At 34.7% G+C, this 132,240-nt stretch overlaps 1 protein-coding gene across 4 annotated transcripts; it reads right to left on the bottom strand.

Moving 5' to 3' along the window:
• Window positions 1-11,390: 11,390 nt before the first annotated feature.
• ERG (ETS transcription factor ERG) lies at window positions 11,391-127,096 on the bottom strand. Of its 4 annotated transcripts, none has more exons than XM_039369735.1 (11): window positions 126,014-127,096; window positions 60,950-61,098; window positions 32,348-32,565; window positions 27,008-27,156; window positions 24,815-25,018; window positions 24,047-24,127; window positions 21,213-21,284; window positions 18,355-18,423; window positions 17,593-17,649; window positions 16,151-16,198; window positions 11,391-15,195 (listed from the first exon to the last, which is right to left on the bottom strand). In XM_039369735.1, the coding sequence occupies exons 2-11, from the start codon at window positions 61,046-61,048 to the stop codon at window positions 14,675-14,677; spliced, it is 1,518 nt and encodes a 505-aa protein (XP_039225669.1). In that variant the 5' UTR covers window positions 61,049-61,098; window positions 126,014-127,096; the 3' UTR covers window positions 11,391-14,674. The 4 variants fall into 4 exon arrangements, with proteins under 4 accessions (XP_039225669.1, XP_039225676.1, XP_039225694.1 ...); XM_039369742.1 differs by lacking the exon at window positions 126,014-127,096 and adding an exon at window positions 78,093-78,107; XM_039369760.1 differs by lacking the exon at window positions 24,047-24,127 and having other exon boundaries at window positions 126,014-127,095.
• Between the last annotated feature and the right edge of the window lie 5,144 nt (window positions 127,097-132,240).

Below are 132,240 nucleotides of genomic sequence, written 5' to 3'. Positions count from 1 at the left end.
AGAACCATCTTTCTGGCTCTTCAATAAACTGCAACCTTCTTTCTAGAGCAGTCACCATGTTGTTTATTTATCCCCGGCTTGGATGAACCGGGATGAATACTTTTTTCAACAAATTAAAATTATCTTGAACATATGGTTGTCCAACTTCTCCCTTAACACATTCAGGGGGAGCTCTTACTTTTAAGAACATTTTTCTTGACATTATTTTCTCTTTTTATTTATTAAATTCATTATCACATTCCTGCTTTCATGTGAAAACTGAAATAAGTCTTTGTACCCTGCATTCTGGAATGATGTATAACAGGTCTTGGTATTTTTTCTTGTGACAAACTATTAAGTAGTGTAAGAGTGCTATAATATTCATCTTTAATTTTCCTTCCTTGAGGCAAAACAATTCTAAACCCTTCAATTTGTCCTCACAAGACTTTAATCTTTTGACCACCTTCATTGCCCTCCTCTGACCTATTGTGTTGTTGTTATGGTCCTTTGAGTCAAACAATCCTGTCTTTCAATGACTACATGGACTGATCAATGAAGTCTTTTTGGCCACAGTTTTAGACGTGGTTTGGCATAGTCTCATTCCTAGGGCTAAGAGAGAGTGATTGCTCAAAGCTGCCCAGATAGTTTTAGACATAAGGAAAGATGAAAACCTAGATTTTCCTATTCTTAGACCTTAGAATTCTTTTTAAATACTTGTCAGAACTGGTCACAGTACTTGTGATGGAGTCTTTCCAACAAAGAATCAACAGAAACTACTACTTTTTAGGATTAAGAAAATAATCCAGCCTAGTAATGGCTACAATTACTCTTACCTTTCTTTCTTAAAGAAACCTTTAAGGTTTCTTTATAGATACCTTATATTACAGATTGATATTCAATTTGTAATAAGTTACTACATTCTAAGATCTTTTTTCTCAGGCAGCATCATCCAATCAGATACAATATTCCCCATCCTGTGCATTCAATATTTGTTTCCTTAGTAAAGAACTTGTTAATTTTAATTTAGTTATTCCCAATTCATTTTTTCACTTATCAGAATAATTATATTATCATAATTTTGTGTTCTAGCTAGCAAAGTTATTTCTCCCTTGTGAACTACATTGTGTTATCTAATCCTTGAGCTCTCAAAGAAATTTTCAATTTCCACTGATTAATAATTAATACTTTTTAATTCAAAGTTGCAGATTATTCCTTGAAAAAATTAAATAAATATTTTTTCAATGCATTGCTTTCCTGTAATTATTTGTTTTACAGATTTCAAGTTTTTTTGCCACAAAAGATCTGATTTTCATTGTATGTATTATTCCAATTGTGTTCACGTTCAACAAAGTACTTAACATTTAATTTGCATGTATAAACAATGGAAAGAAATGCAAAAAGACTTGTAAGTCAGTAAGTACAACATAAAAAGGATAATATATTAATAACACACCTTAGTTTCTTAAATAACATTTAAATTGGCTGTCGGGAAATAAAATCACCAAATATCAAAACAACAACAACAACAACAAACACCACCCCCAAGTCATATAGTCCTTAGAACTTCTTGTTCATCAGTGACACAAAAGACACTTGTCAACATGGCATAATCATTTTCTATGAACCCCCAAATGTTGAGAAAACTATGGAAGCACTTTCATGGATGGTAACAATATTAAATAACCCAGAAGCTACATAACCATTTGTCATAGGATTTAAAATATCAAATGTTGCCTTCACTCTTCCATTATATAACTCCCTTTTAGACATACTATAAATAAAATAAAACAAAAAATACATATATTCCAAGAATATTTAATTGAGAAGAATTGCTCAGTGTCAGTTAAAAACTATCTTTATCTCACATGATGTATTAATAACTACAAAATGTTAACAATGACATATTGGCCCACAGTACAAAAAAAATATTTATTTGAACAGAGGAAATTTCTTCATTTGAACTGTATTCTTTATTTTATTCTTGAAGCACAGGACTGTTGATCTTTGTATACTGGTCTATGGAAGCAACACTTCTTTTGTCCTGAATACAAGATGTAACTTTATCCAAATGCTATTTTCTGTCAGCAATGTGTACAATCCATGAAAACCATCTCAGAGTGACTTTGAACTGTAGATTTTGTGACAGTAATATGTGGCTTAATTTCAGGAATTTTCTTCACTTTCTCCTAATTTTTTGTGCTATATAGTCTGAAGAATAGTAATACAGGTAGTCCTCAACTTAACGATCACAATTGAGCCAAGCAACCGTCCTAAATGTGAGTTAGTTGTCAAGCATCTGAATGTAGATCATGTAACCATGGGGATGCTGCAATGGTTATAAGTATGAAAAATGGTCATAAGTCATTTTTTCCAATGCTGTTGTAACTTTGAACTGTTGCTAAATGAACTGTTGTAAGTCGAGGACTACCTGTATTCTGCTGAAATGTTTCATACAGTCTCATGTGATTTTGTAGCTCCCAATAAATTACATACTTTTGATTTTGAAGTGTTCTGTCCATAGTGAACTATATTGCACATCAATAAAGATTACAATACTGATTTCCAAAGATAAGTCTGCTGCTAGAAATTTCCACCACTAGCCTTTATTCTTCTTTTGGGAGAAGTGATTTTGTGACTTGTAAGTGACCCTAGTTATTTAGTTTTGTTATATGGTCTCTGCTTGCTCTTTCAAAAGCATGAACACTTCACATATTCTGTGAATTTGGTTGTGAAGGATGACATATAAAAGATGCTTTTGGAGAGAAACACTGAAGTTCTATTAAGGAATACAAGTGCAAAGCTTTATTCATGAATGGAAATATGATAGCCCATTGTTCAACAAACGGCTTTGTGTTACATATTGTTCATAGCTGATACTGCCAGGGCCAGTGTTTTTTTTGTAAAAAAAAAAAAAGGTGCTGGAACTCACACATGTCATACAACCACCTTGCCTACCCTACAAAGCTCCATCCCAAAAAGGTGCCGGAACTCCATTCTGGGCATTGTATGACAAAAAAAAAAAAAAGCCCTGGCCAGGGCTAAAGAAGCTGTTTGACTAATATATTGACCTCAGTTTTCACAATGGCTGTCTTAGCAAGTAGACTTTCCTCTGACCTTTTTAAGCCTTTGGATATCTGGGCAGACAAACCATATACACTTTTACTGCGGTGCTATCAGCTAGGGGCTTCCAGTAACTTTCCTCTGTTTGTTTAAATTCCCTATCTATTCTTCCTTCTGAACTCTCAGAAGCAAAGGTCAGATGCTCTAATCTACAATCAAAGAACAAATTCTGTCCATTCAAACCATTAGCACCCAGGACTGACTAGCATTTTATAGGATGCTTTTATTAAGTTGTTATACTCCACATACACACCTGAGTGGTCATTTACATTGCTCTGGAAGAAAAATCCATTCTGATCCCCAGCCAAATTATTTAATTCTCAATAGCTGATTATAAAAAGGTAATTCAATTCCCCTCACCCACCCTTGGCTTATTCATAACATTACTCTAGTCATTTGCTGAGGAATTATGCGAAAAAAATCCTACTTTTATCTCCCAGCAATAAGATAGGCCTCAATATGCAAAAGGTTGAAGGATCTGCCTTTCCAAATGGACACATTCCTGATCTCATAGAAAAAAAGCTGGAATTAAATAATAATAAATATGTCTCAAGAAGACAACTTTCATAAACTTATTTAATAATAATAATAATAATAATAATAATAATAATAATAATAGTAGTGGTGGACGTGGCAGTGCCTGGAGATAGCAGAATAGAAGAGAAAGAACTGGAGAAGATAACAAAATACAAAGACCTACAAATAGAAATAGAAAGACTGTGGCAAAAGCAAGCAAGGGTATTACCAATAGTCATAGGCTCCTTGGGCGCAATCCCAAAACAACTGGAGCACCACTTGAACACCATTGGCATTGACAAATTCGCTATTAGTCAATTGCAAAAGGCAGCCTTATTAGGAACTGCTTCCATCCTGCGACGATCTCTGTAATACCATCAAACATCCACCTCTGCCTATCCCAGGTCCTGGGTAAGGACTCGATAGGTAGACAAAATGCCAAATCCAGTCTGAACATCTGGCTGACTGTGCGATGATCCATAATAATAATAATAATAATAATAATAATAATAATAATAATAATAGTAAAGTTGGAAGGGACCTTGGAGGTCATCTAGTCCAACCCCCTGCTCAGGCAGGAAACCCTATACCATTTCAGAGAAATGGCTGTCCAGTCTCTTCTTAAAAACTTCCAGTGTTGGAGCATTCACAACTTCTGAAGGCAGGCTGTTCTTTCTTTGGTTATGTTTCTACAATTCTTTCACTTAAGATCTAGCAAAACTACAAAAAGTATTCTGAATGGATGAAAGATCTTTCAGAGACCAAAGAGACTGAAAGGTCTCTTTGATCTGATACTTTTTTGTTAGATCCATTCCATTATGGGCAATAGAATTATCAGATAATGTGTCATGAGCTGGTACGAATGATTGTCTCCTAATAGCAAAGGATCTTGCCTTATTATTTGGAAATTAAATGAGGTACTCATAAGACATAATACTACTATTGATACTATCATACCACTGTTTCATCCAAAGGAATGTTAGAGAGGTGAAGACAGGAAGAGTACAACAACAACAACAGCAACAACAAAAAAGAAATTTGTGCTTTGACTGAGCTTTAAAATATTTGGGCTTGAATTAGCTGGGCTATAACTGAAGATTTGTGGTGATGCATGTATTATTTTGCAAACCTGTTTCTACTGGTCTCAGTATGTAAAATTATCATATAATCTCCTTGATTTTACATGCTAGCAAAATAATGCTTAGAATCATCCAATACAAATTAGAGCAGAGGTTCAAACTCGCAACGTCACGTGACGTATTGCGATGTATTGTGACTTTTTTTCCATTGCCGGCAATGGGATGGGTGCAGTTTCAGCATGACGCATCCAGCCTGCAGGCCAGCAGTTTGACATCCCTGGATTAGAGCCTTGTAGATAAATGGAGATGCCAGATATTCATTCTGAATGAATGAATGGCTAAATACATAAATAAATAAATAAATCTCACTGGAATCCTGATATCTTTAACCTGTCTTGTTAAGCTGTTGCAAGAACAAGTGGGGATAGATGAGAACAATGTATACAACTGGTCCCATTGAAGATGCTTGGGATTTTTTTCAAAAAATATAATTAGTAAGTATGTAGGAGAAGAGCTGACAGCACCAGGGAGTTGAGTGGAAAAGATTTAGAATATATCTATCATTCTAAGAGGGATGAATCCCTTAAATAATATAGTATGCTTCCCCCCTTTTTTATTCTATTTCTTGATATGAGTAATATAAAAAAGTTGAAATGCTCAGATAAAGGAAATGTTTTAGATATTTAAATGTGATTGAATTTAAGAAAATTATAATGGATAAAAATGTTTTGAATAGGAGTTAAAGGACTAGATGACTAGATGTATTAAATGGAATATTTAAAGATTAAACATATTTTTAATTATGGTTAAAAAAATAAGAAATCTTGGAAACAAATATATATTAGCTTGGGAGGGATATATATTTTAAGTAGTATGTTATTTTTTATGTTTCTTTACTCTTGCTCTCTTTTCTTTTTTTAGTGTTTTATCTATTCCTTAAGAAATGTAAAAGTGCTGAGATGGTTCATATGGAAAAAATACTTAAATTTTTCAATGTAATTAATTTTTGAGAAAATCTTAACCAGTAAGAATACTTTGAATTTTGTGGGAGAAACAAATTTAAATAAGGACTATAACAGGATCTATGATAAGGCAACCAGAATGATTGGATAGAAAAGAAATATTATATTAATGTGATTATTATTTTTAGGAATATTGGGAAAATATATTTAATTGTTATCTAACAAAACAATAAGAATTGTATTAACTCAATGTTTGCAAAAGAGGACATTTTGGGGAAAAAAGGAAATCAACTAAAACCATTATGTGGATTATGGATTATAGAAATCAATTGTTAATGATTGTTTTACAACTGTAAACCCAGACAACACACTGTTTACCAATTATTAAGCGATTTAAGTTTTAAAAAATCAATAAAATATATTACAAAAAAAGAATATCATCAGTTGACAGTCCTTGTATTCCTACAAGTGCTCCAAGTCCAACCCTCCTGATGTCAGTTTAGTTGTTGTTTGATTATGTTAAATGTATCATCACAGGAAGTAAGCTGCTCCAAGTAAAACTGCCTTTTGCAATTGAGTGATGATGATTTTGTCAATGCAATGGTATTCAAGTGGTGCTCCAGGTGTTTTGTGATTATACCCAAGGCAATACTATTGATAACATCTTTGCCTCTTTTTTTGCCATAGTCATTCTATTTCTATTTGCAGGTCTTTATATTTTATGATTTTTCTCCAGTTCTTTCTCTTCTGTTCTACTATCATTCAAAATGTTATATAATTAAAAACCTGATGTTCAACCAAGTAAAGTAAATGCTAAGTCCAATGTCCACAACAGATGAATAATTCGAAGCTGAAACAAAATCCAATTTGTCCAGGGGATCTAAGAAAAATGTAAGCAAATTTAAAAAAAACAGCTCCTTAGAATAATGGGGGATAATAAGCTATGATCATCAAAAGGTTTGTATCAACTATCTGTAATTGTTGAGTGATATCATCATGACCTGTAACTTTTTACCAACTCAGAAGCTACTGATCCAGGATTTATATTTCTGTTTTTTTTTCACAGAGGGGCAGTGATGACTTTCTAATTAATAACAACATGCCACTGCCTTTGCTCACCACTATTTAGATACTCAGCCAGCTTTCCCAGGACATTTTATATACCTTAATGAAAATGTCCATGACTGAAGAGCAAAACATATAAGGTTTTAAGAATAAAATACAGTGTCATGAAAACTTTTAAAGTCTCTCTCTCTCCCCCCCCTCCCCCGGAAATCACTGATGCAGCTGTAGTCTATTTACATTTGGGAATCAGCTCCATTAAACTGAGTAGAGATTTTTTGTCTGGGAGGACATACACAGAATTGTGCTTTTGATCTTGTAATATTAAAATATAGACATTTAATTAAGAATTCCCCATTTTTATATTATATTATAAAAATTGATATATATTCCCAACAGAGGATAACTTCCACATCTGGGGGGGGGAGGAATGTGAGTCGGGTAATGGGTGAAGTCTCTTTATTCATTATTCAGCTTAGTTTTACCGCTTTGCTTTCTGTTTGTCATATTTTGTTTTGTTTTAACTTCTTCTCTTTAAATAAACTGGATTGCTAGAATGCTGCAGTTAGGCAGTGGCCTCTAGCAGGATTTTTATTTCTAGTCATGCTCCTTGGCACCTTAGGTGTCCAGAGGTATTCTTAGTAAATAAAAATGGGGCTTTGTATGCCCATCTGCTAGCAAGGAGATGAAGGGAAGTAAACTAAGAGGGTTTAGAGGACAGTTTTTCCAGTCTGCAATATTCCCATGACAGCCATGTTGTGTTAAAACCCATAGTACACAATAAAAATTCCAAATATGGCATTGGCCCTAAAATATTTATCTACTTTTAACATAAGCTTCTAGAAATAATTCTTTTCACCATATACTTTATTTATGTCACATATGCTGCACCCTCCGTTTCTGCTAGCTCTTAGGAGAATTTTGTTTTCTGGACATTTTTAAAATATTCAACTACAGTAACATTTTAAAGGCTGAAGAGTATATTTTTTTTTTCATTTAGCTATGGTTTAAGTAAATAAATTGAATTGAAGAGCAGTTTGGCTATCTTACCTGCAGCAGCTAAAGGAAGGAAGGGAAAAGGAAGCTGGAGAAAAAGTCTTGAATGAATTATTTCTTACAAAACATTTTCATATAATAGAATTACATTTTTCCAATGAATTCTATCGCCATCTATTGGCAAAAATAATATATCTGTACTGTATTTATCTTTTTGTGAAACATCTCCCCCATGTCAATTAAAATATATTTACATATTCTTGAGTCAGCAGAACACTAGAATAGCATAACAATTGCTGTCCCCAATGCCCAGCCCCTAGCACAGGGGTTCTCAACCTTGGTAACTTTAAGACGTGTGGACTTCAACTCCCAGAAGTCCTCAGCCAGCTTGTCTCAGCCCTACTGCTTCTAAACGGTGACATCCTTATTTACTTTATGCAGGGCATGGCAATGAAGGGGAGTCTGTGGGAACTAATTTTTACTCCCCTCAACCTATAAAACTTCACCAATAGTAGGAAAATATCCACTGATGGCTACACATTATGAAGGATGCAAGAGGGCTCACTGACTTTTAAGGGATGATTAAACCAGCAGTAGGGGTAGCCATTTGTCAAAACTTACTCCCAGAATATATAAAAATAGCACATTGGAGACCAAATTAGTGTGTGGTAGGTAGTCTGAGAGGGAACTTTGCATTTTACTACATCATATATCCTTTGTCAGTTATGGTAGGACTAGTTTTATACAGAGATTTAGTGCCCTTCTGGAAGAGCACTTGACTATTGTGTAAAAGTTGCTCACACAGCTGACAACTAGTGAACTGAATGAGGGAGTGGGAAGAGATTTCTTCTACATCAGGAAATTTCCTTCCACCCACTTGTCAGCTGTTAACAGGTCATTTTTCTACATCATTTGAGCCTTCAATAATGCTTTGCTTTCAGAATCAAGGCAGTATTGCAATATGATTGTTCTAGCCCAGGGGTAGGCAACCTTGGCTCTTTTATGACTTGTGGACTTCAACTCCCAGAATTCCTGAGCCAGCAAGCTGGCTCAGGAAATCTGGGAGTTGAAGTCCACAAGTCATAAAAGAGCCAAGGTTGCCTACCCCTGTTCTAGCCAGTCATGTGGAATTTCTACCTTTTTTCAAATGATATCACTCCTAGATGACACCTTGATATAAAAATAGCCTGATAGCGCCTAGCAATTCCATTGGGCCTGACATCAAGTACAGAGACCTCCTGATGCATTGGAGGCCATGTTGTACCTCTTCCTAAAATCACAGTTGGTGGAAATGTTTGTGGAAAAGCAGCCACTTCAGTCAACCTTCAAGTTTGAAAGAATCTCTAGAAGGAGAAGCATGTACTGTATGTATACCAGATGACACCCAACATCCTATCAAATATTTCTTGTAAACTGCAGAAACACTTCCCGTAAATTTTATTCTGTTCTGGAGAAAAACAACAATAATATTTATTCAATTTCTATAGCCACTCTTCTCAAGCAAGTTTAAAATAAAATAAACCTCTTATACTTTCCAGAAATTGAGTGGCATGGTGGCCTAGTGGTAAAGACACTTGCCTCCCACTTAGAAGTTTGAAAGTTCAGTCCTAGGTAGTGGCAGATATTTCTCTCCTTGGGTGCAAAGAAAAAATATCTGCTGCAAACTGCATGTGGCATCAGGAAGGGCATCCAGCTAGTAAATGCTCAGCTCATTGAATCGACCTGACTCTACCCTGAATTAAGGGATTACAGGGTTGCAAAAAAGGTGGGTTTTTTAAAATGCTTTCTAGAGTTTGAGCTCCTGTAGTATATTTCCAAATAGAAGTTAATGCATGATTTAGAACTGAAAACTGAACTCTTTGGGGATAACCTTAAATGGCTTAAAAACCTCCCCAAATTGTCCCTTTCTAGATAAAGTTTCGGACTCATATTAAATCCAAAAACAATCCCAATAAGAGGATTTCAGATGAATTTCATTCTGATACCTGGTCTGCAGTTGCCTGATTCCTGGAATGAAGTGTAGTTATATAAATTGCTTATCAAACAGGTGAAATTATGATATTAATTCCAAAGAGCTTATATTCAGAATAGTAGTAATGAAGCAGATGAATGAATTATTTCAAAACTGTTCAGGATTTTGGGGACAAAAATACATGATTACAATTTTGATAGCTGGTGAAAAAAATAAACAGAATTGTTATGAGTCACTGTCTTCTATTTGAAGAGCACGCACATACATACTATCACAAAAGTAGTGTTAATTTGGTTTTTGAGACAATAGTATCTAAAACTATGCATATCTGTCACTCATCACAGACTGAAGGAACCATGACTCATATAGTGAAATATTGAGAAATTCAGAAAAATTATTAGAATGTAAATATAATATACAATTATACTTGACTTTCCTTAAAATGCTATGTTGTTATTGTTGTCTTACATAGGATTCTGTACTGTATGCACAATGCCTTAGAAGTTGCCCAATTTCTCTAGAATATATAGAATAGGAGAATTTGAAAGCTTTATGGAATTATTTGAGGATGCCAAGCTAAAACCAACCATGCAGAACATTTCAAAACCAAATACAAAATAGAATATGACTACTTGCCATAATATTTCTCCAGGAGGAAGTCTATGCTGGGCTGCACCCTTGACAGGGGCAGGAATTCCTTCAATCCTCATGCATAGAAATGCAACAAGGGTGAAATTCTTGCTAGTCCTCTGAAGTGAAATGCATCCTCAGAGCATCTTTTGGTGAGATGGGCATCTATATATATTTAATAAATAAGTAAATAGATAATAAATAAAACTCTTCCTGTTTGTATATTAAAGATTGGGATTGAGGAATGCAAATATAAATTTCACTGAAAACTTTTAAAATAGCATTTCAGCAAGGAAAAATGTGACAAGTAGCTTGGTCACTAATATTCCTTTTTCCCCCAAAAGAGAAAGCCATTTTGACTTTTGAACTGATTTGCATTGTATTAAAATTAACCTAGGAAAATGTCCCTCTGTATATATCTTTAACTAAGTTTTAAAAAGATATCAACAAACCTGAAATTACTTTGAAGATGATAAATGAAATTTCGACTTCAAGAGTTTGAAATGTAACAAACCATTAAGAGCACCAATAATCAGGAACTTTGTTTCTGAAAACAATCACCATTTTGATACAGTACAGATGTGTAGTAAAACAAGAAATTTCCATGGAATGGTAGACAATTAGCTGCCTGAGAGAGTGAATAGCACAATATGCCAACAGGAACAAGTTTTCCATTTATTTTAAGAGGTCAGGAATAATACAAAAAAGGCTAGATTCTGAAACAGAGGAACAATAAAATCAGGCGCAAGGGGCCCTGGACAGGGAACTTGGCATCCATGCTATAATAAGATTACAGTTCTTGCAGTTAAGGTGGAACTGTATCTATGTAAGTTGATTTAATAATAACTACAAGATCAATGATAGTGATAGGTATATATTGTACTTTCCTCAGCTATGTTCTACCAATTCATTGCCAGTAATACTGTGTTCAAACAAGAAATGACCATAAAAATCCCCTCTCTTAAATGCATGCTAAGAATACAAGTGTAATTGAAAGCCAAAATTAATTGTTTTAGGACTAGCCACCATTTAATTATATTTTGGATCTTACACCAAGGAAGTAGTTACACCAAACACTTTGAAACAGTAACACTTTTATTCTGAATGAAAAGTACAATTTTAAAGATCACGTATCTTAGTAAAAACTTGTTAGTAATCACCCAACTATGGAGAGATAGAATGGCTTAAGTGAGTGTCTTAAAAAATACGGATATGAAATTGAAGGAAAAAAGTTCTTAGAACAAAAAACTGAAAAGATCAAAGCTCAGATATTAATAATTCATTATCTGGACTGGAGAATTGAGAGCCAATTAATACATTGTGGACATGCATGCAATGTAAAAGTGAAAATTTGAAATGTCTTTTATATGTATGATGTAATGTTAGAATTCTTACATTTTGAATTAGGTCTTTAATCAAATCAAATAGGAGAGGGTTTATTGTATCTAATTCTACCCAGTCTTGATTTCTGGAAGGCCTAATACTAAGGACGGCCTAAACTGTGATCCAGAATACTTGGATTTAGTTCACATTCCATCATATCTAATAACCTGAGAGTACCCCTTTGTACAGGAAACACCTGACTACAAAGAGAATGTCTATTTCCTCTGCTTCCTGATGGGTGCATTTTTAAAATATCATTTTATTGTAATTTTTTTTAGTGTCTCCTTTTTCCCCTCAGCAACTGACTGATGGCTCAGCTCTAGATTAAATTCAGCTCAGTCCTGGCTCTGCCATCTAGCAAGATGAAAAAACTTGCTGCCAGGTGAATCTGAAGGCTGTTTGTTTTCTTGCAGAGAACCAGATGCATTGGGCTGATCTTAGGCAAATCTACTTTATTGAAAGCTATGTTAGTTCTGCACTTCTTTTGCATGGCAAAATTTAAGATAGATTTTATTACATTTTAACTATTAGGCTTGGCTAAACTACCTGTTTAGTTGAAAAAGTGCAAAGAGTAAATGAATCAGTCAAGTGAACAGTCAAGCCTTGGAAGTACCTGAATTGTTTTTGCTTTGAGCAAATAATCATGCTAAGAAGTGCATACAATTAATTCTGTAAAAATATTCCAGATGAATCTACAAAAATTGATATATAGGAAGAATATATAAAGTGGATACATGAAGAAAAAGGACAAAACTCAAAATGATCTCAATAAATATGTATGTATGAAGAAGATCACATCCACATATACATCTATCACAGATGAATGCAAGTCCCTCATATCATATAACCTGCTGTAGCAAGGAATTTTATACTTTAAGTATGAATACAATTCATAATAATATTATTTGGACTATTTTTTGTGTATATTTTTAAATTGGCCATAATTTTATTTGGGTTCCTTGTGCCAATGGAAAATATAGATAAACACATTTTCAAAAGCAGAGAATAGAATAGAGCTGTTATATAGTATAATACTGGTGAGAGGCATAGAAGGTTGCCTTGTTGAACAAGGAAACAGGAAGCTAAAGAAATATGCGTCAATAAGGAAGGTAGAAGTGCTTTGGTTGCAATTTTTTAAGGTAAAAATAAGAGATATGCTGAATATGTTGCTGTTGCTTTTTCTTGTTCTCCCTGCTAATTATCATTTAATCTTCCTTACTATCATTGACTTCTGTACAACACAATATCAACACACTGAAAATGAATGTGATATAACAGGCAGCAATCCAACAATGGAATGGGAAACTCTGCTCCAGATTTATATATAAAGAAAATTCTAGGATTATGAATATTTTCATATTTCCAGATCAAAATTAACAACAGACACACATCAGAAATCAAATGCCCTTTCAGAGCTCCTGTCAATTCCACCAGCTAGTTTGGAGAGCATTCTCATTTGGTTTGCCAAATTGTAATAATTACTGTTAGAGCTGAAATGTTAGTGGGTTGACATAAAAGCACTTATTTTTTTAATTTCAATTTTTTGGAAAACCTTTCAAATTTATAAACACTTTTAAAAAAAATATTTTTACACAGCTAAAAGAAAACCAAGTTGTTGGGATTTTTTTCCCAAAAAGATGAAAATGCAGACAACAGTGAGAATCTGAATTGCCATGCTAGGCCAAGCTTATTTTATTACATACATTCTGCTTTCTAAGAACTAGTTAAATTCATAATGTAAACATGAAGTATACAGAGTTAAAATTCAAGGCCACAGTATTTCTGATTGTCATTTTTTATGTCTTTGGTTGGCCGAGATCAACTCGTAGTGTATAAATGCATAAGTTATAAAATTATTATATCAAAAGAAAAAATAACACTGACTTGTATAATTCATTCTGACAAACGCACAGCGTTCGCGACTCGGAAAGAAAACCTGGCGCTGCCTAACAAATATGTATATTGGCAATTGGATTTTGTCCTTTTCAACTAGTAGACAACAACTTCCCTTAAGAAGAATGAGGTTTGAAGTGTCATTTTAAATAGCACACAATTCCAGTTTAATATCTTTATAGAGAGATGCATAATTCAATTACCACTATTTCTCCCTCTTTTGACTTAAAAATAAAGGCTTTGTTTTTTTCTTTGATAATACTGAAAATGGCTTAATACATACTATGGTATTTGTCATGTCCAAGCAAATAATTCTTCAAAAACTGTCAGTTTTTCCCTCTTTAAAAGAAATACATTTTCCTTCATCTTTATCACCCCATGTTCTTCTACTCCTTTCCTCTACATTTACCAGACACAGGGTTTTAATCATGCTCTTGTGAGCTCCTATTTATTGCAACAGGGTCTGCACAGGAGAACTTCCTGATATTTGAACCCTTAGTCTACAACCATACACTTGCCCTTAACACATCCTCAAACCCAATGTTTGGCTCAGAGCTCTGTAACATCATCAAGAAACTTTAACTTGCATTGTATTCACAGTTTTGAAATATCTTATCCCTCCCTCATGGTGAAATACAGGCATTTTATCCCAACCACAACATAGTCTGCTCTAGAGATAGATTTATCCCACTTTTTACGTATTTGTTTTTTTGTAAAAAAAAATACAGTTAGTTTTTTTATGCATTTATATATTCATATATTGTATCCAAGTTCATAATAGAATATCCTTGTATTACTTTACTGTGATATGAAAAAAGACATAACAATCATAAATTTCTTCTGGCCCCATGTTCTAGTTATTATTACAAACTTTTAACTAGATGTGTATTTCCTTATTTCATGTTTAGATTTGATGTCAACATATTTAGTAGCATCTTTACACTTTTTAATCTCTCTATATAAAAAGTTTGTTTTATATCCTGATCAGTATTATCAGTCTTTCAGGCACATTTTGTTCAGATTTGCTGGTTGTAACTTCTTGTATTCCTGGAAAACATATCCTTTAAAATATTCTTCCCTCTTTAGTAGTAAGTGCCAAGATGAGAAGGCATATGAGTGGTTGGGAGCCTAGTGTTGGGATAGATGCTTCCAGTTGGTGAATTCCAGTATGGACTGGGTCCAGCAAAAAAGTTGGAGGAAGTAACAGGCAAAGCAGGAGCATGAGGAGCAACAAAGTTCATTTTCTGGGGGTGTGCATGATAGGAACTCATATAGGGCAGGTCTGATGGGTATTTATAGATAGATGATTCTGGAGGATGTGGCTGAAGGGCTTGAGCAATTCCATGGAAGTCAAATTTGTAGGCATAACGTTTACCATGGACTTTAGTCATTATATTTTTGTCATAATAATAACGAAGAGCACGACTGAGCTTGTCATAGTTCATATTGGGTTTGCTCTTCCTTTCCCCCCAGCGCCGTGCAACTTCATCAGGGTCAGTCATCTTGAACTCTCCATTGGTACCTTCCCAGGTGATGCAATTAGAATTGGAGCTATCTGACAGAAGCTCCAACAAAAACTGCCACAGCTGTATCTGCCCACTCCCTATAGGCAAGGGAAAAAAGAAGAATCATTAGAGGTATTGTATTAGAAATTAACAGAAAGACAGTGGTCCACAATCTATACATAGCTCTAGGCTACGCTTTTCCTGTTCCTCAATTGATTCATCTGTCTGGACAAGATAAAGAATATATGAGGAAATCAAAGATATCATAATTATCTATACAGTACACCCACACACACACAAAGCTATATTCTGTGTGTTCATGAGAAAGGCAGAAAAGATCTTCAAACCATGGCAACTCCTATCCCTTGTATACAATCCTTGACTCATCATCCACAGCATATGAACTTTGAAGTTTAGCTCCATTAAAGTAAGGTACTGTAGCTAGTCAAGTTCCACTGAAGACAATGTTTATTGTTTATTACTTAGGAAGATCAAATTACTTATTTTTAAAAGAAAAGTTTTAACAATTTGCACTATATATTGATTAATATTAGAAATTTATTCGTCAGCATGGCCACTGATTTATTGGAACCTTTGCTTGATAGTCATTTATTTTTAAACTGGAAGTAGACAACCTTTGTGAAAGGTTTGTATTAGGCTAATCATTGAGAAGTAAACTTTATGAGTAAATTTATGTAAATCTATGAATAAAAACTCAAAACTTTCTCATAGTTAACTGTTGTTTTAAGTAACCCATATCAGATTGGTAGGATCCAAGCAGCCATACTAAAGTTTTTTAGGAACTATATTTGTTTTTCTAATGCTGCAGACCCCATCTAATATACTAACATGGTCTGAAAAGGAGCAGGTTTTCAAAAACTCTACACATTGATAGAGCTTTTCTTTCACTTTTTTCTCCTGTAATTAAAATTAAACATGATTTTGATGACAATGACAGACTCATGGAATACACTAATACCAACTATCATCACTCTGATGTTTTAGGTAATACATTTCTTATTTTCAGGTAAAAATGCTAATATTTTATCATACCTGGATTTGCAAGACGACTGCTTGTTGGACCAAGAATTTGATAAGGATCTAAATCAAGATAGAAATAGACATAAGCCAAAATTATGTAAGAACTTTAAAAATGTTTCCAAGTTAAATACAGGGGATTAACATGCATGATCATAATATTGCTAGCTTAGGTAGTCTGTATTTATCTGCAAAGTAAATCTTCCATCAATTAAAACAAATACATTTAGATACTCATATTCAATTAATTATAGAGTATAGTTCTATATTTTTTATATAGAGAATATAGCAGCATGGTGGCCTAGTGGTGAATATGCTCGCCTCCCTTCCAGAAGGTTGAAAATTCAGTCCTAGATAGCACAGATGTTTATGTCCTAGGGCACAAAGAAAAAAAATATCTGCAATGAACCCTGCATGGTGTCAGGAAGGGCATCCAGCCCATAAATGTTCAGCTCCATCTATTTGCCCAGACTCTACTCCAAATTAAGGGATTACAGGATCAAGAGAGTTTATTCTAGTAACTGTAGACAGGATTACAACAAAATCCTTTATGCTTACTTGTACTCCTCAGTTAAGTTATGATGGTTTGTCAGTCAAGGTCTATTTAATCAGTTTTATTGCCATCATGACAGAAATATGAGGGCTTTAGGGCGTGAAGAGTAATGGACAGAGTTAAGTGGCTTAATCCATCACCCAGCATTATTGCTATTCCACTGACAGGAAAGTTATAAAAGAATGTCCACCTGTTACAATGTGACTGAGTTCTTATAGATCTGGAGGTGTGTTTTCAAAAGTAGCAACTGACATAGAAAAGCCAAAACAGTAGAGGTTTTTATGCTTCTTTTTTACTATACACAGCAAAACTATTTACAATAGGTAAGTAAATAAATAGTAATTAAAATCTGTTTTTGCTATGAAATTTCAATGTTTTTCCAATAGAAAGTTAGTAAGAGGTACCAACACCTATAATACATTATTCAGGATTTCTTTCTTAAATATAGATATATTCAAATGTTCAACTTCCAAAATAATACAGAAAGACCAACTTTTTATTTCTCCATGACAATCCATTGTGGTTAAATATTATTTTTATCTCTGTCCTTAGGAATTTTGCATTAAAACAGTGAACAGTCTTCATGATCCCAGGCAAAAGATGCTCACAGGGACCTTATATCATTTTCAGTTTAGTAGACTGGTTTTGCACATTACATTTACAGTATTTACCTTACTATCTGCATGACAGCTATCTTCATTATATTCATTATTTTAAAATAATTTGAAAAACAATAGATGATACACTACATTAAATATCAGTATCACTGTACAACAAATCCTTAGTTTGTAACTAGATATAAGATGGCCACTGTCTGTCCATAGCGCTCACATGAAGCATAAACTACTGAACATTTCCCATCATCTTTAGCATACAAGACATAATTGCATAGCTAAAGCCATACCCAACTGAGGACGCTGGTCTTCTGTTTTGGTCACAGCTGAAGATGATGCTTGGGCAGCTAAAAACACAAAAACAAACAAAAATCTTTATTACCATCTATGTCAAGGAGAGATACAATCAATATTCTTTAGAGTGGAAGTACTTGGTACTTTAATAATAATAATATGAAGAAGAATTTCACAGAAATAATATGAAATCTATTGGTTTCAGAACAGCAGACATTGTGAAGGAATGGATATAGTTTTGTTTGTTATGTTTTTTCTTAGTATTTGTCCAATATGATTAGAGGATCTGCATGTTTTTGCACTGTGCCCATTTAGTTTGTATAGCAAAACTACTGATATTGGAATACAATGAAGGTGTTTGTTCATTAGTTGGGTTGTCACAGAGCCTAAGAGGAAGTGACTGGTTTAAAACCATCCATCTGGCTTCCATACCTAAGGGATGACTAGAAATGGGACTCTCTTCATAGTCTATCACATCTGGTTGAATTATTATTATTCATGAAATGTGTATGCCACCTGACTTCTAGCAACCTTGAAGATCAAACTTATTGATTATAGCTACATAATATACTCTTGATTTCACCATGAAAATCTATTTTATTAATATGTGCACTCAATTCTCAAAACAGGTAATGGTCAGGGGTTTTTTAAAATATAAGTTCCATGTTGGTTGATTTAAGTTTGAAATTTGTGAGGGTGAAATGCTTTAGAAATAATTATGGTACTTCCACTGAATTTTCAATCACTATATCTTTTACCTTTTGATTGAGGAGCAGGATGACCATGACTTGTCCATGCTGATCTTCTGGCTGGTTCATAAGATATATCTGTGTGCAGAAGAAATCACTGTAAGTAGATCTAATAGAAAATAGGAATGCTGCTTTAGGCCAAATGCCTGTCATCTGGTAGCTCTTGAAATTAGTAGTTTTCCTGATATATAAAATTCAGCATTATTCTTACAACAGTCCACTTAATTGCCACTGTACAAAAAAAATCTCTTCCTGGAGTTATAAACATATACAATGTTTGACATTTATCTGTCTATTATTGCATTACATTATATTGTTTTAATTTGATTTATATCCCTATGTTTCTATTCCATTTTGCATAGTAAAGTACCAAGGTAATTAACAAAATTAAAGATGAATTATTATTAATGTTAAAATCACGGAAACAGTATTGTTTAGTATTCTGCATTTTTTGTCTCATTTTCAGAAAGCTCCAATTTATTATATGCATTAATGTATTAGATTAATGAATGGAGACAGGACACTGCCATCAAATAGATAATTATGAACCTTCCTTCTCAAAATTGCACTTATGAGAAAGTTATGTGACAGTGTTATCTGCCATACTATGGCGATTCTATGAGTTTTCATAGAAATAGGTTTAAAAAATTTTTAATGAGGACTTGACATTGTAAAATTAATTATTTGAGGATATTCATAATAAACATTATAACAGTATTAAAATGTCCTCACTGAATAGTTTACATGGCTACATTCAAAATATCTTATCCTTTTTTTAAAGTTTACATTTCAAGACATTTATGTTAAGCTAGGTATAGTACATAGCGGTATCTTCAACATATATATTGTTGTGGAATAGACACAACCTATATATTCATGGAAAAGCAATAAGATTGCAATTTAACAGATTCCTACAGAAGAAAAAATGTATTAAAACATGAAATTGTGCTGGTCATGGTTTATTCCTTTTTCCAAATGAAAGCTACTTCCTTTATTTTTCCATCCTTATTTGAGAAGAACTTCTATAATATCTTTTGGAAATCTGTTTCAGATTTTTTTAAAACTGTAATATGCATAAGAGATACGTCTGCATTTTAAAAAGCAAACAATTCCAAAATAACCTGTCTCCCCCCACACAATCTTACATTTGGCTGTATGCTAAACGGCTTTGTTTCTGCTCTATTCCTTTCTTATTATAGGATTATTTGACCCTTTTATTATTTAATTTAGAACTTTTCTATTCCTTCCAACCTAACTGATTAGTGGAAAGAAATTATATACAAAGGTTTGGAATTTTGCCTGTATGTTATCAGAATAACTTTTGACAATTGAACAGGAGGGGCCAAATTCATTGTGCAAAACAGCAGCTGACGAAAGAAAAAAATTAATAATGGCTAGATCAAACTGGGGTCTGGGGAGAACTTCCTCAGTGAATGTCTACAGGAAAGGCAGTTGGACAGCAGTTAAGGAATATTGCAGACCATCTCCTCTTCCTAGTTCATGACTCCAAACAGAATACATGCAGTCTATGATCTACTTCTTGGTGTATATATGCACAGATATACACAGATGAAAAGGGAAGGGAGAGCAGAAACACACAGAAAGACATAACTGTTACTTCATTACACAGGGAAAAAATGCAAAAATCTTTTTATGGTGACTAATGATAACAAGGCTGGAAAGAATGCTTTGTATCTTTTCCTATCCTACAATTTTTTCCAAACAAAAGAAAATGTTGGAAAGAAATTATGTAAAGGGGATGAAAATTCAATTTGTTTATCTGTATAATTCTCCAAAATCAAATAGGGTTAACATTGGTGTGAAAGAAGATGGCAACCAGCCCCCCCCCCCACGCCTCATGTTCAACAATGGAGCAGACTCTGCTGAGGGTTGTGGAAAAAAGTTTTCATGTCACAGTTGGAAGGCAACAGCTCACAATGTTGGCAGCCTCTTAGTCCCCTCCCTTCACAGCCACCTGGCCAGTATGCAGCTATTTTTAAAGGATTGGGAAGAACTCTAGAAACCATATTACGTATGCTCTCCCTACCTTATTATATACTGTGCAAGCCCTTGGGAACAGAATACCAACGTATATTCTGTTTGTTAAAAATGCTAAGAAAACTAATTCATAAATAAACAGAAGGCACAGAACCAAAACTAAAAAAGTTGGTGTATTCAATTAATAAAATCCTCTTTATGCCTAATCTCTTTGAATCTGATTCCTGACAAGAAAAGGCAGCAGAGCTGTGTGGTCTATCCAGGCCTTAAAGTCATGCCATCTCCCCATGGTCACCTAATCTTTCAGCATGCCCTAAATTCAGTGCTACAAATTCTTTTAAAAAATCCTGTGCCAAATATTTCCTCCCACCCGCTCCTTTCTCCCTTTGCTCCTGTTCAGCACCTACGTCTACACAGTGGCACTGGCAATTATTCTATTTTTCAGTAAAGAAAAAGTTTTCTTTCTTTCCAAAAAATTTTAATAGTGTTTCAGCATACTGCAGAGCACAAGTGCAGCTGGCTTGGTTTTCTTGCTGAATTCAATAGGCACTGAGCAGATTCTCGATAAACAAAGGAAAAACAAAAACAGAAAATGTGATGTCTATTAAGGGTGAAAGGGGAAAGAATTCTGAGGAAGGAGAAAAATTGTTTGAAAAGAGGAAAGCTATGACAGGAAGCAGAGCATCATCAAAGATTTCCTAAGACATCCTTTCATAATTAATATCACAGATACTAGTAGGGAATCTGGTGTGCCTTGGCAATGTGTGCTAAATTCTGAGTGGACAAAACTACAATTATGTGTTAAAAGAAAAAAAAAAGATAGAAACATCATAGAATGTATTGTAAAAAATGTACACATCTCTGCATACCTGGCCTGGTGGTAATTCTTTGTGTTGCTTCAGGATAAACTGAAGTATTTGGAAAAATAAATGCTGCACCTCCTGGAAGCAAGAAAAAAAAAGGCTCATGATAATATTGCTTTGCTATATATATTGAAATAAATTTGTGAATATCATGAGTATTTTGGCATAACATTTGGGAAGTTTGACTGCAACAGATGGCTTAATTTGCCCTATCAAGTTCAACTAATATAAAATAATTCCAATTAGAGCATATTATCTCAATGTGTCAGCAGACTGTATATTTTATTGAATTATACAATCGATGTATTAGTATAGAAGTTACTTGCTTAATACAAACATAGGTAATAACAGGTCTGCCAGATATACTATATACTATACAATTATTTTCCTTACAGTGTGTAACTCTTTCTGTGGTTTTGTGGTGATTCTTCATAGGAGGGCTGTTCTAGGGGAGGGGTGTAAGCTCACTGAGATGTATATGGGCTCAAATCTCATGCTATTTATCACTCAATAACTACATTTTTTATTGCTATGATAAAGCTGAACTTTGTAAGAGATCAGAAGAACTTTTAATTACAAGCACTGTGAGAAATGAATAAATACACATATGGGAATATAACACATTGATGTAGAGTAGAAAAGACATATATCTCTGTAGTAATCTTTATACATGAAGAAATTTAACGTAATATGGGCTACAACAGAGGAATTCAGGTTTAAAATCTCATTAGATATTAAACTCATTGGGTGACAATAGTCTAGTCCAGGGGTAGTCAACCTTGGCTCTTTTATGACTCGTGGACTTCACAGCTGGCTCAGGAATTCTGGGAGTTGAAGTCTGTTGTGTCCTGAGCCTGCAAAGGCAGGCTTGGGACGTTGCAACAGTCCCGGGCAGTTGCAAGCTGCCCGGGACCAGACTGGCTGGCGCCGGCGCTCGCGCACATGCATGAGGTGCGCCGCGTGTCTAAATGTTGCTTTTTGGCCTGGGAATCGTCTTTAAGAGAGGCTGAGAGGTTTGCTCACCTCAGTGTTGTAATGGGGGCTACTGAAGACTAATAAAGAGTTCCTGAAACTACAGAATGCTTTGTGAAGTCATTGCCATTAACCGAGGACTCAACAAAGTCCACAAGTCATAAAAGAGCCAAGGTTGACTACCCCTGGTCTAGTCATTGCCTCTTACTGCTTCTCACTTAACCTAGTTGGCAAAACTGTTGCAATGATAAAATGGGGGAAGGCACCAGGCATACTGAATTACAAAGAAAAATAAAGTAAAAATAAAATAATGGAATAAAATTAACAATGTATTAAGTCATGAAATTTAGATTCTATTTAAAACAGTTTATCAAATTAGTTCTAGCTAAGCTATGAAATGCATAAAGTGTTTTAAGAATGATACATCACATCTCTTTCTAAAGGACAATTGCACAAAGCAAAACATGAATTGATGTCAAATTGTTTAACATTTTATTAATTGCATTTTTAAGTCCTCAATGAGCAAGTCTATATACTGCCTTGATTTATACTGGGGAAATCAAAAGACATATAAATATAATTATCATTGCTACTGCTGGTAATAATAATGATGTAAAGAAATAGAAAAAAATATCATATGAAAAGTATATCCTACTTTCTTAAAAAGTCCCCAGAGTTAAGAATGATTATACAAGCTGTTATTTCTGGTCACTAGAAATCATTAAAACTGTCAGGCATGATAAGAAACATGAGGTACCCTGAACTTTTATTTGATCAAATTAGAGATATTACATTACTGGATGCACAGTTCAAAAAAGGGGCTTGTTTTAATTACATGCAATTGAATCAAAATTAAATTTATACAATTTCTCTCTTTCCCCTACTATCTTTCTCTCTTTTAAAATTAATGATCTGATCTGATGGGCAAACAGCTCACAAGAATAGACTAGTTGAGTTTGTCCGGGAAGTTATCTAATGATTCACAGTAGCAGTCCAATGTATTGTAACTAAAAAGGGGGCTATGACAGAAGCTACATTTGTTACAGTGGTATACAAGCTCTGAAAATATCTAGAAGCCCAGGAGACTAAAAAAATATTTGCTTGGCATACACAATAGTGGGTCTCAGGTGAATGAAGGGACAAATCCAGAAATGCCTTCCTCTGGTATGATAAGCGCTCAAGATACTACATTATTTACTGCATACCATTAGATTGCACCATTTAAAGATATTCAAGCTAGTTCCACTGGTTTTAAAAGTACAGATAGAATAAAGATTAAGCTTGCAAAAAGATTAGGACAACTGATACGTTTCAGCCTCTTAAATTCATAATTCTTTCTTCTCACATGAATTGCTTAATAAGTATCTGATCTCACTGTATGTTGAACATTGTAATGTTAGGAAGCAAGTTGGGCTAGATTTCCCTTCCATTTCTTTCCATTTGCACATATACAATAACTTTTTTTCCCCATGGAAGACCAATCAAAAATTTAGTTCCTTCATTAATATAAGAAAACACAGCAAAAGCTGCCCTGCTGTTTTGTTTACATGGTAGGAAAAACTACCAGGAGAACTAATGATGGGTATATTCCATGTGAGTCTCATAATTGTGTTCAAATAGATATGGGAAAGACATAGGTGAGTAATCCTTCCCTTCCCATTGTACAATATTGCCTCAAGAATGCTAAATGTTTTACATGTTTATGAAGAGCATTGGATGTATGAAATTCCCATCAATATTAAAACATATATGACAGTCTTAAGCACTCTGATTTTTTTTTTTTTAAATTGCAGTCAGCATGCATCTGTTAGACAGAAATCCTGAACTTTGAAAATGGCCTGTAAAAAGGGGAGCCGTGACAGCATTACCTGTATTTCTAGCATGCATTAACCGTGGAGAGTTTTGTAAAGCCTTATCAACATCATCTGAAGTCAAATGTGGAAGAGGAGCTACAAAACAAAAAGCAACACCAAGAATTTAAAAAAAAAGAATAGTCAAAATTATCTTACTAACCATTTTCTTTTAGTATAATAGGATTGTTTGTGGCCATGAGTTCATTCATATCTTTGTGGGAATGGGTTTATGATTTTTCTATTGGAAGCAGGGAGTTTTAAGTCAGAATAATATTAAGGAGTGTCTTAGTGACAATATTCATTATGAAATCTGTGAAAAATATGTCATATTGGTGTTGCACTGCCTGATATTAAAATAATGGTCACTTACATTTTTTTAAATTTAGAACCATTTTTCTATATGCCTTAAATAACCAATTTACTTCCTTCTTCTCCTACTTTTAAATGCTATATATTGCTTTATATTATTTATATTTGAGGGGCTTTCCTTAAACCTGAAAAGATCAGTTTTAATGGGAACTTCTAAAGTGCTCATTTTGTTGCACAGAACACATGCCTGAATATACTCAAAATCAGTATGTCTATGGTTTCATTTAGAATTAACATTTCAGAAATGGAAAGAAAGCAATGTTATGTGACCAGAAAAAGACATTATTACCCATTCTAATTATATAAAATGTATAATGCTTTAGTCTTCATTGTCTTAAAAATAATCAATAATTTCCTAACTGGAAAAATTTAGCATACATCTTTAAAGGAGAGTAAAACATATTTATTTCTTACTTTCTCTGAGGTAGTGTAAGTGTGAAAGAAGAATGTCTGCATTGTAGCTTGGTGTGAGCCTCTGGAAGTCATCTTTGGTCATTTTACACAACTCCTTTCCATCGATATCTTGAAATAGCATGATGTCCACATCTGGGAGGCCATATTCCTTGACAGCCCATTCTAGCCACTGGCGTACATGGTCTGTGCTCCATAATGTAGGATCTATTTTGAAAGCAGAAAATGCATTTTGTTAAAGTTGTGAAAAAAAGATCTTTCCCCAGGGCAAGCCTGTCCTACTGAAACTGATTAATTTTACTGAAATAATTCTAGAATTCTTTCTTTTATTGACTTAAAAAGACTATGTGTACTAGAAGACTCTGGGAACAGATTTGTTCTTAAATTTCAAAGAGAGAGAGAGACAGACACAGAGAGAGAAGTGGGTAGGGAGGGAACCTTAAAATAGATTTGCAAAAAAAGAGGGGGAAATTGAGAAAGACTGTAGCACAGCATTTATTCTGGTGGCACAAGATATGACTCAGATATAGTACACACACACACACACACACACACACACACACACACACATATATATTGTATATATATACTGTATATATATACTGTATATATATATAAAATATATATATTTTAAGGGAAAGGCCTTTGATGTTAAATAATTGGAATATCAACTAAAGGTATATAATATAATTAACCTATCTCCACCAGCTAAATGATACATTATTCTCTTTTGTATATGGGCACTTTTGTACATTTTGTTCCTCCTTCCTAAATTTATTTGTCACCCATTTCATTTAGAAGTGACTCTGGGAGGCTTACAGCATAAAAACATTAAAATCATCAAAGATAAATATTCCTGACATTAACCATTAGTAAATATTTGCACTAGAAGAGATCTTTAGCAATTTTCTGTAGTATTTTCCCTATTGCAGTGTGGACTATCTGAAATATACTATGCATATTTGTGGTTTAAGGACCACAGCAAAATCACTGAATTAAACAAACTCATTATATAGTATTTTATTACTTAAATATAAAATACGTATTTCTTATTTTCAGATTATGAGAAACAGGCATATATTTAAACTATGTGCCATGACAACCAGCATGATGTTCTCTGAAAGTTTTGACAGCAACTGAAATAAATATTTTTCTCCAACATGTCTGAATACAGAAGATCAGGGAATGGTAGGTGCTGGTACTTTAAGAAGAATAACAGTATGACAAACTGAATGAGTTTTTCTTGGTACTTTATGTGTTTATTGTTTTTTGTTATACTTTGTATTTTTTATTAATTCATTATTGTTACTAATTGTTAAGATTGTTAACAATTGTCAACAATGTTGAATGAGGCAGGTATATAAGGGCATAAAATGAAACACATAAATAAAAATAAGCCTTTCACTTCATTTGGCAGTCCTTCTGTTTTTTTCTTCCTTTTGTAATAATGTATCCTTGGATTTAACTGTTCTAATAAAATCCTACATAGCATTTTCAGACAAAAACAGGCAAAGCATAACTTGCCTATAGTCTCCTGTTTCCCCAGGGTAATCATAATTTGAATGCAATGATCAAAATCAACAATACCAAACTTACTAATTTTTGGCAGAAAATTAAAAGAGAAAAATTATATAAATATAATTACAAAAACCCTATAAAAATAAGGATAAAACAAGACAAAAATTCTTGCCTCGCTTCCAATGATCTCATTTTCTCAGTGTTTTGTCTCTTCCAACCGTTGTCCTTTGAAAAAATAAGATAAACAATTTTTCCTGTTTTTTTTTAACTCTAAGTGTTTGCCAATATATTAGTCTGTACATTTCTTCTTCTTCTTCTTCTTCTTCTTCTTCTTCTTCTTCTTCTTCTTCTTCTTCTTCTTCTTCTTCTTCTTCTTCTTCTTCTTCTTCTTCTTCTTCTTCTTCTTCTTCTCCTTCTTCTCCTTCTCCTTCTTCTTCTTCTTCCTCTCCTCCTCGTCCTCCTCCTCCTCCTTCTTTCAGAGATGTTGAAAACAACATAATTTTACCAACATTAAACACTATGCTGTTAATTTCAATGGAGAAGAATTAAGTGTATGCTCTAGTTGTGTTCTGAAATCAGTGTGGGATCTTGACATTCCTAATGCGAATGGATGGTCTCTACTGTATTTAGTGATAATGTACATTGTCTTTAAACAATTATTTAAAAATATTTGCTCACCTGCTGGAACAATAACTCTTCGTTCATTGGTGGTCATATTTGGTGGAGGGATGTGCTTTTCTTCCATATAGTTTCCATAGTTCATGCCAACATTTTCAGTGTTAGTCATCTTTCCACTTTTTGTCACACTGCAATTGTCAGGGGAACTCCTAAGGAAACAATTTAAAAATAAATTCCCAGATAATATAGAATATTTTTTTTAAAAAAATTAGGAGATTCAACTTTAAGAGAGTTCTATTTTTTTAAAAAAAAACACATTTAAATATGCTTACTTTGCTTCCATAATATTCCACAAGTCACTGAAATGCAAAATATTATAACATAAAACAATATGATTAAAGTACCCATAATATTAATAGATAAATCTATACTACACAATAAATAAGAGCCTATTTGCCCAATATTGAGATCAGATTAATACATTTACATGAATTTGTCCCAGAATATTTGTTATCTTAAATTTATTTACAACTTGAAAAAGTAGATTTCTGACTAGTCCTCTCTGTAGCCACATGATCAAGATTTGGGGATTGGGAACTTGCACAGTATCTCTTGGTCATGCGATTACCATTTGCAACTTTCACAGCTGGCTTCTGACAAGCACTTGGTTGTCCTTATTTTATAATTTGGAAATAATTGAGTCATATAGTTAACTCTTATATTGTGTAAGATTAAGTTCATTATTTCAAATTAAGTGCAAGACAGCAGTTATAAGCCATTGAAGTAGTTTACCTTAGAGCTATGCAGTTTCGGGAAAGTGCTTCATTCTGACAAAGGTTTATGAACATCACTCTTTTAAAATAGCTTCCCAAAACCGCACAAGTCTCTGCTTCTAAACACCAGAAGAATGTAGTTGCCTCGTTTCACTTCACTTGAAGAAATGGGCTTCTGCCCAGCCAACCACAAATTCCCACTAACTAGGCAGGTGATGGGCAAAGAAATAAATCTTCTTTGACTTATTTAATAAAAAGATTAATTGATCATACTAATGTTAATAATTTACCAAGAATAGCAATAGCATCTGGACAGACTTGAACACTGGGCGCTATCTAACAAAATGAAATTCAATGGTGAAAAAAATAAGGTTCTACATTTAGGTAAGAAAAACCAAATGCACAGGTATAGTGTAGGGGGTACCTTGCTCAATAGTAGTAACTGTGAAAGGGATCTCGGAGTCCTAGTGGACAATCATTTAAATATGAGTCAGCAGTGTGCTGCAGCTGCCAAAAAGGCCAACACAGTGCTAGGCTGCATTAACAGAGGGATAGAATCAAGATCACGCGAAGTGTTAATAGCACTTTACAATGCCTTGATAAGGCCACACTTGGAATACTGCATCCAGTTTTGGTCACCTCGATGTAAAAAAGATGTTGAGACTCTAGAAAGAGTACAGAGAAGAGCAACAAAGATGATTAGGAGACTGGAGCTTAAAACATATAAGGAAAGGTTGATGGAATTGGGTATGTCTAGTTTAATGAAGAGAAGGACGAGGAGGGACATGATAGCAGTCTTCCAATATCTCAGGGGCCGCCACAGAGAAGAGGGAGTCAATCTATTTTCCAAAGCACCTGAAGGCAGGACAAGAAGCAATGGATGGAAACTAATCAAGGAGAGAAGCAACCTAGAATTAAGGAGAAACTTCCTGATAGTTAGAACAATTAACCAGAGGAACAACCTGCCTCCAGAAGTGGTAAATTCTCCAACACTGGAAGTTTTTAAGAAGAAACTGGATAGCCATTTGTCCGAAATGGTATAGGCTTTCCTGCCTGAGCAGGGAGTTGGACTTGATGACCTCCAAAGTCCCTTCCAACTTTATTATTATTATTATTATTATTATTATGGATCATCGCACAGTCAGCCAGATGTTCAGACTGGATTTGGCATTTTGTCTACCTATCGAGTCCTTACCCAGGACCTGGGATAGGCAGATGTGGATGTTTGATGGTATTACAGGTATCGTCGCAGGATGGAAGCAGTTCCTAATAAGGCCGCCTTTTGCAATTGACTAATAGCGAATTTGTCAATGCCAATGGTGTTCAAGTGGTGCTCCAGTTGTTTTGGGATTGCACCCAAGGAGCCTATGACTATTGGTACTACCCTTGCTTGCTTTTGCCACAGTCTTTCTATTTCTATTTGTAGGTCTTTGTATTTTGTTATCTTCTCCAGTTCTTTCTCTTCTATTCTGCTATCTCCAGGCACTGCCACGTCCACTATCCAGACTTTTTTGTCTTTCTTATCGACAATTGTTAGGTCTGGGGTGTTATGTTGCAGGTGCTTGTCTGTTTGAATTCTGAAGTCCCAGAGCAGTTTAATTTTACCATTTTCTATGACTTTCTCTATTTTATGATCCCACCAGTTTTTGCTTACAGGCAAATGATATTTTTTGCCTGTATTATTATTATTATTATTATTATTATTATTATTATTATTATTATTATTACTTAGACTTATATATCACTTCACAGTGCTTCATAGGCCTCTCTAAGCAGTTTACAGAGTCACCTCAAAAGTTGGCTCCTCATTTTACTGACTTCAGAAGGATGGAAGGCTGAGTCAACCTTGAGCTGGTGAGGAGCGAACCCCTGGCAGTCAGCAGAGTTAGCCTGCAATACTGCATTCTAACCACTGTGCCACCATGGCTCTTCCAGTAAGAACCCCAATAAAAGGCAGAGCAGGAACCACAAAACACAATGAACTTGAATTCATCTTCCTTCCTTCCTTCCTTCCTTCCTTCCTTCCTTCCTTCCTTCCTTCCTTCCTTCCTTCATTCCTCCCTCCCTCCCTCCCTCCCTTCTTGCCTGCCTGCCTGCCTGCCCATTACCTCCTGCCACCTTGCTGCTGCATTCCTCCAAACTCATTCCTCCAAACTCCATCTTCTCTGAGTCAGTATCTTTTGTTCATACTTGCTCTTGGTGTCTATGGTGATTCTTAGTCATCCAGGTCATGGTTGTCCTTAAAGTACTTTTTCAAAAGGCAATTGGATTTTATTTTTCCTTGAAGACATTTCACTTCTCATCCAAAAAATTCTGACTGAATGGTGGAAATGGAAGGATTTATATTCCTTGCAGTCATCTGGTCATTAGCACTCTTTCTGAGAGTTGTTGAGGACACTTGGAGGTTTACCTGTGTCCTCAAGGTCACCTGAATAGTACAAATGGATGTGGAACCTTCTTGGAACTGCTGAAAAGATTGTGTTGTAAACAAAAGATAGGTGGTGGTGTATCACTCCCCCTCTGTTGAGAGAGGGCTGTTCAATCTTAATGTAGATGGCCTTTTTGACCCCGTTGATTTGAAAGAGGGGTCAAAGAGGCCATCTACATTAAGACTGAACAGCCCTTTCTCAACATAGAGGGAGGGATATGACCCTAAGGGCACAGATAAATCTCCACATGCCTCAATGACTCTCAGAAAGAGTACTAACAACCAGATGACTGCAAGGAATATAAATTCTTCCCTCTTCCACCATTCAGTCAGAACTGAGAAGTTCTTGGAGAAGCAAAAAGTCTTCAAAGAAAAACAAAGTCCAGATACCTTTTGAAAAAGCACCTTTAAAATACTTGCTCTCAGCTTTCCAGCCACTGCCATAACCATATTTCCTCTCATAAGAAAGTGAGAATTGCATCTGTTTATGAATGCTAGAAATACTTCAAAGCCAAACTCCAACTTCCATTTGCTTATGTTCTGTGCTTCCTTTAGATTTTCTCTATAGGAACCAAATACATTTTGAGAAATAAAGATAGTTGGCAGCATGACTTTACTTTGAGGCATTAACAGTCCATTCATGTCTCTCTAACTAAAAATAAAGTGAATAAAGGTAAATCATAAATAATATTAGATAAATGAATTTAGAAGCTATCAGGAAGCTCTGTCGGCTCAAAGCTCCATTATTATCTATGCCTGGCATATTCAGTTAGTGCAATTTTAAGTGTAAAGGAAAGAACAAAACATTATTTTAATTCTGATAATATTGTAGTGGCATACTGTTATAAATAAATGCTATTCTTCCTCAAGAGAAGTAACAATATATTCATTAATACCAAGGGTATGTAAATTTTCTAAACTTGAAATATTCCACACTTGAAACACTGACTCTGACTATTCAAAGCTAAGAATATAACAAGATTTTGGTATCCTAGAACAGAACAGAACAGAACAGAATAATAACTTTATTGCCACTTTGAATGTACTACTGATCGGCATACATTAAAATGAAATTTTGTTGCATACAGCTCTCAGAGGATCACCACTTCCAATATATACTACATAAATATGACAAAAATAAATAAATAAATACAGAATTATGCATATACCCACATATATTATATGACACAGAGAAACATCACAGTCTAGTTCGGACTGTGTATACATGTGCATAGTGAGAAAAATGAACCTTGCAAGTTTACCAGATGGATAGCATAGGGAACAAAGCTATTACAGAATGGGGTAGTCCTGCTAGAAATACTTTGAAACCTCCTCCCAGAAGGGAGCAACAGAAACAGATCATAAAGTGAATGTGTGGGGTCTCTAACACTGCTTTGAGCTCTAAACACATAGCACTTATAAGCAGCATCCTGAATACCGGGAAGCGAGCTTCCTATGATCTTCTCGGCTATCCTTATCAATCTCTGTATGGACTGTCTATCTGAGGTTTACCAATGCTGCCTTTTTAAAAACATATTAGAAAAAGGTAAAATCAAAAATCAAATAGCGTATACACTTGCCTAAATTATGCATGTATTAATTTATAAATTTTATAAATTTAAAATACACAAGGCATCCTACCATAAGAAACAAGACAATGAAAAGGGAAACTGTATGTAAGCTGTGGCTAATGGTTGCTGTTGTTTAGCAATTCTAAGCCTAGTATTTTATCTTCATGTGATCATGATCATTATGTGCCATCAAGTCATTGTCGGCTCTTAGCAACCACATGGATATACTTCTTATCTTATTGTGGACTGGATTTCCTACTAAATATGGCCTCACCTTCAGTTAAATAGGACATGCATCCACTTTAAATATGGAAAGATGGTTTACAGAAACCTAACAGTATTTGACTCAAGGTCAAGGCTAACCAAAGGCATGCAGAGAAGGCAACATAACAAAGCTGGATGGTGTGTGGCTTTTGTCTAGTTTATCTCTGTGTTTGCATGTGTGTAATTTCATACTTAAATAAACATGGCATCTCCCTTATTTTTTTCCTTGGAAAGAGAAATAGGAAACAGACAAGTAATTCAAAGGCTTGCTCCTAATTTCATACTCAGGAAAATTCCCAGGGAAATACACTTAGAACGAAATTAAAATAAAGCTCTATTTCACATATTTATATATTTTTTTTACCTTGAGCCGTTAACTTGATTTGAGGTGCATTCCATTTTTATGGTGACTCTGGCTGGAGGCTGGGATAACCAGTCCTGTTGGGGGATACGTGGACTCATCTTTGATGTTTGCCCATATTCACTGGAAGAAGAAGCGGTCATCTCTGACTTAGAAAGATGGGAAGTCCCGTAGGCACACTCAAACAAAGACTGATCTTCACTTACAACTGATAATGCTTCCTGAAATTCAAAAAAGGAAAAGCAACCAAAATTGATTAAATTAATAATTAATTTATTATTAAATAATTGTGCCTCCAGGGCAACTAATAAAAACTAAAAGAAAAAATGAATACATCCAACGGAAGAAGGAAAATTTAGTACATAGGCAGGTTCAGTTTTTAAAATAAGGCACTTCTATATTCAATTCATTAGCATCTGGAATTATGAGGTTACAAGGTTGAATTTTATTGTCCATGGAGTGATACTTGTATGTGTGTTATGAAAGTTCCCCATTAGTGCTTATTTCTTTATTTTTTCTTTCTTTATTTTATCCTGTATCCTTAATGATGCATTGATAATTTATATTTACCTACAGTACATATTTTGAATACAGCTATAAGGCGAGCATTAGAAAGAAAGAAACAGAGCTACCAAGTAATTGGTATCTTTACTAATATGCCAGTTATTCCTCATAGCTAAGAACACAGACATAATGGACCAAGAATTTGTGGCTAAAACTAGCATTCCATACAGTTAACTTGTCTTTCAGACATCATGTATGTATATAAAGGGAAATATATTCCACTATTTTTTATTCTTTGAAAATCAGTAGGAAAAGTAAGAACATTTTTAAAAAGTAAAAAAAGTTTTTGATAAAATTTTTGTGAACTAGGAACTCGATATTTTTTGCAGGTTACTAACTTTAGCAATATAACAAGTGTGTTTCCTACAAATCCTTCCGTTATCTTTTGCAGTACTGCCAACTTCCCAGGAAAACAAAGCATGAACTCCAAGCAACCCATGTCCATAAAACAATGTGCCGCTGCAAGAAGAATGAAGCTGCAGCTTTGATTGGTTTTGTAAAAAGCTCCGAGAAGGGGGATAAAAAACAGATAGAAGGAACTTCAACTGAAATTGGAAAAGCTGTACAATTGTAAAGACAGAACAGGCACATTGCCAGCCATTTCAAAAGATTGGGGTTTCCAAGTCACCCAAACAGGCAACTGAAGGGTTTTTTATTATTATTATTTCCAGGAATACTTGTAATGTTTCAGTATTAAAAACCAACAACATTTTCAAGATAATAAGCAGCATATGCTTAATATTACAGATGAAATATGAACACCAATCCATTAAAGGAACAACTGACACATAGCATCAGCTCATGTCAGGTAGAGCATGCCACTTCATCAGTTTAAGTAAAAATTGGACAAAGATTTAAACTATATATAATATATTAACTAGAAGGACATATGTAGAGCAAACCTATTAGAACTAATTTAAGTTCTACTAACTTCCAGGTGTCTAAATCAAATACAACTTAAATAATAAACTAGTGTTTATTAACATTTTAGAAATCACACTTAGCATTGATATAAACATTTTTTTTCTCATCTTCCAAAATTCCCAAAAGAAAATTTTACATGAAGAGTTCACATGATTTACTTAATTATTTATTTCCTAATTTCTAAAACAATTGAATACTGTATATGTCTACTATAAAAACAAAATTTAAAAATGAGCCTAAGTATGAACATTCAATTGCTCTACTACTAGTCAAATCCTATGTTTATATTATTTATAGGCTCTCAAAGTTGTATGTTCTGTTTTTATTATTGTAGCTAAATCACAGGTCACTGACTATAAATAAATACATTCAATTTGACATAGACTTTTGATCAATTACTTGGAATCTGGAACTCCTGAAAAGATTTCAGAAAATATATTTTAACTTTCTATTAGGATTGAATTTTATCCATATTATAAATCTTGATGAGTTGCATGCATAAATGGGGAAGGATATAAATGAAAAATCAATTATCAATTTTTATTTCAACCAACAATCAGGAAAAATAGAACTACAGAGGAGAAAGTAAGCGTTCAAACTTGCTTCAACTGTTGCACAAAATTTTGCTGCTCTGTGTGTGATAGTTCATGTTATATCTTGGAGGAGGACCAAAATAATTATTTCTTCTCCTTCAGTATTGATGTTGCAAAGGGTAAATATAGCTAATCTTAATAGTCCTATAGAAATTAAAATATGACTAATTTCTACAGCTCTATTTGCCCAGCTAATTTGACCCACCATCTATTTAAATGTAAAAGGAAACAGTTAATAAGTAAACCCAACAACAAAACTAAATTTCAAAGTCCTCTGTTAACAATCTATTATTGTATTTCACACGCACAGAAAGTCCACAGTGGGTTCTAATCTATCATATAGTACATCACTGAAATCTTTATCTCTGATCTGTCCAGGATCAAATATCTTCGACTGATTCTTAATAATAAAACTTTTCCTTAAAATTATAACTGGGATCTTTCCAAACAATTGCATCTCATTCCCCAAAGTCATAGAACTCTGTTGTGAATATGTTTGCAGCTCTTGTTCAAATTTTCATTGAATCAGAATATCTCTTAGCAGTTGTCTTCTGATTGCATATACTAAGTCTATTCCACACTCTCCATCAGTTAAGAAACTCCAGTTCATTACTGATCCATACTGACATCTCTAAGCCTTTTAAATTTATGCTTCTTTCTACTTTCTTTAATGAGCCTGCAATTCTCTTTTTCCTTCAATTCTGTCAGCAACAAATTGACTTCCAATCCATCCAATTGTAAGTCTGATTTAGCTACTAGTGCCTGTATCTGAGTATCATCCTTAGATTGATTAATGACTGTTATTAAATCATCAAACCTTTTATCTAAATTTTCATTCAGAGCTGGAATTGAAATGGATGGATTTGGTGATTTTTTTTTCTGATATCATATGTATTTTTATATTATACCAGAATTTCTGTAAGAGCACTACTCCTTCATAAGAGCTGATGACCTCTAATATTAGAATATCATTTATTTACTTTTAAATAAATCATTTTATTTTGGTGTTCTACATATTTTATCTATATGGACCATGTCAACTGCTTAATTGTCCTTTGAATGAAATGTTTTTAAAATAAACAGGAGGTTAAAAAGATAATTATATTAGAGCACAGGGGAAAGGATTTCATTTTGATGTTTCCCAAGTAAACCATGAAAAAGAGAACATGTATCAAGGCATATTGCAATTCACGTAGACTTTTTTGCCATCAGTTAAAGAAATCACTGTCTCTAGGACTATTAAGAAAAAAGACATAGTGCTGAAATCAATACAACACAGGAAATAAAGTCTATTCTGTGGTCACAGGAATATATCCACATATCCATGCTAAAGATAGGATGCAAATGGGACTTCCATGTACACAGAAATAGTAACCTAAATAAGTAGATAGATGCAATGGGAAAGTTGGATCCTATGATAATAAGAAATGTAATACTTATTGAAAGCCTAAGTTATGTAGAAGAAAATCCTTTAGTAAAGCTTTTCAAGCAGTGCACATAACTATGATAAATAAATAGTTGCCACAGAATAAATCAAGGTATAAGTATGCAAGCATTTGAGTTTTTTTTTAAAAAAAATAGCATTAAAGTTGTATCAGAAAAATTTAAAAAGCAGTTTATTAAAAATGTTAACTAATTACTTTTTAATTATTGGATTTTTTTAAAAAAAATGATGATATTTGTTCTCCATGAAATAAACTTCACAAAGAAAAACTTCAGAATATATTTTAATTAATGCCTTGAAAAACCTAAATCCATAGACTGAGCCAAAGAAAACATTTGAAGCATCCATCCCTTGCTACACTGAACATGAGTTTTACACAATACATTGGGCAGATGCCAGCTATGCTTCCTTTTAGATATTTTTGAAAAATAATATTTAGACTTGTACACCAGGCTTAGATGCTTGCTAAATCAGTACTGTAAAATAAGAGTGCAAAAACAGGTCTGCTTGATCACAGCAAGGGTCTACATAGTTCAGCCTCCTGATTCTAAGAATCCAGTTGGATTCATTCTCAAATTTCCTCTGAGCACCTTAGTAAGTCTGCTCAAACTCTCTCTGACTCATGATTTTCCAGAATTTTGAGACAAGAATGATTAAAAACAAAGAGGAGTTGATTCAATTGTCTGCAAAACAAATACAAAAATCACAATATCTTTAATAAAAAAAATTGGTTGAGTCCATGTGGTGGTTCTCATTCTATTGAATACCTTCTTCTAAGAAGAATACATAGTCCTCAGTATACTTATGTCTGGCTGTGGGGACCTATCTTCAGTTTCTTTTTTGCACTTTGATGATGCTTTTATTGTAATTGAGTTCTGGAGCATGTTACATGTTTTGTCAAATAAATGATATTAGTAAATATAACAATTTCCTCACCAACACTATTTTGCATAATCAATTTATATACTAGGGTTCCCAAAGCACATTAAGCATAGTTCTGCTTGCTTGGGTTGTCTAACCATGCTCTGCTGATTAATATCCAGAGACATACATAGAAATTTGATTTTAGCTGTAATAAATAAAAAGTACAAAAGATTTGGTCTACTAAACCTTAAAGCTATGAACTAAGAAATCATTACTTATAATTTCATTTATCAGTATCCTGCCCTTCTCACTCAGCCCACTTTCATTGTTAAACAAAACCTTCTTATATGCCTATATCCCTCTTCATAGGAAGATGTTCCATGCATGTCATTTTAGTTGACTTCTTCCATTGTGATATGATATGGGTTTTCAAAATCCTGGCATCATTCACCCATATGCATCTAAGTTTATGACTGAAAATATATGAAATAATGTATCAAGTATTTCCACATATTAGACTCTATTAATAGTCATGTAGTTTTTGCAGGATTTAAGGTCATTTTGCTCAGGAATCAAAATCCTTTCAGTAAAATTGCTTTGCACTAGTATTTGTTTTACACATTAGTCTATTAAAAGAACTATTTTGTTTGAATAGATTAAGGCAGTTATACCTAGTGTATTATTTTCTTTTTCCAGCAGCAAATTCATGAAAAGCCCAAAGGTACATAAACAATAAGGAGATTAGTAAATTGTGGTAGCAGAGGTGAGTATTTGTCATAGTTTAAATATCTGAATAAAGATTCAGAGCAGCTAAATAAAATAATACATTCACTAAATAGTTCTTAGAAGTGTTATTTTCAGGGAATTTGGCTAAACCAATATATTTAAAGATATACCTCCAATAAAAACCTAATTTTCAAAGTATACTGCTCAAAAAAATAAAGGGAACATAAACGTATAGGATCCTATACATTTGTGTTCCCTTTATTTTTTTGAGCAATATATAATATTTTAAGAATCATTTTTCAATTCCTTGTGTGTTTATGTGTGTGTATATCATTGGAGTTGTCAAAGAAATCATCATTAGCGGAGTCACATGCATAGGCTATGAGCTTCTATAGAGAGCCATTGGAAATTTCTAGAGCTAACTGGAGTGTTAGATGGAAGATTCCCCCTCATGCATACCAATCATGATTTGAAACGATTCATGCCAAGTCTGATATTTTGGATCCAAGAAGAAACTATGAGGTCATAAAATGGAGCCAGATTATATGCATTTACTAGAAAATAACGACACAAGCCAACACTTTTGGTACTAATTCTGCAGTTTTGTTACAGTTTCTATGGTTCCCATACATGGATAGCTAGTTTATTATGTGGAATTTATTAACATCAATTGACCAAAGAATGGACTGCTGCTTGGCATAATTATGATAATATGATTACTTGAAGGAAAGCTGCAGCTGTATCTGACTCTCTCCTAGACTTAGTGTGGAATTAAAGAGGACATGGCTGCTTAGTCAGGTCAAGGAAAGTATTATAATTACTATTATATATTTGGAGAAGAACTGGGAAGTAAGACCATACCCTTCACATGGATTTCTGGAGATCAAAGTATTCTTGTACAAAGGATTTTCACTGACTCTCATATGGCTGACTTTCAAAAAGCCAGGATAATATTCTGAACCAAGCTGTAAAATACAGGGTATTGAGACTGATGTTTGATGGAAGGAGAATAAAGGATGGTTCATTGGCAGAGATAGGCTTTGTAAGAAGATACAGCTGATGCAAAAAAGAAGCAACCATTGGCTGTAAGGTCATCTAAAATTATGAGAAAGATGCAGATGGATAAATTCTGTTAATCCTTACAAAGAGTTTGGTGTTTAGGGGAACAGGTGGAAAACAATGTAGCAGAGGTGCATTCCATCAGAACAAAAAGTTTCTTCTTATTTTCTGGAAATCCCATCCTTCTTGCAGAAGGTTAAGTATTGAAAGCTACAAAAAAATCTTTTGATAAGAGTCAGAGCTAAGGGATGCAGTTTTTATTCTTGAATACTCAGCTAACTATGGATGAACTGATTGATGACCACACTGTTGTATGCATGTACAGTAGATTGAAAGTGGGGTAGACCTTGTCAGCTTGTTTGGTATTGGGCAACCCACATAACCAACATAATTGTTGCATATAAATATACATTTCACCCTGAAGACAATCCTGAAAGACTCAAAGTGGAACTATTAGTTCATTAATATACCATCTAATATAGACCAATACAGGAGACTGGGGATTAAGCGCCTCGTCTGATCATAAATGTTACAATAGTGGGGAAGTGCCCTGGGGAGAAAGGCACAAAGATAGATGTTTGTATTGACCAGGGGTGTCAAACTACCAGCCCACAGGCCGGATGCATCATGCCGAAACCGCGCCCAACCCATTGCCTGCAATGGAAAAAAAATCGCAATATGTTGCAACACGTTACATGACGTTGCGAGTTTGACACCCCTGGTTTAGACTTTCTAGTATAGGCTACCAGAAGACAGGGTCCTTAAATGAGAACGTTCTTCCTGAAAAAATACTAAGCCTTTAGCTTAAGTCCTGTAGAATGTAATCAAACCTGCTGAAGAAGGATATTGAAGAATACACTCATCTTGGCTGATGAATTTATCCTTAGGAAAACTTGCTATACCTGATGCTTGTTTTCTGTAATATGGGATAGAAGTTGGGTATTTTGTCCAATTAATAATATTTTACCACACATGCCTGATAGTTTGTAATGTGAAAAGAAAGCACAGCAGAAAGTTGCTGCCTGGGAACCAGAATGATAAGACTTCACTATAATAATATATTGAATGCTGAAATGAAAACTTTTCTTTTCTTTTATAAATATTCTCTGTGCAGTGAGAGGTTGATGGCATGATAAATGGTTTATTGCAGTGGTGGGATTCAAATAATTTAACAACTGATTCTCTGCCCTAATGTAAAATCTGTTTGTCATTATCACCAGCGCGACACACCTCGCATTGTCATCATCACTGGCATGATGCACCTCGCATCATTGTCATCACTGGCATGATGTGCCTCACTGCAGCGGTGGTATCACCAGTGAAACATGCCTCATGGCGGTGGTGTCACAAACATGAGGCATCTTGCAGATTTATCATAACTGGTTCGCTGAACTCAACTAAAAATTAGATATCGGTTCTGCCGAACTGGTGCGAACCTGCTGAATCCTGTCACTGGTTTATTGCAGCTACTTGCAGCTACTGATAGATGTGGTCCTCCACTATTTAAGATAGCTGTTCCATCATTCTAGCAATATGTTTACTATAGAAGGAGAATTGAGTATGTGTTCTCCAATCCAACATAAGACAATACAGATATAGAAGCTGAATAGATCCAGGAAGTGTTTGAGGCCTAGTAATCACATTCAGAAAGATTGTCTTATGGAGAGATGGGATGGATTCTCTAATTCAACTGAACTAGCAGATCTCTTAAGATAAGAGGTAGCAGATCTCTTGAGGCCCTGAATGTACTGGTCTCACTTCTGACCAAAACAGTAATGAACTTTGGGCAAGAGGCTGTGCAGAGCCAGAGCTTTGATATGAGATCTGACTAGAAGGACTAAGATGTCATAATAAGGTGACCAACCGTCCTCCTTTTGGAAGGACAGTCCTCCTTTTTTGAGTTCTGTCCTCCCTTGAAAAGTGTCCTCCTAAATGTCCTCCTGTTCCATATACCGTTCTCCTTTTGGGAGGACAGTCCTCCTTTTGTGAGTTCTGTCCTCTCTCGAAAATGTCCTCCTAAATATCCTCTTTTTGACGACTAATCTGCAGGGCTTTTGTTTCCTCATAGAACGCTCAGAAGGCGTTCCGGGACCTTTTCTTTTATTTTTTTTCAACTTTTGCATCTACTCCCCCTATTGGCTTTCGAAAGCCAATAGGAATTGCTGCTGAGCACGCCAAAACGCCCAGGTGGCAAACTTTGCACGTGCAAGTTGCAGGAACTTGCACCCCTCACTGCTACCCAACTACACGATCTCCTACTTCTTAGTTCCAAAGATAGCTGGAGGAGACTGGAGCGATAAGTTTCACTTGATCTTCCCTGTTTGGTTCTACGCGGGGATACACAGGGTAGGCGGTGGTGCTGGGGGGCGGCTGGGGGGGGTGGCTGCAGGACCAGAGCCGGCGCGGCTGGTGCTTTGCAAGCTGCGGGGCCGGCTCTACGGGGATGGGCAGGGGGGGCGGTGGTGCTGGGGGCGATGGGGGGGGCGGTGGTGCTGGGGGGCGGCTGCAGGGCTGGGGGGCGGCTGGTGCTTTGCAAGCTGCGGGGCCGGTTCTACCGGGATGCGCAGGGTGGATGGTGGTGCTGCCCCTGGTGCTTTGCGAGCCGTAGGGCCGGCTCTCCACGGCAGGGCAGCAGTGCTGGCGGGGCGGCAGTGGGCAGGGGCGCGACGGGCAGTTGACCTTCCATGGGCTGCGCCAGCTGGTGGTCTATGCAGTGCTGACCTGCGCTGCCACCACTTCACCCTGCGCGTCTACATGGCCATCCTGGAGCACCTGGCTCACAACACCTGCCTCCGCCGCCCACCCCCGCGCAGTCCAGCCATGTAGATTTTTGGACAAGTGAGAAATCGAGATTGAATATTGATACTCTAGCTGCAGCACTTGCCGTAAAATTCAATATGAAGGATATTTCTTGTTCAGATATTTCCAATATATTGTTAGAAGATGATACATTGACAAAAAATATTCATTCAATGGAAAAGTACTCATTTAAATAATTAATAGGCATGTAAGCATAATTACAATATAAAATGTTATTGTTACAAATGTTTTTTATTAGGCATTTATCATATTATAGTGTATTCTGTATTATTGTTGCAATAAATACAATGTTTCTTTTATTTACGATATTTTTTTCTTAAATTTATTCGTGTCCTCCTTTTTGTTGTAAAAAAGTTGGTCACCTTAGTCATAAGGATGCAAAAACAATGCTAGTCTTGGATTTTTTTTCTGGAAATCAACTAACATATTTAGATGGAAAAAATATAAGTGGAAAACCAGGATATGTAATGAAATAAATCAGCTTACATTTGGCTGTTCCAAGAAGTATATATCTATTGATTAGGAACATGATAAGAGCGATGCCATGGAGGTAATAATCATTATTGAGAAGATATAATGGTTCCAATGACTGGAGAGAGATGGCATTCAAAAGCAAGGTGTCCAGCTACATACTCAGGTATCTCATGATACAGTATAGGCAGGGAAATATCTTACTAGTCATTTGGTAAATAAAAAATTATCTGGAGCAAGAAGCCTCCAAAGAACTCTATGAGAAATCACATAGAACCCATGACAACTGGACAATCCAGATTGCTGAATCTAGCAATGGGGGAACTGGTAGCAATAGAGCTTAAGAAGGCCAATTTCAGAGAGGCCACAGAATTGTTATTCCTTTTCTTTTTGCCCAGCTTGGGGATGAACAGGGAAGGCTTCCTTTTATTTAGTGAGTTACTTGTGCTGATGAAAATTAGCAGAGGCCCAGAAGATGCGGAATTTAAAAACTCTTGAAAAAATGTGTGTGACTCCCCAGCCAACTTCTGTGAAATGGTAGGAATTCTAAAGATGAGGGAGCTATAATAGCTTGTCTAAGGACTTGTTCCAAAAGAGTGGCTTGTAAACACATGAAGAATTGTATTGAACTTACGTAGCAAACACTTAGTTAGCAGTTCTTACAAGAATCTGTTACATGATTTCTTCAAAGCAAAAGAGGCAAATCATATGTACTTCCATGGGGCAGGAGGTTGCTTCCCAATATTAGTCCTTTAGGGTCGTAAGACTGAGACCAGTCAGAGAGTAAGGGAAAAGACAAGAATGTCATTAATTATATATGTATCAAGTATCCTACAGCATGCACTGAGTTGATCAGGCAATATTATACTACTAGGAGCATGATGATGATGATGATGATGATGATAGAATATCTGCAGATATTCATATAGTGACCTGACAGCAATTGTTTTTACCTTGGCAGCATAAAAAAATATTCTGCTGTGAGATCACCACACTATTCTGACTGATAGAAACATTTGGACCTCTTTTTTAAGCAATGAAAGTTCAACTAAGTATATATTTTCTTGAACATTTTGGAGACTGGAACCTAATTGTCTTTTGTATTAGTTCAGTATATATATATATATATATATTATTGTACTGTAAAATGTTATGTTCAAAAATTTTATATGGAAATGAAAATTTCAAAACAAATATATGTTATACAAAGATATGATTTTTAACGCATGTTTCCAAGTTTCAATCATAGAATTACAATTTAAAACATGGAAACTGAAATAGACTAGTAATAGACTGTAATAGCTCTACACATGAGTAAAGTCACATCATACTGGAGGCAACTTTTTCTTTTCTTCTATCTTTTGTCCTCCTGAGATGCAAAACATTTTAAAGTTTTTGGAAATCTTTTTAGAAGCCAAATTAGTTGCTGACTGGAGGTCAGAGCAGGAAAGTCTGTGGAAATATAAGGTAGATTGTTGATTGGGATTATTAATATTTGTTAATATTTGTTTTGGAATTTACTGAAGTTTCATGGAAGGAACAGAACAGCCAGATCTTTGCCAAGTTATAATCAAACATCTCAAAATAAACTAAGTCTGAAGACTTTTTTTCTGAATTTAAAGAAGTACTTCCTATATCTCTTTTATAGTTCTAAACTAGTTCTATCTTACATTTCCTGTTTTTCTCATATAGGTAGTCAACCCATCAACTTTTTTCATATTGACAACGTATGAAACCATTCAATAAAATTATGGGTCACAGTTCCTTTCAGTACTGCTTCCATTATTTAGCTGGCAAAATTACTCTTTTGACCAATGTAGAATGCCATACTGAAATATTTTAGTTACTTCTTTAAATACATATGTTAGGCATATGATATCACATGACAGTCAAATCTTGTGCATGGAATGCAGAGTCAATAATTATTAAAAGAAGACCACCACAGGAAAAATGATCTTGAATGTTAAGTGAATTTTTAAACAAAAACCTTGTTTAAATCAAAAGAAAACAAAAATTGTGGCAATCATGTCAAGTCCCTTTAAAGAATAGTATAACTCATTTCCTTGTAGTGATTTTGAAAATCTCATAAAAATCCTCACAAGCCTCCCTTAAAATAACAAGAAAATGCAGTCTTGAAAAGAATCTGAAACCTATTCAGAACAATGCTAACATTTGAAGGAAGGCTCAGGATGAATCTGGTTCATGGGGCTAACTCAAAGCCTTGCAATTGTTTCAGTTGTTTATGAATCTCAGCCTTCATAATGCTAAGAAAATGTGCTGTCTCTTAAAGATGTTCTTTGCAGATATGTCACACATTCTGCATTGTTTCATGGCACTCAAGCATTAAATATCCCAGGGGTAATCCACCCTTATTTTAACGGCTGATGAAAGATCCAGTGCCTGAGCAAAATCAGTTGGAGGAAAGGGAAGTCTTGTCGGAAACAAGATTAATCTTGTAATGAGTGTTGGGTCCTGATAACCCATCTCTGCAGAGAACTGCTTTAACTGAAGGGCAATTAACCTTCATTTGACAAGTTTTGCCTAACTGTTATAAACAACTTTAAGGACAACTTCACTTTTGTAAAACCTACACAATCTGAAGCCTGAATAATAAGAACAGGTTCCCAGTGTTGATCTGGGGTGTAGGAATGGGATGAATAATTTCTGAACTTTGTTTAATTATTGGATAATAAATTACTATATTTGGGTAATTAATACATTCATACATATAAAAATCCAGTTTAAAGCTAATTGGAGATAGATTGTAGTAAAAATACTGAAATCTACAATATCATTTATCTGGAATCTATTACATGATTTACCCACTTTGCCAATTATGAACAATTTTACAAGATTTTATCTTAAACAGCTTCCGGTGGGAGGCGACGGCGATGGCGGCTAGCTTTTAGCCGTCCAGCTGGGGAAGTGTCAGAGCCGCGGAGCGCAGCGCGCATCAGCTGGCCCGCGGCTCGGAAATCCCTTCCCGGGCAAAGGGAAGGGATAGAGAACGCAAGAGTAGAGGTAGAACCCCTAACCCCCCTCTGGATTTATTTCTAGAGGGGGTGAAAGGAGTGTTCCCTCGGAGCTCTTGCTGATCTCCGCCTCCCAGCTGTTTTTGCTTCCTAGGAAGCAAAAGAAACCGCCGCTTCTATCTCCGTGTTTACAGCATTTTGGTGAGTAATTTTTAAACGGACGGAGCAGTTTAAAGGATTTTTTGTTATATTTTAGGTGTTTATTTTTTTTATCTTTTGATTTTTACTATTTTTCCTCCTTTTCTTTGTTATACTAGTGAAAGGACTTAAGATGGCGTTTTGAAAGTGTCGGAGTTTTTTTTTCCTTTCTCTTTTGTTTTACTTTCCCTTTTTAAGGATTGTTTTTTGCTTTTGCTTTTGCTTTTGGCTTAGAATTTTTTTTTTTTGAATTGTTTGCTCTTTTACTACTTATTCTTGGGATTTATTCTGGACTTTTAATGATTATAGTTTGTCTCTTTTTAAAAATTCTTTTTTTCTTTTTTTCCTCCTCCCTTTTTGGCTGGAGGGGAAAGGGAAGTGACAATTGTGCTTTTTAAAATGGCTTCAAAGAGGCAGCAGCCTTCCTCAGTACCCAAGGTTATTTCTTCTCCTATAACTTCCACTGCACAGCTACAACAACAATCTAAACATGCACCACCGGCTCAGCCACCACCCTCCCCTCCTTTACCTGGACTTTCAGTGCAAGAGGTTAGAGGTATAATGGGAGAGATTGTAGTTCAAATGAGAGAGGAAATGACTCAATTTGTTTCACAGATTAAATCAGAAATTAAATCTGATCTCAAAGAAGAGATAACGGGGATAAAGTCTAAATTGCAAGAAAATAATAATGAATTACGACAAGATATACTGGCAGCTGTTTCAGGTTTGGCTACTGTGGTGGTTAAGCTCGATGCAAGGCTTGAGGAAGTGGAAGACAAAGTTGACTCTTTAGATGACAAAATTCAAGACGTGGAAAGGAAGGTGGACTCCTCACAAGAAGATATTTTGATGTTTCAGTACAGACAGATGGAGTATGCTCTGAGGATTAGAGGCCTCAAGGAAGATATGAATCAAGATTTGATGGAGGTGGTTCTTAGTGATCTGGCGCTGGCTTTGGATATGGATAAAGGAGAATTACAGAGAGAAGTAGAAAAAATTTATAGACTCAACTCCTGGATTGCTAAGCAGAAGAATTTGCCCAGAGATGTGGTGATTTACTTTACAAAGAAGTCCCTGCGGAATGAGATTATACAAGCTTTTTACAACAAAAGATTTCAGATTGCCGCCCAAGATGTCATCATTCTAAAGGAAATCCCATCTAAAATCTTAAGAAGTAGGAAAGATTTTGCTTTTTTAACCAATGAGCTTAAAGCTAGATCGATGCCATTCAGATGGGAAATTCCGATGGGTATCGTTTTGAGCCATGCTGGGACACGTTACAGATTGAACACAGTTGACAAAGCTAGAGATTTCTATACTTCGGTCCTGAGTGCAGGCTCAACTTCATCTGGTCGGAAATCTTTGAGTGCTAAGGAACCTGAGCAGCAATCTGAGGCACTAGATTTGGTTTCCGCAGGGATGATAGAAGTGGCAAAGCAACGCCAAACGGAGGCTAAAGAGCAGAGGATGACTCGTGCAGCTTATAAGCGTAAAGAGAAAGAGCAACGTAAAAAAGAGCCCAAAGAGAATTCTCCTGGAAGTCCATCACCGCCGGTGGGAGGAGCAAGACCCAAGAGTTATGCAACACATGCAGCTCTGTCAGAGTTTGATGGTGTCTTCTCCAGGCTGCGTGCCAAGGGAGATGGCAAAGTTTTTGACCTGGAATGTTAATGGATTGAATTCTCCTCAGAAACGGAAAAAAATCTTTTATTATTTGAAGCAACATACCAATGATGTTATTTGTTTACAGGAAACTCATATTCTACTTAAAGATCAGAAATATTTAGTTAATGCTCGTTTGGGATCTCATTTTATATCTCCTGCACCTGGGAAGAAAGGGGGAGTTGTTATATATGTCAAACAAAACCTGCCAGCTTGTCTGGTAGAATCAGATCCCCAGGGGAGATATGTGATGATTGAACTTGGTATTTATGGTAAGAAAGTACTTATAGTTGGACTTTATGCTCCAAATCAACAACAGGAACAATTTTATAAACAGTTACACCAAAAAATAACTTTGCTTGACTATAGATCAGTGGTACTAATGGGTGATTGGAATGGTGTCTTAGACACACAAAGGGATAAGAAAGGTTCCTCTCCTTTTCTTAAACAAGCAAGGCTACCTAAAGCCTTTTTTGATATGAAAGAAGACTGGGAATTAAGGGACTATTGGCGGGAACGTAATCAAGAGGAGAGAGACTTTACTTTTTTTTCTGACAGACACCAATCTTTTTCAAGAATTGACTTTTTCTTGATTACCACGGATTTGTATAATAAAGTAAAGAATGTAAAGATTTTTCCTAGATCACTGACGGATCATAGTCCAGTTTGGATGGAGTTGATTCAAGAGAAAGAGGAAAGAAGATCCTGGAGAGTTAATGAAAATTTGTTTAGACAAGAGAAGAATGTTCAAAAACTAAAGGAGTGTTTAAAGGACTATTTTGCTTTGAATATGTACAAGGGGACTTCAATGTCAATGGTATGGGATGCAGGTAAAGCATTTATGCGCGGTGTTTTGATAAAAATGAATAATTTTTATAAGCGAAATCAGATTCAGAAACGTAGAGAACTTGAAGATGAAATTAAACTAAAAGAAAGGGCTTTGATTCTAAATCCTTCTGATGAAAGTACTAAAGAATCTGTAAAGTTATTAAGGTCACAATTTAATATGTTGATAGCAGATCAAGCTGCAACCAATTTATTATTTATGAAACAAAATACATTTTGTAATGCTAATAAGCCGGGGAGATGGTTGGCTTATCAATTAAGAAAGAAACAGAGACAGAGAATAATAGAGAAAATAAATTATAAGGGTAAACTAGTTTCTCAGAAGGAATTAATTAAAAAATCTTTTTTGGATTATTATCAAAACCTATACAAATCTACTAATGTACAACTGTTAGATATAAATAAATATTTAGCTGAGGCAAGTTTTCCTAAACTGACTGAGGATCAGAAATATGAAATTAATGGTTTAATCACTAAGGAGGAAATCGCCTCAGCAATTCAACAATTGAAATTAGGGAAAGCACCGGGTACGGATGGGTTAACAGCTGTTTATTATAAAGCCTTAATGGAGGAGATGATTCAACCATTAAATGATCTTTTTAATGGTATCTTACAGGGTTTAGAGATTCCTCCTTCATGGCGTAGTGCTTTTATATCATTGATTCCAAAGGAGGATCAAGATCTTACTTTACCAAAAAACTATAGGCCTATATCTCTTTTAAACGTGGATTATAAGATATTTGTAAAAATTTTGGTAAATAGGCTTATGAGGGTGGTGCATCATCTTGTGCATAAAGATCAATCAGGGTTTATAACAGGAAGGTATATGAAAAACAATGTTAGACAAATTATTAATTTACTAGAATACTTAGATAAGAACAACCAAGTTTCTGCAGGGCTCATATTTTTAGATGCTGAAAAAGCATTTGACCAACTGAATTGGCATTTTATGCTAAGAGTAATGGAAGAAATGAATTTTGGTGAAAACATATTACAAGCCCTTAAGGTAATATATCAAAAACAAACAGCACAACTTATTGTTAATGGAGGTTTGTCGGAGGTTTTCACAATAGAGAAAGGTACTAGACAGGGGTGTCCTTTATCGCCATTGTTGTTTGTTTTAACATTGGAAATATTATTGATTAAAATTCGAGAGTCTCAGGAAATTAAAGGAATATATGTTAATAAAAAAGAATATAAGTTGAGAGCTTTTGCGGATGACTTGGTTGTTACTTTGTCGCAACCTGACTATTCTGTAGTAAACTTATTACAGTTGATTCACCATTATGGTTTGGTCTCGGGTTTTAAGATTAATGTAAATAAGACTAAAATTTTACCTAAAAATATGTCGAGTCAGGAGAAGCAGATTTTGGTTAACTCGACGGGTTTTGAGATTGTTAATAAGGTAAAATATTTGGGGGTGATGCTGTCTGTTTCTAATGCAAAATTATTTAAAAACAATTATGAAAGGTTGTGGGTCGGGGTACAGAAAGACTTGAAGAACTGGGAAAAGCTGCAATTATCCCTCATGGGAAGAATTGCAGTGATAAAAATGAATATTCTACCCAAGTTTCTTTTTTTGTTTCAAATGTTACCAATTTTGAAAAATGAGATTAATTTAAATGAGTGGCAGAAGGGTCTCAATAAATTTATTTGGGCAGGGAAAAAACCAAGGGTTAAGTTCAAAATTATGCAAGACTTCCGTGAGAGGGGTGGACTCAAGGTACCAAATTTGAAATTATATTATGATGCGGTGGTTTTAACATTAATTAGTGACTGGGTAAATTTGACAAATTCTGAGATACTTTATCTAGAGGGATGGGATTTACTTTATGGGTGGCATGCCTATTTAATATTTAATAAAAAAATAGATTGGGCTTTTAAATCTCATATTTTAAGAATTTCTTTACTTAGGATTTGGAGAAAATATTATAAAAGTGATTTTAAAGTACCATTATGGGCTATACCTTGGCATGCGATAGAAGGAATAAAAAGAGGGGTTAAAATGGATATGGTGTCTTATAGACAGTTACTTAAATGGGATGGACAAAACTGGCAATTAAAATCACGGGAAGAATTAGCACAAGAAAATTTTACTTATTCTTGGTTCCAATATAGGCAACTACTAGATAGATGGAAGATGGATTGTAAGGTGGGTTTTCTTAGAGAAGATGAAAATCTTATTAAGCAACTGAAGGATCAAAGACAAACCCACATTAAGAGAATTTATGGGGTTTTAGTTGAATTGGACTCAGAAACGGAACTAATTAAAGATTGTATGATTAGATGGGCGCAGAACTTTGGTGAGCCAGTTTCATTGGACACCTGGGAAACTATTTGGGTGAGAAATGTCAAATTTACTCAAGCACAGAATTTAAGGGAGAATTTTTATAAAATGTTTTATAGATGGCACCTTGATCCACAAAAAATGTCTTATATGTACCCTGACGTGCAACCTAAATGCTGGAGATGTGGTTACAAGGAGGCTTCTTATTATCATATTTGGTGGTCATGCAGAGAGATAAAAGCATTTTGGATCAAAATATGGTGGAATATCCAGAGAATTTTTAGAAGGAGGGTAAAATTCACTCCGCAATTATTTTTGTTAGGTATTGTTACAGATTGTGATACAAAGGAGGTTGTATTGATGTTAAACTTGATCACAGCCGCGAGGCTGTTGGTTGGACAATATTGGAAGAAGGAATCTTTGCCTACATTGCAGGAATGGTTTTTTAAAGTAGCTTATCTGGCGGAAATGGCAAAGATTTCGGCTTTCTTAAAGCAACAAACGCAAGAGAAGTTTTTTGCTATCTGGGACAAATGGATAAAATTTATACAATTTAGATTGGGTATACAAAAATATTATATAGCCTTTTCATAAGTTTTATTTTTATATATATTATAGATATCTTTTTTATATATATAAATATAGAGTTTTTAATTTAATTTTTATTTTTTTTTTTATTTCTTAAGCCTATATTCTGCTCTGGGAAGCTCAGGGGGGGGGGAAGGGAGGGTTTTTGGGAGGGGTGTGGGGTGGGGTTTTTTTTTTTTTATATGTATTGTTTAATTTTTTTTTCTCTTTTGTATATGTTGTTTTTTGTTCTGTATTGTTCTTGTTTTTTTTGTAAAATTTATAAAACTTTTAATAAAAAAAAAAAAAAAAAAAAAAAAGATTTTATCTTAAACCAGTATAGTTATGGTTGTGATATTTTATGTATCATTTCTTTTTTAAAAATAACCACAGTAAAGTTTATTAAACAATTTATTCCACATTGATAACAAAGCAATGGTTTGTCCTTCCTAAAGTTCAGGTAACATCTAATTGAATTGTTTGCTGTGTAATGCATATCACAACAGATTCCACTTGTTTTGTAGAATCATATAAAAAACCCTCCCTTTTTAACAACTCTGTAATCTCTTAATTCAGGGTAGAGTCAGGGTGACAATCATATATTTTATTTAATTCCATATAGTGTAATGAAATGAGTATATATTTCTGAAGCATTTTTGAAAATTATAACATGTTCCTCAACATTATTACTATTTTTAAAAAATTGTTAATTGCTGAACATTTCTGTTGAATAGAAATTCATTCTTTCTAATGAATTAGATATGAATAGACAGGAAGTTCCCATTGAAAAATTTCCTTTAATGACAGCCCCTGAACTGATGAGCTATCAAAAAGGAAATGGAGACAGGAAATATCTGTCTACAGGTTTGTTATCATTATCATAAGAATTTTGCCAATATATTTACTATTTACCTAGGTAGTAAGTGTATTTTTCTACAAAATATTTTTAGCTCTCAAGAATGACAAATGTCCACCAAAAATATTGGTCGCTAACAGAATTGATTCATAATTTTGAAGTGACTGCATTATTTAGAAACATAAGAGAAATATTTTTGTCTTGTTCTTCTTCCTTCCTTCCTTCAGCCACATGGCAGATTGATTCTGATTGTTGTATTGACACTTTACAGCAGCCATTTCCAGCCTACTGCTTTCCAGATAGGTTAGGCTATAATTGTTATTACTTATAAGTCATACTTTTGAAGCATACCATATCTGAGATAGTTACATTATGTGCTCCATTTGACAAACCAATGTAATGAGCAAATATTTCTGCAGAACCAAAAAAAGAAAACCATAGCTCAGCAGAAAGGGAAACTGGGACTGCTTGTTATTACTTTCTTAGAATTCGTTATATAAGTTCATCCATAAAGAAATGAGTTCATGAATTAGCAGGATTGTGTCTGTTGATCTCACTGAAGTCTTGTTGCATTCATCTGAACCCATGAAGATAGTTTATATGTGTTCAGGTTATGCACAATAGATTTGGTATGCATGACTGGAGATTCTGCAGAGTATAGCAAACATCAGTCATATAGAACGAAACTATTTGTATAACTTCAGAAAAAAGTTAGCTATATTATTCCAGTTTGTAATAAACAAAATTAAGTGAATAGGTCCAGGACTTGCTAATAGCTATAATTACTTCATTGTTAAAGCTCATCTATTGAGCTATATTTCTATCTCATCCTACTATTAGGTAACATAATCATAGTACTTACGTAATTAAATTCAAATTTCCAACCTGTCTATGCTAAAAGAGTAAAGCATTTCTACACAATTTTTAAGAGTTTATCCATTAAGAACTACCACTTTAGGATATAATTTTCAGATTCTTACATAAATTTATATCTGAAAATTCAGTGAAGATTTTTATTTATTTATTTACTCAATTTCTGTAATCACCCATCTCAATCCAATTGACTCTGGGCAATGAACAATATCACAATAATTAAAACCATAAAACAAAAAAGCAGTTACAAATATTTTTGAAGATGTATTTTTCATAAAGCTAGGCTTATTGTGTAGATTTCTTTTAACATTTCAGACAAATCCATTTCTTTTAAAAATAATATAGTTTTGAGAATACTATTTTTCTAATAACAAATACGAGTGCAGTTATTTAAGTGCTGTTGATATTAATCATTAAACACCTCATTGAGCTTCATGAAAATGGATGCAGTTGGCAGCAACTATACCAAAATAGAGTACTCATGATAATATGAATTTGTTAACCATTGATTTTACTTCTCTGACAGAATATATTAATATTATAACAGCTTAAAAGGGAAAAAGAGTTGTGGCCAGAGAAATGGATTTCGATATTAACCTGTAAAAGTGTAGGCATCTGCAAAATTCTCCCAACTATTAAAATAAAAAAGTCTTCCTTTAGATGGATTTATTCTTAGTATGTAATATAAACATGTTACATCTAGTATAAATTAAGAAACAAGAAAGAATAAAAAACAGTGTGCAGAACTGATGAATTATATGCATTTTATGGGTTTGCCAAGTGAAAATGTACTATAGCTTAGTGGTTTTTAATCTTTTTAACTCAATTACCCCCTTTCCTGGTCTTAAATGTCATTACCCCCACAAAAACATCTAAACCGTGTTGTTTTACTCAAGCATCTTGGCAGCAGCATCCCAAACTGGATCCCCAGTTCACAAAAAAAGTAATTACAAATAGCTCCATTATCCTAGGGATATGCCCAAATTACCCCCTTGGGGCTAATTACCCCTAGTTTAGGAACCTCTGTTCTAGCTAAAAGCCCTGTTTGAAAAATTGTACATATCCATTATGTGCTAATAGAATAGAATATAAATGAGTATTAAAGGCTGGAGAAGAGTATTAAAAAGGCCACTAGATTTAGTCATTGTTACAAATCAATTCTTTTTAAGCAGGCTTCAAGTAACAAGATAGTGCTTTTATTGCTTAAGCATCTGTTCTTCAACTCCAAAGCTCCAGCATATAAATAATGGCGTCATGCTGCGGTGCTGTATGCACCAATCTAAAAACTAGAAGTAAAGAAATCTAAAAGATGTCTAAAATTATTTATATAGCAGAACTCCCCAAATGATCCATCACAATGCAACTAATTTACATCTCTCAGCTTAACATCTATAGAAACTATAGATCAGTAAATCTTAGTTACAGTATATGGCAATATCTTTCAACCTGTGGACTATAGACTACTTGTGGCATGTGAAGCAATTCAGAAAGTTCCTTGAAATAAGACAAAGATTCCCTTAGGTTGACCTTAACTGCTAGTGTCTATCTACTTTTCCTGACAACAGTAAAGAAGTGCTTTTCACTTTCTTCATCCTGGATGTTTGTTTTTTTTTCCAATTTCCAAGTCTAGCCTATAGTTCTGCAATTTCCAATAATCTCCCAGCCAAGTAAAAGGAGGTTCAAAACTCTGTTAAGCTTTTTCAAGAATGGCCAAAGTTGGCTAATGCTGTCCCCTCCTGTAGGTGCCTATATCTCTTTCTCTATCTCTCTGTCTCCGTCTTCATCTCCATCTCCATCTCCCTGTCTCTTTCTCTGTCTCTTTCTCTGTCTCTATATATTGATGCTTAATATTTCAGACTAACAAAGCTGCCAGAAATCAGCATTCTTGCCTGAAATGATATTTGACATTATTGCAATATTTTAGCTAATTAAAATTTTAAATTAAATCCATGTTTATTTAATTGGGAGAACTGCTGATGCAATCTAAAAGAGATTTCAATCAAGGAAGGGACCTTGGAGGTCTTCTAGTCTAACCCCCTTGCAGGAGACCCTCTATCATTTCAGACAAGTGATTGTCCAGTCTTTTCTTAAAAACTTCAAGTGATGAAGCACCCACAACCTCCGATGGCAAGCTGTTCCACTGGTTAATTGTCCTCACTGATAATATTATTGTTATTCTGATGGGTGTCAACATTGTCAACTCTAGACTTATTTAATAATCCTAAAAATCTTCTGAGATTATACAATGGTCCACATAAAGGAAATAAATTAAAACCACTGGATTAAGAATATTTTGCATGAATAATCAAGGGAATAAAATAATTGGGAAGGAAGAGGAATAACATTTCTTTAGAACATTGATATGTTCTGTTTTCAAGAAACTGTATAAAAATACCAACTAGATACATCAACTACAATAGTGATTCATTGATAATACAACTCTTATAGTTAAACAGACTGCATGACATGAGTGCGACAAAGGCAGAATAGGTTTATTTTCTGCATTTCTGTCTCAAACCCTCACTTTCAAGAAAAGATACAAGTATCCCAAAGATTCAAACATCCTTGGTTAGAGAATCTTACACTCCTTATCATTGCAATTAGCAAGAATGAGTTATAAAATTAATTTAATAGTGAAAAAATGTTTCTTTTTTATTCCATTTATGGAGCCAGGTAACAAACAAAAGAAGGGGTAGCAGAACTACGTCTGTAAATGATGAGGCCCTTGTCTATTTCTATAGGATATGTAATAACACAGCCAAATGTGTTCTAATTCTGATACCTTCATGTTTGATATCTACAGCTTTAGTTTGATATCTATAGCAGCATTAAACCTTAATTCTTTTATACAGAGAGGTTTGCATATTTTATAAGCAGTCTCTGTATGAAATAACTTTTCAAGCCCTTCTCTTGGAGACCCTGGAGTTCCACTGGGTTATTTCACCTTTCATTTTTAGCTCTGAAGATAGAGCAACTAGATCTGTTTGGATGTACATAACTTCGCAATAGCATTTTGTACTGAAGATTTGAAGAGATAAAAAAGCATTTTGCCATGGTGTGCAACTTTGAATCATTTAAGAAAATTTACCTGTATCTGTACCTTGATCATATCTGTTTATATTAATATTTGCTCATGCATTTTATAGGGAAACTAACTGGCTAATAAAAAAGAGTAATAATATGTTGTTGTTTCACTTAACTGGTATATACTAATGCTACCAAAAACTAAGAAATATAAACAAAAATTGCACTCTGCCTTATTTTGTAATTATACCTGTTGGGGTTTTTTTCATTGTGGACACTGAAATATATTGCACAGATTCTTTTCTTACAAATATGCCAATATTTTCAGGAGGTGATCATCATAAATATTAAATAACCATTGTACTTAATCTATCGCCTGAGTATTAGGCAGAAACACATGTTTTTACTCTGACTATTGAACCTCAAATATTCCCATTCTAAATATGCAGACATTTAATCTCAGATAACACAGCATCTCAACCACAAAAAAGGAAACTCTGTATATGTTCTGAGACAGATTAGGTGGTTTAGCTATCCACAAATGTAATCAGTACACAGTTTCAGGATAACCAGTACTAACAAAATAAGCATATTATTATAATCTTGTAATAGTATCAATGGCCACAGAACCAAGAAAATGGAACCTGCTGTGGAATAAAATTTCCTTTTTATAACTTCCAAATTTTGAATAACAGGTCTTGAAAAAATACCCGTAATCTTATTACAAACAGGTAATAAGATTAATTTTATGTCCGTTGGAAGAGAAAACTAGGTGAAAATAAAAGAACATATATTTTTCTACTGTTGCATTTTATTATAATTGCATATTATCCATCTATTTATTGTTCTATTCTTAATTAGAAATTAGTGCCATTTATATTGGATAAAGATTTTTATTTATTTTCTCCAACTCGAAGTGGTCATATGGCAGTATGATTATGCTGTCCTAGTTAGATTCATGTTCACTGTGACAAATTTAAATAAGAGTGCATTGTTAGAGCAAATAAAGAATTACTGCAATACCGTGCAGCCAAATTTATACTTTTCGATATATTTAAACTACACTTTTGATGCAGATTGGCCAAGGTTTTCATGTTTTCTTAGAATAGTAAGAATATTTTCTTGAAAAACAATAGCCTCAAATAAGATAAAATAAAAACAAGATCTTCTGAACATCTCGCAGTGCAGGTTTATTTTAAAACAAACTGTTAAAATTTAAAAGTATTTAACTCCCTCTGTCATAGGTCAATCACCATTCCTGTATTCTCAAATGCAGAGGGAACTATACATTGGTAGAAAAGTTGACTGATAAAATTCTGATATATAACATTTTAAGAATAATCTTTAACCTTTTGCTATATTACAAAATATGGTTCAAATGACATTATTAAATTAAGTTATCATCAATTTTATTACCTTTAATACGTATTGATTTTTAAAAATACTCTGAATAGTCAGGTTTGTCATTCTGATTTTTATATTTACTCAGTGTGCATAAGATTAAATAAACAGAAAAGCCCAATTTTTTCGCTAGGTTTTTCTTTTATTCTGATATTACTGACTTAAAATATTCATTTTAAACTTAATTTGAAAGATGTTGAACACTTTTACCTTCAGAATAAAGTCCACCTTACTATCCTACTTTTACTAAATAATATTTCACCCATTCAATATTCTATCAAAGAATCCATGTTTATAAAATAAAAAGATTTTTAAACAAAGCAATACTGCAGTAGTCTCAGCAAGTCAGCCAGACTTGAGAATATTAAACAATTAATGAAATATATTAAATGACCTTATCAAATGAAATGAAGTCATGGTCACTATTATTAAAGAAAATTACCTGGACTATAATTCTAAAATCACTTAAAGCTGAATAATAAATAAATCTAGTTAGACATTGCCTTAATCTATATGCATAGGATTCTGCTATCAATATTCTAATTTTGTTTCTAAAATATAAACCTCTAATTTAGGAAGAAGATAAAAATATTAATGCTATTAATAAAATATTGTACCCTGAACAGCTTTTCATTACTATAAATCCTATTTCTTCATATTAAATTAAAATTACATAAAGTTTATTTCTTCAGCAGATAATTAATACTTACTGCCATATCTGTTATTAATAACTACGAGCTGTAACTACGCAGTGAATTCTACACAGAAACAAATAATATATTATTTATCTCAAAAACATTATAATCCAGCCTTAGGAACATTATCACGTTGAGCAATTATTTTAAAAAAGCTAAAAATAACGCTAAGAAACTGGAGTCACAAACTTATCACAGATTTTATTAAACACTCCCCCACATTTTTTTTTTAAAAAATGAAGTATATCTTAAAAGAACAACCTTACTAATTCTAGTTGTACAAAATAATATGAATAAAGTATTATTTCAAAATAATGTCCAAATAATAAGAAGAAAATTTCAGCTTCAAATCAAATGTTGAGAAGAATTCCAAAATGTGTTATTTAAATTCTCAATAATTACTTTTTCCAGAGCTTAATTCAGATACATATCCAAATTTGTTCAAAAATTATTGCAACCAGTAAATTCAGGTCTTCCCTCCAAAGGCTTTGCAAGTATAATCCACAGCACTGAAGAGTGAATTTAAAAAAAACACCCAACTTTTTCTCAGTTTCAAGTTTTTAAGCCTTGTGGACAGGGAGTAGGAAAAAGGAAATTTACTAACCAGTACAAAGGAAATCTTCTTGTCCTCTATTGTGGCTGTGGGGGTGTTGCCCAATTCTACCTTACTGCTGTTTAAAAAGCAAATTTTGGGGAAAAAAGCACAATATAAAAAAGGCTAACCACAAGGCATTCCCTTTCTTACCTTAATAGTGCTCGCCATAATGTATTTAGCTTATTGATCGCTAATAATTGTCAATAATAATTATTGCTTCACTCTGACCAGAAAGAAGTTTTGATGAAGTTTTTTAGAACGGATGAGATTGTGCTAACTCTGGGAAATGAAGTCAGGCAGTGGCAGGAAGAGGTTTCTATTGGTCCTGGCTACTGCAGTTTGAAGAAACAGGATATTTGGGAGCTAAGAGATAAGAGGTCCTAAAACAATGTTGTTTTTCTTGACGATATGCAGCTACAAGGTTTTTTTAAAAAAATATCAATTGGCTATGACAGTGTTGGCAGGTGCGATGTGATGTGCAGTAAATATGGTCTAACATACTGAAGCAGGATGCAGATGTCACATGAACTGGGCCAAATTTGATATAAGCCTCCTAAAAGGGTCAAATATTTGGGGCCAACTTTAGATTGGACAAGCTGCTGTCACCCACAAATGTCAGTAGATGCAGTAATATCCCTGAACTAACATGCAACAATTAAGTTGTGAATGAAACCAACTGCCTTCCATGCCAGATCAGGATCTTTTCCCATTGAACACCAACCTGCTGATTTTAATTGGCAACAACTTTCCAGAAGCTCCAGAAGGGAAAGGCCTTTCCCATCACTTGCTCCATGAAGGCAGAAAGAAATCATGCCGACTTTCAAAGGTTTGTGTATAATACAGGTGAAATCTTCAAATCAACTCAGTTCCTAGTGACTTCAAGGATATGTTCACATAGCATGCTTGGTAGAAACATGGACGTCATTTGCTCTTGTTTTCTTCTGGGATATATTTCAACTTCGCAATCTAAATTACAGTCCTGATATTTGCTGGAGCTCCCTCACTAAGACTCCCCACCTTCTAGAACAGGTGAGATTGGTCAGGTGCTTTAATATGTCTTTGGTAAAATTCTTATAGTTCCCTTATATAATAGTACAACCATTCCTGGTTGATCCTCTTTTGGGTAGGATCTTGGTGTGGTTTTTAGGCTTCTTCTTTTGTTGAAGCTATTGGGATGTTTGTGGATCTCAATAGCCTCTCAGTGCAGGTGTACAAAACAGTTTGATATTTGTTGACAGCATCTGTGTGTCCTTGAACTCAATTTTAGGATCATTATGGTGAAGCACAATAGAAAAAAGTCTGAAGGTTAACAAAGCTTGGTTATTTCTGTCCAAAAACAGAACCAATCAGGAATCAGCTCCCCAAAATAGGATAATCATAAATTTGCCTGGACAAGGGCCTTATTAATACTCAGCTGCTCACACTAATCAACCAGAATCTAGCACCAACAATGAACCACTCAGGGATGAGCACTTCAAAAATGAGCAAACAGAGGCCAACATGAACAAGGTATCAATCAGGAACCAAAACAACCAAAACAGCAACCAGAATTGGACACAGACAAAGAACCAATTGGAAATCATCTCAGCTAAAGACCAAACTGTTGCTTGTAAAATATGTGGAACTCTATTGTCTAGAGCAGGGGTGTTAAATTACCAGCCCGTAGCCTGGATGCGTCATGCCAAAACCACGCCCACCCTATTGCTGGCAATGGGAAAAAAGTTGTGACACATCGCATCACATGACGTCATGAGTTTGATACCTGTGGTCTAGAGCATGGTCACTAAATCTTGATGCCCAACATTGCCCAACAGATACTGGCTGTGAAAGCTTATACCCAATGTAATGGACCAGGATATTTAGACTTCATCAAGCCAGAAATATCACCTGAAGCTAAGATTACCAATTAAAGTCTGTCTTAATTTAGTCATGACATATTCATATTTCTTAGAAAAATCAATTATGCAAGGAATGATTGGAGGTGCAACAAAATCAGATTGGTCAGAATTCACTGATACTGTGCAATATACTAATTTAAGTGTCTAAGCATACTTGCCCAAATAAAATATTCTATTCTAAATCTAGAAATCCCAAAGGTACTTTTTCATGAGGCAACTGGACTTTCTTGTTTTTCTTTGAAGACGTTTTGCTTCTCATCCAAGAAATTTCTTCAGCTCTGCCTAGATGGCGGGGAATGGAAGGATTTATGAAGTGGCTCTTTTGTTTCCCCAATGTACAGATCTGCACATAGCTGCATTGTATTGCAGTTTTCCTGGGTGTTTTATCCTTGGATAAAACACAAACTGAGCAATGTGGTATATGCAGTGCAATGCAGTGAGCCATGTGCATTGGGGAAACAAAACAACCACTTCATAAATGCATGGCACAACATTGGACAACAAACCCATCAGGACAAGATTCAGCAGTCCATCTGCATTTAAAAGATAAAGGCCACTCTTTTGAAGACAGCAAAGTCCACATTTTGGACAGAGATGACCACTGATTTGAAAGAGGGGTCAAAGAAGCCATCTATGTCAAAAATGAACAGTCCTCTCTCAACAGAGGAGGAGGGATACAATATCATTTATCTCCAGTCTACAACACAGTCCTTTCAGCGGTTCCAAGAAGGCACCACACCCATTTGCACTATTCAGGTGAATCTGATGACACAGATAAACCTCCAGGTGGCCTCAACAACTCTTTAAAAGAATGCAAATGACCAGCTGTCTGCAAGGAGTATAAATCCTTCCGTTCCCCACTGTCAAGGCAGAGCTGAAGAAGCTTCTTGGATGAAAAGTGAAATGTCTTCAAAGAAAAACAAGAAAGTCCAGTTGCTTCGTGAAAAAGCACCTTTGGGATAACTATGACCTGGATGACTGAGAATCTCCATAGACACTAAATCTAGAAACATTAAGCAACCTTTATATTTGTATAATAGAATGTTCATTCCTTTTTTCTCCAGTGTAGAAATAAAGTGGCTTGAAACAAAATATCATGAATTAAAAAAAAAAACTAAAGGTTTTTTTTACACTAAAGGGAAAAAAATAGACAACAACAAAACCATAATGAAAAAATGAAAGAGAAGTGCCTGAAAAGAAGGGTTAAGGGTCAAAGACATATTTTCAAAATATTATTTCATAAACTGAGCATAACTATAAAATTACCTTTCTCTTGTTCCTTCCAGATGAATATCTGGCAGAGATGGGACTGTAAGAAGGGACCATAAGGTGAGCAAAGTTCCCATAGGGGAGAATTTGATTCATGAAGGACTCTTGTCTCAAACTCTTTAGGACTTCCAGGACTTTGCATTGAGCTGAAAACAAATAGATAATCACAGGTGTTTCATATTATATATCCCATCCAAGCAACATTGACTTACATATTTTGACCAAATTAAGGATTCAGACTCTCTTAAGGTCCCAAAAAATACATTGTTAATGTTGCATTACTATCTGCTGCATATTCATAAGCAACAATGGCTGCACAATATTCCTATACTATGAAGTTCATTCACAAACACCATCCTTAACACACTGAACACATCTAGGATCAGCAGGCCCAGGATTCCTTGTTTACTCTTGCATTTTAAATAACTGTTGTACATTCACAATCCTGGTTTAGATGGTGGGAATAGAAGAAGATTAGCATTATATGAGATCTCATCTACTCTCTAAATATTAAAAATCACGAACTGGAGAGCAAGATGGAACAATGCAGAAACTTGTACAAGGGCAATCCCCCAAAATCATCTACTAAATTAACCATTTGTCTAAAATGATATCAACCAGGGGGTTGGACTAGAACAGTGATTCTCAACCTGTGGGTCGGGACCCCATTTGGGCTCGAACGACTATTTCACGGGGGTCGCCAAACAACGCAGTCCGCCATTTTTCCCCCTTTTCCTTAGCTGTGCTACTCCCTTTTATTCTATTGGCTTTTGAAAGCCAATAGAATAGACTCTCTTGAATAGAGTCTAATTCTATTGGCTTTCAAAAGCCAATAGGAATTGTCCAGGCTGTCTCTGCCCTGCTGAGCCCGCCAAAAGTCCCATTCTGCAAACGGTGCTGCACCAGTTGAGTAGTCCTCGACTTATGACCAGTTGAGTAGTCCTCTACTTACGACCGGTTGGGGGTCGCAGCATTAAAAAGGTTGAGAACCACTGGACTAGAAGATCTCCAAGGTTCCTTCCAAATCTGTTATTCTGAGAGCCACCTGGGACTTGTCAGTCTTTCCATGTATATGGGTGGCATGGTAGCACAGTGGTTAGAATGTGATACTGCAGGCTACTTCTGCTGACTGTCAGCTGCCAGCAGTTGGCAATCCGATTCGCATCGGCTCACGGTTGACTCAGCCTTCCATCCTTCCAAGGTCAGTAAAATGAGGACAGAGATTGTTGGGGGCAATATGCTGACTCTGTAAACCACTTAAAGAGGGCTGTAAAGCACTGTGAAGCAGTATACAAATCTAAGTGATATTGCTATACTACTGATGAGTTAAGCTAAATTAGTTTTAAGAAAGGATTGCAAAATGGTGTCTCATATATACCCTGGGAAAACAGCTTAGAAACATATAGTAGTTGAAAGCCATATAATACACAACTTAATTGCTAGATGGATTCACAAAAGCGAAGAAAATATTTTAATACAATTGTGCCTGAGTTTTTAAGATGGAAATTATATCTGTAGGAATTGCTAGCTGTCAATTTTTCAGATAAAATATCAAATATTGGTAATTTTGTCAAAGCCCTAAAGAGCTTGAGTCTGAATTCACTAAGGAAGAACATACTTCTACATTATTTTTATGGCATATAGAGATCTACCTGCAAGTACTCCTGGTAGTGACAAGAATAGAATAGAATAGAATAGAATAGAATAGAATAGAATAGAGCTGGAAGGGACCTTGGAGGTCTTCTAGCCCAACCCCCTGCTCAAGCAGGAGAAAGGTTGCAAAGACATTTTATAGTCAGGTGCAAAACAGCTAGTCTGTGCATACCTGCTTCTAAAATTTTCAGGTTTTATTTTCCTAATAGTTACTTTAATGAGAAGGATGGAATAGGAAATACATACATACATAAATAAAAAAACAAAGAAAGAAAGAAAGAAAGAAAGAAAGAAAGAAAGAAAGAAAGAAAGAAAGAAAGAAAGAAAGAAATAGCCAATCTTTTCATGTTCTAATTGGCATACTTTATCTCTGTTGCTATGAGCCTTAACATTTATCCTTACATTCCTTTCTAATCTATGCACCTGACACTCTTGCTTCTTTCTGTGTAATAAAAAAGCACTAATTTCCTTTCTAAGATAGCCTACCTAGTTCAGCTTAATATTTTAAGTACTTTCTAAGAATATTTTGCCCTATTAAGTTCCAAAGAATAAAGTAGCTTGTGTGTTAATGGCAGCTGAGGCTTTCCCTAAGGACATTTGCTCATGATAAACTAGAATTTACTCCGTCAACCAATCTTCTGGATTCACCCAACACAGTCAGTTTAGAAGTCTTAATAGCATTTAATAGAACTTCTTACTCAGAAAAGATGCTACCAGGCTCCTGATTTCCAGAAAACCAGAAGCCTGATAGCAAGCACCTTTTTCTGAGTAAGAAATGCTATTAAAAGGCGTATGATGAGATGAGCTCACTTCACAATCTAATTACTTGATTTGATTTCCACCCCACCTTTGATTTGATTTAAATGGACAGAAATTATTAAATATTAATTTCTAATTTATTTTATTTTTATCTTGTCTTTATTACTTTATAAATAACAAAGCATCCATAATATTCCTTCTTCCTTTTTTCTTCACAACAACAATCCTATGAGGTGAGCTGGACTGAGAGAGAGTAACTGGCCCAAAGTCACTCAAGATACTTTTCATGCCTAAGGCAAGATTAGAACTCACAAATTTCCTGGTTTCTAGCCTGACGCCTTAACCCAGGGGTCTCAACTGGCGGCCCACAGGCCAGATGCATCATGCAAAGGCCACATCCACCGCGGCTCCGCAAAGGCAAAAAAGTCACAATACGTCACGATACGTCACGATATGTCACGGGACACAATCGAGCTTCACACTCATGTAACTACAAGGCTGGCTTTATTTAGTTTTTTAGCTCTGTGAATAGTTACCACAGAAACTATATTAGACAGTTGATTCAACTACTTTTAGTTTTCTGACCCTGATCCTGCTACTAATAAGGAATAGAGATTGTGATTTGATTACTACCTTAAAAGAGGATTGTTTTGCAAAGTCATCACTAAATTTGGAAAATTAGATACAATCCCAAACTATCTTCTATCTATGAGCAGAGTTATGGACCAATTATAATCTTCCTTGTTTTTTTTTTCTGTTTCTAATCAAGTTTGTAAATGTGTGCTTATTTTTTTTAAAGTAGAAATAGTAATAAAGTGTATACATTAAATTTACATTATACACTATAAGAATAAGATTAAAAATGCTTTATTTTAAAAAGTGAAATGCTTATGTAATTTACACCTACAGCATTCTGTTTAGAACTAACTTTAAGAAAATAAAGACTAATTGTTATATCAAAAGACATACCTCTGCAGGTGGCTTTCTGCAGACCTTTCTTTCTTTCTTTCTTTCTTTCTTTCTTTCTTTCTTTCTTTCTTTCTTTCTTTCTTTCTTTCTTTCATGTTTTATCATTTTTAATTGTATAGTATTAACCTTATGTCAACAAAACATGTTTAAATTTTATAATTTCATTCTTATATTTATTTAGTTTATCTATTTAGTCATCAGCTTTGAAAACATTTCAAAATTCAAACATGAATCACTTTAGATATATCCCTGTAGCTAAATATATATACTATATCTTAGTTTTACCAACAATTATATTCTTATCAAGTTTTCTCCAAACTCCTACAAAACTTCCTCATTTCAATTGATTGAGAAGCACTCCTGATATAAACAAATCTTATATAAATGAACATCTAACAATAGGGAGCAGCATCCTTTATCAGGCATGTTTTAGATCACTCCTGAAAGGTCATTTCAAATAGCAATTAATTTTCTCATCCCTGGTATAAAACAATCCCTGCTGCTTAAGTTATTTCAAGGTTTGCCACATGTTAGTAATTTTCCTGACCTTAAATATACTCATTTTGCTAAACTGTTGCTCCCTTATTCATTTGCATTTGATTTCCTTCCAAACTATGTTCAATTCCTTACCTCAGATGAAAGAAAGAAAAAGGAAGAAATTAAGATATTATGCAATAAAATATTAAGATATTTTAATACAATCCATATTATATATTTTTGTCCCACTTATGAAAGAACAATATCAGAAACAAAAATAACACTGTCTCCATATAGAAATCATCTTTCAGAGTAGAAAAATATCATATACTGCAAGGTAAAGATCACACAGGCACATCATCATATGACTACCAATAAAATGTTCCACTAGAAAGGCAGGTAAAAGAATCTCCTAGTGCAGTGATGGCAAACCTTTTAGAGACAGAGTGCCCAAAAACCACCTCCCTGCCCACCCCCATTCTGCGCCCCACCCACCCACATGGCCACCCAGCACCTCCACAGCCCACTGCAGATCGCCCAGGTAGCCCAGCAGCACCATGGTGGTCTTGCCCTCTGCCCATGCCCCAAAGCATCATCTGTGTGTGACAGGGTGCAAGGGCAGAGTCTTGTCCCCACTGCCTGGCTGCCATGCCCTTGGCTGTGCTGCTCTACGCAAACCAGGCTCAGAGGCAAGTCTCCTCCGGGGGGCCTGCTGGTGAGGAGGAGGGGGCCGTGGGGGGAGGCAGGGCTGGAGTGATGGTGCACAAGCCCACAGAGAGGACTCTGAGTGCCACCTCTGGCATGCGTGCCATAGGTTCACCACCACTGTCCTAGTAGTAAGCCTTATTATGTTTTGCATATATGCCTCAAATATAGCTTCAATATATTAATCATTAAGAAGCCCCTAGATGAGTGATTCTCAACCTTTCTAATGCCGTGACCCCATAATACAGTTCCCCATGTTGTGGTGACCCCCAAGTGGGTGTGGCCACCAATAAGGGAGTAGGACAGCTAGGGAAAAGGGAAAAAAATGGCGGACAGCATGGTTTGGTGACCCCCGTGAAATGGTCATTCGACTCCAAATGGGGTCCCGACCGACAGGTTGAGAACCACTGCCCTAGATAATACTTTCATAAGCAAAACTGTAGAACAAAGAGGGTGACCAGCTCTCTATAGTATATTCAATACCTCAAAGTGGATCAATAAAAGATCTAAACTATTTGTACTGAAATTATAGACCTCACCATATCAAAACATTGTTTCCTGAGGGTTCATATTAAATAGTATTCTATGATATCAGCCATTCATATTTAATTAAAACATGTTAACCTAATACAGCTGGAAATCTATACAGAAATGATTAACAAGAAAGAAGAAATTATGTATAATTCTTTGGCTACAAATGCTATTAGCAACAGAATAGAATTATATATCATGCAACAGATTTTCTTGTATCTTGAACAAATTATTTAACAATAGATAATATTATAATTCATTCGCTAAATCCCAAACATGGGAGTATTTTGCTTGAATGGGTAAAAGCTAATAACTTGTTAACAATCTTACAAAAGGAAAGCTGGATACCTCTCTAAAACTATCCTCTTCTGCAATAAACTGAACAAGTGCTAAAACTCAAGGTGTTAAGTAACTTTTTTTTTGCTAGCCTGACTACTGCTTTTTATTTGGAATTCTTTGTTTGCTGTTGCAGCTTTCTTTTGTTTTTCTTTGAATTCCTGTTTTCTCAGTAAACATATTTTTATTTAGAAATTTGGCTCAAATTTAACTTAAAAACATTTTCATGCGCAACACTGCATAGTGGTAGAGCTGCCCTTCAGTTACAGGACTTTAAAGTACGCATTGACGGCTTTATCTTTCACTTCTATTTTCCCAGAGCTGGACTGAAAACAGAAGGTCTTATTGTAAGGATTAAAAACTCCACAGCCTAAAACATGTCAAAATATTGAGTCTAAATGGTGAACAAATTACCATAATTAACTTATATGATGAATCTTTGGAGAAAAAGGTCTGCTAGTTAGGTTTTAAATCATCAACTAATTGCAGAGTTAGACAGGTATATTAGAAGACATCTTCAAATTCAAAATCTGAAAAAAATGGTACTTAATTTAAATATGTTTGGTTAGAAACAGTTATGTTTATGTTTTATATACAAGTAAATATTAATAGCAAAATCTATTACCATACAAATGGATAAATTTTCTTTGGGTGGGATAGTTTCAACACTGCAGATTAAATGTGAATATTATTTTAGTCACTAGATGGTGCTCAGTTCTTCCACAGAAAAGGTTTATTGAGAAAATGAACCTGTTTCATGAGGCATCAAATATTATTTTTCTTTAGCTTATAAGAGCAATTGACTCAATTCTTAGCCATAAATATAATCTGCAAGTATATTCAGCATCAGATACCGAATTAAATTTTTTTTTTATTCTGAAGAGACAGGCACAGGGAAGAAGCCTACCGTAACAACTGAAAACATAGAAAACGTAGAAATTCCTGAATAAATGTAATCTCCAATGGACATTGCACCAAATCAATAAGTGCAACTAAAATCAATAACAAAATTATCCTCTAGTTAAAAGGCCAAAAGTAATCGACATTGCCCATTATTTAAAACATGTTAAGGTTTCTGTCAACAAAGAATGTAATGAAATAGTTCACGTGCTATTCTCACTACTACTAAAATTTTTCAGGCTCATACTTTACAGAAATATGGGATAAAAGGGAGCTTATACTTCTCTTTCCTGGCAAGAATTAATATTCAATTATTTTTAATTGTCTTTTCTGTTTTCTGCATTTGGCTCACTAATGTACTAATACATTTTATTTGCAGGAGATTTCATCCAATCAATCTGAAATCATTTATTGAGGCACAAATTAAATTCCTTATAAGAGCAGACAGACGTCTAACACTGGATTGGTATACATTCTTAGTGTCTGTAAACTTGAAACAGATGGGAAATGTATGAATTTGAATCTTAGTGAACCAGGAATAGAAGGACTTATCCAGATTGTTTTAATCATTCAAAGCTGTCACCCTTTGGCCACCAAGACTTTTTCCTTTGTTACCATATGTTATGTGTCTATATCATATGATACAAATTCATTTTTTCCCAACAAAAATGACTATTAGGGCTCTCTATTATCTACTTATTTACCTATCTATGAGAGCCAGAGTGATGTAATGTTTAAGATATTGAACTAGACTTTGGGACAGTTAGTAATTCTTACTCCTTAACATATATTTACCAAAAGAATTGGAACAATATATTATTTTCATACTGTCCTGCTTCCTCAGAAAAGATTGATAAACTGAGCTTATAAAATAATTACTTCATAGTATTGTGGAACTGTGGATTCCACATTCAGGAAGCATCCTGATTTTTGCATAGAATGGCTTTATTTGACAAAAAGAAAAGTTAGTTCCCATTCACAATTTTGTAGGTGACAGAATGTACAGTTCTCCCATTGGGTTAATTACTAAAATTAGAAAAAGATGATTTCTTAACAATGTAAAACTTCTCCCTGTTTGTTCAAAATCAGATATATAAATGTGCTTGGCTCATCTTTCTCCATTTGTTTTTGATGCACTATCCAGTGGTTTGCTATATTAGCATTTTCTATAAAATGTAAAATGAGGCTGTAAAGACCACTCAATCAAAATTACAGATTTGATCTGAAATAATGTATTTCCTGTAAATAAATCTTCATTCTGCTACATTTATAAACCTGCTTCAGTGATTTTTATCTGCGGCTGTTCCTGAAAACAGGAATTTTACTCAGGTTAAATTCCTGCTATCAGGAACAGCCACAGATATTCACGCAGAAGCAGACACATACAGTCAGAATGCTTCAACTTCCAAAAATGAAGAGATGAAACATGATATATTTCATATTGTGTATTTGAACTGTGCTCCTTTAAAATGAGTGCAATTTTGCAATTTAGAGATGGAATATATTCAATGAGAATAGCATCTGTGGGGAACACTGATTGCAAATTTCAGAGAAATCTCAGTAATAGGTGTGCATCACTAGTGCTGGATGCTTAACCTACTGCAGCCCAGATCAACCTTACAGTAATGATATTGTTTATGGTCAGCACAATTACACAAAACCCTACTAGGTTGCCAACTACTCCTTATTTAGCATTCTAATTCCTTTTCTCATTAATATAAAAGACTTTTTACTTTTTTGTTTTCTCTTGGAAGTGGTAGAGATACATCACCAGTGCAAAAAGCAACTTCAGGTAACTTGCATCTATTTATATGGTTTGACATTGTTTTGTTATTGGTTTTTCTTTTAATGCTATACTTCTACTTTATTATTGTACTGTATAAGATGGAGTAGTATTCATCCTAAGGTATAAGCTTTATATCTTGCTTGATGTACATAAAAATGCTCTGAAATGATGTTGCCTCGATCTCATTCCCAGGAGCTGTAGACATGGACCGCAATTTGCTCAGCACCTCTTGACCTGGCAAATCCGTTGAACGAATGCCCTCTCCCCATCTGGCATTCAGCCCTCATAGCAATTCTGGCTTTGGGTGTGAGAGAGAGAGAGACCAGACCTTTTGTCTTTTCTCTTTATACCATGATATCAAACGTCCAGGAGGCTGACAGATCTGTCAAACAGAAATTATGCTATTTGGTTTGTAATACATTCTGCTGGGAAGATAGTAAAACAGAGAAAATGTGTGAGATACACACACAGAAACACATAACTATACACGGACATAAATGTAGAGTGGAAGTGAGAGAAACAAATTATTTGCTTAACGAAAAAACCATTTGTGTAGGAAATCAAACTATGGTTTGATTTCTCCAATCTATATTTCAAACCTACTCTTCTTTTTTCTCCAATATTTTATTAATTTTTTATAGTCACAAATCCTTAATATTTTATCAGCAACATATTGTCTGGGTTCCAATGTTTAGTTTACTAATACATGTTAAACTCCTTTCTTTCTACCACGTTTTTCTAGCCATTGATAAAATGTATCCCATGTTCTAAAGTAATCTCAAGTAATATGAACATTTTGAATACTGAAGGGAAACTAAAACCCAGACAAGAAATGAAACAACAGGGCATTGATCTATCATGGTGGCCACACTTGCAAATTCAAACGAGATATGAAAAAGATGTTCAAATATCTGGATTTTATAAAGAACAGATAGAATTTGACCAGATATTATTGACATCAGATGAAAAATTGATTAAGAATCTGTATAAGTATATGTTAAGTTTAAAGATGGAAGAAGAACAAGTTAAAGAAACAATAACATGAGCAAAAAACTTTGGGCATAACATAGAGTTAGAAAATTGGCGAAGTCTTTGGGAAAGAAATTCTAAAATAACAAAAGCGGTGACTTACAAAGAAAACCTATACAAAATATTCTACAGATGGAACTTAACACCTGTGAGGTTAGCGTAAATGTTTAAAAATATGTCCAGCAATTGTTGGAAATGTAGACAAAAACCAGGCACATACTATCATCTTTGGTGGACATGCCCGAAAGCCAAAAGATTTTGGTTAAGAATACATATATGGTTAGAGAAAATGACTAAAAAACACATAGATTTTAAGCCAGAATTATTTTTTTAGGTATAATTGTGGGAAATTATGAGAAGGAAAGTGTATATTTAATGTTACATGTATTAACTGCAGCGAGAATTGTATTTGCTCAACACTGGAAGGATGAAGAATTACCAGCGGAGGAAGAGATAATTAAGAAAATTTTAGATTGTGCAGAAATGGATAGAGTGACACTAAAAATGAAAGAGAAAGAAGATTCAGACCTACTCTTCTGATTGCTAAGGCTGGCTTGGAGGCTGGAAGTATTACCTGAAGTAGGTATATCAAACTTCTATTTCTTGGACAGGACAATAATTTCTCAGGTAACCTGCAGTAATTAATATGATCTTTAGATGGCAGCAATTAAAAACTGTATTATAAGTTATTCTTTTTTTATTTCCTGTTATCACAAGCAGTCAATAAAAATAGAGTTTTGAACTGACAACCCTGCCCTGCCACACTTCCAAGAGAATATTGATGATTTGTCTTCCCTCTAGTAGTTTATGCTGAATGTGAAGGAAAAGGGCAACTAGGAATCTATCAATTGCTGCCCTGAAACTACCCCATATTACACTGCCAAACAACAGTCTAAGGAATGATAAAAGGAGATTATGCAGTGGTGGGATTCAGCCAATTCGCACCAGTTCAGCAGAGCTGGTAGCTAATTTTTTGTTGCCCAGGCCCAGAATGGACTTCCAGAAGCGGCATCCACACAGAGAACCGGTTGTTCACATATTTGAATACCACCACGGAGATTATGGGTCAGAATAATTAAAAATGACAGACTTTTTCTCCTCCTAATTCATAACCAGGAGAGAAGCATATGCAGAAGAATCCTAAGTTACTCATGAGAAGTAACCCTTGATTAAAACATTTTAATTTTGAAATCTTTGCATTCTCTACTATAAATTATCAAGGCAAGAACTCTATTATACTGTAGAAGGTAAATGTGATTTTTCAAATTAAAGTTGGCATTTTATTAAGCAATTTTTTTTCCAAATATTAGAAATGCAATCTCATTTAGCCAAAGCAGTTTGCCCTTTTCTCAAACTTCTCCAGGAGGGTAAAGATGGAATGTAGCATTTGCCTTAAGCCCACATAATTGCATTATAATTTGTTAAATGGTTTTAATCAATCACCAAGAGGTTAGGTTTTGTGGTTCATGAACTTTAAGAGATACAACAAGGGCTATGATGTGGGTGAACTTCTTTTACAGCTAACAGACTGCTGTGCTGGAGAAATGTACTTTCTACTGATCTTGTTCAGATCAGTGGCTGCTGGAATCACTCAAGATTACGTGGAATGTGGCTCTAAGACCAAACCTTGGATGCTAGGAAAAAGAAATGGCTGCTTTATGAAAGCCAAGCAGTCCTTATCAACCAGAACATTGTGCTGGAAAACACCCAGATCCAACACAAGCTTGAATGTCTTCCAGCAGTATTTAGAATAGCAGATTCACATGACTTGAGAAAATTGTCAGGCTTTGAACACAGCAGTTCTAATGACAATAATACAGTATAAAAATATAAATGATATTAATCTCTGGATTTCACAATAAATTTTTATTAGTACTAAAAATGTATTATAAAAATAATATTGTTGATAGAAAAGTCCACTGCAACATTTGGGAATAAGCACAGAAGACTAGATTCCAATCCTATTTTGATAGTTTGAAAATGGATTATTTTGGCTAACATTTACTTTAGGAATGGTTCCCTTTGTTCTAGGCCTGTCTGAAACAAAATGTCACTCCTTAAGTCCAAGGTCTGTTGATTAACTTGAGGAGATAAATAAATGGCTATTTACAGGCATAATTGACAGAGATAAATTTACTTGCATATCAGCCTTTCCCAGTGGATAAAGCATTTTTCTATACTTTCTTCCAAGATCACAGTATTAATTACAGCAAATAGAATTGTAGATAGAACTATCAATGTATTAATATCGTGCATTTTGGTAAAATAATTTCAATATTACATATTTAAAAAGGAAAATTGTTTTTTCATATCTGTTAACACTGACTGTGTTGCTTCAGGGGTCAAATCAATTAGATGAATATCTGATTAGGGCATTTTGCCCAAATAAGCATCATTATATGGATTTTTTTTCATTGAATCTTACTTTTCATTTGTTGCCCATTAACTACTTTCATTTTTATCAGCTTGATTTAATCAGCAGTTCTGGTAAACTGTTCAGAAGCAACCTGATTACAATTTGTTCTTGAATTATATTAGCTCAATGCCCATTATAGGCCTTGTAAAACTGGTTCTGTTAATCATTTGGGTTTTTTTTAATTTCAATTTCAAATAAACAATGTGTATCAAAAATTTATACATTTAAAACATAATATAATTATTCCACAATTAAAAATAAACTATCAGTTTCTTCCAAAAATATTTGTTGATTTTAATTAGGGAGCAGTCCTAAGAAGATTCATCTACTTTTCTTTAAAAAAAAAAAAGGAATTTCTTAAAGTGTTTCTATAATTACACAATATCTGCTGAGTTACCGTTATCTCAAGTTTGTTGACACTCATAAAGATTGGCATAGTGAATGATCCTCAAATTCAATATAAATTTCAATGTTAAAATATATATTATATATCAGATATAGGGCTTAATAATTCTATCCCTAATTTTGGATTCCAATAATCTTCCTGAAATCATAGAAGACACAATAATTTTTAGGTCCTTGAATTTATGTTTTAAAAAGTGACTGGCAATCCTTTCATGATCTAGAGCAGGGGTTCTCAACCTTGGCAACTTTAAGACTTGTGGACTTCAACTCCCAGAATTCCTCAGCCAGCAAAGCTGGGAATTGAAGTCCACAAGTCTTAAAGTTGCCAAGGTTGAGAACCCCTGATCTAGAGCAATTGTTCATCAATTGTTCAGAGTTGCTGAATGTTTCCGATAGCTGGAACTTATTTTATTTAGAGACAGCGCAGGTCATAGGGGATTTCATTATGCCTGCCAGGAGTTACAAACTATATGAAACAAAAAAGACAGACATAAATTAAAGATCAAAATGAAGCTGATTAGTTCAATACATTTCTGGGTTTAATCCTCCCATCAAGTCCTTTATATTAAATGTTCTTTCCCAAGAGAAAGGAGTAGCAGGGCAGCAACACCTACCAATTTGAAGGGAGCTTTCCACAACTGAGATTTGAAAATGGATGCCAGTTGATTATTGTGCCTCTCAGTGATAACATCATAAAATCCTTTCAATTAAAATTAATATATTTCAGCAGACAGCTGTGTTAGAATGCTTGTTATTTTTCTATTATAATGGTAGCTTGTGTTATGGTGATCAGTACAATCTGCACTCTTATTACTTTTTCGTATTTCCCTTTTTTTTGGCCTACGGCACATCATGTGTTTTTATTTCAGTGAGCTGCATTGAACTATCTAATTAAAAGAAGCACTTTTGCAAAGCAAGGGAATATGGCTCATGATTTGCCAACTTTGAAAATGTCATTGTTTCCAAGGGAAAAAAATGTTAACAGTTGACTTTATGAACATTAAAACTGACCATAATTCTGCAGTTCAGTAAATTACAGATAAATACATACCAGTAGGATTTGCAACAAAATGTTACAGTATATAAACTTTCCATTTCAGGGTTCCTAAATGCTGACCAGGGGGCCACGATGGTTCAGCAGTAAAAGATGCTGAGCTTATCAGTTGGAAAGCTGATAGCCTGGATTTGAGACCCAAGCACCACACAATGGGGTGAGCTCCGATTATTTGCCCAAGTTCCTTCCCACCTAGCATTCTAAAGCACGCAAATGCATGTAGATAAAGAGGTTTCACTTTGGTGGGAACGTAATAGCATTCCATGTACTTCAGTATATAGTTATGCTGGCCACATGATCACAAAAGTGTCTTCGGACAATGCTGGCTACCTCAGCTAGGAAATGGAGATGAGCACCGCCCACTAGAGTCAGACCCAACTGGACAGAGAAAACTTTTACATTTACCTAAATGCTAACCATACTACACATGAGAATTTTAAGAAGATGATTTCTCTCTTTCTGTTTTCTCATTTACAGTTGATAGTTTGAAAATGCAGAATTAAGACTTTTTTCTCTGGCAAAATTGTCATTTTATTTTATTTTGGCATGGTGATTCAGCAAATCTGAAATTTGGCTGTCCAGTTCTGGATAAAATCCTGTTATTGATCACCGTCCACTTAATTCTTTATCCCCAAATCAGTTTTACCTAGTTTATCATGTTTACAATTTTTGGCCTAGACAGGCAGAATACTCACATCAACACAGATATGCCATAAACTATGGCATTTAGTAATGCATTTTGATTGGAAGAATTTCTTTGACAGTCAAAAATTCAATTATGGAAGGTTGCTTTAAAGCACACTCATTGCAGAATTCCATTTCATATACAATAGTAACTGAACTTTTTCCTTGCAGTACCTTTCTATCAACTGAAGTGAAATGAGAGAAACTGAAAAACTCACTAGAATGCATAATACATCAGTGCAACCTTCTAATAATGACTTATTCTACTGGAGGCTTTTATTTTTCATTCAGTCCAGTTATTTGTTATACATGGTTCCTGCATTCTTCTGGCTAGCCTTTCTGCCATACTACAATATATCCCAAATTATTTTTTTATTTATTTGTATTTAATTGTATGGGTCCTTCCAAGCACATAAAAGATTGACAACAAATACCAGTGTAAGTGTTATCTAGCCCTCTTCCTCCCCAAAAGTTAATCTATCATGGAAACCAAAATTGATGCAATCCCACAATTGATCCTGAGCATCAAATGAAATAGTTTTAGATAATCCATTTCATTAAGAAAATCTGAAACTATACTGTCCTCAGCCTGTTTAGTAACTTTTCAGATATTAGAGACTGGCTAGTAATTTTTAAAATCCTCCCCCTTCAAAAAAACATTAAAAGCAGTTACTCAGTGCAATGAGTGCTTGATCATAACCAAGATCAAATGCAGACCTAAAGTCATTGAGTACATATGTAATACATTCGGGCTGGAATGACTATTTTGTAGACAGGTATGACAATATGTGATGATGTTCAAGAATAGAATATCCATCAATTAAATCCATGGATTTTTACTCTTCCTTTATTGTTTTATAAGTAACTAAAGGTGGCAAATATACATAATATTCCTTCCTCCTCCTATTTTCCCCAAAACAACAATCCTGAGAAGTGGGTTGGGCTGAGAAGCGAGTTGGCTGGCAGAAGGTCACTCTTTGTTGTTTTTTTGTAGTTTAGGAAAGATAGGAAAGATGGACAAAAGAAAAAGGAGGCATCAGAAGCGGAATAAGTGTCCCTGTGTATTTTGACATCTCTCCCTTCCCACTTCATCTCTACCTCCTGACCGACAGAATAACTCTTTCCAGAATAAAAAATAATATAAAGAATCTAATATGAAAATAGATCACCAAATCACATACATTTATACAGAGTGCCTTTCATGTACGTCATTAAGCATTTCTAAAAGTTATTTCAGAATATTTTTGTTCCTGATTTGTGGAGTTTTGCTCAAGTGTCATAAAGCACACATATAACAATCTTAAATAGAATGTTGAGTCACATTTAGTTGTGCTGGTCATGCATGCCTTTTTTCAAAGTTTGCCCCTCAATCAGACAACAGTCTTAAACCATATCCACATTATCAAAGACAGAAGGAACTTTTTCCCAAGCTAATTCAACCACACATTTGGCTACAGAACTATTTTCCTTGGATTTGAAGCCAAAAATACTAAAACTAACAATCTTACTATTAAATTGCTTGATTCACAATACAATCAGCCATTATACAAAGATTAAATTGTATGTAGTATTCTTTACTAACTCAGTTGAAATCTAATAATCTGGATCAATTTAGTGTTTGGAGTAAATTAATCTCTCTGCACAAAGAACGCACACATGCTTTAAGTGATCAGTTGAAATAAATTAAAATTTTAGAAAGTGATGATCACTATTCTGCAGAGGGATGCTCCAATGTTCTGGCCAAATGACTGGGCTGAAAATAGAAACAGATGTTCTAATAAGCACAGAACTGCTGCTAAGCATTATGAATCCCCCCACTACCCAAAATATAATGATTTGTCTACGATTCTCAGTGTGGTACACCAGACATGCTGTTATATTTCACATTATCATGAAGATGAGATAAACACATATGATAAGCTAGACTCTGTATATGCCTAATTAAATTCTCATTATAAACTCTTTGGATGAAATCAGGACTAATTATGCACTACAAAATTGTATTTGGTATTTGAGCATGAAAAAAAAAGTTATGATTATAAGATTGAAAAAAAAAGATTTTTGCTAAAGGCTTTTCTGAAATCATCTCCAAAATCAAAGTCCTTGAAATTATTGAATACTACAAGGCTTTGAGAATTAATACTATTTCAAATGAATAAAAATATAAAATAATTAAAATTCTTTTTTCCATTGTACTACCCAGTCTATTGCAACGAAACATACCATATTTCAACTAGGCACTGTTTTTTTTATATATTACAGAGAATAATTTCCCTGTAAAAAAAATTTCTGAACGTATTCATGGATAACTTAAAAAAAACTAAATACATCCTCATATGAATAACATATAATTATATATAATACATTGTATGTAAATATTAAATACCATTAGATTAGATATTGAATCCATTAAGTATCCCAGGACCTGCACATCCCCTTAAATAGTGAGCTTTTTAATTCACTTCTTCTTTCAGCATACTTGAAAAAATGGGAATTTTGTAAGTACTAAAAATGCATGCATACATGGGTCCTTTTTCTTGCACAAGCCATTTTTGAGATTCATCATGTTTAATTTTATTTAGTGAAATCAGTGAAGTTTTGTGTTCACAGTGATATGAATTGACTGGATTAAATATGCTATTTCTCCAAGAATAATTGATACAGGACCAAAATCACACATCCAGAAGATTTTCTTGGCCAAAGTTTCTAGAACTAGATGGCTTCAAATTCTACTCCATTACTTAAAAGAATGAAAATATGTGCTCTAGTCTATGTTCATGTTGCTTCTGCTCATAGATATTTAAGTCAGAACATCTGTTTGAGTACTTTAAATAATTAGCATACAGTTCCCTGAAAGAGTAAGAAAATTTATGCAAAGTGAAGAATGGGAATAAGAAATAGTTACCAAAAAAATTAATGGCATGCAATAAGAAAAAAGAAGTAAACATAGTTAAAGTTTAGATAAACTTTATACATTTTTTTATCTCTTCATATTTTTTATTCTTGCAAGCTGTTTTTGCTTACACCATACATGTACTACTTTATAGAGTGCCTCACTTTTCTTTTTTCCCATAAACTAAATTCTCTTAGTCAGGATTTCATCAACTTCATCCAAACATGTTTTTTCCAGCTTTTCCATTTTCCACTATTTTTGTTTTGCATTGCAGTTCAATCATCATTTATTCTTTATATGACCAAGCCACTGAAAGAGTATTTCTCACTTCATATACTACATAGCTTTCAACTCCATGTTTGCACAAAATACTCCACAATTCAATCTGAATCCTAATCAGTTTATTATATACTTTTCTCAATCAACAAACATACAATATCCTTTTTCACATTCATACATCTATCAGCTGAGGAGCAAAAATCTGCTCTCCACCTCCAGTCCAGCATAAGAATGCTTTTTACTTCCAGTTTTGTTCAAACTCACCTCTTGTGACCTTTCAATTAGTTTTCTACCAAATCTTATCCCACGGACACTTTACAAACTTCCGTCACTTTTCACATTTATTTTCTTCCCTTTTTCTTTGCACATGAAAAACAATAACAAAATTCTGCCAATAGGTATAAATGCAATCTTTATAAGCACAGCCATTCCATAAAGCTAAACAATGCACATTTTAACATTTCTTCAACTATTCATTCATGAAACATCCATATTTTTCAACGTTCACTGGATTTTCATAAAAAAAGAAATTGTTGGCCACTAACATTTGTAGCATGCATTTAAATTCCTCTCTTCATCATATAATTCTCTTATGTATAAACATAAAAACATAAGCAGTGTCCAGTTCAATCTCCTGGCCCAGCAGATGACCTACAGAGGCAGCCACATTGTCCTCAAGGGTAATTGTTCTGCTTGACTTTCATAAATTGGCAAATCCTTGTTTAAAGATAGCCAAATTATCTTGTATGTATTCTAATTTACAACCCAAATGTTGGAGATGTGGTAATATGGACGCGACATACTTTCATGTTTGGTGGAATTGTAAAAAGGTAAAGGCTTTTTGGATTATGATTTGGTGGAACATTCAAAAGATTTTTAAAAGGAAAATAAAGTTTACTCCTCAATTATTCTTACTGGGTATTTTTGTGGACTTAAATGACAAAGAAACTATTTTAATGTTGAATTTATTAACTGCAGCAAGGTTACTAATAGGCTCATATTGGAAGAAAGATTCGTTGCCTACTTTAGAAGAATGGATATTTAAAGTTTTTAATTTCGCAGAAATGGCAAAAATTTCTGCTTATTTAAAGGATCATACACAAGAAAGATATATTATTGTATGGAGAAGATGGATAGATTATATTCAGAAAAAGTATGGGACTACAAAATATCATTTATTTTATGAGTAAATTTTATAGCAAATGTTGTAGAAGAGATTTGTTTATGATGATGTAATTTAAGGGGAGTTAAGGGCTAAGTATGATTTTTTTTCTTTTCTTCTTTTTTTCTCCTTTATTAATTTTGTTGCTAATAACCCTGTACTCTGCTCTGGGAAGTGAGGGGGGAGGGTTGAGGGTGGGTGGGTGGGTGAGTGGTTGGGTAAGGATAATATAGATATGGTTGTTTATGAGAGAGGTGCTGCTTGGGCGTTTCCCCTATGCTGCGTTCATGTGCTTGAGAGGGATGAGAGGGGAGGAAGGTGCAGGGAGGAAGTAGGATGGTGAGGAGAAGGGGAGGGGAAGAGAGTTAGGAGGGGAGGAGAGAAAGAGGAGGGTAGTAGGGAAGGTATTAGAGAGGGTGGACGCAGCCTGGGGGGGAATGGGCAAGCAGTACCAATGGTTATGAATTTATTTTATCTTGTAAATTGTATTCTGTATATTGAATAAATGGAAAAATAAAAACTTTTTTTAAAAAAATTATTTCTACTTGATAGGAAATACTATATTATGTCAGCCATTTGGTAATATATTTTTTAACATTTCAAATGGTAAAAGAGAAGTTTACTATAAATACTTAATACCACTGAGTACACAAAATATTCCAAACTAATTGTAGTTATTAAAAATATTATAATTAATAATATTAATTACAGCTTTTCTTTTATATCCTCCAAAAATGCCTTGAATCACAAATTAACTAAACCAATAGTTCTGAAAACAGGTTGTGGATAGGTTGCCCAATCTGTGAACACTTAAGTACTCATTAAAGTACATTTTATTTCAAAATTCTCTCACACTAAATCAACAATAAAACTGTAATAATGTTTTGAAAATTCTTTAAAACCATAAAGAATTTTTATGCTCCATCTCTTCCCTTTTGTAGAAATTACATAACATGTTAAAATATATCTTTATCAGGAAGAATTAGTTTTATTGACACAACACACCAGATTTGGGATTATTGTTAGCTGTAATTTCTTTCCTGTATCTATTCATTGTTTTATTTGCATATATGTGCCTAATCTGTAATTTGTTTTGTCTATGTTAGCTGTATCTTCTGAAGATGATTATGTTGAGTAAGTGCTAGATGCTCTGTGTTGGACAAGTGTATTAATTGCCTCACTGGGTAGAGATATATAAAGCAGATACATAAAAGTTTTTTCAAGCTGTTAGGCTGAAAAGCAGTTTTCCTATCACCAAAGAAATCCATTCTGCCATAGCAAGTTGATGCAGATATAGAAGAACAAATATAGAATCTTAATTGTAAAAAAAGCTAAAGGCTACATGTAGTCTTTGACACACAAACATTATTATCATATGATGACATTGAAAAAGGTTACTTATGACTGGTCCTTGTATTTATGACCATCACAGTGTCCTTGCAATCATGTGATTAAAATTTCAGTGCTTGACAACCAGCAATATCCTGCAGAGACGTGATTGCCATTTGCGACCTTCCCAGGGGGCTTCCAACAAAAAAAGTCAGTGAGGGACTTGCTTAACTATCATGGAATTTATTTAATGGCTACAGTAAAAAAAGTCATAAAATTGAGCGTCACTCATTTAATGACTGCATCTCTTAGTAACAGAAGTTTCAGTCCTGATTGTAGTTGTAAGTCAAGGATTATTTGTATATGGGGAAATATTATGCCATTTTAAAAGACAAGAAACCTTTCATGCGCATATGAGAAAGAACATGGCTTTCCTTCCAACTGCTATATCAGCAGCCATAATAAAAATGCAACTTTTTATCAGAAAACTAATCCTCCATTCCTGTATCAAGTCAATAGAAGTGGAAGGTCAGAAAAGGGACAATGGGATGCTCGGCAGTCTTGGACAGATAATAGAAATCATTATAATCTATAAACAGACTCATATCAAATTCAGGGAGAAGATTAAAGTAACATGTTGCCCTTTGAACACATCATTAGCACTGTTCCCCATCTGGCTATTGGCAATGAGTTTTGGATTGCTCAAAAATTCTGAGAGTTTTAAAACAAAGAAACCATTATTCCCAGTTTCTTTTTAAAACAGGAGTTTGGTATTGTTATTTCTTAATTTAAGGAGAAAGATAGTAAAATATCAGAAAGGAAAACTGCCATTTTAACAATAATATTAAAATAAACCACAAGGTATTGAAAAGATATACAATAAACAAATATTTCACCTTGTTTGAAAAATTTGGAATATATTACCATGTAACTATTTTTCTCTTCACATTTATAAGCAAGGCAGATTTTCCTCATATTTATTATTTTCACAAATATTAGCAACATTAATCTAATCTTTCATAAACTTCATTTTATGCTACTGACTTGACAATTTCTATATACAGTATATATCTTGCATTTAGTATTTTTGAATATCAGAAATCATATCTAGCTATGTTAGAGTTTATGACATGTGTTTCTCAACCTCAGGAAGTTTTTATAATTTGTCACATAGTCAGCCAGATATCTAGACTGGAACTGGAATGTTTATCTACCTGTCGAGCCTTTCCCAAGAATGTGGGATTGATGTTTGATGGTGTTAGAAGTACTGTCACAGGTAAAACATGAAATTGTAGCATCCTGTGATCTTTTCCCAACACAAAATATATTTGATGAAAAACTGAACAACTTAATAGAAAGGCAACCATAGTGGAAGAATGAGAAGTTAATCCTATCTTCCCACTTCCTGCGTTTCCTCCTTTTAGAATAGCTGTTTTTGAATGTGCTTTTAACTTCTATTTAAGAAAATAAACCATAATCAAGAAACTCAAAATCAAGTATAAGATTTACCTTGATGTGTGCTGCTTGATCTGGGACACTTTGAATCATGTCCTTTAACAGCCAGTATATGTACCAACAGTTGAGAGCCATAGGCAACTGTTAACCCAAGAAAACATAATCATGTAATTGTGACATTCATGTTTTAGCATATAATATTTGAGTCTGCTGTAAGATGAAAAAGAGAATTAGGAGGAAAAGAGCATCGAAAATCTCTTTTCACATATTTCTACAATTCTTTGTGAATCCATACACTCTTGTCAACTGCAACCAATGACATTGATTTCTAAATAATCTATGCCTTATACAAGTTAAAACATTTATCTTCTTCCACAAGCAATATTCACGCACAACCTTATGTGCTATACTAACAATAATAATCACCCTAATCACCTTAAATAATTATTTATATTCCACATTTCTATTCATACTCAAAGAAAATAACAATAAAAGTGGAAAAAGTGACATTTTTCCACAGAGCCCTGGTGGCGCAGTGGTTAGAATAAAGTACTGCAGGCTACTTCTGTTGATTGCCAGCTGCCAGCAGTTTTGGCAGTTTGAGTCTCACCAGCTCAAGGTTGACTCAGCCTTCCACCCTTCCAAGGTCGGTAAAATGAGGACCCAGATTGTTGGGGGCAATATGCTGACTCTGAGCTGTAAAGCATTGTGAAGCGGTATATAAGTCTAAGTGCTATTGCTATTTTAGATGTTTAAAAGCCATTAATTGTTACTATGAAAATTGCATTAAAAACTAAGGCATTTTTTCATATTTTTCTCATATACCTCCCAGTGCAAAATAATAACACTGAATTCTGACTATCTTGGCCTTAGTAAAAGGTGCCCCAAAATTGAATTATGTCTGTAGAATTATTTCTTTTATTAGGAAAGCATTTCAATGAGACACAGCTCAATAACTTCTATATAATGCATATAGCTACTTTGTGGGGAGATGGGTGGCCTAAAAAAGTAATAAAATAAAAATATATCCCTTTTAATTTCCAATTGTTTCTTTAACACTTTATAGTAACTGAGATTTTTGTTTCTTTCATAGTGTCTCTAATAGTTCCAGAAATATTAGACAGTAATAAAAAATCCTAAAACATTTAATAATATGTTTCAGCTCAAATAAAATAAACAATGCATTTTAAGGATTATAATAATACTACTATATAACTGTGCCATTTATATCTGAACTAATACATAAAAGTGAACAGATGATAGGAAGAATGTATTCTTTCTGTGACATTGATCCATTCTTTAAAAACTTCCTTCAATATTTTTATTGTCATAACCTTCTTGCAGGCCTGTATATATTTTCTCTACCTAAAACCTTTTGTCCTCTCTAGTGTCCAGTTTTTGAAGTCATGAAATTATTTATGTTGTGTCTTGTAAAAGCCAAAACCTCTGAGGTTTGGGAAGTAAACCCAGAGGATGTGTTGATGTATTCAAGAATAACTTTACAAGTGAAAATAATTCTTAAAAGTGAAACGGAAATGGATCTCTGATTTTAAAAAAATCCTTCTGTTTTATTGACATAAACTCAGAGATAAGAAAGAAAATCCCTAGGCTAGGTTGAAAAAATAATTGTTTAATTAGTCAACATTTACGTCAAATTGGGGCAGTGAACCAAACTATCAGCCTCTTCCCTCTTTTTCACAAAATTTTCATTCATTTTCATTTCACTCATTACAAAAACAATTGTGTTGTGAAATACAGTATTCAAAAATACAAGTATCCACAGATGGTACAAAAAGTACGATGTATATGAAAGAAGAGTGGGGATCATGAGGTTTCAGGTATCAGCTTGACTTTTTAAATACCTACCCCTGATGTCCTTGCTGTAACTTTTCTCCTCTTGGTTTCAATAAATCTGCAAGAAACTCTGCAGAATTAACAAATATATTCAACATTGAGCCCAAGGCACTTTTTTGGCCTAAAGCAAATGTGCAGTTATTTATTTCTTCTTCCTTAACAACTTATTAGGAAAAATGATAGAAGAAACACTGGTAAATGAGGTATGGTGATTGCACAATGAAACCTCATGGGGAAGAATCTTAAACATTTATTTATATATCATATTATATTATGGTAACAGTAGCTTCCTGAAAACAGAAAAAGGTGGTTATGTAGCTAGCATATTAATAAGTAGAGAATTTGATCTGTCTCTAAGAGAAATGTACTCTGTGTATATTTAGAATATCTGCTGGTTTCTAATAATTACTCAAAAGTTTAGAATAGAATAGAATAGAATAGAATAGAATAGAATAGAATAGAATAGAATAGAATAGAATTCTTTATTGGCCAAGTGTGATTGGACACACAAGGAATTTGTCTCCAGTGCATAAGCTCTCGATGTACATACAACAACAAAGTGATAGGTCATATATCATAGATCATAGTTACAATCAATCATAAGATACAACAACAAGTGATAAATCACTCAAAAGTTTATAAACACTGCATCTCTTCAGGATCTTAAACTTAAATGCCTAATTGCTTAGCTAGGACTGGAGAGCTTAAATAGCTACTACCCAAGATACTTTCCCTTAAGGAAAGCTTGATAAATTATATTATGTGATACTATGGTTGTGTTTACAGGAGATAGGATGGGATATAAAATTTGCACGTTATTAGTCTCAGTTTATGTTCACTAGCTTGTTTTTGCTTAAGCATCCATTTGTCTGAAACTTGTAATCACCAATTACAATTACCAATTGTTGCAAACCAACAATTATCTTTAGTGGGGAATACTAGAACTAAATAACTTTTTCAGAGTTAGCTACAGCTAATTTCAAAATTCAAAGTTTCTTTTTAAACAAAAACATATTAAGGGTATGTTAAGGACTTGAAGATAATATGGTAAATAAACTATCTATTTCTAGGAATGGAAAAGTAAACCTGAAATCTGAAATCCTACGGATATTTATTTAAATAAAGTGCATCTTTACCAAGTCAAGCTTGGTAAATGTGTATCTGATTGTAATCTATATAGTTATATTTTATTGAGAACATGAGAAGGAAATAGGCTTTGAAAAGAAGGGCAACATTAAAGCAGATGTAATGTAGTGGATCTGCCACAAATAAATTTTGGAAAAAATAACTCCAAAGAAAGGAAATAGATTTAATTTTCACAAACAGATAACACCAACTATTATTTTAGAGTTAAGGCAGCTGTTCACAATACTGAGGACATCTATTTTCCTGTAATGAACTTCCTATAATTCATTTATATTATGGAAACAAAAGTTACATGGTTTGCCTTCCATTCTTTTAGTATGCCTGAGTCCCAACATAACATTGCGCAGTTAAAAACAGTAAAATAAATAAATTAGCAAACAAAAGCAATTGTTTGTTTCAATGGAAAAGTGATCTTGTTTAATATTCTTTATTCCTCCAGAGTGATTCATAAGAGTACTAAACTAAATGGAATCCCACAATGCAAAACCAGAAAAAAATAAGGTCAAACAGGAAGATGACTAAACAAATGTATTTAAATATATTTAAATGTCCCATGCATTATTTCTATATAGAGTCCACATTAGGATTTAATCTGCAATGGTCCCTATAATGCATTAAGGAACCATAAATTGACAACCTTTTAAAGTTAGGAATGTTAATACTACTTTTATTTGTTATGATAACAGAATCTTGCATGTCTGAATATGTCTCTCTCTCCTCCCTCCTTTACATTCAAGAGAACTAGGAAATGTCAACTCTGAGACATTTCTTCATATTACATTCCTGTTTCAACTCAGATTTCTCTTATCCAACTGTTGCCTTGGTTGAAGGTGTTCCTCCTGTTCCTTCAGGTTATTCTCACAGCACTTGTTCTTACATAAGTGTATAAATCTAACTTTATTCACTGCATAATAAAGAAATATCTGAGTAGTACTCAGTAGTAATACAGTTCTGAGGCATAAATAAATGAGATTATTCCAGTATTACTTATGCTATCAATTGTCACAGATGCCGCATATTTGTACTATGGGAATTTTCACAATTTCTACTTAATCATTGTTTTAATAAACTAAAATTTCACACAATAATAGAATAGAATAAATAGTGCTTATTACAGTATCTATGATGTTCTGCGCTCTGCTTTTAGGCAACTTCAGTTCTTTCTTCTGATAAATAACTAATTTTTATTTCATGAAAAAGATATTATATACTGTATGTAGTCCTTGACTTACAACCATTCATTTAGTGTGTGTTCAGAGTTACAATGGCACTGGAAAAATGGACTTTTTCACACTTACAACCATTGCAGCATCCCCATGAACACATGATCAAAATTTGGATGCTGGGAAACTGGTATGTATTTATGACAGTTGCAGCGTCCTAAGGTCATGTGGTCACCTTTTGCAACTTTCTGTCAAACAAAGTCAATGGGGAAGCCAGATTCACTTAAGAATTGTGATGCTATCTTAACAACTGCAGTGATTCATTTAACAATTGTGGCAAGAGGAAAAATACTTACAAATCTCAGCTATTAATCAAAACTCCTCTTACATATAAATTCATGTCTTACTTACCCAATAGGAAGTGTGTGTGTGTGTGTGTGTGTGTGTAGCACTGGCAAGCTAATATTGAAGTATTATTTATTTTTGATCATTATATAAGCATAGTGTATCCTTTTACTGTCCACCTGTCACCTTTTGAACTTTTGATAAAAATAATCTACATTATCTACAGAAATCACTGCACTTTCGGAAATATATTAATGTGAGAAATAACTCCTGCCCAAAAGAAAGCTACTAGAATTCAAACCCCCATTTTATGAGTCAACATTACATTATGAGAATCACACAATAACCTCAACCCAGAATTTCTTCCTGAAAAGTTTCCAATTGCCACAAAATAATATTTTTGTTGAATTAATTGTTATGCAGCTATGTAAGAACTTTTACCAGATTTGCCTTATTTCTAGGATTTATTGACCAGCTACATCTGTGCAACAGATGCTCTGTAAATGTCTGTTTAGAATATGGATATGTGTAGGGAAGTCACATTTATACACTACAACTTAGATAAATCTGTTGCCTTATTTAAATTTTAAACCTGACATCTTAAGAGAGGAAATGATACTAAAGTCAGTTCTTCTACTGTAGGAGCTTTAGGCAATAACCTGTACAAAATTATTATTAGCTCCTTTCATCTTTTTTTCCAAAATACCACAACAGAATTAAAAGACAGGGATTATGCATCCATATGGAATGTAATGCAGCTATTCCTTGATCTATTAGAATTACTTTAAGAAATTTGGAATTTCCCAAATATTTTCCTTCAGTCTTGGTCACTTAGAATTGCAATCAAGGAAGCAGAAAGGGAAAAAGGAGCTGAAGTAATATCTAACAATCACTTTTCTGTATTCCTGAATTTCTCTTTAATTTAATAGAATGCTAAAGTATCTGATAATGATTCAATGCTTTTCCTATAACAGGATACATATATACTGTACATGCGTATGATTCCAATGAAAGTATATCAATAATTTTGTACCTGGAAATCTCAAAGCCTAAAAATATGTACACATGCCCATGGATCTGAGCATACACAGACTTCCTGTATAAAATCAATCTTGCAACTAGTGTGTTGAGTGTGTGCATGTGTGAGACTGCTTGGGAAATACATTCCATTGAATTTATCTGATGTACTTTTATTGCATATTTATATAACAATTAAACTACCCTGACATCAACTGGGAGACAAACTCTGCACCAAGTGGAAGATCAAACAGATTCCTGACAAACCTAGCAGACAACATTGTCTCCCAAAAAGTAGAGAAAGGAACTAGGGGATTAGCCATTTTGGATCTATTTCTCACTAACAGAGATAATAATAATAATAATAATAATAATAATAATAATAATAATAATAATAATAATAATAATACCCCCAGTGAGGCACTACCTTGACGTGGTTGTGGGGCTTGTGTACTCTGAGGAAGATGAGAGCTATGCCAGAGGTTCAACCATACTGGACAGGTCTCATCAGAGGAGTCAGACAAAGAGTGTCTCTCCCATAAAAAATATGGTGAGACGTAAATTGCAGAATGCCATACCGGCTCGGACGTCGCCCAGGTTAACAAGGTCCGCACTAGATATTGGAGTTCCTGGATATCTGGTGAAAAATGGGTTACAGGACTCAGGACTGTTGGCTGAGCAACCAGGGCCAGCAGCTGCAGAACTACTGGAAGAAAAGGTGTTTACCCGTCGCAGATACACAGTGATGGAAAACAAAGAAATAATGATCTGTTACTACAGATCAAGTCCAACAAGAAGAGGATATCTAAAACGAATGCACCAGTTCTGGAAAGAACAACATCCAGAATCAGAAATAACAGAACAGAGACTAGCAGATCAACGCCGATTTATAACACGAAATAAAATATTCACAGAAACAGAACTGGACGAACTGCAAAGGTTTACCCAGGGCAAAGAAATCAAAGCCTTACCAGAAGTAATTCAGAATGTAGAGGCAAACCAGGGGGAGTTGGGAGTGAAGGAATCTAGCAGAGATATACAACTGTTCTCATTTGGAAACCAGGCACCTCTACCTCAGGAAGAACAAAACCCTCTAACTAAAGAAATAAAAGAATTGAAACAAAGAATAACTGAGCATCTAGAACAGCACAAAAACAACAGAATAAGGCTACCTGCACTGAAGCTTGTTCCAAAGAAACAGCTAGCACAAGCATTAAAAGATGCAAATACTGCAATATCAAGTATAAGCACCAATTCACTGCAAGAAACAAACCAACTAATGTACAGCACAGCTGCAGTTATAACAGAATACCTGAGATGCAAAATCAACAAAAAAGAAAAACAAACAAACAGTGCACCAGAAAAATGGAAGGTTAGACTAGAAAATAAGATCAGCAAGTTAAGATCACATGCAAGCAAGCTAGAACAGATGAAAGAAAAGAAGCTGAAGAACAAGAAGACCAAAGAATACCTAATCAAGAAATACCACTTAGAAACAAGGAAGATCAAGGAAGCACTGGAAATAATAAAGCAACAAATAACAGCTATAGCCAGGAAAATCAGTAGATATGAAGCTCGAATTGCAAACTATAGGCAGAACCTCCAATTTCAATCCAATCAGAAACGTTTCTACCAATCCATCAATGGAGAAACTGCAAGGAATCAGTCAGTACCTGACAAGGAAGAAACAGTGCAGTTCTGGAAGCAGATATGGGATAACCCAAAGAAATACAACAAGGATGCGGCTTGGTTAAAAGAGGTGGATGCAAATAAAACAGAAGTTGAAATGAAAGAACTAGTAATAACAACAAAAATGGTAGAAAAAAGAGCAAAGAAAATCAAAAATTGGTCAGCACCAGGTGAAGATGAACTGCATGGGTTTTGGTTGAAACATCTAACTGTTATACACCCACTCATTGCCAAGCAGTTCAACAATATATTACAAGGAGGAGAAATTGAAAAGTGGCTAACAACTGGGAAAACCTACCTAATAATGAAAAATCCAGCAAAAGGGGCAACACCAGGTAACTACAGGCCAATTACCTGCTTACCAACAACTTTCAAATTACTAACTGGTGTGGTAGCTGATGCAGTACAACAGCATCTAGTTGAAAACAATCTCTTTCCACCTGAGCAGAAAGGAAACCGCCCCAATAGCAGAGGAACAAAAGATCAACTCCTAATAGACAAAATGATCTTGGAAAACTGCAAGAGAAGGAAGACCAACCTGAATGTGGCATGGATTGACTACAAAAAGGCATTTGACTCTCTGCCACATGATTGGATAATAAAGTGCCTAGAAATAACAGGAGTCAGTAGAAACATCAGAAAATTTGTGCAAAGATCGATGGCACAATGGAAGACACAGTTGCAGATCAATGGTGAGAGCTGGGAGAGGTTAATATCAAGAGAGGAATATTTCAAGGAGATTCATTATCACCATTACTATTTGTTATTGCACTGTTTCCTCTGTCAACAATACTGAATAACTCAGGACATGGCTATCAAACATCAAAAACATCTGCCAGACTATCCCACCTCCTTTACATGGATGATCTGAAGCTGTATGGAAAAACATCATCTGAAATAGAATCGCTGCTCAACACTGTCCGTATATATAGCCAAGATATTGTAATGGAGTTTGGCTTGGACAAATGTGCCACACTTACTATCAAACAAGGAAAAATAATGAAAACTGAAGGAATCAAGATGCCCCACGAAAATAACATTAAGAGTCTGGATGAGGAAGAGTACTACAAATACTTGGGTATCCTTCAAGCTGACAACATCAAGCACACTGAAGTCAAGAAAAAGATTAGAGGTGAATACATCAAGAGAGTGAAGAAGATCTTAAAATCCAAACTCAATGGAGGAAATACCATAAAGGCAATCAACACCTGGGCAATCCCAGTCATTAGGTACACAGCTGGAATAGTGGACTGGACTCAAGCAGAACTAAAAGCAATGGATAGGCAGACCAGAAAAATAATGACAATGAATCATGCCCTTCATCCACGCAGTGACATTGATAGACTTTATCTACCAAGGCAAATAGGTGGGCGTGGAATGCTACAAGTACATCAGATGGTTGAAGAAGAAAAAATGGCTTTGGAAGAATATCTGAAGAACAATGATGAAGATGCACTGAAATTAGTATATCAGGAAGGCTTACTAACTACTGGAGAGACCAAACTGGCCTACAAGAAAGACCAAATGAAGAACAGAATAGAGGCATGGGAAGACAAAGCACTACATGGCCAATACATGAAAAAAATAGCTGGGAAAGCAGATAATAATAAAACTGGCAATGGCTAAGAGCAGGAAAATTGAAGAAAGAGACCGAGGGACTAATTCTGGCTGCACAAGACCAAGCCTTAAGGACAAATGCATACAAAGTCAAAATTGAGAAGACAGCAACAGACAGTAAGTGCCGCCTATGCAAAGAAGCTGAAGAAACAGTGGACCACTTGGTAAGCTGTTGCAAGAAGATTGCACAGACTGATTACAAGCAACGGCATGACAAAGTAGCAACAATGGTGCATTGGAAGATCTGCAAAAAATATCATTTGCCTGTAAGCAAAAACTGGTGGGATCATAAAATAGAGAAAGTCATAGAAAATGATAAAATTAAACTGCTCTGGGACTTCAGAATTCAAACAGACAAGCACCTGCAACATAACACCCCAGACTTAACAATTGTCGATAAGAAAGACAAAAAAGTCTGGATAGTGGACGTGGCAGTGCCTGGAGATAGCAGAATAGAAGAGAAAGAACTGGAGAAGATAACAAAATACAAAGACCTACAAATAGAAATAGAAAGACTGTGGCAAAAGCAAGCAAGGGTAGTACCAATAGTAATAGGCTCCTTGGGTGCAATCCCAAAACAACTGGAGCACCACTTGAACACCATTGGCATTGACAAATTTGCTATTAGTCAATTGCAAAAGGCGGCCTTATTAGGAACTGCTTCCATCCTGCGACGATACCTGTAATACCATCAAACATCCACATCTGCCTATCCCAGGTCCTGGGTAAGGACTCGATAGGTAGACAAAATGCCAAATCCAGTCTGAACATCTGGCTGACTGTGTGATGATCAATAATAATAATAATAATAATAACACAACAACATAACAACAACAACAACAACAACAACAACAACAACAACAATAATAATAATAATAATAATAATAATAATATAATAATAATAATAGTAAAGTTGGAAGGGACCTTGGAGGTCATCTAGTCCAACCCCCTGCTCAGGCAGGAAACCCTACATTGGCTGTCCAGTCTCTTCTTAAAAACTTCCAGTGTTGGAGCATTTACTGCTTCTGGAGGCAGGTTGTTCCACTGATTAATTGTTCTCACTGTCAGGAAGTTTCTCCGTAGTTCTAGGTTGCTTCTCTCCTTGATTTGTTTCCACCCATTGCTTCTTGTCCTGCCTTTAGGTGCTTTGGAAAATAGCTTGATTCCCTCTTCTTTATGGCAGCCCCTGAGATATTGGAATACTGCTATCATGTCCCCCCTTGTCCTTCTCTTCGTTAAACTAGACATACCCAATTCTAGCAACCGCTCCTTATATGTTTTAGCCTCCAGTCCCCTAATCATCTTTGTTGCTCTTCTCTGTACTCTTTCTAGAGTCTCAACATCTATTTTACATCGTGGTGACCAAAACTGGACGCAGTATTCCAAGTATGGCCTTACCAAGGCATTGTAGAATGGCATTAATACTTCACGTGATCTTGATTCTATCCCTCTGTTAATGCAGCCTAGCACTGTGTTGGCCTTTTTGGCAGCTGCAGCACACTGCTGGTTCATATTTAGGTGATTGTCTACTAGGACTCCGAGGTCCCTCTCACAGTTACTGCTGTTGAGCATGGTGCCACCTATGCTGTACTTGTGCATTTGGTTTTTCTTGCCTAAATGTAGAACCTTGCTTTTTTCACCAAGAACCTTGCTTTTTTCACCAATGATAGGTGTTGAAGCCATAGGAACCTTGGGAGGAAGTGATCATGCAATATTGGAATTCAACATTATGGAAGCACAACACTAGAACACAGTCAAACTAGAGCAGCGGTTCTCAACCTTTGTGTGACGGCGACCCCTGTCACACGGGCGCGCCGCGCATGCGCGGCACCCCTCCCTTGTGTGGTACGCGTGCGCGGCACCCCCCCCAGCACGGCGTGCATGCGCGGCACAGCCCCCATGCGTGGCGCACATGCGCGGCACCGCCCCCTGAGAGGGAAAAATGGCGGATCGCATTGTTTGGCGACCCCTGTAAAATGGTTGTTCGACCCATAGGTTGAGAACCGCTGAACTAGAGTCTTGGACTTCAAGAGAGCTAATTTCAATAAACTTAGAGAGGGTTTGGGAAGGATTCCATGGATGAGAATCCTCCAGGGGAAAACAACTCAAGATGCTTAGGAAATTTTGAAAAAGTGAGATAATAAAAGCCCAGTCTAGCACAATACCAACCAAGAGGAAAAATAACAGCTCTCAAAAGAAACCATCATGGCTGCACAAAGAACTCTCTGATAAATTGAAAGATAAAAAGGACAAGTATAGAAAGTGGAAAGAGGGACACATACCTAAGTCAGAATATCAGCAAATAGCCCAAGCCTGCAAAGATGAAGTGAGGAAAGCTAAGGCTCAAAATGAACTAAGGCTTGCTACCAAAGTAAAAAATAACAAAAAAGCTTCTTTCAACATGTAAAAAACAAGAAAAAAGTGAAGGAAATGATTGGTCCATTAGTGAGTGAAAGTGGCAAGAAGGTGACAAGCAACAGGGAGAAAGCAGAACTATTTAACTCATTTTTCGCAACTGTCTTTACACAAAGGGAAAAAGCAGAACAATCTATCAAAAATAGTGCCATAAAAAACAGAATAGAAACACAAGTTAAGATAGACAGGAAAATGGTAAGTGAGCACCTGTCCAGCCTAGACGAATTCAAATCACCAGGACCAGATGGATTACATCCCAAGATTCTCAAGGAACTGGCAGATGTGATCTCAGAACCACTGAACTATATTTTTCAAAGATCCTGGAGCACTGGGGAACTACCAGAGGACTGGAAAAGAGCTGATGTAGTTCCCATCTTCAAAAAAGAGGAAAAATGGATCCAGGAAATTACAGACCTATCAGTCTGACCTGAATACCTGGGAAGATTCTGGAAAAGATAATCAAACAATGAATCAGCGAACACCTACAGGCAAACAAAGTCATTACTAAAAGCCAACACGGGTTTGTCAAAAACAGATCATGCCACACTAACCTTATTGCATTCTTTGACCAAGTGACAAAATTAGTGGATCAGAGGAATGCTGTGGATATAATTTATTTGGACTTCAGTAAGGCATTTGACAAAGTAGATCACAACCTACTACTTGATAAGATAGAAAAATGCAGGTTAGACAGCATCACTACCAGATGGATCCGTAGCTGGCTGACCGGCTGTACTCAGCGTGTGATCCTCAATGGAACCACATCTATATGGAGGTAAGTGTGTAGTGGGGTGCCCCAGAGCTCTGTTCTGGGCCCAGTGCTCTTCAACATCTTCATCAATGATTTGGACGAGGGGATAGATGGGGAACTCATCAAATCTGCAGGCGACACCAAGCTGGCAGGAATAGCCAACACTCCAGAAGACAGGCTTAGGATACAGGAGGATCTGGACAGACTTGAACACTGGGCGCTATCTAACAAAATGAAATTCAATGGTGAAAAAAATAAGGTTCTACATTTAGGCAAGGAAAACCAAATGTATAGGTATAGTATAGGGGGTACCTTGCTCAATAGTAGTAACTGTGAGAGGAATCTCGGAGTCCTAGTGGACAATCGTTTAAATATGAGCCAGTAGTATGCTGCAGCTGCCAAAAAAGCCAACACAGCGCTAGGCTGCATTAACAGAGAAATAGAATCAAGATCACGCAAAGTGTTAATAGCACTTTACAATGCCTTGGTAAGGCCACACTTGGAATACTGCATCCAGTTTTGGTCACCACGATGTAAAATAGATGCTGAGACTCTAGAAAGAGTACAGAGAAGAGCAACAAAGATGGTTAGGGGACTGGAGTTAAAACATATAAGGAAAGGTTGATGGAATTGGGTATGTCTAGTTTAACGAAGAGAAGGACAAGGGGGGGACATGATAGCAGTGTTCCAATATCTCAGGGACTGCCACAGAGAAGTGGGAGTCAAGCTATTTTCCAAAGCGCCTGAAGGCAGGAGAAAAAGCAACAGATGGAAACTAATCAAGGAGAGAAGCAACCTAGAACTAAGGAGAAACTTCCTGACAGTTAGAACAATTAACCAGTGGAACAACCTGCCTCCAGAAGCGGTGAATACTCCAACACTGGAAGTTTTTAAGAAGAAACTGGACAGCCATTTGTCCGAAATGGTATAGGGTTTCCTGCCTGAGCAAGGGGTTGGACTTGATGACCTCCAAGGTCCCTTCCAACTTTATTATTTTTATTATTATAAAGGTCTAGAGTAAGTTAAGATAGACATCCATTTTTTCTAGTCCTTTTTGTGTGAATACATTTTCCTTGTAGACCATGTATAATTTTTATAGCATTGAAGTTCTTATATTGAATCAGTATACATAACAAACTAACATGAACATCACTCTCCAAGTCTATTTACAAGTTTCCATACAGATATCCAAATATATTAATGTAAAATTTGCCTATAAAGATTACACTTTCCTCCTTTGTACACAACTATTTATACTGATTATCTCTGATTATGGTAGATCTATAGAATAGTATCAATGCTTATTTTCTTATTTTTATAAAGATGTTTTAGATTAGTGAAATAATCCCCAGATAAAAAAAAATATATGCATCCTTAAACCATATCTATTAGGGAAAAAGTATCATCTCCAACATTGCTTAATTATTTCTGACTTTTCCTCTGTTTTAATTTGATTTCAAGTACATCAAGTAATGAGCTGCATAATTTTGATCTCTAGCCAATTCTATTTGCCAGAATTTAAAGCTTATGCTTGTTTCGTATCCAAACAATGAAATATCTCTTTTTGACATAAAAACTCTTGAGTTCAAGATTATGATTTTCATATGTATGAATGAATAATTTAATAATAGTGAAGGATATGCTAACATTTGCAATATGTATTTCCATTCAACTGAAAAGGAATATATGTGATGATTTGAAACAAATGATAATGGCACTTTTTGTCTATGGAGATTCAGATGAAATTTGTGAACTAAAAAAGCTTCTTGGATGAGAAGTGAAACATTTTCAAGGAAAAAAATTAGTTGCTTTTTTAATATACCTTTGGGACAGTGGCTCTTTTTGTTTTCATGAAATAAAAGCTATTAAATGAAATACTGATTTGTTTGCTCTTTGAGCAGGTGTTAGCAGGTAACTGGGCAACTATACATTTCTATACATACAAAATCTGGCACAGTTTAAAATTCATATAAGTGAAACAACTTAATACAATCAAGTAACTTGAGAACTAATATTTGAATAAGTTATAATTACTTCTCTCCAGCTCTCATAATTTTTTTCTAGAATTCTTCTACCAGATTAACAAATAATATATTCACTTCTGCATGCAGTAACTGCATGTGCTGCATAAATATGTTAATTCTCTAAAGGAAGCTTCCTAAACGTCTTTTCTACATTTTAATTAATGACTATTTTAAGTTTTACATTCATATTACTAATAACTTGTTATGCTCTAAGTTACCACAGATTGTAAGTCTTCCCACTGTATGTCTGATTTTCTAGGATAATTTCCAATTAGTGCTGTAGTTAGATAATAAGCAAATGGGTCATTGATATATTGTCTGAAGCACACATTTCTCTAATGATTTGAGTACCATTTCAGAATAACAGTCTAACAGAGTTGGAAGGGATCTTGGAGGTCTTCTAGTCCAACCCCCTGCTTAAGCAAGAAACCCTGTATCATTTCAGACAAATAGTTGTCCAATCTCTTCTTTAAAACCTCCAGTGTTGGAGCACCCACAACTTCTGGAGGCAAGTTGATCCACTGATTAGTTGTTCTAATTATCAGGAAATTTCTCCTTAGCTCTAAATTGGTTCTCTCCTTGATTACTTTCCATTCATTGTTTCTTGTCGTGTCTTCAGGTGCTTTGGAGAATAGTTTAACCCCTCTTCTTTGTGGCAGTCCCTTAGATATTGGAACACTGCTATCATGTCACTCCTTGTCCTTAAAAGTCATGTGGGATAAATGGCTTTTTTAGTCATTGCTTGCCATTTTCTAGAATCTTTTCAAAAATATTTTTAGTCTAATTAAGTAATGGGGTTGATATAACCTAAACTCATAATAGAAAAATACTTCAGTTTAGATTTAATTCTTAAGTATATTTCCTATTCAATTAAGGGTCATGGATAAATTATATTTAAGGATAATAAAAACAGTATTGAAAATACACATTCCAATATCTATCTATCTATCTACAGTATCTATCTATCTATCTATCTATCTATCTATCTATCTATCTATCTATCTATCTATCTATCTATCTATCTATCTATCTATCCATGTATCATGAGACCACATCTGAAATATTAAGTGAAATTCTAGTCACCACATCTCAAAGAGGATTATAGCAGATTTAGAAATGATTCAGAAGAGAACAACTAAGGGGATACAGCAGCTTCCCTATAAGGAAAAACACAACATTTGGGGATTTTTAATTTTAAAGGCAGCCAATTAAAGTGACTTGATTGAACTTGTATTTCAAAATAAAAGCCTCATCTTCAATATATCTGCCTCAATCAGAACAGGAAGAAAGGAGATATAATTAGGCTGAAGCCATTAAAGTCTTAGTATAGAACTTGAACATCACAGATAGTTTTCATCCACAGCATATATGCTCAACTTGTGTGACCCAAACTTTCTATCTAACTCCTTACTCCAAATTCAGTTGGAGACTTCACATTAAATAAAATATTAAATTAAGCAGTGTTAAGACTGCATAAAGTTGGAAGAACCAACTTAACTTGATAAAAACCTATTGTTTTAATCTGCTATATAATATATGTCTATATTTTTGAATGCACCAACTTCGAGGTGTACAGAATTATGCATGGTGTAAATAAATGGAGAAGCTATTTTCCAAATTCCAAAATATCAGAGCTAGAAGTCATCCAGTAAAATTGAATCTTAGAAGAATCAGGAAAGATAAAAGGATTTTTTTTACACAATGCATAATTCAACTTTGAAATTCACTACCACAATATGTATTCTGGCTACCAGCCTATCTGGCTTCCAGAAACAGTTGGGACATTTCATGGAAATCATGGAGATCACTGGCTTTTAGCTTTAATGGCAGTGTGGCTGCTTGAGAAGACTATCTGTTGGGAGACTATATATTTAGTATGTGCTTCTTCATAAAACTTCAGGCTGATATTCTAATTTTCAATAAATACTATTTTTTTTAAAAAAAGAATAAGTTATAGCACAGGTTTTCCTCTCTGGATATGTTCAGCCAAATTTATTATAAGTTAACTTTATTAAGTGTTTTCCTTTTTTTTTCAAAATTCACATTGGTCATGCAAAAGAATTTCAAGAACGTCCTTGCAATTTGTACTAAGAGTTTCTCACTTTGTCATTAAGTTAACATTCCAGTTTCAAAAAGTATCTCGGATCAAACTTAAGTATGCTTATTATGAATTAAGGTCTCCTGAACCCACTGTTATTCAGTGTTGATTTAATATATGGAGAATTTTTTAATGAGACCACCAATTTTCAATATGATTAGAGTGTGATTCCAAATTGCTTGTGCCACATGGAAGGTGAGGCTTTTATTCTGAAATGATACAAAGTTCAAATTCCAAGTGTCTAATTGTCATGGTAAATGGGATTAATGGTTACCATAATAATTCAAGGTTAAAAAAATATTCAGTGCTACTAAATTGGCTCCAGTCATGGCTTCAGAGATCCCAAAAGGAATGTTCATTACCATTTAAATCTGATGAACAAATGCATATGATAGTATGAATCTATATAGGATAATTATGTAGATAGAAGATATTCACATCCTTTATTAATTATATCTGCTCTATGGTAATGATTCTAATTAAAACAAGTTGCTTGCTTAGAATCAGATTTGATATAGTCCTCAATGTAGTCATCTCTGGCCTCTAAAAAAATACAATAGGGGCTATTGTCAAAAGAAGAAAATGGTTCTGTACCCCTTGAAAAAGGCCCCCAGTAAGGACTTTTTTTGGAGGGGAAGTAAGCTCTGCCCCATTGCTTTTGGGGACATAGACTTTTTTCTCAGTATAATGAAATAGCGTTATGTATTCCACTGACTTGCATATAGGGAAGATAAAGCTACATCCCCCAAAGCCAGAAAGGGGAAATTGGGAAACTTCACTGACCATCTTTAAAATGATGCAATTAAAACAGCACTAGTCAACAAAATTATTCTTCGCAAAATTCTGTCAAAAATAACAAATGGCAGAAATAGATTTTATTGAAGAAATTTTATAATAATATTTAAGCTACAGTATATTTGTAAAACAGCTTTTTGAAGGTCAAAACATTCATCTTTGTCCCCCATCATTTGCAAATATATTCCCATCTCACACGATCAAGCTTTAATGGAATGTTCATGTCCAGTTCCGTCAATTATTTTGACAATAATTTTATTGAATAGATTGGAAATGCAAACAGGCTGCCATGAATTCAAGATAATTGCCAAGGGGTCTTTCATGGAAAGACTGATCCCACATAGATTAACACCAGTACTATCTCAGAGCCAAAATGTTTCTGGACAAAGAATTCTATCTTGTTGTGATTTAGCATAAACTTTTTTCTACCTTAATACAGCACAATAAATTATGTTTAAATTATCTGGAAATTTTACCTATTAATAGTTGATGTTATGGGATAACCTGAGGTTTAAAATAGCAGGTGAATTTATTGGAGATCCCTTAAACTATTTTACATAAAATTAACACAATCCTGGCTTGGATTACAGGGCAATACCTTGGAAAATGGTTGTCCCATTCTTATGGATTATTTTTAGGTTGTACAGCTCAAGGATACAGCCTTCTCCTATTTGCTCAACATGTTACCCTCTTGCCTGACTAAATTGGCCAGGTTAGGACTTACTACCTGGCCAATATCGGTACATTAAAATAACCTCAATGTTATGCGAACTGCACTTGATCTCCAATTTGCTTCTTACTCCAAATTAAGAGGCTTGTTATTACTTTTGACACCCTCATGGCTTAGGCTCTCTTTACTTCCAGGAGAATCCAGCCTAAGTACCATCTAGACTTCTCCTTGACGTTGGCAGGAAGGATCCCTCTCCCATGAAAAGTCAAAGAAGTGGGATAGAAGAAGCAAGACTTGACAGCATTCTCGGCAGTGGTGGGATTCAAATATGTGAACAACCGGTTCTCTGGGTGGATGCTCCTTCTGGAAGTCCGTTCTGGGCCTGGGCAACAAAAAATTAGCTACCGGTTCTGCCGAACTGGTGTGAACTGGCTGAATCCCACCAGTGATCCTCGGAAAATAGTCTAAGGCCCCCTCCCCATTATCCATTTGAAAGACACATAAGATTATGCTGTTCCAGTGGGCTTTTGGAGCAGATAGTGAGATTTAATGGAAGCAGATGAATTATAGATATTGGCTTTTATATCTCTTGGCTGTTAGACTGTTTTGGATAGGTTGGATTTTACTGAACATGGCCTAAAGCAGGGGTAGGCAACTTCGGCTCTTTTATGACTCTTGGACTTCATAGCTGATTCAGGAATTCTGGGAGTTGAAGTCCATGAGCCATAAAAGAGCCGAGGTTGCTTACCCCTGGCCTAAAGTAATGGAAAAGTGTAGCATATAAATTAATGTAGTAAATAAAGAAATAAAACACTGTAGCTCCTTTATGTAGTTTTTTTTGTAATATATTTTATTGATTTTTTAAAAACATAAATCACAATAATTGGTGAACAGTGTGTTGTCTGGGTTACATTTATAAAACAATCATTAATAACTGATTTCTATAATCCATAATCCACATAATGGTTTTAGTTGATTTCCTCTTTTCCCCAAATATCCTGTTTTGCAAACATTGAGTTAATACAATTCTTATTGTTTTGATAGATAACAATTAAATATATATTTTCCCCAATATTCCTAAAAATAATAGTCACATCAATATAATATTTCTTTTCTATCCAATCATTCTAGTTGCCTTATCATAGATCCTGTTACAGTCCTTATTTTAATTTGTTTCTCCCACCAAATTCTAGGTATTCTTACTGGTTAAGATTTTCTCAAAAAGTAATTACATTGAAAAATTTAACTCTGTTTTTCCATATGAACCATCTCATACTTTTACATTTCTTAAGGAATAGATAGAACAATGAAAAAAAGGAGAGCAAGAGTAAAGAAACATAAAAAATAACATACTATATATATATATATATATATATATATATATATATATATATATATATATATATATATATATATCCCTCCTAAGCTAATATATATTTATTTCCTAAATTTCTTATTCTTTTAACCATAATTAAAATATGTTTAATCTTTAAACATTCTATTTAATACATCTAGTCATGTACAACTCTTATTCAAAACATTTTAATCCATTATAATTTTCTTAAATTCAATCACATTTAAGTATCTAAAACATTTCCTTTATCTAAGTAATTTCAACTTTTTTATATTACTCATATCAAGAAAGAGAACAAAAAAGAAGAAAACATACTATAGTATTTAGGGAATTCGTCCCTCTTAGAATGACATATACATTCCAAAACTTTTCTATTTCTTTAGCCATATTCAAACAAATGTTTCTTTTTTAAGTATTCTCTCTGTTAAGTCCCATTATCTACTTTCTTGGTTTCCACTTTAGTCTTTTTCCTTTGCCCAGTATCTTTCTTAATCAATATATTTTGCTGAATCAAAAAGGTTTTCCATATGTTTGTAAATGTTGCTGTAGATATAAAAAGTAAATCAGGTGAAGTGTCTTTGTATGGGGCTTCTGCCTTTCCACATGTTGAAAATCTTTTTCTTTTTTTTCTCTCTGCTTCTCTTATCATTTCCTTTCTCTCCGATATTCCTGACATCCCTACAGTCCATTTTATCCAATCTGTTTTCTTGTCCTCAGATTTATTTTGTAGCCTTACAGGATAAGTTATATTTTCCAATTCTTGTGATTTTTTTCCCCACTAGGATTAAATCATGTTTCCTTGTTTTGTTAAGTTCCATCTTTAACTCTTTGTTCTTAATTCTATATCCATTTATCTATTTTATCTGCTCCTTCTCTGTTGTTGTTGTTTTCTGGGAATTTTTTTGTTGTAGAGTTAGCTTAGAAATAGATTGATTTATATTTTCAAAGTTATTTTGGATTTCTTTGTGGTTTGAAATCATTGTTGTCTGAATTACTTGCAGTATACTATATATCTCCTCCTGTGGAGTACTTATGTTTTCTTGATATGTTCTTTCTATGTGTCTCTGATCCATGATGGCCAAGAATTTGAGTTTTTCTCTTCCTTTCTTTTCTCTGCAAATAGATTTAGAGTCCCAATTAAATAGATATTTGTAATCCAAATAGTTCAAAAAAGTTTTTTTTCTGAAATTTATAATTCTCTCTTTGTCTACAGCCCAGATAATTGTCTTTTTTTTGGTCACAGCTGTTCTTTGTTGTTAAAACTTTGAAGGTCACAAACACAGATTAGCTTTTTCCAGGTTTTGTCAAGTCTTATATTAAAGTCATAGTTGTCATAGTCTTCATCCATCACTAGGTGTCAGCAACTATTTGTTTTTCAATTTCATATATTTTGATCCTCCATAAAAAGATTGATTTGCCGCTTCCGTTGGTATAAGGGTAGGATGGAATCCTCAAGCCCGCGACAGATCGCTATCATGCAAAACCGGAAGTCTTTTTATGTAATTTTTAATGTATGTTAAAATGTTTGCAGGACTAAGAATAAATTGTGAACAGTTAGACAATTCCTTGGTTTGGTTTGCTGATATATTAATCTAATAAAAAGTACATAAAACAAATCTGGCTATATTTTTATATATTTTGGCATTGAATTACCAAAAACACATGGCAGTAGTTTTTAAATTATAATCTAATAATTAAATGGCTCAAGCAGATGTCCTAAAATGCCCATCATCTTCAACTGTAATAACTTGTATATTTTCCAAGGACATTCCAGTCATCTCTATGTTCATATTCATCTTAAACATTATCTTCCTCCTCCATTTCCCTGATCATTGCTATGCACAATTGTTTTTTGATATTCCACCATCCACTCACATTACATACCCAAATTATATGAATTTCAAGATTGATCATTGCAAGGCAGCAGCAGCAGTCTTTACTTCATCTAGGAATGATTGCGTGGTTCTTTTTGAAGTCCAAAATATTTTCATAATCATTCCCATATTCATAATCTGAAGGAATCCATTTTAATCTAGTTTTTTCAGTTTCCATCTTTCATAGAAGACCATTACTTCAGTCACAACAACTGATATTTGTTATCACTGAACTGTCCTTGTCTTTCATGATCTTGTCTGAATTGTTATTGCCTTCTTCCATATGATTAATACTTTCTGTCATCTTCTTGTCAGTCAAATTCATTGATCATGCAGGTTGACACTGTCTTCTTATATTGATAAGAAGATGATAATGATAATGATTTTTCACTTTCTAGTTTTATTTCCATAATACAGGTAAACCTTGCTTAACAACCACAATTAGCCAAGTTTATCAAATGTAAGTTTGTTGGTGGGTTATATTGAAGGGAAAATTTTGTGTTTCTTATGGATGAATGGTTGTTTAAAAGAAATATACACCTCAGCGTGGAGAAGATGGATAAATTACATGTAGAGTAAATATGGGTTAGAGTTGATATGGGATTAAAAAGTATTATTTAAATTATGAATAATTTTTAGTTTTCAATTTGGAATTGCTTATATTGTTATTTTTGTTTTTTTGTTGTTTTTTTTAATTTGCTTAAATTTGTTTTGTATTCGAGTTAAAGCATATTATTGATTTTGTTATTTCTATAGTTGGATAAGTTTATTTAGAATTTGCTTGTTTAATTTGTAACCTGTAACCAGCTCTGGGAAGTGAGGGGGGAGGGAGGGGGTTATTTTAGGGGGGGGGGATATTGTTAAAAAGTTGTATAAAACTTTTCAATTAAAAAAAACAACAACCACAATTAGATCCTGAGTTTTGGTCATAAGTTGTTCCAGTCATTTAAGCAGATCACCGTGTGACCTGACTCAATTTTACGACTATTGTAGCAATGGTCATAAAGTAAAGTATCGTATGCAATATTTACCATTTTCTTCCAGAAATAGCAAAAAAGTCAGAAATGATAGTCCCATGGGACTTTGTAACTGTTGTAATTATGTTGCAAGCTGATTGCTAGGCAACCAAAATGCAATCATGTGACTGTGTGTGTGTGTGCGTGCTACAGTCATAATTTCAAGAATATGCCATAATAACTTATTTTGAGTCCATCGTAACTTCAACTGGTTGTTAAGTGAGGACTATCACTAAGATTTTGTTTTAAATGTTCAGTTAAAAGGTTAGTGTCCTCTTCATATCATACATTCTTAATGTTTTAACCTCCAATTTTAATTTCATCTTTTATATCTTCTGAGTCTAACATTCTTACGTTTACTGTATAAATAAAAGCATATACTGTCATCCTAAATGCTGTTGCTAGGCTGTGAATTAAAGTAATCTAATTTTGTATAGTGGGGCTAATAAATAAAACTACAGGTAGAGAGGTGAAGATATAGGATTAATTAAGAGCAAAAGACTAAAATATGAGTGTTGTTTGGTTGTATAGCATTTTATTCAGTTAGTCTTAGACTTATAACCAGACATTCATTTGCAATCTGCCCTGGGCACCCCAGGATCCCTCCCACCCACCTGAGGCATGGTATACACCTTACCTCATTATTTTTGTGTGACATGTCCTCAGTATCAGATATATTTGTGGAATTATTTTGCCAGGAGCAGTAGGTGTGCCTCCATTTCAGAATTTTATTATCATACTTATCTATAGTAAGTTTCAGGCATGTACACATATATATATATAGATAGATAGATTTTTTGGCATTAGACAGGAAATTGCCACTGAATTTTATACATCCCTTTAATGCAGTGGCTCCCAACCTTTTCTATATCCCGTGCCCCTAGAACACTTCTCATATATTTTCACACCCCTTACAAAAGTTCGAAATATGGCAACAAATTATATAATAATTTTGAAAACCCAAGTTTTCGCACCCCTGGAATATCGTCTCGCACCCTCAGGGGGTGTGAGCACTAAAATACAAATAGATGAATTCATAGTTTCACAACAACATCAACACAATGGGAGCAATATAGGCCTTGGTCGCTCTAGGTGTTTTTCCTTCCCCAACATAAAAAAGGAAGAAAAGAAAAATAGTTCAGAAGAGACAGGAGAAAGTTTCCAAAGTATCTCTCTAATTGTACTATAGCTTTCATTAGTATCATATTCGACACAGATCAAAGAATAATAATTTGTGTTTCCCAGTACTGAAAAAGAGGAAGGATAATAAATTACAGTACATACATGCACCCATTAGGAATGTATCTTCAAGGATAAAACATGATACATAAATATGTAAAATGAAATCACAAATAACAAGTGTTTGTATATGGCAAGGTTTGAAAAGTGGGCCCTAGAGCCTGTATGCAGCCTATCAGAATCTACCTGGCCTGCAGAGTCTATGAAGCCAAATTGACACCTTAAGTCTTGCAGAAACCAAAGACAATCGTTTGATTCCTTAAAAGCCTTCAGTCATCAGGTTTGCTATTGGCCCTTCAGCCAAGAGAAATCACCCACTCCCAGGATATATGAAATGTCAATAGAAATATACATTCTACTTAACCAAAGCTTAACCAAAGCTCAGACCGGTTTTTGCAGAATATTAAAATATTAAAGAATAGTTTAACATAAACTTACTAAATACATTCAAGCATAAATTACTTTTTTTAATTTTAAGAATAAATACCTCATGGTATATATATCATCTCCTTTTCTTCATGTCACATGGTCCTTAGGTTGTTAATCCTTAAGAGTTAGCCCCTACTTTTTACAGTTCCTGAGAAACTAGGTGATGAAGGCCAAATGTTAACCAAATGCAGAACATAAATAAATAATGTATAAGCATCTCTATCTGTACAAAAGTGCACTCTTCTTAACTTTTATTTTGTGTCTGACTTCTCTCAAAAGGGAAATGAAACCCTAACTGAGGGAACAGCAGAAATATAAGGAGAGGGTAAGAGAATATGTAACCAATTTAAACGTTCAAATTTTCAAGGTCAGATGAATTATATTCTGACATACTGAAGTAATGATTCTGAAATAATAGCAGAATAACTCTCTGTACTCCTTGTAGAACTCCTAGAGAACTTACAGATTCTAGCAAATGGGAGAGCAAATTTAATTCCCATTTTCAAAAGGGGAAGCAGGAGGACCCAAAGAACTAGAAAATTGGAAGTTTGATGTCTGTAGTGGACAAAGTCTTAAAACAGATTACCAAACAGCATGTTTGTGAGGATTTTGTTGGGCATGCTACAATCAACAGGCTCAGCATGGATTTATCAGAAACAAATAGTACCAGACTAACTTCTTTCAGACTTAGTGTGTATATATTGTATCTGTATGTATCATTTTTAAAAATACATTGCAGACTAAATTTTAATATTTTTCCCATAAAATATTTTCTATTAAAATTACTACAGATATCCAGGCCGATGAGCTACAAATATTTTAGAAGAGAAAATGAAATTTAGCCATTGGAAGTTAGGAACAAATTAAAGGATTTTTTAAAGGGTTTTTTCTCCACATGTGGCAAAGAAAGAAACAGGCAATTCTCTACAATTACTCTCTTGCACTTTTAGCCAACTGGTAGCAATCAGGCAAGACAACGAAGAGGGCAGGAAATCTAAAATTAGTTTTTACTACCTATAATGGAAGATTTATGGGATAATTTAATTGGCAGTCTTAGGATTAAAACCAGGAGAACAGAATACACATACACACACACAAACACGCACACAAACATACATACATCTAGTATATCTATAGTATATCTCAATACAGTCTTAGGATAAAAACCAGGAGAACAGAATACACACACACAGAGACACACATACATATAGTATATCTCAATACAGTCTGTAAACCTAAATATAAATACTTCTGAAAATCAATTTTAAAATGCAAAAGGAACTAAACTGTTTTTCCATTTTTCTTGTTAGGATTGTTAACTGTAATTAATTGGCTCTATTTGGAAAACATTGATTAACAAATAGCTTGTGACTAGAAAAAGGCTGCAATTTAATCCAATATTTTCATGATATAAACCATGAAACTTAACATTTTATAAATGACAAATTGAATTCACCAAATAACAAGAAGTATACTTTATTCTTACTGCTAAGCTCTTTTAAAATATTTTATAGTATTATTTGCAAGAAGTTATCTGCTACTAGAAGTTTTCATAATATTAATAATCACTGAGAAATTATGAAGAATTTTTTCACTAATATAATGCACTGTATTCAGAGAAGAAATGTGTAGTCTTTAAACAAACCAATCTAAGTTTTAACCATTATGAAAAAAATAACTATTATTCACACAGAGGTGACTCTAAAAATGAATTTTAAAAATCCAACATATAATTAAAACCATTAAAAAACTCCACCCACAATGGCAGCAACAACATGGTCAAATTAAACATTTGCTTCCGTCTCCCTTCATGGACCTTTCAGAAAAGCAGCAGGGTGGAGGCCAACCATAACCTGAGGCAGGATGATGTTCCATAAAGAAGGGGCCAACACTGAGGATGCTATTTTTCATGATTGCACCAGATGACAATCTCTAATCAATGGGAACTGTAACTTATCCTGCCTTCCTGACCTGATGGGCCAAGTACATGTAAATTAGGGGAGAAGTGGTCCTTTTTTAAAATTGTTTTACAAATAATACAAACATAATACATATAAGTCTAAACCAAAAACAGTATAAAAATACAATTATTACAGTGCACCCACCCCCTGGGGACCATTTTTATTACCTATGTTTTTTCTCCTATAACAACTTACAATATATTTCAATTGTGCCCTTATCCCCTCCAAAACAGCATATATTCTTGAGTAGGTTTATTCCCTTTGCCTTCCACCAAGACTGGTTTTCTAAAATACTCCCATATTTCATTATAATTATTTACTTTAATCGTACCTTTTTTAAATTTAATTTCAGTTGTTAATTTATCATTTATTGCCATATTCTATATTTCATTATACCACTCATTTCTTTGAATAACCCAATTCCGTCTCCAATATTTAACCATCACTATTCTACAGTAGCTGCCATTATCAAATTTACAATCAATTCCCTTTTGCTTCATTTATATCTTGTTTTTCCACCAGTAACAGTAATGCAGTCCTCAATGACATATCTAAATTTACCTTCAAAAGTTCTCTAATTTCCCTAAACACCATGTCCCATATCTTTTGTACGCTATCACAATCCCACCACATATGTTTATATGTTCCAATCTCTTTCTTGCACCTCTAGCAAATATTTGTATATTTAACATCTATTTGGTTTAATTTACGTGGTGTTAGATACCACCTCCATATCACTTTATATCCATTTTCCTTAACTCTAGCTGGCATATTCTTATTTGCTCTTCTATTCCAAATATTTTTCCAATCTTTATCATTTAATTCTCCTAAATCTATTTCCCAGATTAATTTTAAACCTTTTGCCTGATCTTCTAGTTCAGTTAATATTCTGTAGAGGTCCTTCTAATAGCCTGGCCCCCAAGCCTTGTAGGGCTTTTATCTCCTCAATAGTACTTGATTGCTGACACATATGAACATTTTTAATTGTAGCGGAACTTCTACTTTGGGAAAGCAAGCCCCGAATTATATTATTCATAGTGGACTGGTCCTTTGAAAAACTCTCTTTTTGCACTAGAACAATCTAAAATAGAATTCTTAATACAGATACCATGTTTTCCCAAAAGTAAGACACAATCTTATAGTTTTTTGCCTCCAAAAGAGGCACCAGGTCTTATTTTCAGGGGATGTCACCTGCTTAACTTAGGACCACTGCAGCCAGGCCTCCCATGCCCCGACACCTGTCATGCCACTGCCTGAGTTCTTTTGCAGCTGCTTGTGGCCACTTGTGGCTGGACACCATGTGGCACATCACTCCAGTGCCACCACTCATGGTAGAAGGCTGCATGGCTTGTCATGCCAGTGTTGCTGCTCATGGCCAGATGCCACATGATGCATTGTGCCAGTGCCACCACTCATGCCAGGATACTGCATGCATGGCTTGTTGTGCTGCTGCCACCACTCATGGCAGGAGGCCATGTGCTGCATTGTGCTGTGGCACAGACAAGCAGTGGCACTGGTGCAATCCGCCATGCAATCTCCTTCCGTAAGCAGCTGCACCAGCGAGATGTACCACAAGGCATCCTGCTGCAAGCAGCAGCACCAGCATAAAATGCTATGTGGTGTCCAGCCTCAAGTGGCCACAGAACTCACACAGTGGCGTGACAGGTGTCGGGGCATGGGAGGCCTGGCTCCAGTGGTCCTAAGGTAAGCAGGTACGGGGCATGTGGGGCAATTCCACCTACCCACCCCACCATAGCTTGATTTTTACGTGTGAGCCTCACCCCAAAACTAGGGCTTATTTTGGAGGTAGGGCTTACATTAGGCATTACATAAAAATCAAGCTGGAGCTTATAGTACTTTGGGGCTGTTTTATTTTTGGGGAAACATGGTAGTAATAAAACTGAAATTCATGAATGGAATGCAAAATTGAAGGATATAACTTATTCAAAAGAAGCAAACCAGACAAAAGGATGGAAGAGCATTTTTAGAAGGGAGCAAATGAATGCATATATATTAAAATCCTAACAGAAAACTGCTTAGAAAGAGTAAAAGAAGTGACCAGGTTGACTTCGGGATACTACTTAAAAAACAGTGGGAATACAGATACACGCATCAAATGTCAAGATTACCAATTTCAACAAGTTTACAGAAATATTAAGTGGTTCCTCAGGGATGACAATCCTCAAAAGAACCACAGGAGTACTGAAACTTCTGAGAAATAAGATACCACATGTACAATTCTACAACACTGTACAATGGAAAAAAATGGAGGAACAACTTTGAAAAATGTTTCAGATATATAAGTAACATTCTATTGCTAAGAATTATAAAAAATATATACACAAAAGGAATTTAGCATGAGAAGGGAAGCTAAAAACAGCAAAAGAACCTTTTTTGGGGGGGCTTTGACAATTGGAAAGGGAAGAAAAATCGGTGGGCAGATGGGTTGCTTGCAAAAAGAAAAAAAAGGAGAATGCCAGGTAACAGGGATCATATCCAATGACATTCAAATCATCTATTGAGAACTGAATTCATGGAGCAGAGGTCCCCAACCTTTTGGGCACCAGGAACCGGTTACATGGAGAAAGGTTTTTCTGCGGACCAGAGGGGGCATGGTTTTGTGTGCTGCCTTCATTCCGCATTTGCTTGTTTGTGCGGACCAGTTGCTAGCAGGCCTCAGCCTGGTACTGGTCCACAGGCTGGGGGTTGGGGACCTCTGTCATGGAGCATTACATTTTAGATGACTATGTACATTAGTCGCTATCCAGGTTCATGCGCTCAGCAGTGTTGCAGGCATTATGTGAACTCACTTGCCATGCATTCAAGTCATCTATAGTCTGGTTAGCTTGCCCATAGTGCATGTGTTTATAACAAGAGAAATAGTATGCAGGTAGTCCTCGACTTACAATCATTCGTTTAGTAACTGTTCGACCTTACAGCCGCAGTGAAAAAAGTGACATGACTGTTTTTCACACTTTTGACCATTGCAGCATCCCCATGGTCACATGATCAAAATTTCAATGCTTGTGCTGGCTCATATTATGACGGTTGCAGTGTCTCTGGGTCATGTGATTACCTTTTGAGACCTTCTGACAAGCAAAGTCAATGTGAAAGCCAGATTCACTTAACAACCTTAACAACTGCACTGATTCACTTAACAATTATAACAAGAAAGGTCATAAACAACTTAACAGCTATCTCACTTAGAAACAGAAATTTGGGGGGCAATTGTAAGTCGAGGACTGCCTGCACTGTACTGTATTCATTTAAATAATAAAAGACCTAATTGGAATATTATATGAATAGATGCCTCTACAGTATTCTCCATTCTCAAATTCATAACAACTACTTTGCCACAAAAGAAATAGAAACACTTAAGTGTTTGTAGTATTTGGGTTACATATTTCTATGAGATGCAACAGTATAAAATGATGAAGGCATGTTTAGGACTACAGATAATCCTCAACTCACAAACATTCATTAAGTGACTTCAAAGTTACAATGGCACTGAAAAAGCGACTTACTGTCAGTCCTTGCATTTACAACCGTCATAGCAGCCTCACAGTCATGTGACCAAAATGCAAGTGCTTGCCAACTGATGTGTATTTACAATGGTTGCAACACCCAGGGTCATGTGATCACCACTGGTGACCTACCAGCCAGCTTCTCACAAGCAAGGTCAATGAGGGAAGCTGAATTTGTTTAATGACTGCACGATTCACTTAACAACTGTGGTAAAAAAGGTCAAAAAATCAGGTGTGACTCACTTAACAACCATCTTGCTTAATAATAAAAAATCTAGTCCCAACTGTTATAAAACAAAGACTATCTGTAATATAATTATATTCAGTGCATGCTTTTTCAAAGTTTATGTTACATATTTGTGGGGAAATGGCTAAACTTTCATTTATATATCCTTTATCATACTACTCACACATTATTATACTCACATCCACTGCTTCAGTTGCTGATTCTTCAATGATTTATTCATCACTGTCTTCCTTGCACAGATAGTTTGTGTTCAGTTTCCTCCTAATACAGTACTTTTTTAAAAAATGGTCTAGAAATTGCAAATGCACAGATGTTGATGGAAGAACATGCTGCTGAGGCCCCTTTAGTAATAACTGGCTTCTTTGTAGGAACTGATCCCTATTATGATGGGAAGAGGTGGAAAGGTGATTCCTAAATTAGATGAAATCCTTCGACTTTGTGTTTAGATAAAAAGAGGCAAGAAGAAGTTGCTGGCTACAGGATATCTTTAAAATAAGATCTAGTTTATTCCTCAGTTGTATGCTCCTGATTAAACTGATAGAAGATTGTTATGTACAAGAAATCCTAAAAACTATCTGTTCAAAAGTAACTGTCTCTGAAAAACCTACTTCAGAATAGGCATAATATCTCATTTAAATCCCTGTGGACCTGTGAAATGTTTAAATCCACTGATGGTGGCATTTTGTTACAATCTGTAAGTATGTGGCTTTCGTTGCAGGAGTTTCTAATTAACATTGAGTTTAGACAAGTCATTTTGCATATTTTCAATTTCACATCATGGCAGTTGTGCCCTCCCTCTTTAGTGTTTGGTGGCTGGAGTTCAATGACTAATTTGAAGTCAATCTACAGTTGATTTACAACTGCAGTTTGCTCAAAACAGATGCAAAGAAAATATTAATTCTGACTAAGTCTAAATGAGTCACTTCACATAAACTGGAGATGCTTCAAAAATGATATCATATGGCTTCTTCCACAAATAAGGTGCTCAAATTGTGCAAGGTTTTTTTTTTCTTTTCTCCTTTTTTTCAGTCTTCCAAGAAAAGTATCTTAGACATGGGCCATTTTAGTAAATGTTTAAAAGTCTATTGTGGTAAAAAAAAAATGACATCAAAATAGCACCTTTCTATTTCACCACCTGAATCACTATAAGTATTCTGAGTCATGTCTGCTTAGTTCAGTGCTCAAAATAAGCCTTTATTACTCTTCATTCCGTTTTGGTTCTTCAGCATCAAAACAGGAATGAAAGAGCAAGATGGAATCTGCTCAGTTTCATGCATCATCGAGAGACTTCTTAGCCAAGTGGCTGCTTCAGAATCTTTCCCTCCTGATGAAGCTATAACAGCTACAAAAACCCACAGCAATCAGCATTCAGTTTCCCAAAGAATTGTTCAATGAATAAATAACCCTTTTATGAAAAAGATCTAGGCAATTATTTTATTACAGAGAAATTAAGATTTTCTGAATATATCACATCACAGCAAAATGGATATATACTTTACATTTATGTGGTCTGTTTCACCTTATTTTAAATGTCCATTCTATATTTACATGTATTCACATTTATTTGCACTTTGCATTTTAGATATTTCCCTCTTTCAAAAGAATTCATAGTGGCTCAGCATTAATTACATAAAAACCAAACATGTAGAAAGCAATACAATTATAGCATCAGGTGCAATAATATATCTGGTAATAATAACTGTAGTTATTTTTTTAAAAGTAGGTATATATATATATATATATATATATATATATATATATATATATATATATACACACACATACATATATACATACACACACACACACACAATCAATATTCTGTCTACTCTTGCTTTTAATTTGTTAATTTTCACATAGAAAGGATCATACCAAAATGAAGGACTTAGATTGTGTAACTTTATTTTATCTGTTTGTTGTATTTGTACTTTTGTACAATGTTTCCAAATTAAGCTATAAATATATGGTTTGATTAATGATTAGACTTATAGCCCACATTCATTCAAAAAATCAAAGTAGCGTATACAGCCCTTGCTTCCATTATGTTTTTCTTACGTCTTTCACTATATTAGATGGGCTGAAAGACAGCAAGTGGCCCATAGTCATTTAGTGAGGGATGTAAGATCCTCCCCAATTACTGTTCAGGCCCAGTCCTGCTTAGTGTCCAGTTTTAGACCACATCAGCCTAGTCTAAGCACTATTGAGACACGTACACATAACAATCCTCTAGAGCAATCCTCAAACTGCCGGCCCATGGCCCGGTTTCATCATACTGAAGCTGCACCCACCCCATTCCCGGCAATTGAAAAAGAGTCATGATACATTGCAACATGTCACGTGACACAGTGAGTTTGACACCCATGCCCTAGAGCTTAAAGCAGGTTACAAAAGAATTAAAATAATCTGCAACAATATATTTTTTAAAAAAACCAACTATAAAACCTCCAATCCTAAAAGACAATAAAAATAAAAGAATTAATAAAAAAATAGATTGGGCTTTTAAATCTCATATTTTAAGAATTTCTTTACTTAGGATCTGGAGAAAATATTATAAAAGTGATTTTAAAGTACCATTATGGGCTATACCTTGGCATGCGATAGAAGGAATAAAAAGAGGGGTTAAAATGGATATGGTGTCTTATAGACAGTTACTTAAATGGGATGGACAAAACTGGCAATTAAAATCACGGGAAGAATTAGCACAAGAAAATTTTACTTATTCTTGGTTCCAATATAGGCAACTACTAGATAGATGGAAGATGGATTGTAAGGTGGGTTTTCTTAGAGAAGATGAAAATCTTATTAAGCAACTGAAGGATCAAAGACAAACCCACATTAAGAGAATTTATGGGGTTTTAGTTGAATTGGACTCAGAAACGGAACTAATTAAAGATTGTATGATTAGATGGGCGCAGAACTTTGGTGAGCCAGTTTCATTGGACACCTGGGAAACTATTTGGGTGAGAAATGTCAAATTTACTCAAGCACAGAATTTAAGGGAGAATTTTTATAAAATGTTTTATAGATGGCACCTTGATCCACAAAAAATGTCTTACATGTACCCTGACGTGCAACCTAAATGCTGGAGATGTGGTTATAAGGAGGCTTCCTATTATCATATTTGGTGGTCATGCAGAGAGATAAAAGCATTTTGGATCAAAATATGGTGGAATATCCAGAGAATTTTTAGAAGGAGGGTAAAATTTACTCCGCAATTATTTTTGTTAGGTATTGTTACAGATTGTGATACAAAGGAGGTTGTATTGATGTTAAACTTGATCACAGCCGCGAGGCTGTTAGTTGGACAATATTGGAAGAAGGAATCTTTGCCTACATTGCAGGAATGGTTTTTTAAAGTAGCTTATCTGGCGGAAATGGCAAAGATTTCGGCTTTCTTAAAGCAACAAACGCAAGAGAAGTTTTTTGCTATCTGGGACAAATGGATAAAATTTATACAATTTAGATTGGGTATACAAAAATATTATATAGCTTTTTCATAAGTTTTATTTTTATATATATTATAGATATCTTTTTTATATATATAAATATAAAGTTTTTAATTTAATTTTTATTTTTTTTTTATTATTTCTTAAGCCTATATTCTGCTCTGGGAAGCTCAGGGGGGGGGGAAGGGAGGGTTTTTGGGAGGGGTGTGGGGTGGGGGTTTTTTTTTTATATGTATTGTTTAATTTTTTTTCTTTTGTATATGTTGTTTTTTGTTCTGTATTGTTCTTGTTTTTCTTGTAAAATTTATAAAACTTTTAATAAAAAAAAAAAAAATAAAAGAATTAAAACAAAGTCCATTTTTAAACTAGCTAAACCAGTAATTGCATGCAATCTGTATAAAGTGTGCACGACCAATTAATTATACTTAAAACATAGAATCGTGGATTGGCTGAATTCTTGCATGCATACTTCATAATCCATTATGAAATTCCAATATAAAATGCAGATTAGGATTATAAATTCCTTATTTTCTGTTTAGATTTTTCTAAGCAAGTAAAAGATAAATGATCAAAACTTATTTTTCATCTAGTCTGTTACACGTAGTGGAGTTCCTCAGCTCTTTCAGCTTTGATTGCCTATAGTATGTTGTTTATAAGAAGTGAGCTTTCTGCTAATGAGCATTCAAATAATGCAGGTGACTTCAAAACAGGAATTCACTTTATATAAGGAAATGTTCTAAAGACTCTTATGGAAGATAAAAAAAAAACCTTGTAAAAAAAATGTTGGCCTCCTGATGAGATATTGGATTCTTGAAAGATCTAATCACGTATAAGGATTTTGAGAAGGGAAGACTATTAACACAAATGTATTAAATTCAGAATGGCAATGCAGTCCCACCTACAGAGCCTTTTAAAGATTTTAAGAGGTTCAGAGATTATTTATCTGAACTCAAAACATATTTCATATATATGTAGATGACCAGACTGAGTCTGAGGGAGGCATCAAACCTGTCATCAGTCATGAGTCCTTTCATGCCCACAAGAGATCTAAATCCAGCCCACCTTTAATTTCTTCTTCTCTTATCTCTTACTAATTTCCCTTGGCTGTTAGTAGCTCAGATTCTTGTAGAGAGCTCAAGCTTACAATAAATCTTTATACCCATTTGAACTGTCTGCAGCTCCTGATTTTCCTGGCAATTGACATTATATTAAATATATTCTAAGATTCTACTTTAACTAATTAGTTTTATTGGTTTTAGTTATGTCTTAAGAAAAAGTGTTTCATAACTTGTGTGTATTTTTTGATATTTATTAAAGCAGGGTATTTTGTAAAGACTTCAATAGTGAACTGAATTACTAATGTGATGAATCTTCTCATTCTTTTATGGAATTGGTTACCAGGCAGCTATTACAATGCAATTTTCCTAAACTTTGTCTTTTTCTAGACTTTAGAGAAACCTTTCTACAATCTCATACAAGGTTCTCACGACAGGCATTTTTCACCAATAAATCCCCAGCTCAATAGTGACTGAAGCAGGAAATTCTGTGTATTGAGAGAAATAGATCTCCCAAAGTAGCAGTAGTTACTATAGCTGGACCTCATATCCCTTGTGAATCTAGCAAGATTTACCACAAGTATCTTGAGCTGTATCTTTATTATATTTTCTCATGTATTTATATTAATTGTTTTATATGTTATGCAGCATACTGAAATCTCTGATATTTGTTATTTTATTTTACAGTTTACTGTTAATACCTAAAATGCTGAATAAAAATATACCATCTGTTTGGGAATTTGACAAAATTACTTTATAAGTTAACTATTTAAAGAAGATTGCAATAAGCAACTGAAGCAAAAATCATATTCCTTAAATGCTGCTGAAAAACAACAAAACAATACACATATATAGACATAGTACATATTAAATTAAGTGTTTTAGACTTTTGAAAAAATCAGTCTCTTGAAGTCATTGTAAAATTAGATAAAACATCATGAGAATCAGGACTGTCTTTAAATTGGAAGACAATCATTCAGAAAAGGAGTACAACATCAATGGATCTGGACTTAATCCTTTTTCCTATGTCAATTTCCTTGCTGAAAACCTGACTCAAAATTCTATCTGCTCTCAACCATAATTTAAATTGCATCCACTATGGGGGGGAGAGGAGGAGGAGGAGGAGGAGGAGTCTCCCTAGGATTTTATCTCTGCCTTCAAAGGAGAAAAGAGTTGGGTAACCCAGCTGATTAGAGAGAGTTATTTAACTTTAAGAGACTCCTTTCTCCACTTATAAAAATTAAATTCATGATTTTTTTTCTCCACATATTGAACATAACAAAAAGGATATAAAGATGAACATAATACTGGCCTGTCATATATTGAAACAGCAAAAAGAAACTTTGTATTATATTATGAGCGCACACAAATATACAAAGACAGCGATAAATAGCTGTTATTCCTACTGACAAATGAGACAATTGCTAAAATAGACAACATCTGAAAAAGCCAACAAACTAGCCACTTGTATTTTTGAAGGAAATTCTGATAATAGCATTCATGAACAGAGCACCCAGCTGAAGAATGGGGACAAAGAAGATTATGTTCTATTGGGCAAAAAATTATTAAACCCAGATTTAAGCATTTATATAAATCCAGATTTGAGTATTTATACTAATAGCCTACTAAGTAGAGATGCAGATTTTTTTTGACAGGTTAAGACAATATTAGTGATGCCACCAAATCTCAAAAGTATTCTGCTTTTAAGTCAAATACAGCAAAGTTTATAATTTTTCAATGCCTACAAAATTCAGATTTCATTCCAGCAAAGTTTTTATGCATTCGTGATGCAGATCAAGGTTGAGTTAACCATTTGTTATTTATTTTGCTTAAGAACTACATAAAAATCCAAATTTGAAGTACAGAATGTAATTAGAAGTGTTTGGAGGAGTGTGCATAATATCTGTGAGGGACAGCGATGGAAAGCCATGAAAAGATGCAACCACTTGAAAAGATTCTCAACATTTGCTATAAGCTTACCTGGCTCACATTTTGTGCTCTGAATCACATTTTGCCCTTTGAAGACAGGCACAAAGCCCCTTAAAAAGTCTGCATTATCTTGTTCTACCATCTTTACAGCTATTCAGATTTTATTTCTGTATTTAATTTTCTGAAGAATATTATAAAAAACCCACTCAAAATGCACAAATATACAGAATATTTTTTAGCAATGCTGTTAGCTTGACATCTTTTGTAATAGAAGCAAAAACTTGCCAAGACCTTCTCAATGATCTTAAAGAGAAAGGAAGGGGCACCTGGGCCAACTACTTTCTCTCTGTCAAGCTACTATGGTGAACAGCATGCATGGGATAAAAGCCAGTCAGAATATGATGTGTTGCAATCCCCATATTACTTCATCAAAATTCATAAGCAAACATTCAAAAACAATTTTAAAATTTGAAACAAACAACTTTTATTTAAATTTATAATACCGAACTGGATTTGTAAACTCATTGAGCAAATTATGATTTATGATATAACATCATCAAAAAGATATGAATCCAAGTTTTGGAACTGGTAGAAACTTCAGATTTGTTCTTCACATCAATCTCCGAAGTTAAATTTAAAAGTGCTGTCCAGTTCATGTTTACTTGGAAAGAGGTCTACTAATTTCACCAAGATTTGTCCTTTGAAGACATTTAGAATTCAACCCTTATTTACAGAACTTCAGCAATGTATTTGTCACTTCCTGGAGTATTTGAAATAATATTCTTACCATCAAAAAATATGTTACTCTCTAATATTTAATAATTACAGAAATATGTATTATCATATTATTTATGTATTTTGTCATGTTTATGCAGTGTATATTGGAGGTGGTTACCCTTTGAGAGCTGTATGCAACAAAATCTCATTTTAATGTATGCTGATTAGTGTATATTTAACGTGACAATAAAGTTATTATTCTATTTTAGGGGTGTCAAACTGCCAGCCTGCGGGCCGGTTGCATCATACAGAGGCTGCACCCACCCCAGCTCCAGCAATGCAAAAAAAGTTGCGATACGTCGCAACACGTCATGTGGCGTGACGAGTCTGACACCCATGTTCTATTCTATTCTTCTCTTCTGTTTAACATAACACAATGAACAAATTTGGAAGAGAGTTTAAAGGAGTACAATGGAATTTGTCACTATTTTCCCACTGACAGCAGTTCTTGATTTCTTTTGGAGGTTATTTTTGAAGTACACCTAATTTTAGGAGCAACTTATTAGGTAGCATGGAGGGATATATACCTGTTTAGGAAGAGCAAACTTAAAATTTCTATGTGCTTGCAGAATTTACCATGTGCCCTCTGGATTAGTGCCATAGTCTTGAAGCATAGTTCTCGTTTTAAAATCAAATTACATGGAAAACTTTCCTCTGAGGCAAGCAGAATTTATAAGCAAATATATTTCTAGAAAAAAGAATCCACTAAAAAAAAAAACCCACTAGCAAAGAAATTGTGTCCTATTTGGTGGGGGGGAAAGGCCTTTAGGGTACAATACCAAACACCGAAAATTCCTCTGATATTAATGAGAAATTTTGCTTTCATTCAAATAATAGTGTGGGTTCTAAAACTTTGGCAAAATCACATAGCATTTATTTTAGGTCATTTTTTAAAATTCTTTGGTCAACGGGAAAAATACAGAGATACTTTATTTTTCATTATACATACACTATGTATACATTAAATTCCTGAATGTACTTGTGTACTGAAATAAAAACATTTGACTTTCAGTGTTATATTACTGTTTTATGTATTCCAATTTTTCAGAATATACACAAATCATTATAAATTTATAAACAGAAGAAAATAAGGCTTACAATAAAACATCCAAGCATTCTGTTTACTGTATACTATTTCAAAAATAGCTAACCTAATTCTTAACTTACATTTATATACAGCCAAATAACGTTAGGCTGCTGGCACTTTTTACAACAGATTTACTATGCTACGAATAAGCACATTAACATTTCTTTGCTATCCAATTTTGTATATTAACAGAATGCCAAATCAAATGTCCAATGAAATGTCCAATGAACTCTATTCTATATTACCTAGTGTTCTGTCTCTATTAGGAGTACTTAAGTAGAGTTGCAAGACTCTGGACTCTGCAATATGGTCCTCAGTGCTGGTACTATTTAATTCTCTCACATAAAGGTATAGAATAAGTAGAAGCATTATTGAATAAATAAAAGTTGAGAGATTGTATGAGAGAGAATAGACTGTGGCTCAATCCCATCAAGAGACAGTGGCTATGGATTTAAATTCCTCCAGATCCATGAACCAGAATCTTTGGTTCCAGATCAGGTGACACTACCTTGTTCAGACTTGATGCACAATCTGGATGTCTTCTTGGACTCAAAATTCTTGCTTAAAAAGTAGGTTGCAGCTGTGGGAAGGAGTGGGGCCTTCACACAACTGCATCTTGTGTATCAGCTGTACCCATTCCTGGATTGAGAGGGCTTGCTCATGGTTACTCTTACCTCAGACAATTCTCAGCTGGACTATTACAGTGCACTCTGCATGGACTGATCCTGAATACCATCTAGTACTTTCAGTTGGTGCAGAATGTAGCAGTCTGGATAATTATGCATGCAGCTTGTTATGCCCATGGGACATTCCTACTCCACAAGTTGCACTGGCTCCCAATAGGCTTCCAGGTACAATTCAAGATGTTAGTTATCATTTTTACAGATCCATATGACATAGGACTGGATTATCTGTGGGACTGCCTTCTCTCAAGAACATCTGTCTACTCTACTCACTGTCAGAAAGAATGCGTGCTCCAGGTTTTCCCCTTTAAACACTGCCATCTTATAGGATCTAGAAAGCATACCTTTTAAGTGGCTGTTCTGGAAGAATCTCCTCCCCCCCTCCCTACATCTCAATATATGACAGGTCCTGAACACTGGTTGTCTTTAGAAAAGCCATTAAGACCTGGCTTCCTCCCCCCCTGCCCCCATCATTGGGATCGGTTGAGTGGTCCCTTTTTGGTTGTGCAATTGCCCTGTCTGCTTGCCATATTACAGTTTATGTTTTATAGACTAGGTTTTCTTTTTTAATGTCGTATAGTTTTGCAATTGTTTACTTTTACTTGGAGTCATTGATTGAGTTATTTCATAATATAGAATGTGATTTTTGTATGTATGATAAAGTTTTTACTATATATATTGAATTTATATTGAAATGTTTCTGAAACATGTTTTAGTAAAGAATTTTTAACTAAAAATTGTCGTTCTTTGAATTAACCAATTCAAACAGTACATATTATAGAATTTAAAATAATTAGTATGTGTTACTTTTACATATAAATAACAAAAGGTGTTCAAATATTATATTATTTTTAAAAAATAGTGTTGACTCAAAATTCTCAAATAGGACTTTTATTACCTTGATTTTGAATCTGTAGGCTAAAAACCAAGAAGATGAGAGCAATTCTCATCTTACTTTCCTATGATGCTGCCAAATTTTTGACAGCATGAATTCTTCAAACTAGTTGCTGACTAGTATACATTTTTTCCCTAGATAATAGGCAATAACCAACAGCTTCTGACAAAAACAACTCTCTCTTTAGTTTCAATTAAGGTTCTTTCCATTTAATTTGTATTGAAATAAAATCCCTGAAATACTTCACTACATCTTGGCAACAAAATGAGGGATTTTCAAGTGCTTTGTTTTTGGTACTGAATTTGGTAAAAAATTAAGATTGGAAGATTTGTCTAAATAACTGGCCGGTTGATGTATTTTGAATAGTATTAACTATCAAATGCTTAAATTTATTTGAAAATATATAGAAAGAAGCTACTTATGTAATTTTTAGTTCATTTATGTTGATTGCAAGCACAATGATGCTTAAACCTTTGTGAATATTTTTGAATTTTCAGTATTTCTGCATAAATATGACCTAAAATGTCATACCTCCATACCTCCCTATAAATAGAACACAATTCAACAAATAAGTCACAAATATTATACAGTGGTACCTTAGTACTCATTGTTAATTGATTCTGGGGTGGGGAGGTTCAGTGAGTACCAAAACTGATGAGTACCAAACAAATTTTTCCCATAAGGAATAATATAGTGAGTCACAAGGCAGCTGACACCGACAAATTCTAGCTTGTGCATTCAGTACCAAACAAACACTGAGTATTGGGACAAAATTTTTGTATCAAAATGAGTTTTGGAGCAGTTGAGTATCAAGGTACCACTGTACCTGTTAATTTATTTATTGAGAAAAATGATCCAAAACTACATATTTCTGTGAGGCAAGAATATGTGAAACTCTAAAATTATCGGTTCATTTGAAAGAGAAATTAGAATTAAGTGCTTCAATCAACGAGGTTATAATCAGATATTTGTGTGGCAGATCCTACCTTATTTGAAGAACAGAAATCTTTGGGTTCACTATTAAAGTTTGATTTTCACAACAGAGGTATGTGGAAGTGTGTTATGGCTTGAACAAAGGAGATTTATGAGGACCTTTGAAAAACAATGAATGATGCTCACCAAGCTGGTATTCCACCAGTCTTCTGTGCAAAAAAACACCATTATTACTTTCCCCAGGAGTGGTGAACCAACCAAGATATATCAAGGACAAGGTGTATAATATTCTGGGAGGTCTCAAAGAATTTTAGACTAATGTTTAAGACCATTCATTCTTATACAGGTGAATGTCATTGTTCATGAGACCATCAGCAGGAGAACACTGAGCAACAATGATATGCATGGCAGGGTTGTAAAGAGAAAGCCACTACTCCCCAGAAAGAATGTTGCTGCCTATCTACAATTTGTGAAAGACATGTGGATAAGCCAGAATGCTATTGGAAGAATGTTCTTTGGATGGAGGAGAACAAAATAGAACTTTTTTACTTGAATGTAAAGTATTATGTTTGGCAAAAACACTGCATTCCACCATACAAACTTTACCCCTTCTGTGAAACATGATGGTTGCTGCCCGGACAACTTGCCATCCTTGATGCATCTATGAATTTTGAATCGAACCAACAAATTCTATTGAAAAATGTCAGGGTATCTGTTCATGAATGAACTAAAGCTGAACATGGGTCATGCAGCAAGACAATGACCCAAAACACACAAGTCACAATGACCAGAGAAAATAGAAGAAACTTAATGTTTTGGAATGGCCATGTCAAAATCCTAACCTTAATCCTATAAAAGGGCTGTGAATGGATCTGAAGCAGACAGTGCCAATGAGGAAGCCCACCAGCATCCCTGATTTAAAGCTGTTCTATAGGAAGGAGTAGATTAAAACTCCTCAAAGGTGATGTGCAGGACTGATCAACTGTTATTAGAAAGTGTTTAGTAGCAGTTTTATGCTGCCCAAGGAAGGCACACCAGATACTGAAAGCAAAGGTTCACATATTTTTGCCACACATCTGGTTTTGGACCATTTTCCTCAATAAATAAATGAACAAGTAAAATGTCTTTGACTCATTTCTTCAATTGGCTTCTCTTTATCTAATTTTAGGGCTTAGTGAAGAACAGCTCAGATTTTAGACCATATTTATTTGGACATATCGAAAATTCAAAAGGGTTCACAAATTTTAAGTATCACTATATATAAGGTTTTCAAAATCAGGTAATATCAACTATTTCTATAGAAATAGAAACATTCATAGCAATTTCGTTTTATAATAGCTATATTGCATTTCTGTCTTAGTGTTCATATCACCACAAATTCAGACCTTTGAAAAATAAACAAAATCTTTTAACAAGATGACATTTTTGGTGAAACTAAACAAGAAAGGTAATTATTTAGAAAATAATCTGAGGTGTGTTCTATAAATTAAATACATGTGGATTACTTAAAGCCAATATCATAATTAAAAATAAATTAAATGAATGTAGGTAATTTAGTTCACAAATCATATTATGAACCTATAATTCGGCACATTAACCTGCTGCATTTATTAATCTTTTCAGCCTTTAACGTAAAACAAGAAAACATAAAGTTTTCAATCATCATATAAATAAATGACTTTTTTACAAATTGGGTTTTGTTTTATATCCCTCTTTGTAGTGCAGTTTAGTTAACCATTAAAAAAGTAAACACAATCTCTTTTCAAGGTGGTCCAGTTGTGAAGTTCTGAAATTCTAGGTGATTAAATCGCCTAGAGTTGCCCCCTCAATTGATGTATCCTATAAGTTTGATTCAATTCATCAAGACAAAAAAATTAAAATCACAAATAATAATTAAACTATCAGATTAAAAAAATACAGAAAGACTTAACAATAACAGATCATTAATCATTGCCATATCTAATCATATGTAGTACTACAAAAATCTGTTTCACTTTGGAATGGAAGTTATGCAAGTGTAATTTCTTAAAAGCTTGTTGAACTTTTGCTCCATGAAAAGATTTTTTTTTCTACACTGAAAGTCTGAAGTACCCCCAAACATCTAGTTTGCTGGCCATTACTTATTTAACAAGGTTTTAGGTTACACACATGGATACATATTCTACTGAAGTCAATGGAGCTTAGTTACTATACACTGAATTAGTTTAGAACAGCTGTTTTGCTTTCTTAGAATTTCCCATTTTAATGCTCTAACACTGAGAAAAGAGAGATTTTCTTTCTAGGGATAAAAACAAATATATTTCTGCAGTATCCAACTTAAACCAATAACAGTATATTCTCATACCAGATAAAAACATTTTAATGGAATGTTTGGTTGGCTCTTTATTTGAACTCAAAGCACTCTTTGTTCCCTTTGCTTCAAACAAGCCAGAACTACGTACTTATAGGGTTAAAACTAAGGAATGTGACAGTTCTCCATGTGCAGTCTATATTCCTAACTTTTCTTCTTTCCCTAGTGGGACTCTAACCTACATGAAAACAATGCAGCCCACAAACTACGGTACTATTCTGGCTCTCAAAAGTTTTGTTAATTTCATATAGTGCTATTTATACCAAGATATTTTTATTATTATTTTAATAATAGCAATTACTGCAAGTGTGAACACAATTAGAAATAGGCTTTTGCTGGTTTTAGTTACATACCTACATTCTGAAAGTTATCTAATAAATGGATGATTTACGCTAGATAATTTGCTGCTCTCATAAATTAATTTTCTGAATCAGAAAATGACATTTGTACATCTATCAATCTAAAGCTGTGTCCTATCCATTGTATTATTTCAAATACTTTGGCTAAAAGACTAAACTAAAACCCTGGATAGTGAACAAAATCTGTACCAAATTATTGAAATGTGTGCTTTGAATATACATCTGTACATATAGATACATGTCTGCACAAATGCTAAATAAATGTATTTGATAGGACTGAATAGATGAAATTTAAGTGCCAAATGAAAACAATTTAATAGTTGAAATAAAATGCATTATAAAAACAAATGACCAAAAAGAGTGAAAATCAAAGGAAAAAGTCGAATGAAATTGTGACCAGTGAATGTAAATATCCCTACTGGATTACTGGATAACTTAAGAGTGAGTTTTCAAAAGGATAACTACAACAAGTCAATAAAGATGCGAGGCTAAAGAAAAGAAGGGGGTGGGGCAGCATGGAAATTAATGAGAAAGTCCTGGTAAAAACTTCAGAACTGCTGGATAGCAAATTAAATGTATAAAAATATGTGTTTTCTGCTTCTTTCAGTATGATCCAAACATAGACATTTCTTGTTTTTACAACAGTATAGATGAATTTAGGACAAAAAAAACCCCCCATTTCGCAGGTATCTTCCAGAAAGCATTTGAGCAAGTCATATTGCCAAGAAAAACAAGGAACAGTCAATCTGATTAAAAGACGTCTAGGTTAGTGAAGAGTATAGCCTGTATTACAGAAGAATACCAGACAAGCTGACTACGATGGAATACTCTGGTGCAAACAACATAAAGTCTTCCTTTGCTCAGTTTTCATAATCAATGGACCACCAGCTATTTCACCATACTCTACCTCTGTTCTTGTTTTTTTTTTTCTATTTCTTTCTAAATATTCACTTTTTTCTTTCAGTCAACACCATAGGAAAAAAATGGCTGTTCTCTACCACTTGCGCAGAAAAGTGGCTTGTTTTATTCCAATTGCTCGGTTTTCAGACTAGCACTTTAGATTGCTGGAGAGCTGTAGTTCGCCGGCCTGTATTCTCAGCGTGGAGAATCCAGTTTGGCGGAATAGGAATATCTACCACGGCCACAGAGTCTCTGACAGAGCTCTTCTGTCGAAAAAAGGCTGAGTGCTGGAAGTCCAGGCAGACGCCCCCTCCCCCCCACATACACACAAACACACCCCGAACGGTTGAAGTGTCCCATAACTCGGCGGATGCCCAGGCACTCAGATCAGGCGAGCCTCAGTGTCCTGTGACCCAAAAAGCATCGCTCCCGTGAAGGCGGGAAAACCACTTCGCAGGACCGTCCCCACGGCTGGAGAAGCGCGACCCCCTCGTGAGGCTGCGAGCCCTCGAGCCCCGAGGAGACCCACACCCACCTGCTGGCCGACCTGCCCCAGTTGCCTGCCCTTCTCCCAGACAGCTGCCTCTGGGAACTTACCTCCTCCAGCGGAGGGAGCGCGCTGCCCCGGCCAAGATCTGGTGTCAGCTCGGGGATGAAAGGGGGCTGCCGGTGGGTCCGTGGCCGTCTCTCGCCGACTACGACGACTCCCTTACATCAAGGTTTAGCTGCGGACGGCGGGGGCTCCGGTCCCCAAGAGCCTCTTCCCGCCTCTAAGCATGGCTGACCAGCGCAACTCCGCGCCCCCCCTTAACGCCGAAGTCCAGCTCTCCAACAGGGGCGCCCGGTCAGGCATCCAGAGGCGAAGAAGGTGCTGGCACGCCCCACGCGTGTGTTTACCCAGCGGAGGCTGCGGGTGGGTGCGAGCCGGCTCCATTCAAATCCACGAAAGTTTGGCCATTGGCTTCAGTGGGAGGCGCCTGGTGCACCCAGAAGCTGACGGCCTCACAGTCACCACCATTCCTGTGGCTGGAAAGGGGAAGGGGCTCGAGCGCGCAGCGCTGGCAGGCAAGAAATGGTGTTTAAGGGTTAGGGTCCTAATTAATGAGTTCCGGGAGCATGAAAACGAACACCATCGTTAAAAAAAAAAAAAAAGCCACACCACTGGTGGAGCAGATTGCCTTCAAAATCCCTTTTGCCAGAAGATAAAGAAGAGAACGTGAGGTACTTGGCTCTTCGACGGTTAAGAAGTCTGGAGCGATGAAAGGAGGAGTCTCAAGAAGTTTCAGACGCCGCCGCCGCACATCCAGGCGTTCGAGCCTCTCCGCTTTAGACCTCAGAGCAGGAACGGTCGAAAAAGGAAGGACTGCGAGGCTGCGGAGGATGAGGCTGGACCGCGCATCAACACTGGGTGCTAATTCGCAGTGACGAAAAACTCACCCCTAGTGGACGCCCAGTCTTAGGGGCTGACGGCTTCGGATCACGCTGACGGAACGCGGGTCAAATCCGGATAATGTTCGTGAAGGAGCTGAGACGCAGAAAGAGGTTCCGTTTGCTCCCCCGGGTCAGATTTTAAACACCGAACGAAATAAGCCGGCAGCATGCAGAAGAAGCTCGATTTGTAAAGTACGAATTTCGGCAGAGTGGAAACCCGGAATCGGACAATTTTTAACAGCCACCGATCCAAAAAAGATAGTATTTAGAAAGCGGGGGTGGGGGAGGCTTACCGTGCTCCCTCTTGTCCCACGTTGGTTCCCATTGAATTTTCTTGGCAGAACACTTTTTTGTTCAATAAGTCCTATTGGTTTGCTGTTGCTCTCAGTCCTGGGCTGAAAACCGCTCCCCCCCCCTTTCAGCTCTGAGATCCCAAATTTCCTACTGAGATAGAGGCCGTGCCAAGGAGAAACTTGACTACTTTATTTTAAAAAAGAAAATAATAATAACGATGATGACTAAAAGCATCAGCACTTTTTCTGGGGGGAAAAAACAGCACATTTATATAATATATTAATTGGTTGCTATTAATGCACTTTTCTTGAGCATAGCGCACAGAAGTCTGATTGTGAGCAAGGAGTGTTTTCAATGAAAGTAGAGTTATTTTAGCTGCAGACGTGTTTACATTTCTGTGGTTTAGTCTATAACTTTCTCTTTTTCTTGCTTCAGAATTCTGCCCCATGAAGCAAAGCTCTTAGCTCCCAGACATTCCAAAAGTCTGCCAAAATAACAGGGGGGAAAATGAGATTAAAAAAAAAAAAACCTATGCACACATAGAGACCCCCAAGTCTAGGTCAGGGGGATAACTATATGCCCCTTTTCTCTTTATTCAATTCAAAAACCTTCAGGGCTTCATTTCCTGTTTCTAAGGGGTGAGTGGATAGGGAATACAACGAGTCTATTAATATTGATTTTAGACACTCTGTAGACCAGATCTAATGCTAAGGACAGCAGTTGACAATATTGGACAATAGCACATTCTATAAAGAAAAAAAACATAAATATACTCCTTTTTAATTGGGGGGGCATGAGCTTTTTATTGTGCTGAAGAATGGATCTGAGACACCTGTAACAGGCTCCTGAACAATGTTTTTGCACTGGCAATATTGAGAAAAATCCTTCTTAAGTACTGCTGTGGTGCAAAATTTGTAGAGTTTCATTATTTCCAACTTACCACGTTACCAAAACCTGGATGAAAATCTAATGTACCTTATGTTATCACAGCTATTAGCTTAAAGAACCTCTCATTTCTTGATGGGTTCTATAATTTAAAAAGTAAAGCTTTGCAACCAGTAACAGCAATCCTCAAATAACTTTTTTAAAATACAAATGAATCTTCCATAGAAGAGCTGTTGGTTCTTCAGCTCCTGCTGTACTCTGACCACTACATTAGTTGATGGAGCAATGGGACATGATGTAGAGGAGAAGCCTTGAACATTTTGCTGCTGAGCCTAGGACCTTGGGTGTGTGATTGAGCATTTATCAGTGTTACCGTATATAAATTGTATAGATTGGGTTCTTTAATCTTGGCTGCTGTATATTATTTTGTTCTGATGTTTTTATCTTATTTTTATTTATTGTTAGTTATTGGGTCATGGGTGGTTGTATAAATTAAATAATTATTTATTTAATTAGATAAAATAAATAAATAAATTAAATATTTATTTATTTAATAGATGAATATGGAAGACATGAATCGTTAAGTAAACATCAGCCCTGTTAAAAAAAGCGGGTGAGAAAGAAAGTCAGGATAATCTTATCTTGATTTCGTGTGGTATAAGAGGAGGCAAAGAGAAATTGGACAGGCATTTAAGATTCTGTTATTATATCCTACATCTATTATATTGAAATAGAATATAATAACAGAATCTTGGAATTCCAATTATCTGTTTTCTGTGTTGAAGGACTGACATGTAGGAAGGTAGAATAAATCCTAGCTACACGATCCTACTTTCTATTTGAAATTTATTACATTTCTTCTCTTTTAAGTGGGCTAAGCTGTCATTATAATCTGGAGAATATTACGATTTTTTTTTTACTTTCTTCAGTTATTTGATTTTACTTTGGGTTTTAATTTACATACACTTTCAAGCAGTTCAGATCTACTTGCATAAAACCTGAATTTTGCAAATTTTACATTCAGATATTATGCATTGTATTTTGTTATTGCTTTCTTAATATTTTCCACACCAAATTGGCATAGAGATGTCACTAATGTCAGTCTAGGTGGTCATGTATAAGGTAAATAGATAGCAGGACAGGGAGGATTCCATCAACATTAAATTGTTGCTGTCAGAGTAGATATAAGAATGAAGGCAAAAATTAAGGCAAACTATTAACCATATCATATGTGCAGGCAGAAGCATCAATTTCCATTATTCTAAATCAGAACCAAGAGATTCATTTTTCTATTGTCTCTTCAGATAACTAATCCCTGTGACTCAAAACTGGTTATTCATTTCACATGTTTTATATCCGATGCCTTTTTAGTTGTGAAAGTGTTGTGCCTTGATAAATATTTCCTTAACCATGAGATTTTGAGACATTAAGGGATCTCAATCATCTAACAGAATCAATGTCCAGCACATATTCTTGGTATTGGGTTAAAAGTAGAGCAACTGAATTGTCATTTTCAGTGATAAAATGATAAACAGATAAGAAAATAATTATAAAATGCATTTTCATATACCTGCGTGGCTTTCAAAATACTGCAGAAAACTGAAACTCTGATTATTTCCAGTGATAGATAGATAGATAGATAGATAGATAGATAGATAGATAGATAGATAGATAGTTGATAGATAAATAGATAGACCAACAGACAGACTACTTTAAAGTAAAACAGAAGAGTCAAAATCAGCTTGAGGGTTTCTTTTTTATTTTTGTGAGGATTATGGGATATTTTCAAGTTCAGTTTAACAACTATTATTTTGTTAAAAACAAGAGTAACTGACTATTAATGATGAAGGAAGAGGTCCTAAAGTATCCAGAAAGATGTGCAATAATACTATCTCTATAACTTTTAGGATTTTAGAAGCTATCACCAAATAGTCCGGTTTCTATTTCCATTCTTCTTAGTCATGGCTCATCCATATCTATAATAAGGAAATATATGCCCCTTTCACCTAGTAAAAGAAGACTGTAGAATGACTTGCCTATTAGTGTCATCTCCCAATAATAGTTTAAGGATGGAAAAAATAAAGCCTAAACAAAAATATTATTTGTTAATATCTTCCAAATATCTTTCTGAAGGCACTTTTAGTTCCATTCCATTTTGCTTAACTATCATATTTAAAGAATCTCCAAATGATAACATTCTCAATGCTAGGTACTTTGCACCCCAAATGCTCTGTAGAATATTTCCATATCGAGATTTTATCCCTAAATAGTTATCATTATCAAGCATACATATGAAAAAATAAAAGGAAGGAAGAAAAAGTCTCTTCAGAAGATGTTTTATATTAATTTTAGTATTTGTTGCTGGATAACATCAGTCTGTCTCTCAATGAAATACCCTATATGGGCTGCCACAGTTGCTAAGTATAATCCCCTCTTTCTTTTGAAACTCTATAAAGCAATCTTAAAAGATTTAAATCCTCCAATTTGGAGATTTCATTGCTTCATTTATAGTTATTTTAAGAAAGCTTTGTAAATTTCATAATTTTGGATATTTTAAAGATGGAGTGGTTGTTCACTATGGATGTAAGAACTGAAATTTGAAGCAATCCACTGTCTTAAACAATATTGATTCAGTTATGAAAGACACTGCAGGATAACTTCTGCTTCTTATTCTGCAAGTTTTCAGAGCATAAATTTATTGTCTTGATTTTATGGCTTCCAAACTAGTTCAATATCAAAATAAATAGTGCTGGCATAGTAAGTATATGCTAATGAGGAAGTAAATAATTCCATTTCAGATACATAATGGAAAATGATTATCATACCAATAGACTTTAGTCTACACTACTCATAAATCCAGCATCAAGAAGATTTACAATTTGACAACAAAAAGTAGGGCTGAACCAAAAAGCTTATCTGCTTATTTAATCCTTTGTTATCCATTGATTACATTAATATATAGAAAGCAATGTGGTATTCACAAATAATAGGTGTTATCTTACAGTCAGACTTTTTAAAAGTTGGATACACACTAGCAGTGACTAGATATTGTTATTCAAATGTCAGGTGTCTGTCCAACAGCAAGTAGTGTCATGGTTCTGACAGACAGAGATGAATAAAGCAGAACTCCAAGGCTTGCAAATTCTTCAAAGAACATGTTTATTAATTACAAAGTATCGGCATGTCAAAAGTGAAACCCAATCTGGAGACACACGTAACAATTCCCCAATACAAAGTTTAAAAATCCCAGCCCTAAAACTATGCAAGCAACTACATTCCTCAATATATCTTCTTGATGGGCTTTTTATGCAACGCCCAGCCTGCAGTCTTGGGAGCAGCAATGACCTTGGTTCCCATGGGACAAAAGATTATTTACACTAGCAAAGAACCTGGGCAACATCCCTCCCTCCATTCTATGTGGCAACTGAAAATGAGTAGGAAAAATGGCTGCAGCCATGCTCATTTGTAGAGTTGAGATATCATCCGTTGTTGGATAACTTAATAAAACATTTATAAATCTAAGAATATCAATATGCTACACAAAAAAATAACTTCCTTTATTACAATTATTTAGTCATTTATAAAAGAACATTACATGATAGAATAAAAAATGAATTTAAAAAAGATAACATTTCAGAAAATCCAGTGGGGACATATTCACAAAGGAGGAATGTTTATATGATTGAATAGTCTGACCTTTACTCTTTCTAACCAGGAGGCACAATTGGGAGATCCAATTTTTCCCTCATGTCAATCATTAGAGATGATTCTAATTTGATTGAAAGAACCAGTTTAGTCAGATAAGATGTAAAATATTCTAATTACTCTCTATTGCAGATAGTTAGCTAATATTCCGTAAAGATCAGAAACCTCAATTCTCCAAAATGTTAGTACAGACTTGTCCTCTGACTATAAGGAAACTGAAATGTTGCACCCTCAACTTGAGAGTGCTTCAGCCAGGACAGTACAGAAAGATGCTGAATTTTCTTTCTGAGCATGGCAATTTATTGGCTCCTGTTCTGTGTCTTTTTTGGTGTTAAACAGGGGATTACATTTGAGCATTGTGGCAGACTGAGTAACATTACACATTTGTATTACAAATTACAAGAGGATGTAAATTGAAGTATAGATTTTTTGTTTATTAAGAAGTCATTTATTGCTATTTGTCATCTAGTCTGTGTTATCAAATACATCATTTTAGAGAATCAGATGAA

This window comes from Crotalus tigris, unplaced genomic scaffold (assembly GCF_016545835.1).
Source record: "Crotalus tigris isolate CLP2741 ecotype Arizona unplaced genomic scaffold, ASM1654583v1 scf7180000017601.7605149639:7615979, whole genome shotgun sequence".
Taxonomy (NCBI): domain Eukaryota; kingdom Metazoa; phylum Chordata; class Lepidosauria; order Squamata; family Viperidae; genus Crotalus; species Crotalus tigris.
Note: the sequence above shows the minus strand (reverse complement) of the source record. Positions and strands in the feature narration are given on the sequence as shown.

Bases quoted from the DNA above. Each gene is read 5' to 3' on its own strand.
- ERG (XM_039369735.1), bottom strand. From the start codon at position 61,048: ATGAATCAAATTCTCCCCTATGGGAACTTTGCTCACCTTATGGTCCCT. The intron at 32,566-60,949 runs GTAATTTTATAG...TTTGAATTTCAG, and splicing joins CTGGAAGGAACAAGAGAAAG to GAAGCATTATCAGTTGTAAG. The intron at 21,285-24,046 runs GTAATGCTGTCA...TCTTGCTTCCAG, and splicing joins AATGCATGCTAGAAATACAG to GAGGTGCAGCATTTATTTTT.